This window comes from Tachypleus tridentatus, chromosome 13 (assembly GCF_004210375.1).
Source record: "Tachypleus tridentatus isolate NWPU-2018 chromosome 13, ASM421037v1, whole genome shotgun sequence".
Classification (NCBI taxonomy): Eukaryota; Metazoa; Arthropoda; class Merostomata; order Xiphosura; family Limulidae; genus Tachypleus; species Tachypleus tridentatus.
The window spans coordinates 120,061,401-120,197,548 of NC_134837.1; the positions used below are offsets into that span (position 1 = coordinate 120,061,401).

Here is a 136,148-nt window from a genome sequence, read left to right on the forward strand (position 1 = left end):
TAATTATGTGTTTTATTTTACTTTTAACGTGAAATCACGGACCGTTTCAGCGTACGTTTTAGCCCATCGGTATCGTAATATGACACTCTCGAGAGCAAGAACGCACGTGCAAAATAGAAATGTCAGTCATACATGCCCTTGTTCCAACGACACAATATTGGACTAATTGGCTTATGTTTCTTACAACACTTAAAAAAAAAAGAAACTTCCAAAGGTAATAAAATTGCAGTTAGAATGTGTGAAAACATTGTATATGGTTCAAAGTTGCACTGGTCCAATAAATATTGTAGGTTCTGAGCCTCGCCGATCAATTTCCATCGCAGGTGTTTCACTACTTCTACTACTACTACTACTACTACTACTACTCACCTGTTTGTCTGTCGAATTAAGCAGCATGAGTGTATGGTGTTATTTGGGCACATACTTGTAAAATGTACTACTCTCTTGTTGTCAAGTTTCGAATGTAGTTTTAAATGTACCTTAGTTTAGACAATTGGAATGACACAAATGTGGTAGGATTAACTATGTATTGGCCTACAAAAGTATATTATTTCGGCTACCGTACGTTACAAATCTGTATACATATTACTATTTACTCATAAGTATTTAAATTTTAGTTAATTTTAAAACATAGAAAGTAAATAAAAAATACACTGAAAAATCTTAATTTTATGTACGTACCTGCGTTACGAAATTCTGCACTCGGGCGTACGTTCTATCCTAAGCCTTGTTTATTTAAACTTGCTGCTGGGGTGTGTAGAGATGGTAATTTTTGTAGGTTTCAAACATTAACCTTTAAAGAAACAAATATCAAATTACTATATTAGCATCCTTTAAATCCTGTAATTTAGTATGGTTTCTACATGCAAAAAATTAAGCTACTTAGTAGTAGGTGGTACTAGTTAAGAACTTTCAAATGATTGGTTTAAAGGGCGGAACCACGCTAGTAAATTTGCTCAGTATATTGATATCTCAGCAAATCGTAGAGGTGGGGTTCTTATTTTATATTTAGCTTGTCTATATTTTATCTTCGAGTTTCTAATTCATTAGATACTTGCACGTGTTGTATAGTTGGCGTAATAAAATAGAAACTGAGCAATACGACAACTGGGCATGACACACACAAACCGATATTTGATATTTTTAAATTTATTTCTTTTTAAATTAGGAGATTAAAACATATACTTTTAAACTTTGAATTATAAGCTTCGTTTTGATGCCAATCTCATTGACATAAATATCAAAAATGTTATTTAATATATTTTTATTTTTTAAAATAACTGTTGAAACGTTGTGACACATGCATTTTAACATGCAGTGGCGAAAGTGGTATACTATATTGTAGAGGTGTTATCAGTACGTATATCCGTCAAGTAGAACATGACTTGACGAACCAACATTTATTGTAAAGACGTGATGAGGCTTCAAAATGGGTTTATATCATGATGAGCCCTCTGTAAGTACACCATCCAATAATATATTAATCAGATTTGTACTCCAGATATTTTACTTGTCTACTACAAATAAGCCTCTCAGTGGCTCTGTGGTTTATAATGCTAAAAAAATAGATTCAAAACGCTCGTGGGGAGCAAATCACACGTGACCGTTGTGTAGCTTTGTAATTAAATAGAAATTTACAAAACTACGGATGAATAGATATAGATATGAAATATCTTAGGCGTTTCGTAATAAATTTAAGAAACTCATTGTATATACTACAAATGTTTGTAATTCATTGTTTGCATGTTCGACCTCTAATCTCCAAGTTTTATAAGACACCATCAACGTAAAGAACAACCTACTTTTTACGGTTCTCAGAATAGTCCTAGCTCGTGTAACCTGTTGGTTTGTGTTCAAGAACTCTTTGTTGTTCCGCGGGGACAATGCTCAACAGCTGTATTATTTAAAACCAACAGCGCGGAAATGCAAGTAGTGAGAAAGATAGAGACGCAGTTTTCACGTGCAACATATCTGTTTCTATTGTAGGATTATTTTAACTTCAGAATATGTTAATTATAGTTTATGTGCCTTTTTCATATTCTCAGCGCCTAGAGTCACGTGACATATGTTCATTTCTGTGGCATGTATCTCGCGATGAAGGCCCGCCACTTCCAAGTACGAACTAGATGGAATAGAGTATTAACAATACTTTTTTCTGTGTGATGCTTCATTCTAAATATTTGATACTAACAAAACGGTGTTGGAGAACTGGCACGGCTAGTATAAAGTGGACAAAGCATGTAATTATTTTAAACACAACTAGTTTACAGATCCGAGTTGTACAAGTCGAGCATCCTGTTGCAGAATATGACGAATTGGTTCTCAGTGAAATGTATTTTTCTTTTTTTTTTCTCTTTTTCTATTGTGTGTGTTTATTCACTTACGAATGTACCTTTCCTGAAATTTTATTTGAATGTTATTGTTTCTGCTACAATAGTTTGTTTTATCTAAGCCATTGTTTGGCAAAAGTACCTGTCTGCTTGTAACTGAAGAAATACTGCACTGATTGTCGCCAAAACTCACAAACTTTTATTGTTTCCGGGGGATTTACCTGAGGAAGGGTTGATGACCAGGTTTGACCCTCACCCCCCCCCGAGGTGAAAAGTAACAAATGTTTATCTTAAAATCGTGCTATCTGACATATAACCTCCTCCTTGTTTCTAAAGAACGAAATTTTGAGAAAATGAATAGATGTGGAGTTTTGTTACATAATGTTTTGCCGAAGACGATGTTTACGTCATTCACAGAATGTAAAGCTTCACCGAATCGTTTATTGATGTGAAGTTTTGTTGGCTGATAGGATGTAACGTTTGACGTTCAATATGGCGGCGTTCAATAAACAGTTTGTGACATCATTCCATAAACCTCTTTACACGTAAAACTCAAAATGTACGTAAAGTTCGTTTGGGCGTTCATTAACATTTTAAATACATTTCTCTAAACTATTTATGTACTTAATTGCTCCTGAGTCCTCCATAATGTTGGCTACAGGTCCCTAATAACACAACTTAAATATAAATTTCGTAATGCATCCCTATTTAATATATACTGATGTCTTTCATTTTTGTTTTCTTTTTTACTGCGTTTTTACAGGGAGGTGGTAGAACAGTAGAGACATTTGTTTCGCTTTCGATATCTGGGTTCAGCTGTGGGGGCATTATAATATGACGGTCAATCCCACTATTCGTTGGTAAAAGAGTTGCCCAAGATTTGGCGGTGGGTGGTGATGACTAGCTGCCTTTCCTCTAGTCTTACACTGGAAAATTAGGGACGGCTAGCGCAGATAGCCCTCGAGTAGCTTTGCGCGAAATTCGAAACAAACAAGGGAAAATATTACGAGCAGGCTTTAAACTGTAACAGTAAAAAATATATTTTTCCGCACATATCTCAAGAATTTTTCAGATGTAATTAAAACTGTGACTGTCTTCTTGGCCCAGACCCATTTTAAATCAAATAATATTTGACTAAATCATGAGGACAGAAGTTTGTGTCAACCTGAATTTCTTGACCTTAGATTGTTCAGAAAACATAATTCAAACATAGGGGAAGGTTAGGGTTAAATTTAATTCTCATTAAATTCAATAAGTTGTCTCATTTATTATGTAAATTTCTCCTCTTCCTGGTGGTAACCTCGATAGCTTTAGAATTCTGGTTATATCCCCGTGGTGGATACAGTGCAGATTGATATGTCGATTTCATTTAGTCCTCTTTCTCAACATTATACGAAATGATAAAAACGTATTTTATATTCAGCAACACTCACAACTGTTAACTGCATTAAATAATAAAACAAAACAGAATGACGCCTCTCATTGTTTAAGTATCTTGTCAAATATGCATACGATAAAATCGTTGATTCATTCTGACTGATTCTGATGTCATTAAAGCTATAATATCCTTCCGCTTCACACACCATGAAAGTGTTTGTTTTCAGTCGATATTTCTCAGGAAAAACTTATAAAATAGTAAAGCTAATAAATGTAAATTAAAGAAAACGAATCATTATTGTACTGTCTTAATTTAATTGTATAATTTTAGAGAACTATTTATTTAAGCGTAATCTCTACAACGGGCATACTTAACCAAAGTAGCAAGGTTTACGAAAACTCAAGCCCAAAGCGGACGGGTGTTATTCGATAGGTTGTTGTTAAGGTGGTGTTGTCCCAAGTTCTTTAGTGATACAAACCACCAAACGCTACACTTTGAAAAGGGTTCATGCGTCGCCATGGACTTCAATTACGTTATGTTTTTAGGTAGTGTCCGATAAGGACGTAACGTGTCACGGGTGGCTAAATACATGAAAAACGTTTCGAATCCAATGAACATCATTTGAGAGAATTTGGTGAGTTTCAAGCGATAACCATATGAATAATTAACCAAAGTACATAATTTGCTGACGTTTATAACAGCTTTAGCTTTAGTGAGCATCAGTCGTGGCATATTGTACAAAGAAATACGTAGCTAAGTTTTACGTAATAAATTAAGACAGCTGATACATACGCACACATAAGTTTTCAGCACCTTTCCACAGTAAGCTGACAATAATCACCTCAATGTTAAATAGAAACTTGTGTACTACGATAGATGCTTGAAAATGCCCCGTTAAGACTCGAAGTATAGTAGGGCGGAGTTGTGAAACCAGTGAATGAAGTTGGATATAATAGTTTGGTTTGAATTTCTCGCAAAGCTATCCGAGGGCTATTTGTGCTTGACGTCCCAAAAGCTACACCTGGGTTATCTGCGGTAGCCGTCTCTAATTTAACAGGGTAAGATTAGAGGGAAGGCAACTGGTCATTACCACTCGCCGCCAACTGTTAGGCGACGCTTTTTAATTTTACCAATGAATGGTGGTATTGACTGTCCTTTTATTACGTGACCGCGGCTGAAAGGGGAGGGCATAATTGGTAGGATGGGGATTCGGACTCGCAGGTTGCGAGTCGAGCGCCCTAATCACCTGGCAATAGGATAGAAGACACTCGCCCTAAATGAATTAGTAGAAGTTCCTGTATAGGTTTTGAGAAATAACTTAAACACGTGATTACTGAAACTAGGGGAACTTTGTATATTGCGTAAACTCTTTGACGATAGTTTCGTTAGAGGTAAGCAGTTGAAGTGTACAAATGTCGCTAATGAAATCAAAATTGTAGTTAACCTTTAGTATCAGAATCAAACAACAATGGGAACAGAGTTGTAGTTGACCCTTACTATCAGAATCAAACAACAATTGGAGCAGAGTTGAAGTTAACCCTTACTATCAGAATCAAACAACAATGGGAACAGAGTTGTAGTTAACCCTTACTATCAGAATCGAACAACAATGGGAACAGAATTGTAGTTAACCCTTACTATCAGAATCAAACAATGGGAACAGAGTTGAAGTTAACCCTTACTATCAGAATCGAACAACAATGGGAACAGAGTTGTAGTTAACAATTACTATCAGAATCGAACAACAATGGGAACAGAATTGTAGTTCACCCTTACTATCAGAATTAAACAACAATGGGAACAGAGTTGTAGTTAACCCTTACTATCAGAATCGAACAACAATGGGAACAGAGTTGTAGTTAACCCTTGCTATCAGAATCGAACAACAATTGGAACAGAGTTGTAGTTAACAATTACTATCAGAATCGAACAACAATGGGAACAGAGTTGTAGTTAACCCTTACTATCAGAATCGAACAACAATGGGAACAGAATTGTAGTTAACCCTTACTATCAGAATCAAACAACAATGGGAACAGAGTTGAAGTTAACCCTTACTATCAGAATCGAACAACAATGGGAACAGAGTTGTAGTTTACCCTTACTATCAGAATCAAACAACGATGGGAACAGAGTTGTAGTTAACCCTCACTGTCAGTTCTCTTAGTTTTAGGGATGAGCACATGATGGGCAACTTCGTTACTTTTAACTTGTGTGTTAACAGAGGACAGAAAAGTAGTATTTGTTTAATGATAATACCTACTTCTGACCGGAACAATATATTACATAAAAGTAGTGAACCTTAAGGAGGAGAGAGCTTGTGTGTTAACAGGCAAGGCCATTTGTTTTCTTTTCAGAGGATGTGCAGAATTTATATCTCGGTGCGATCCTAAACTAATCTAATTGTAAATGTTGTGTAAAGGTTTGTGTGGGCGGGGTACTTGAGTTTGAAACAAACTCGTTCAGTTTGAGATATTTCGTTGGCTGACAGGATGTCACCTAGAAATATAGACAACGATACTGCGTAAATAAATACTCAATTCAACTTGTATCCATTGTTGGCCCCTTTTGGCGCTGTGCATGAATAACATTAGTCGGTGACTTCCAAACCGGGCCAGATTAGGGTTTTATTAGCCCTATACTTTTTAACTTAGAGGCCCGCTTGAGATAGAACCTCTACGTGCAATACATTTACAGTCATAACTTGGGGTCCCATAATTAGCGCGAGGCTTTGGGCTTAATTAAGCATGAGCTCATGCCTTAATCCAGTGTTGCTTGCGTAAAAAATAAAGCGATGTCTGGTTTAAGCAGTGAAATTTCCAAACGTTAGATGACAAGACGCTCTGTTATAAAGGCACTCGACTCGTAATCTGAGGGCCTCGTGTTCGAATCCCGGTCGCACCAAACATGCCCGCTCTTTCAACTATGGGGGCATTATAATGTGACGGTCAACCCCCCGCTATTCATTGGTAAGAGTAGCCCAAGAGTTGGCGTTGGGTGGTGATGACTAGCTACCTTCCCTGTAGTCTTACACTGCAAAATTAGGGAGGACTAACGCAGATAGCTCTCGTGTAGCTTTGCACGAAATTCAAACCAACCAAAACCAAAACAAATATTTATTTGTGGAGCATAATTTAATTTGTTTTATTTATATTAGCGAAACACTTGTTATTTTAAGCCATAGGACTGTTTTCTTTCTCTAAACTCGCTGGATTGAGATCTCTTTCACGGAGCTTGTCCTAAGTCTCAAAATTCCCAGCTTTTACCATCCCTGGGACAAATTTATATTGATGAGCTCTGGTATAGGCAAAAAAGCCTCGTCAGCACTAGATGCAGTGTGGTTGGTATATCATATCATCTTCTCCTTTATTTTCTCTCTTAGCCTTGTAAGTTAAAACTGAGACAGATTAAAAAAAAACGTTTTAACTGAATGCATGTCTTTACAGATTAAAAAGAACGGAGTAAATAGCACGTGTCTATTTGCTTTTTCTTGTTTGCATTTCAAATAAACTAAAACGATCCTGTTCGTATTTGAGGAAACCACTCAGGCGTCTGACCATTATTAAGAACTCGTAACCTACTTTACAGACGGGGTGCGTTGTTTTACTTACTATTTTCCACATCAGTGAGCTTCTGTGTCAGCAGGTGTCGCTTTAACGATTGGTTTGTTTGGTTTTGAATGGTGGGAATGACCGTCACGTTATAACGCCCTCACGGCTGAAAGAGCGAGCATGTTTGGTGTGACAGGGATTCAAACCCGCGACCCTCAGATTACAAGTCGAGTGCCTTATCCACCTGGCCGTGCTGATACGTAACGTATCACTTCCAAAGACAAAACATTCATTGGTCTTGATTAAATATTAACACTTACACATCCTTGTTTATTAACTTTGACTGGAAAAAAATACAAGTGTTCAGTTTTATTAAACAAGTACAACTAAAGAACAGTTTGCATAAAAATTATTGATTAAGGACAAACTTATCCCCGTAATTAGCGTTATATTATTTAGTCATCTAATCAGTTAAGTATGTAAAAGGATAGGGGCCATTATGGGCATATAGGAGCGTAGTTAAATGTTAATCATGTTTGCAAAAAGAGTCAAAGTAGCAACAGTGTTCCAAATAATAAATAAAATCTTTGTGGACCGCTTGAAGTCTAAACTTTTAAAATAATTTTGTTGTTCTTAAGGGAGTGAAAATATTTATTGTAACCACATTCCCCCATAATTTCAGAGGTCTAAAGCGAGTACACGTAACTCCTCTAGGCACTTATTGCTGTATAATTAAAGTACATTAACAATCAAAATAGAATTTTCAAACAAGTTACTAATGTAAGGCCTTACAGACATATATTTTTAGGTTTTTGTGTATGATATAAAATGTGACAGAAGACCTGTCTTCAATATCATCTATGCATGACCTATGGAACTTGTAGCAGTTAGTGAGGTGTTTTGTAGACATTTTTGAATTTCTCTTTAATATTGCACCAATGCCATCCACTGAAATATTTGGTACACCAGTTAAATTATTTATTAACCCAGAATCTCTCAGGCCTTTGTTTCTTTGCTATAGTCCTATAAATAATACGTTAAGAGCTTCGTTCCGATGTTTTTCTTTTGTTTTGAGCATGATGCACGAATAACGTGTATAATAACCATATTTCGCCAGTTTGTAAAATGTATTCATACCGAAACAATTACTTATTATGAGGCAATATGTGAGGACCCTAGCGGTAATGAACGGTACTAAAGGAAGTAGGAAATTTAAGGATCGCTAAGAAAACAAGTATTTATTCTGTTGGTATTCTAATGTTTACAGTTTACAATGGTTGAGTGTTATAAATTAAAAGTTATTTTTTTTATTTCTCATATGTTCTCCTGAATTAGAAACGGCTAGCACAGATAGCCCTTGAGTAGCTTTGTGCGAAATTCCAAAACAAACAAACAGATTAAGTATATTTTGAAAAAAAAAAAAAGACCCATGCCTTTTTATCGTAACACACACGGATATTGTGCCTGTTCTAATATGAATAATACTGTTTTAAACAAATTCCTAGCCAAAACGCCATCTTTCATCTTTTACCTTATAAAACACTCAATTATTTAGTAGCCAGTTCTGCCGACTTACAACTGTGATACAGTCAATAAGCTTTGACGGCTCTTAAGACACATTTTCTTTTATCCTATTAATAACAGCAGGAAATTAGTATTTATTTTTTGTTTCAAATTTTCATTTCCATGTTTTCTTAAATGTATCTATATAATTCTCCCGAGCCCATTTAAAGAGCCGGTCCCCTGGGGACTTCCCATTCTTAACTTATAGATAGGGCAATATTTTGTGCATTTTCTTCTAGATATTATATCAATTTTGCGAATCAAATGTGTCAAATAGCACCTGGTGGCAGTTGAAAAAGTACCAGAAGATTTGTTTTTGAATTTCACGCATAGCTACTCGATGGCTATCTGCACTAGCCGTCCCTAATTTAGCAGTGTAAGATTAGAGGGAAGGCAGCTAGTCATCACCAAACATGCTCGCCTTTTGAGCCGTGGGAGCGTTATAATGTTTCGATCAATCCCACTATTCGTTGGTACAAGATTATGAGTCGCACGCCTTACCCCACCTGGCCTTGCCAGACTGTACCAGAAGAAAGCCAGCTTCATTAAAATTTTCCTCCATTTTTTTCATTAACCTACTCCTAAGTATGTTTTACAGCAACGGTGTATTCTGACTTGAACGATGGCATTCATTTTGTTTTAGTCAACAGTCTGTAAACTAATCAAATACCAATTAAAGATAAGTGACATTTACACTCGTTGTCTGACAACAAGTAAACCGAATTAAATGAGAAATAATCGATAATATCGATGATCTAATAATAATGAAGCTAATACATATGTGTTTGTTTTAAGTGCAGTGTTAACAGCACTGTGCTTAATGTATCAAACCTCTATTTTTAGAGTTATAAACCAGAGCATAAGGGGATTGTTATACATGACAAATAATCATAAAAGTCGTTGAACTGGCGTGCGTAAGACCGATGTATATAATAAATAAATATATCGTGTGACAAATATATATTTGATCAGATAACCACATATGTGGTTATAATGTAACGTTTCATCATATTGAAAACCACAGTGAAAACAAAACATTCCGAAAGTAGTTTACGTTATATTAGAAAAGCAACAATGATATTTACTCTATTATATCACCTACTAATCAAAGAACCAAATTTTTGAAAAATAGGATAATAATTTCTTGTATAAGAACTGTGAATTTGATGAGACCTTTGTCCAGGGGTCCTTAGGAATGAAAGTAAAATAAACATTACTGTGGTTAGGGTAGTTTGAAAATACATAACCTTGACTTTATATATGAAAGGATAAGGGTGAATTTAAATAATCAAGGCTGGGTGTGGCCTAGTGGTAATAAAAAATACATAAATTTGAACTTTAGATCGTGTTTACTGTCTTCAACAAATTGGTGTTTACTGATAAATGAAAGGTAAATAAAACCGTTAAGAATGATGTCAAGATTTGGTTTGAGTGTTGTTAAACACAATGTTACTCGATAGGCTTCCAGGGGTATCAAAACATGATGCTTAGTGTGGTAAGCCTACAGTAAAAAGTAACAATGAATATTATACAGAAATGTGATTTGTTAAATATCAAAATGTACTTTGTAACATCAAGGTAGAGGACAAGGATTTGTATTAATTTTAGTTGTTGTTTGTTTGTTTGTAGTTAAGTACAAAGCTATATAAAGGACTATCTGTGCTCTGCCCACCACGAGTATCAAAACCCAGTTTCTAGCGTTGTAAGGCCGTAGACATACCGCTGTGCCACTGGGGGGGGGGCAAGTTTTTTACAAACGTTATGCGACTCCAAGAACCAGTGGCTACTCCGTATAATAAGTTTTGACATTGTTAGTCCTGCAGCAGATAATGCACTTTCGGATGAAACTTCAGTCGCCGGGATACACAAAATCTTCTTAGCTAATGCAGCTAACCTCGGAAATTTGTTCTCTTGAAACCTCCACCAGCCTAGTGGATCAAAGGTGGAGATCGGCTCAGATAGATATGCTTCCAATTCGAGCTCAATGGATGCATAGGGGCGATTGTATGGTGATTAGGCTATATCACCTTGGATACAGTCAAACAGGCTCTCTGCCGTTTGTGGCTCCACTGGTTCTTGTGTGAGCGAAATGTTTGGGCTTTCCTGTTCGTGGGTGGCGTCTTACTCTGATATGCTGTCACGGAGTAGTTGTTCCTTCACATAATCCTCTACCCTCTCTCTCAGGGCATAGAGAAAGAAACTCAGCTGTTTGTAGCGAGAGTCCAATATTGCAGCGAGGGACCACAATCCTGGTTCAGTGGTCGGAACCCTGGAGTTGTCTACCTGAAATCGAGTCATCATTCCCTGCACGATTCTTGCTTTCAGCGTTGTCAGCACATCTGCATCCCTGCCATCCATTTCTTGAAGTCCCTGAGAACCCTGATCTTCATGTAACCTGGTCAGTATATGCTTGAGTACAGTGTAAATGCTACTGATGTGGGAATTTTCTCCTTTGTCAGTAGCTCGGTCGCCTGCGCAAGAGGCTTGAGGACCTCTACTGCCCCTTCCATCACACTCCACATGGCATCGTCAAACACCAAGCTGGCACGATCTTTTGCTTTTGTTATGTTTTCATCGTAGAGCACTGCCATAACAGACACACGGAGGTGAAGCAGTCGCGTTAACATCTGATATGTGGAATTCCACCTTGTGGCAACTTCTTGTATGAGCATACGAGGTTCAACACCGATTTTTTTTTGGTGGTCATGCAAGGCTTGGGTAGCTACAGTGGACCAGTCGAAGTGGCTTACACAACGTCTGGCTGCAGCAAGAACTTTGGCGATGTTGGGTTCTTTAAGAGCATCAGTGATAGCCAGCTGTAAGCTGTGTGAGAAACAAAATATATGTTCTAATTTGGCTTCCTTCGCAGCGACTTTCATGTTGGACGCATTGTCCGTGACTAGGGCAGAGATAGCATCAAGCCCAAACTCCGCAGCAATATCTGTGACATGTTGTGCTATGTTCACCCTGTATGGCGGTCATCTATTGCCCGAGTAGCAACAACTTTGGTCTTGAATTCCCACCTGCAGTCAAAAAATGGCAAGTAAGCGTAATGAACGGCTTCATCTTCAAGTTGGTCCACAGGTCAGTTGCTATACCAACTGTTTTCCCTGACATTTCTTCCACAACTTCTGCTTTGCACTCTTGATATGCTGAGGCTAAGTAGCTATTTATTGTCTTTCGACTGGGCACGTGGTACTGGCTGTTCATTTTTGAACAAAAATTCCTAAAACCTTAACCTTCTACGATGCTCGTTGGTCTAATATCTGTTGCGCACATGAGGGCTAAAGCCCTTGTAATTTATTCCACCTTCTCCTTGCCCAGAGCTCTCACGGATGTATGCCAGCCTTTTAAAAACGTTTGTCGTTTTTTTAGCCACAGGCCCATCTTTTTTTTCACTCAAATCTAAACGTTTGTGCACATGTTTCATATGGTTCCGCATTGCGGATGTGTCACCACTATAGGACAAAGCAGCTTTACACAACCTGCATACAGTTTTTTTCTTGCCATCTCAAGTCAAATGATCCCAGATAATAGATCTCCGACCATTTTTTTCGCTAGATGACATCGTGCGTTCATTAGCCGTTCAAGTAATCAGATATCAAAACAGGAATTTGCGCGTGACGGCCGCACCAAACGTTAACAAAAACTCTAAACTCTAAAGGCTTTCAACAACAACAACAACGAAAATTCAACCAAACAAAAAGGCAAGCAGTTCGTAAAATCGCGATAGGCAAACATACCAAGGTCAAGGTCAAATAATGGAATATTTACACGCAATTGTCGATAATCGTATTGTTTTCCCTCGTTTATTTTTTTCGGAAAAAAATCTTAGATTTACCGGTTAAGAGCAGTAACCGAACCGTAACCGGTTAATCGTGTAATCGTCACAGCTCAAGTATCTACATAAGAAAACATAATTCAGACATAGGGGAAGGTTAGGGTTAAATTTACTTCTCATTAAATTCATTAAGTTGTCTCATTTATTATGTAAATTTCTCCTCTTCCTGGGGGTAACCTTAATAGCTTTAGGATTCTGGTTATATCCCCGTGGTGGATACAGTGCAGTTGATATGTCGATTTCATTTAGTCCCCTTTCTTAACATTATACGAAATTATAAAAACGTATTTTATATTCAGCAAGACTCAGAACTATTAACTACATTAAATAATAAAACAAAACAGAATGACGCCTCTCACTTGTTTAAGTATCTTGTCAAATATGCGTACGATAAAATCGCCGATTCATTCTGACTGATTTTGACGTCAATAAAGCTATAATATCCTTCCGCTTCATACACTATGAAAGTGTTTGTTTTCAGTCGATATTTCTCAGGAAAAACATATAAAATAGTAAAGCTAATAAATGTAAATTAAAGAAAACGAAGCATTATTGTACTGTCTTAATTTCTTTGTACAATTTTAGAGACCTATTTATTTAAGCGTAATCTCTACAAGGGGCATACTTAACCAAAGTAGCGGAGGTTTACGAAAACTCAAGCCCAAAGCGGGCGGGTGTTATTCGATAGGTTGATGTTAAGGTGGTGTTGTCCCAAGTTTTTTAGTGATACAAACCACGAAACGCTACACTTTGAAAATGGTTCATGCGTCGCCATGGGTTTCAATTACGTTATGTTTTTAGGTAGCGTCCGAGAAGGACGTAACGTGTCACGGGTGGCTAAATACATGGAAAACGTTTTCGAATCCAATGGACATCATGTGACAGTATTTGGTGAGTTTCAAACGATAACCATATGAATAATTAACCAAAGTAGATAATTCGCTGACGTTTATAACAGCTTTAGTTTTAGTGAACTTCAGTCGTGTTATATTGTATAAAGAAATACGTAGTTACGTTTTACATAATAAATTAAGACAGCTGATACATACGCACAGATAAGTTTTCAGCTCCTTCCCACAGTAAGCTGACAATAATCACCTCAATGTTAAATAGAAACTTGTGTACTACGATAGATGCTTGAAAAGGACCCGTTAAGTCTCGAAGTATAGAGTTGGGCGGAGTTGTCAAACCAGTGAATGAAGTTGGATATAATAGTTTGCTTTGATTTTCTCGCAAAACTGTCCAAGGGCTGTTTGTGCTAGACGTCCCTAAAGCTACACCTGGGTTATCTGCGGTAGCCGTCCCTAATTTAACAGGGTAAGACTAGAGGGAAGGCAACTGATCATTACCACTCGCCGCCAACTGTTAGGTGACACTTTTTCTTTTTTATTTTTACCAACGAATAGTGGTATTGACTGTCATTTTATTACGTCACCGCGGCTGAAAGGGGAGAGCATAATTGGTAGGATGGGTATTCAGACTCGCAGTTTACGGGTCGAGCGCCCTAATCACCTGGCAATAGGATAGAAGACACTCGCCCTAAATGAATTAGTAGAAGTTCCTGTATAGGTTTTGAGAAATAACTTAAACACGTCATTACTGAAACTAGGGGAACTTTGTTTATTGCGTAAACTCTTTGACGATAGTTTCGTTGGAGGTAAGCAGTTGTCGCTAATGAAATCAAAGTTGTAGTTAACCTTTACTATCAGAATCAAACAACAATGGGAACAGAGTTGTAGTTAACCCTTACTATCAGAATCAAACAACAATGGGAACAGAGTTGTAGTTAACCCTCACTGTCAGTTCTCTTAGTTTTAGGGATGAGCGCGTGATGGGCAACTTCGTTACTTTTGACTTAAGAGTTGGCGTTGGGTCGTGATGACTAGCTGCCTTCCCTGTAGTCTTACACTGCAAAATTACGGAGGGCTAACGCAGATAGCTCTCGTGTAGCTTTGCGCGAAATTCAAACCAACCAGAACCAAACCAAATATTTATTTGTGGAGCATAATTTAATTTGTTTTCCTTATATTGGCAAAACATTTGTTATTTTAAGCCATAGGACTGTTTTCTTTCTCTAAACTCGCTGGATTGAGAACTCTTTCTCGGAGCTTGTCCTAAGTCTCAAAATTCCTAGCTTTGACAATCCCTGGGACAAATTTACTTTGATGAGCTCTGGTATAGACAGAAAAGCCTCGTCAGCACTAGATGTAGTGTGATTGGTATATCATAACATCTTCTCCTTCACTTTCTCTCTTGAGTTCTCAGACTTGTAAGTTACTACTGAGACAGAGTTAAAAAAAAACAAAACCGTTTTAACTGAATGCATGTCTTTACAGATTAAAGAGAACGGAGTAAATAGCACGTGTCTATTTGCTTTTTCTTGTTTGCATTTCAAATAAACTAAAACGATCCTGTTCGTATTTGAGGAAACCACTCAGGCGTCTGACGTTTATTAAGAACTCGTAACCTACTTTACAGACGGGGTGCGTTGTTTTACTCACTATTTTCTACATCAGTGAGCTTCTGTATCAGCAGGTGTCGCTTTAACGATTGGTTTGTTTGGTTTCGAATGGTGGGAGTGACCGCCACGTTATAACGCCCTCACGGCTGAAAGAGCGAGCATGTTTGGTGTGACAGGGATTCAAACCCGCGACCCTCAGATTACAAGTCGAGTGCCTTATCCACCTGGCCGTGCCGGGCTTTGCTTTAAAGAACTCTTGTATACGCTAAGTGAAGTTTAAAGTAAACATTTTAGTAGCTAGCAAATTGGTTGAAAAGTGGTAAGTGAAAATCTTACAAAATACACTATTAATAAGGTGTTTAACTTCAATGCCCTTCATACAATAAAATATCGTAAATAACCTATATATTTATATATGTTTGTGTAAAAGTAGATTTTGGGGAATAAATTATCTTTTAAAAAACATGGTTGTATTTTATTTCCGTAGCGAATTGTGAAGCAAACTGTCATCATAAAACTAGAAACCTTTTGCCAACAGAATAGAAAACATAGATTTTGAGGTGATTTATTTTCACAGAGTCTAATTTTTTTATTTTATTACCTTCAGATGTTTCTACTCATTTATTTATGTCTGTGTATTAAAAGATAAAAATTATTCAGAAGTAAATACAAAGATAAAAACAAACAGTAAACCAACATTAATAACCAAAGTTAAATAATAATAATTTAAACAAAAAAATACTGTCGTTATTGCAGTGAATTCCAGTAATTACTTTTATGGGCCCCTATGTGTTTTATACAGATTATAAATACTTTCACACAAATTTTCTGTGTAGTTGTTAACATTTAGTTTTTCAGGAAGAAAAACGTTAGATTAATTTAACTTTCTGGCAAATTGAGACTGCTTAATTTATCTATATGGGCCATATTGCCAACTACACTAAAAACTCAAAATTGTTTTAAAGTAATTCTAACTAGTATCACTACTTTTTATCACAGCACTTGTTTTGTTTTGTATTCTTCTTGTTGCAATTTTACGATAACCACCGTCCCCTACTTTCCGTTAAAAATTTATTTTTTCCTAATTATTATATTTTTAACTCTGCATTTAATACTTGATCACTTAGGGATTTCTTTCAAATCCTTAAGCAACGGATGTAAGACGTAGTATTTTGAAATATAATATGAATAGTATTAATGTCTAAACACGAGTATACCTAATTCACGAATAACATGCACCTGCCATCTTAAATCGAGAACGAGACTCCTTACGAAAGCAAAAACGAATGGAATCGTATAAACGTCACGTTCACTTATGACCTAAAACACAACAAATCTCCCTCATTCCACAGCTTTCCTATGAATGCTAACGGAAAGACACGGTGAAATGTATTGTTTGTTTTGGAATTTCGCACAAAGCTACTCGAGGGCTATCAGTGCTAGCCGTCCCTAATTTAGCAGTGTAAGACTAGAGGGAAGGCAACTAGTCATCACCACCCACCGCCTACTCTTGGGCTACTCTTTTACCAACGAATAGTGGGATTGACCGTCACATTATACACCCCCACGGCTGGGAGGGCGAGCATGTTTAGCGCGACGCGAGCGCGAACCCGCGACCCTCGGATTACGAGTCGCACGCCTTACGCGCTTGGGCATGTCAGGCCACGGTGAAATGTAAGGATCAGGCTTTATGATGGCCTGTTTTTTTGGGTAAATAATACAAAAATAAACAGCAAATTTACATAGACCTAGCCTAATACTATTAGTAGTAACAGGGCCTGAGGCCTTTGTATTCGATAGTCCTAGCTGATGTACATAATATCTGATTTTAAGGATCTAATATTACAGTGAATAATTTGCACAAGGGTGTATAATTTGTTGACATCTGGTTGTTGTTTAAAACACGCTACTCGTACGTATCTACCTTTGGCGAGTAGCTGTTAGTTTATTCTTGAACTATATAATGTTTATATTTCCAGGAAATATTATATTAAAATATACATAACTGTTTGAATAAAGGTAACTACAGTTACTCGTATTTAGGTTATTTGCTTTTTTTAAAAAAAAAGAAATTAAATAATAAAATTGGATAACCTTGATGTTAAAATTATACTTTAAGTGACGTCACAACTAAGTGCACTGTTTTGTGAAGCGTTCCGTTCTTTAGTACACTGGTGGATGGATAAGTATTTAAAGTTGTTAATATATATACCTCATGATTACAAGAAACCCACTTGAAATAAAAATGTATTTCAGGACGTCTGGTATGGGTATTAAATATTTTAATACCAATAAATTACAGAAAAACGTTCCAACCTTCCTAGGTCATCTTCAGTTAACGTTGTTCTGCACTTTAATTAACGTTTTAGTACCCCCACCTGTCCCGGCATGGCCAGGTGGGTTAAGACGTTCGACTCTTAATCTAAGGGTCGCGAGTTCGAATCACCGTTGTACCAACCATGTTAGCCCTTTCAGCCGTGGGGGCGTATTAATGTGACGGTCAGTCCTTCTGTTCGTTGGTAAAAAATGCCCAAGAGTTGGCGGTGAGTGGTGATGACTAGCTGCCTTCCCTCTAGTCTTATACTGCTAAATTAGGGACGGCTAGCGCAGATAGGCCTCGTGTAGCTTTGCGCGAAATTAAAAAAACATAAACATAAAAACATAGTACCCCTATCAGACGTCTGTAGAATACATTTTAATATATATATATAATGTTGTATAAGCTTTAGTTATCTACGGAGTTTTTGCATGTATTAACTTTCACTCCTATTTTTTCCCAATTAAAACTTTGTAAAAATTATTTTTAACCGTTGTCTGTGTAACTGATGCCGTTCTTACGATATAAATATTTCTAATATCAGCTCGAAAGCCACACTTGTTCTCGGTCCGTACACTGGTTGTCAGAGTGGAGATAAAAACTTTGTTTATTGGTTAACTTTAATTCTCAGAATATTTATCAATGTTTATTTTACACTAGAAATGTAAGTCAAGTGAATTGTAGTTTTACACATACCAGAGATAGTCATTGCTGGTAGTAGTAACATTAGGGTAAGGTGGCCAACGGTAATACCGATTTTGTTCTAATACTTTTGCACAGTACTGTATGTTTGTTTTGTCTTTAGTTTTCACAAAGGGACTATATAAATATGTGTAATGCGGGAAATTGAACCCCGAATTTTGGCATTATAAGCCCTTAAGCTTACCGCTGTGCCACCGAGAGAACTATGTGTTTTTTGTAAAAGACTTGTTAAACTGAACGGTTTGCTACATACCTGTCATAACATAATTCTAACCGTAACTTAAATAGCTGCGATTTGTCTTTTTTTTTTGTCGATTTTTTTAGTAATTCTTTCAAACAACAGTTTCACAAAACACTAAAGTGAATTCCAAAACTGTGTGATGTCCTTTAAGATAAACTTCCGACGTCTCTCGATACCAGTGTATGACATAGTGTTAAGATCCGGGGTTCGATTCTTTGCGGTATGTAGCTTTGCGATGAAAACAAAGAAATAAACAATTTTGATGGAACGTATTTGGTCTTCTTATCTTGTGAGTTTGGAGATATATTTAGTTATATTATTTAATATTTATTAGAACTAATTTAAATACAAAAAAGAAATGGGATATGTCCAATGATATCACTTTAACAAAAATGTAAGGTTTGATGACATTAACATTTCTTGGAATGTCCAACTTAAAAATAAGTTCGACACTGTTTTAAACGACGTTTCGCTCAAGTTTATGTGCGTAGTGTCTTGATATTAATATCCATATGATGATTAGGAATTAAACTTAGAAAAAGGGGACTAAAATTGACATAGTTAAACTATTGATACTTCGTAATAGGTAGAGCAGAGTAAATAAACTTTTTGTTCGCACTCCGAGAATAAATAAACGTGTTATTAAAAATAATACAAGAACGGGTTTCTAACCAAAATTAATTTGCGAACTTTTTGGACATCCAGAAAGTAAATAGGTTTTAAACAACTTGTGGGGAAAGTCTGTTTTGTTTTTGTTTAGCACAGAGCCTCACAGTGAGATATGTAAGCTTTTCCCATCACGGCAATCAAATACGGTTTTTTTTAGCGTTATAAGCTTTAGACTTACTGTTGAGCCACTGGGCGTCAGTGATTGAATACCTTTCAAACTAAATTAAGATTAAATGCATTTTGGGGTAACTGAAGAATCACTGGATTATAAATAAAAATGAATAAGCTAGAAAACATATAGTTTATATTGCTGAAATTAGGTGTCGTAGTTAGTGAATACATGTATATGTGAAATAGGAGATAAATAAAAGTAAATAAAGAAATACATAAGTTGCATAATCTGTAAATAAATTTTATTAGTCGTGAACTGACATTAACGTTCCATGTCGGACTGTCTAATGAAACAATTCAACAGCAGGGGGCGTCTTTAAAATTTGCAAGCTTCTTTTAAAGTGTGAGTAGTTATATGAAAAATAGATCCGTACAAACCACAATCTTTCAACAAAAGCAAAAATAATATATCGACCTGAATTTGGTGAGTTTCTGAAATTGTGTCAGTGTCGTTGTAATTAGGTGAAAGTTACTGCTCATATGCAATGCATATCCTCTATTTACATATGATATATTTGTATAATTAAGGCTTAACTACAACATATCCTCATATATTTATTTATTCATTTTAAAAATTATTTAAAATAATTAACTTCTTCAACGGAAGAGAAACAGGTTACACTGTATCGTTACACTGGTGTTTCTTTTCTGGTCACAAACCAGTAATAGGCTAATTGAGATAAAGCAGAAGAATTAAAAACATATGTAGAATTATACACGGACTTTTCTCAACGTTAATATATATAGTACTTGCGAACTTTCGGCCTTCTTACCGAAGCCTCTATTGGGCAACAATGTAATTAACTGACCTACTTTAGGAGGCGTCTTAAACAACAATAGTTAACCAAGCAAGATTTTCATAACTTACATTTTTTTTTTTAAAATTCGCAACAGTATTAGAGTTAGGAACAACGCATGATTTAAAAAAAATCAACAACCTTATAACAGCACATTTGTTATTCTTTATGTGTTATTGAAACGGCCCTGAAGGTGTAAATCGAAACATTGAGTATCCAGTTAAAGAAAAAAAATTAATTTTGGTGATAAAAGGTTATTTATTACTCGTATTAAAACGACGTTTATACAGCAATATGTATTACAGAAATTAAATAATAGAAGCATGATTTTCATGAGTCATGTTAGACTTAAACTCTGGATTTGTATGTTATTAGAAAAGTATTTAAGCTGAACATATAAACAAATTATGTTGCATAGTCATTGTCTTAAACGTTAATATTCACATTTTAGTTCAAAATTTCTGAAAATAATGTTTCCATTGTTATTTTAAGTTTTATATAATAATTATGTATATACATTTACAAAATTTGCTGGAGCGAGTTGCTGTAGAGTTAACGACTTGTGTTATACAAACACAATCTACTACGAAAAAAACGATTAGATACGGTAATTGGATATATATATGTCGTGTCAGATAGTCGTTGCTTATGGTAAGCCGCTGTTGCCAAGTTGCAATTTTTTAACGAATAAATGCTTAATAAACAGTCTTAATTAAGTATCATCTGTATTTTCAGTTTATGTTTTGTTTTTTCATAAGGTTTTGATTAATTTTTAGTGTTTAATCTTATAAATGAAAACAAAAAACAATAAAAAGAGAATAAAATTTGTATTATTAATAGGGGAGTTTTTTAGTATTTCTAACCATTGTAGTAATTTTTACCTGTAACAGCGCTTACGCTTGTAATTAAAAAGACGTGAGTAACTACAAATAGCTTTTCGAAATTTCTTTATTTTTTTCGTTTAAATAGCCAACGATTTATCTCTTTTATATCTTGGTGAGCAGAGTACAAATAGCCCATTGTGTAGCTTTGTGATTATGTAGGCAGAGCGGATGTAGTCCATTGTGTAGTTTTTTACCTGATACCAACCAAACCAGAGATAATAAAATCAGCTTTAATGAACAAAAGACGTGTATACAGTCAACAAGTCGATTTCTACAACGTTTTCAGCGGCTTTACGGATTACTACATCAAGATGGCCAGGATTAAGTTAAGCCAAATTCGAGTTTAAGCCCGTTACAGCTGTTATGAATTTTTATTTATCATAAAAGCACGAATTAATAATTTAAAATGGGTAAAAGCCGAAAGCAAAGAACCGTATACATAATTCTTTTAGTAAAAATTAGTGTGTCAACTTTACTTTGCAAATTATATACGACTTTTAGAACTACTTTAGCACTTGTACTGAAGTTCAATTTTCTAAGTTATTCCAACTAACAAACAGTTATATACGTTCAGCTGACCTAAAATAATTAACAAATACTGATATTATACACACATTCATAAAAATAAAACGTTTACAAAAGATGTTATTTGGGAAATTTTCATCGAATATACATACCAGGCCTTTATGCAGTATGTTTGAAAGTGAGGCTCTACTTTGTGAGATCAAAAGGTAACACACTCAGCATGCATGGTGCGCTAATACTGATGGCATCTGACGAGCCTGCGCCCCAACCCCCCCAGAAAGTGTGTAAAAAAATAAGTGCTATCATATTAAATCTTGAAGTAGCTTTGCAAGAAAGATAGCTTAAATAATTGCATTAATGTTCACATAAAATCATCAAACATCCAATGAAAAGTCGACAAATCATCATTTTGTTGTAGCACTGCATAGAGAGCTAGATTTAAATGAACATAAATATGTATGTTTATTTCATTAAACTGATATACTATCTACATATAGAGCATTTATTAATTGTTAAGTTATATTACCACTTTAAACAACTCTGTACAACAGTAGAATATTAGCTATTTCAATCATATATGCATATGTATGCACTACTGAAATAACATGCTAGCATGTTATATTCTTCTAGGGTTGGTCCCGCATGGCTAGGTGATTAAGGCACTCGACTCCCAATCTGAGGGTCGGGGGTTCGAATTCCCGTCACACCAAACATGGTCGCTCTTTCAGCCATGAGGGCGTTATATTGTGATGATCAACCCTACTATTCATTGGTATACATAATTGGTATACAGTATTTTATTTAAATACTCATTAGAGTAGCCCCAAGAATTGGCGCTGGGTAGTGATGACTAGCTGCCTTCCCTCTAGTCTTATACTGCTAAATTAGGGACGGCTAGAGCAAATAGTCCTCACGTAGTTTTGCGCGAAATTCAAAACAAACCAATCTTCTTGGGTTTTCTTTTCCATAGTGTTGATAGCAGTGTCATAATAGTTTTGTACTAAAATTAGGCCACTCAGCCTGTCTTTGGTTTGTGAACACCTCCAGTTTTTATTGAACCGGTATCGAACGTTCATATGAACATGACCTTAGTGGCAGTATATATATCACAAAAATAGAGGGGTCAGCCGAATATACATACGTCAATACTGACAGACAAAAGGGACGTCAAATAATTTGAGTTAAATGTCGTTTTTAGTTAACTGCCTGTCACGTTGTATTAACGAAATCAGAAATTATAAAGTAAGAAATTTAGTTTGCATCATTAGATAATATGAAATATGGTATGTCTTCCAATTATTATGAATAGGGGGAAAAATAAAATTTTAAAGAAAACTAGAAGTCGTTGATTATTCGTAGAATTGTCGTGAGAAGTATCCAAAACAAAATAAATGCTGCTGCAATAACAAGTACACAAACAAAGTGATACTAGTTGAATAGATTTTACAACGATTTTCACACCTTGCATTCGTTGGTATTGTTATCCGTTTAGTCAAGTAAAGCAGTTATAATATCATTGTATGGGTTGCGTAGCCCACTCTATTTATCTTAGTATCGGGTTTATATTAATTTGGCACAGATCAAACAAAATATATTTTTACTGCCATTCTACTCCTAAGTAAATAATAATAATAAAAAATGAATATCTCTTACTTGTATAATTTTCTAATAAACAGATGACGCTTCTGCTGGTTTTACTTTTAATACCAACCGGTGATCTGACCTTATACTATATAGTTAAAGTTATTTGAAAGATTTTTCCAAGACTAAATAATACTATTTTGAACACTTTATTTTGTTGTTGGCTCACTTTAAAACCTAATTTCTACAAAAATATGTTTCGAACTGTTCGTATTCTTAAAAATGGCGTCTCGAAGTTTTCACCAAATAACGTTTTAAAGGTCAACTTTTCAAGAAAGTGTAGGCCTACATCATGTAAATGGTACAGACTAATTATTTATAAATTTTATTTATACATAACGTACCCTCACAGACATGTACGTCTGTCAAAAGCGATATGGTTTATTTTTTTATTAACCGAATTTTTAAATTACGTATTTTTATTCGTTGCAGTATCGTGTATGATAGTGATTATTGCAGTCTTTTTCAGATCAAAATCAAGTTTAATATACACTAGTGATACTCAATAGGCTTTCGGTTTAAAATTATTTTTTAAAGATAAGAAAAAAATTAAAGAGACCGTAGGCATAACATAGAAAGAGAAACGCCTAGTAAAATAGTGTTAATATAAAGTTAATTTATAGTTTTTAATTTCTTTTTCTGGAAGTGGCAGCATCATTGTACGTCTTCAATAATTTTTTATAATAATAATAATAATGTTAAATATTTTGGTGAATGAATTTACATTTGAAGTAAAAATAGGGTAAGAATTATCTTTGAACATGACTTTATAAGTAGCGAGTTAGTTGGTGGAGCATTGGCCTCACATGTGAATTAAAGGCTCAGAGGGTAAAACTTAATAAGGGCAAATTTCTTACTCTCTTAATTTGTTATGTTAATGCCATCTAAGCTAAGATAATTAGGTGGCAAATCAAAGTTACATGTGTAGATGTTTAGCTTATCAGTTGTTGGATTGGAAGTGGTATGTTGTGTTGCATGTTGGAGGCTTCAGTAATATGGGTTTTGCTTTGTATAGTTCAAATAAAAGAGAAATATTGTATTGATCAAAATGGACATAGGTTGTAGGTACCTGTCAGGGATTTGAACCCTTGTATATCATTTGTTTGATAGCGAATTGGTCTTGGGATTCTTAACGTAAGTTCAGGATATTGGATACAACCCTTAGAATAAAGTTTTTAATTTCCTGATTTGTCATAACTGGCATGCATAGAGATAGTTATAATTTTTGACCTGTAATTTAAATGTCTGTGAATACACTGTAAACGTCTATTGGTGCCACTATTAGCAATAGAGCATTGACTTGAACAACTGACCACTTTACAAAGATCCATTTCTCTAGTCACACTGTTGAGTAGTTTCCCATTTCTATTAAATAGATAATCCAAACTGTGATAACACAGATGCTTCACCTCAAATTTAAAGGTCTTAGGTTAAATATTTGTCTACCTTACTATTTGATCCATGTTATTCTGTAATACTGAAATACCTTTTATCAACATACTTCTAATTATGGACACATGAATGCATTAATGTAAGTACGAAACAAGCCTAAGCACTGACCACTGAGGTACTTCACAAGTAGAAAGGGTCCAATTTGACTAACCTTCACTAGTAATAACCTGTTATATTTCCCCATCCTACAGTCCAATTAACCAGGTTGTCCTCAACAGTATCATTGTGATTTTTCTTACCTAATCTTTTGTGTAGCAATTTATAAAAAGCTTTTTGAAAATCTAAGTTCACCAATTCCACACACTTTCCAACATTCATATAACAAGTAAAATTATTTAAAAAACTAACAGAATAGTAAGTAAGGTTTGAATTTACTTTCTCAGGTGCTTGGAAGCATTTGAGGAGGATTGATTTAGGTATGAAAAGCTGTTAAGAATCTTCTGCAGTTGGGTGGTATGTTGTGGCACTGAAAGTAAATTCACTGGTATTAAATCTCTTTGTTGGGTGGTATGTTGTGGCACTGAAAGTAAATTCACTGGTATTAAATCTCTTTGTTGGGTGGTATGTTGTGGCACTGAAAGTAAATTCACTGGTATTAAATCTCTTTGTTGGGTGGTATGTTGTGGCACTGAAAGTAAATTCACTGGTATTAAATCTCTTTGTTGGGTGGTATGTTGTGGCACTGAAAGTAAATTCACTGGTATTAAATCTCTTTGTTGGGTGGTATGTTGTGGCACTGAAAGTAAATTCACTGGTATTAAATCTCTTTGATTGAAACTGTAAAATCTTTATTGCAAACATTGTCTGTGGACGAGTTATCTTTATGGTTAGACTTATAATTTTGGAAATAGTTGGCAGCATTTCAGTTTAAGTGTTTGTTGGATTATTTTTTATTGTGAAAGAGAGATAACATGATGTTTTTAGGCCTTGTGTAATTTTTTCTTGTGTTATTAATATTTAAATGGTCTATGTGATTATATTTTTAAGCTTGTCTCAAGTTTGATTTCTCAGAATTATTGCTGCAGATAAACTGTTGAATAATGTTTATTTTATTGGACACTGAGAAAAATGTTTGGTGACTGAAAGTTAAAATGTGTTTTTGTTTAGTTTGAAATGGGATTGAGCTAAAATAATGTTGATTTATTTTAGTAAATAAGAATAAATTACTTATCCAAAATATCTTTATTGCATGAGCCAGTTTTCTTTCAATAATGTTTTTTTTTGTTCATAGAGTGAAATATACTTGGTGTTGAGTTCACTGTGTTTTAGGTAAATTTATAAGTGTTATTGTTATTGGTAATAATGTTTATATAATTCTTGCTTTTATTCATATAATTCCTGAAAGTTTTGTGAATTTCTTCAATAGTTTTTACGTGTTTATAGGATCTGCTCCAACAACCTAGAAATATCAAATGCTGACTTGACATTCACAAGAAGACAGATCTACAACAGATCTGCATGGCTTACTCGCTTATACAGTTCAAGTATGTTAATATTTTGAAAATTCCAAGCTTTGGTTGTAGTTTGTATTAACATTCAGTGTTGGAAAGCTGTGAAACACTATTAAAGAAATATGATATCCCTTGCTGTTCCAATTCTTTATCAATTTTCAAGCATACTGGGGGGTATGTGCCCCCCTTTCAATTTTTCTGTTGACAAAAGGTAATTATACTAGAATTGTAACATCACTTCCACTGAAGCACGTACATTATTGAGTAGAAATTTGAAGAATTCTTGTTATTACAATTAAACTCAATAAATGTTGTTGTTATTAATTTATCTAGCATTACATTGTGAACTCTGCTACATTAATTGTGGAATAATTAATTTGTATTATTGATAAAATTTGATACCACTTAATAAATAGTTTCATTTGTGTTATGAACTGTATTTTTAGTAGTAATAAAAAGACTTGTTTTAAATTTCTGTTGAATAGTTTGTTGCATAACTGGTACATTTACTTGTTTTAGACAAAATATATTTTTTTCTGTTTTTCATTAACATATTTTAATTGTGTTAAATGTTAAAAGAAGTCATGCTTTGGCCATAAAAATGGAATGGTCAACATTGCTATGGCATGTTAGGAATTTTTCTTCTAATAACAGGAATATGAAATGCTAATAAAACAATATTGATTGATAGGTTCAAATTTGCCTCCTCACCACAAGGTTGCCCTACCAGCATTGTCTCCTACCATGGAGATGGGGACAATTGTTTCCTGGGAAAGGAAGGAAGGAGACCAGCTAAATGAGGGGGACTTGTTAGCAGAGATTGAAACAGACAAGGCCACCATGGGGTTTGAAACACCAGAAGAAGGATATTTGGCTAAGATTCTCGTTCCCGTAGGATCAAAAGACGTACCCATAGGAAAGGTAAGAAATTTAAACAAGATAATACTTAGATGGAAGAAAGATATCTATAGGAGCATATAATTTTGGAAAACCAAATCAGAAAAAAATATGAAGTTTTTTCTTCAATGAATCATGAAAAACAGCCATCACAGAACTTTAATAATTAAATTATCAAAAAAATGCTTTTCATATTCCTTTTTACAGTTTTGTTTAATCTATAGAAAAATGCATCTTTCATCTTCTTATAGTATGGGCAAATTGTGTTAAAATATTTTAATATTTTATTTCTCTGTTAAATAAATAAACTTTATTGTTACTTACAGTATTGGTGAAATTGGTTAGAAAATGAAGAAAACTAAATTTCTCTATGTCATGGAATGTGAAATAACAATATAGAAGTAAATAACATAATTTCAAGTGTGCAATCTTTTATAACCACATGAAAAACTTCAGAAGACATATCCAGTGTATTTGTCACTTTAAATGTAAACTCATTCTGAAAAACGAAATATTTTATAATACCAGCAGACACATGCAAAACATATCAACACTAGCAAACACAGACAGAACATTTTAACACTAGCAGGCACATACGAACATGTCAACACCAGCAGACACATACAAAACATTTTGACACTAGCAGACACATACGAAACATTTTGACACTAGCAGACACAAATGATGTATTTTGTTGTAACTTTGCAAGTGGCAAAAAGAATGAAAATATTTTAAATGTTATTATTAAGAAGCCTAAGTAAATGTTTAATTAAACTAACGTTGTTGTGAAATTAAATTGTTTTGACATACTTAAACTTCACTTCATTTTTTCAGCTTCTGTGTATAATAGTGGAAAATGAGGATGACATTGCTGCTTTTAAAGATTATGTAGATTCAGGAGAACCAATCAAGGCACCAGATGCTGCTCCGAAGCCAGAAAGTAAACCAGCTAAAGCTCAACCATTATCACCTCCACTTCAACCTGCAGCTCCAACCATTGTCACTACCTCTGTTGCACCACAAGTTCAACCATCAATAACACCTCCTGGTGGAAGACTGTTTGCAAGCCCTCTTGCAAAGAAACTTGCAACTGAAACAGGTGTGAATTTATCTGTAAGTACCGGTCTGTTTGCATTTGGCTGTTTTATTTATGATTGGATTATTTTTTTAAACAGGTATCATGTGTGTTGCTTAATTAAGTATGCACCAGTTTTAAGGTAGATGAAAAGTGTCAGAGAGTTGTGTGTTTGAAACTGGTTTTTCATAACAGTTTTTTTTCAAAATTAATCAACTGGGTAAAAATATTAGTATATAAGTTACGTTACTGTTTCAATTTAATTAATTGTAATATTGTTTGATAAGTTAGTGATTTGGCGTAGTGTCATATAGTATCCATGTGGGCCCCAATGACTTTCTTGATTATATATCTTTTTACATAATCATTAAAAGTTTATATCAATATATGTAATTGTCAAGCAGGAACCTTGGATCGATATGACACTGTTCTTTTCGAAACAGACAGATGGAGTATGAAGGTATAATATGTTCTTTATCTAAGGCTCACATGGTACCCCATACTATCATTGACCATCACTATACATGCAGTTTCCTCTATAACATACATAAAATAATGAATGTTTATATCCCTATATAGGCTGTTTTGGAGAACAGTACTTTGAAGTAATGCAGTATTGTTTGATCTGTTTGTTTATAATGTCACTGTGATAAGCACATACACACCTTGTTCCTGAACAAGTGCTCTCTATCATGACCACTTATAATGCCCTGTTTTATAGAAATGCTTTTTGATAATTGTTGTAATTATATTGCTTGTTGGATTATCAGTCCATATCCTACTATAAGGATATATTTGTGTTGGGGTCTGGTTGGACCACAGGTGACCCACAACATACACTTTCATTTTTCTTTGAGTTGAATGTTGCAGTGCTGTGGTAATCTTGTCAAATATTGGTGGTTAATTACTTTAATATAGTAGTGTAATAAAACTTCGGAATTTGTTTGGTACACTGTTTGTATAAGGAATGGTTTAACACCACTTATTTGTGTACAATGTAATTTTATAATTTGTTAATTTGTAAACATCATTCCTCCAGAACAGAAATATTTTTATGTTGTTCACATTGCATGCTAACCCTAATAAAAGTTGTAATGAAATTGGTTTTAGGAATTTTACTCCAGAGCATACCATAATGGTAAATTTGTGCTGGATCTAGTTGGAGCCTGGTGTTCTGCAACATTTACTTTTCAAATGTGTACTAAGATTATGGATGAGTTGCTATGTTTCACGATCTTGAATAAATTTACGTATTACTACTAACTAATAATAAAGGTAAACTATAATATTGCTGTTTGTTTGGGAACAGTGTAAGCAAATTCTGCAGTAATGTGTTCAACCTACACTTAGAAGTTTAGTAAATTTTCCAAAATTTTCTTGATTTTATTGTATCATAAATATGTTTCCACTTACTGAATATGTGTATCACATCTACTATGGTAAGTAGCTATGTTTTAAAATATCAAGTTATTTTTCATTGTCAATTTTTTTTAATCAATTCCTAACAGGAAGTTGCAGGATCTGGTCTGGGAGGCATTATTACTAGTCAGGACATTCAATCTTTCATCCCTGCTGCAGTTAGAGCTCCAGAAGCACAAGTAGCACAGCCACCGGGTGCTGATTATGTTGATATTCCACTGACTAACATGAGGAAGGTAAGTGAACTTTGTTCACAGTACCCAAAAACTTGATGTTTTCTTTCAACTAATTGCTCTGATGAGAAAGGGATAGTGTTATGTCTTCATATTTGGTTTCGATTATGTTAGTGGACTAAAGGTACAGTTTGCTGATGTCCTAAAGAAAATCACTTACAGTAATGTTGTGATGAAGAGATATCAATTTTAGTTGGGGCAAGTAGCCTATACCATCATTTAGGTTTAATTAATAAATATTATGCTATTAAATATTAAGTAACAATTAGGTTGATTTATGTTTCAGCTGCTAATCTGCTGTTGTCTTATTTTTATTATTCTTATGCCAGGTGATTGCTCGTAGACTTTTGGAATCAAAACAAACAATACCTCACTACTACTTAACTGTAGATGTCGACATGGAGGAAGTGTTAAAGTAAGTGTGATAACTGGTTATAAAATTGTTCATTGTTAATACTGTTCACATGGAAAGAATGTTTAAGAATACTGGAAGCTATTATAAAGGTTCCAAGTGTCAACACATTAATTATAAGGAAATATTACCCATTCCAAAATTGGCTCAAATAATTATATTCTATCAAAGGATAGTCCCTCCTACAGTAAGAGTACCAGTAGGAATGTATGACTTAGCTTAAAGCTTATTTAAAACAGTATGTCCACTCTAACCACTCATGTAACTACCTATTAAACACTGTACAAATTTTTACAACATGTTATACTGCGTTCTGATGGTGGTATGCTTGACCTTATGTGCGTGCCAAGCAGAACGTGCTAGTTCTCATGTTATTGGTCAGTTTACACTCAACTTAAATTTTTGCACTTGTCATCAATTGCATTTGATGAAGAAGATACCATCTTTTGTAACTGTAAAGTTTTGTTTTATGTTTATATTTCTACAGTATCTACATTTTGTCTTTTTACCTATAAAGGACCATGCAGTGTTTGTTGGGAGTTCCTAGTTTTAACACTTCATTTGAGGTATCTGTTAAATGTTCCCAGTTTTAACACTTGAGTTATAGTGTCTGTTAAATATTCCTAGTTTTAACTCTTGATTTGTAGTGTATATTGAAAGTTTCCAGTTTTAACACTTGATTTGTAGTGTCTGTTAAGGTTCCCAGTTTTAACATTTAATTTGTAGTGTCTGTTAATGTTCCCAGTTTTAATACTTGATTTGTAGTGTCTGTTAAAAGTTCGTGGTTTAACACTTGATTTGTAGTATCTGTTAAAAGTTCACAGTTTTAACACTTGACTTGTAGTGTTTTATCTGTTAAGGTTCCCAGTTTTAATACTTGATTTGTAGTGTCTGTTAAACATTCACAGTTGTAACATTTGACTTTTAATGTCTGCTAAATGTTTGCAATTTTAATGCTTGATTTGTAGTGTCTGTTAAAAGTTTGTGGTTTAACACTTGATTTGTAGTATCTGTTAAAAGTTCACAGTTTTAAAACTTAATTTGTAGTGTCTGTTAAACGTTCACAGTTGTAACACTTGACTTTTAATGTCTGCTAAATGTTTACAATTTTAATGCTTGATTTGTGGCATCTGTTAAAAGTTCACAGTTTTAACACTTGATTTGTAGTGTCCATCAAGGTTCCCTGTTTTAATGCTTGACTTTTAGTATCTGTTAAATGTTTCCAGTTTTAATGCTTGTTTTGTGGCATCTGATAAATGTTCATGGTGTAACACTTGATTTGTAGTGTCTGTTAAATTTTCACAGTTTTAACACTTGATTTGTAGTGTCTGTTAAATTTTCACAGTTTTAACACTTGATTTGTGGCATCTGTTAAGGTTCCCAGTTTAACACTTGATTTGTAGTGTGTTAAAAGTTCCCAGTTTTAACACTTGACTTTTAGTGTCTGTTAAGGTTCCCAGTTTTAACACTTAATTTACAGGATCTGTTAAATGTTCCCAGTTTTAAGGCTTGATTTGCAGCATCTGTTAAAATTTCCTGGTTTAACATTTGATTTGTAGTGTGTGTTAAATGCTCTCAGTTTTAACATTTGATTTGTAGTGTTTATTAAGGTTCCCAGTTTTAACACTTGACTCTAATGTCTGTTAAATGTTCCCAGTTTTAACGTTTGATTTGTGGCATCTGTTAAAGATCACAGTTTTAACGTTTGATTTGTGGCATCTGTTAAAGGTCACAGTTTTAACGTTTGATTTGTGGCATCTGTTAAAAGGTCACAGTTTTAACACTTGGTTTGTAGTGTCTGTTACATGTTCCTAGTTTTAACACTTTATTTGTAGTAATTGTTAAATGTTCCTAGTTTTGACACTTTATGTTTTGTGTCTGTTAACTCCTTAAATTGAGGAGATAAGTTAACTGGGCTTCTGCAAGTTGTGTTTCTTCTGAGGGAGACAAATAAATTGGGCTTCCACATGTCTTGTTTCTTCTGAGGGAGACAAGTTAACTTGGCTTCCACATGTTGTGTTTCTTCTCAGGGAGACAAGTTAACTCATCATGATGTCATTTTACCATTTCTGAAATGGTGAGATATTGTTTTCTTATCTGAATAATTATGTCTTCTTTTATAACTATTCTGTGTTACTTAGTTGATGTTTTGATTATATGGTTATGTACTGGTAGTGTAATTTAGCAGTTTTTACCATTGAAATAATGGCATGAAACAGATGTCATAAGCACACTGCTACATCAATTTTGACTGACATTTTAGCTAGTGATGATTCATCATTATTACCAGATTCTGAAACTGATTCTAAGTCCATGTTTGATGTTGATAATTTAGAAAGTGAAAATAGTCTTAAACTTTAGTAATAAAATTTTTATTTCATATTTTATGTATATATAGACAGTACAGTATTGTAAAACTAATTTTCTTCTTATTAAGGTTGAGACAGGAACTGAATGATTTATTAAGGAAAGATGACATCAAATTGTCGGTCAATGACTTTGTAATCAAAGCAGCATCACAAGCATGCATGCAGACAAGTACAGGAAACTTTCATTAGACAGTAAGTTTTCATTCCATTTGAAGTTAATTCATCATGGCAGGAAACTTTCATTAGACAGTAAGTTTTCATTCCATTTGTTAGAGAGTTAGTTTGTGTGGATTTACTGCAGAAAAGTACTGGAAGTTAATTCATCATGGCAGGAAACTTTCATTAGACAGTAAGTTTTCATTCCATTTGTTAGAGAGTTAGTTTGTGTGGATTTACTGCAGAAAAATACTAGATGTTAATTTATCCTGGCAGGAAACTTTCATTAGACTGTAAGTTTTCATTTCATTTGTTAGAGAGTTAGTTTGTGTGGATTTACTGTAGAAAAGTACCAGATGTTAATTTATCGTGGCAGGAAACTTTCATTAGACAGTAAGTTTTCATTTCGTTTGTTAGAGAGTTAGTTTGTGTGGATTTATTGCAGAAAAGTAACAGATGTTAATTCATCGTGGCAGGAAACTTTCATTAGACAGTAAATTATTCATTCCATTTGTTAGAGAGTTAGTTTGTGTGGATTTACTGCAGAAAAGTACCGGAAGTTAATTCATCATGGCAGGAAACTTTCATTAGACAGTAAGTTATTCATTCCATTTGTTAGAGAGTTAGTTTGTGTGGATTTACTGCAGAAAAGTACCAGATGTTAATTCATCATGGCAGGAAACTTTCATTAGACAGTAAGTTTTCATTTCATTTGTTAGAGAGTTAGTTTGTGTGGATTTACTGCAGAAAAATACCAGATGTTAATTTATCCTGGCAGGAAACTTTCATTAGACTGTAAGTTTTCATTCCATTTGTTAGAGAGTTAGTTTGTGTGGATTTACTGCAGAAAAATACCAGAAGTTAATTCATCATATGAACACAGTTCATATACCTGTTTGTTGACAGAAACTGTTTTTATGGTAGACACTAAATACAGGTACATGTTGTGGCAGAATTTGCCTTTGGACCAAAGTTTACTTGTTATAGCAGAATCACTGTGAGTATAACAAGGTTTTGTCATCAAAAAGGAATTACTGCAGTTCCCAAATTATTGTTTTAAGAAGTTGTACTAAGTAAAATATTGCATATTTAACTTTTGTCTGTAGGTACAACCTTTAACCTTTTAAAGTAAGAAATGACTTTACAATGGTGTCTAAAGTAAAAAATTCTTTTATCAAATTTATAATTTTTTGATTTTTGGTATCAGTAATTATCCATATGAGTATGTTATAACTTTTATGCTACATTCATTATATGTAAAGTATGCCATTTTTCTTTTGGAAATAGCTCGTATAAACCAAGAGATGTGTCTTGTCATATATAAAAATAATGTTACTTACATACATAATTAATGTTCCTCTATAGAATTTTTCTTGTTTGGTACATCTTATAAAAAAAATGTGTGGTCTGTTTTATTCAGGTACAATAATGTTGATGTGAGTGTGGCAGTCAGCACCGATGCAGGGTTGATTACACCCATCATTACTGGTGTAGAAAAGAAGGTAAGCCTGCCTAGAAATTGCTTAGATAAGCATGTGGCCCATCATATGATTTGCTGTGTTATATGTTGGTTGTTATAAGTTTCTCCACCTGTCACTAATTAGTCAGTTAAATAATCTTCTGTAAACCTACACACTGTGACATAGATCTATTTCTTTCTTATACATCAGTCACATTAAATGGATGAGAAATAACTTAGGTTCAATTGATTTTGTCATATTAGTCTTATAATACTATTCATGCACCCAAATAGCACAGTGGTATGTCTGTGGACTTGCACCGCTAAAACCGTGTTTTGATACCTGTGGTGTGCATAGCACAGGCAGTCAGTTGTGTAGCTTTGTACTTAATTACAAATCAACAAACACTTTTCTCTTAATATTATCAAAACAAAATTGAAACTGTTGTGATGAACTCTTGGTAATGGAGGATTTTTACCAGAAATAGTACATGTCAGATTTTGTTGGGCTTTGGTAGCTTTCTGATATTCTTCTCTGCATTATGTCACTATTCACCACTTCTTTGTATAAATATACAACCAGATGAGTAACTCTTGTTTACTCATATATCTTTTATTTAATCAATGAATGTTTCAAAACGTAAATTACAAACAATATACACTTGGTTTTATTTGAATTTTTATAACAAACCAACACACAAGGATATTGGCTACAAATAATTAACCCTAATTATAATAGTATTAAACTTTCTTCACACCTCATCACAAAATGGCAAAAAGTCAAGTTTAATTATTTAACAAAAATTAGAACATAAATTATATTTTTTGTTACAGGGAACATTAATAGCTGAAATCTGTGTTAGGTTCCTGTGTTTAAAAATGAGATAAAAGTAAAGATTAAACAACAGGTAAACTAATAAGTGTTAAGATCTCTGTTTATTGATGAAATTTGTATGAGTACCAATAGGAGAAGAGCAACTATAAGAAGGAATGTATAGTTTGTTATGTCTTAAGTTTTGTGAAATGCATTTGAGGTATTGAAAATACCTATTGTATGGTAGTTTTAACATTTCCTCTTGTACACCAGGTGTGTAGTATTATTTCTTGAACTCACATTTAATTTAATAACTCAACTTACCACAAGTTTCTTGTTGGCAAATGATATTAATTATTGTAGGAATATAAAATGGAAAGGTTCTGTTAATATTTGGGGAGTTAATTCCCTGAAGTTGCTGAACTCAGAGTTAAAACTAAACGTCTTGAGTGTCCATGGGAAGTCATTATGTCTTCTTCACGTTTGTGAATGCTGTGATGAACCATTCTGTTCATTTTCCTGTACATCTACTGGTTTGTGCTGTGGGTGTGAATACCTTGTTCACATTGTCCTATTTGTGTCTCTGGCTTATCCATTCTGAATAAATATGTGCTTTGTAAACTTTATAATGCAAATTAGAAATGCTACTTGTAATGTTTTGGAAGTAAACAGAAAACCAAGGTCAGCCATATTTAAAACTTGAATGTTTCATTTCCAGTGCAGTTTATTTTAAATCCATGGTACAGTTGGCAATACTGTTAGAATATAGGAGTTACCTTATATAGTTGAAATAATTTTCTCAGTAACACAACAATAAGCATGATTTGTGTAGAGTATGCTAATTTGATGATCTTTGAAACAGTTCTTATAGATATCTTTGTTCCTTCACAGATAATGTAGTGGCAAACTAATACAATATCACGAGTAACAGTAACAGTTGAAAACATTGACTAGAACAAACTATTGGAAGACTTCAAATTAAAGAAACTGCTTTTGGTGTGTCTCTCCATTCTCACCTTTGTCTGTAAGAATAAACATAAATGTTAAAATGTTACTTTTTCAATTGTAATTCTATAAGTATAGAACATCGAGATATTAGCTTACTGTCGAAGCAGGGATTTCCATGTAATCACTTACAGAAAACTCAACAAAAAGTACCAAAATGTTTCAAGTTGTTTTTTTATAGCATAAATGTTGCTTTCACATAGTGTTTTATGGGTTAAAAAACCTATAGCACCTTGACATGTCGTGAATTGTAAGGAAAGAGCATCTCTGCTAACATTACATTTTGTGATGGATCACATCCCAGTTGTGTAAAAGATGAAATGGTTTAAATATTAGTTCTGCATTTTTATTTCTGCAATGGCCTAAGTTTCTGACAGTTGGAAGAAAGTCAACATTTGTGTATTTTAAACTAAACATTGCTCTTTGGAAAATACTCACAGAATGTGTTCATTAAAGATTTTAAAATCCCAGATTAGTATAAGATATTTTAGTATATTTTCTGTATTTCTTTAGTTTGTAACTTCTTTTTATGTTAGTAAATCTTTGTGAATTATTTAGTGATTGTATCAAATATTAACTTTCAACCAAAACAAGCTATCTATTTAAATAAAAAAAACCCTACATCAAACCAGTCATGAATATAGCTAATTTTCTCTACAGTTTTCTCTTGTAAAGATTTGAATGCATTGTTTTATTAGTTGTACCCTTGTTTTGAATGTTATGTTTAGTAGTAAACCCAGTATTCCCATATCCCTGTCTAACAAAGTGTAGGAGACAGCTCTTCTAAAAAGACAGAATATTAGATGAAGAAATTAGGAAATGTTCTGTTGATTGTTTTAAAATATTTATTACATTAGTAAACTGTTATGACTAGGGTCTGATAGCGATAAGTACAGACATGAAGACTCTTGCAAAAAAAGCTCGGGAAGGAAAACTCCAACCCCACGAGTTCCAGGTGCGTAACCTTTGTAGTACACTTTTTAAAAATAAAAATGTTGTAATTTCTTTTTAAAAAATTTAATTATATCTAATTACCAAAATGTTAGGTATGCATTTTATGAAGAGAATGTAAAGAAAAAAGCATATATATAGTTGAATTCTTCTGATAAAATATGATTAAAATTAAAATCAACAAAACAGAAATTGTTAAGGAACAATAAGTTTTCTCCAAAAACAAACATTTCTATTTATTGAAGGCAGAGAGATTAGAAACTGCCATAAAGAACTCCTTGGCCAACATACTTCTCTATGGCTAAAATGTGTATGTCTTAATGTTTTAAAGAACTGCATTCAAAAGTTACTTAAACAGCTTTATTATCATGCTATATGAGTAAATGTGATAGCAAAACAGTAAATTAAAGTTTTTAACCCTTCGGCATTCAAAATTTTGTAGAACTACTATTTTGTGAATGTATGTCAGTAAGTTTGGAATCAAATTGTAGATTAATATATACGTAAAAACGGCTCATTTGGGTTGAGAAAATATTTTACATTGTTCGCTCCTCTATGTAAAATATTTTCTCAACCCCAACGACCCGTTTTTACATATATATTTCTCTACAAGTGGGTTTTTTCGATATCACAAAGTGTAGATTATAATTCTAACTTTAGTATTATACATTAGTTAATTTTTTTATTTAAAAGTAAATATTAAAAGAACACATTTAAATACAGATTTTAATGAATCACATGGCATACTGAATGCAACATTGTTTAAAATTAGATGTTTGTGATATCAAAATACTAAGTCTGTAGTTTTGTACAAATCAGGAACTCAGATTACTAATATTTACAAGCTAGATTATAAAATAAGAACTTTATATCTCTTTATCTTGCTCGGATATGGTTTATATACTGAATCAAACACAGTGGACATGTTCATCTCTTTACATTTTTGGAAACAGTCCCTTATATACACTTGCTTCAATAATTCACATGTGAATAACCAATTGACAACTTAGAATGTCTCCCTAATGGTTTTTTCAGCCATTTTAATCTATGATAAAGCTACCACTTTCTTTTGGTCCAAGTTTTCAAGAAGGTAGGTTGCATCTTTAGTCTGCTTAAAGTTTAATATTTTTTTAAATTTAAATAAATCTTAGCTACTAAGCTTAGTGAATTATAGTGGAATTCTATGGTATCAGTGTAGTTATTTATGATTTCTTTTGGTTATTAAACTGCATGACCAAAACCTAAAAAAGTTATGTTTTAATATCCTCTATTTGCAAAATTTTTAAAGGCTTAGCAATCTATGTCCAGCAGCAACTGAGTACAAAAGTCATAGTGAGAAGATATAATTATTTACTTCTTGATTTATTGTTATATATTTTAAGAAAAAGAAGTTTAATAATTTATTTCTAAATGGTAATAATCTATATCCACACACATATATATATATAATATATAATAAATGAAATGTGATTGAGTATTACAAAATACTAGTTCACTAAAACACAGCTGAGACAGGGAAGAATTACTGGGTATATGAACTAAGTGCATGTGCACTGTGTCAATGCAAGTTATGTAGTGTTAGATAGACATGACTGGAATGTCAATATAATAATAAATATATTTGTTCATATATAGCATTATGAGACTTAAGCTACTTAGACTAAACATTTGTATTTTCATGTTATAATATGTAGTCATCCGAGCATGAAAAAACATAATTTATATTTATTCCTAATTTTTTAATGATGATTACAAGGTTGGTTTGGTGATAGAAACTCATAGTTAGAATATAGAAAATAGTCTTACTGAAAACAAACATTTGGAATTTATTTACGAGGTTTTAGAGATTGTGCAAATAATATTTGAGATTTTGGGTATGAAGAATAGATTTTTTTAATTGTAACATGAAATCACTTTGCACTCAGACTAGTAATTAAACAGATTTTATTTTTACAAACAAATCTTTAGTAAGAATATTTCATTAAAATCTGATTTTTTGTATACACAATATTTACTAAAGTCTACTAAATTTCGTAAGTATACACATGCTGTATTAAAAGTTATAGTGCAAATACTTAACGTGTGCAAATGTGTAGACAAACTTGTGTATATTATGGCCTGAAAGGGTTAATATAAATTCGTAATTAAATAAGTATATATTTAATACATCTTCTATCTTTCCTGGTATAAGGACTATGATTTACTTGGTCTTTCCTCATCTCTACTTTGTTTATCAACCGTCCGTGAAGTAAATAATACAAGTTACTCATGTAACATACATATTAATTGGGCAAAGTAAATTTTTTATAACCTTCAGTCTTATTTGTTTATTGAGTCATAAACTAGAAAAACAGACTCATCTTGTTACATGTTTTCTTTCACAAACTGTCAGTAGTTCTCTGTGATGTTTAATAATATATTAATTACAACCAATAGAAAGCCAAAGTTTTTCTATCAAATTACATATTATATTACATTGTGTAGGATTAAGTTTCATAGAAAATTGATGGAAAAAACAAAGAAACCAGCTTACAAAATGTATGAATTAAATAAGATTAGAATTAGCAAAATAACAATTTTTCACAAGGTGTGCTTGCATGTAGCTCATGCTTTGTGTATTTCAATGGGTTAACATGAGTTACATCTTGTGGCTGGATAATTAGACACGGTTCAATGGATAATAAAACAAAATTTAAGTAGAAGTGGATGTATATTGTTAAAAGTTTTATGCTATTTAGGATAAACAAATGTAGTTTTATGTTACAATTTCAAGTCACATTATAAAAAAAAATATTTAAATTTAAATTTATTTTGTATGTTTTTATGATGGTTGTAAAGTTGGTCAAATTGATCATCCTGGAATGAAGTTAGGACAAAGAAAATAACATGAAATACAAAGTTATACTGAAAACAAAAGTTTTTGAATTTAGTTAGGAGGTTTTTAGAGACTACACAAATGAAATTTGAGAATTTTCAGATGAAGAAAGTTCTTTAATTTGTATTCAGAACAGTCAGTGCATTGACTACATATATTTACAGAAAAATGTTTAGTGAAATCACTTTATTAAAAGTTCTTTTTTTTTTAACAAAAGACTTGTAATGTATACTAAAAGCATGGAAAATTTTGTAAAGATGCACAAAACATATTAAAAGTTATAGTATCAAAACTATGAAGGTTAATTTGGGGTCACCATCCCAACAATTTGGCCAAGTTTGTAACTAGAACATTAAAGCTTAATAATGTCAAATGAAAACTTTAAAAAAATTTTGTTATTTTTTCTCCACGTTACAATAACAACAACACACGGTCTAGAAAGTTACCTTGTTTGAGTTACTTTGTTCTGTGCAGTAGATAATGTATGTTCTGTCCAAGAGAATATTACAATTACATATAGCAACTGAATGGGTTGACTAACTGTAACAGCTGACAAATGCTTCAAGACAACAAATGTCACAAGGTAGTGTTGCTGTTAACTGGACAAAGAAAGTGAGTTTACATGTGTAATTCAAGAATGCTTTCTTTAGCCAGTTTCACTTTTAGCAGGAAAAATGTGTATTAGTTCTGGAGAAATAGGTTTGGAGGAGAGAAAACTGTGAAAATAAATGGTCTAGTGGGATCAACTATAATTTCATTTGTGTGAGTTTGCTTGCTGTACTGTCTTTTTTTGTTTGTCATAATAAAGCATTCATTCATTTATTTACATACCCTCAGATTTCCTAGATGTTGCTCTGTGAATCTGTACCATTTACTAAAAAAGTTGATGAGTTCTGGAATTTCATCAGTTGTTGCTCCTTATAGTCTGTGATTAGTACATGAAGCTGAAACTATTGTTTAAATCATAGATTCATTACATCCATTGTAGTTCTAGATACAACCATTCTGAGACAGCCTGTGTAATTTCTCATAATACCTGTTCTTTTTTCTATCCAGGGTGGAACCTTTACCATCTCTAATCTAGGAATGTATGGAATCAAAGGTTTTGCTGCAGTAATAAATCCTCCTCAGGTGAGACAGTTATACTTGTTAATTTAGTTATATATCTTTAAATGTAATACTCGTGTTTTAATGGTTGTGCATATAACAGTGAAATGTAATGACAGAGTTGATTATTATACAACACAACCTTAAAAAAAACAATGTTCAAATATCAGTTTTTGTTCTATATTGAAACTACTGATGTAGGTTTTAATCATTTTGCATTTGAACACTGTCACTATTGAATTGTAATAAATTAAAATAGTTGTGTGGAAAGAGTCAGTGAATAAAATATTATAATATTACAGGTATTGACGTGTGGTGTATACTGTAATTATAATATTACAGGTATTGAGGTGTGTTTTATCTTCAAACGTTAACATTGTATGTATCTGCATTTATACTGTGATAGATGAGCATACAGAAAATGTGTTGTCAGAAAATCAACTTTGTTGAACAAACTACAAAAATATATCTCTGAAAGGTCATGAATATTAAAAACCATAGATTGACGTTGACCTTTATCTAATAGTTCACTGTGACCAAAATGGACTTGTGTATGTGGAAAGAGCTAACAAATAGACTTTTTTTTAGGTTGTTTTCAAAAATTACTTTATGGGGTAATACTAAAAACAAAAGATGAAATAGGATGTAGAGCTGTTTGTGTGTCATTATATGGATTAGTCTGTTAAAGATGTTTTATTTTATGGTTGCATGTGATAAGTACACCAGAACTGTTCAGGAGTTTGTAAGTTGTGAACTTATGTTTTAAACTTGTAAGATTTAATTTCACATAATGAACATAAAATACAAGGTGGGTTCTGTTGGTGGTTTTTTTTTTTTTTTTTTAATTTCGCACAAAGCTACTCGAGGGCTATCTGTGCTAGCCTTCCCTAATTTAGCAGTGTACGACTAGAGGGAAGGCAGCTAGTCATCACCACCCACCGCCAACTCTTGGGCTACTCTTTTACCAACGAATAGTGGGATTCACCGTCACATTATAATATCCCCACGGCTGAAAGGGCGAGCATGTTTAGCGAGACGGGGATGCGAACCCGTGACCCTCGGAATACGAGTCGCACGCCTTAACATGCTTGACCATGCCGGGCCCCTCTGTTTGTGGAAATTATGTTTATATTTAAATACCTTTTCATGATTCAACACAAGGATAGACCAATATTTTAGAAACTTGAACTATCATAATTTCCATCGTGTACTGTACACAGATGTTAATGTTCTTTGTTACATATAATGATTTATCTTCGATGAGCTGCAGTTTATTATGTTATGCATTACAGTTTCAAATAGTCTAAAACTAAGTTAAATAGTAATTTGGATATAAAGGTTGTATTAGTTTTATGATATTTATCAACAAGATTGATACACAGAGTTTTCTTTCTTAATACAAATATATTTTATTATACAAGCAATAATACAATTTATAATAATGGTTATTGCAAATAATTATTACAAGAGCTTAACAAACATATCCAGTCTTCTATTCAATTAAGAACTTTCGTGATGTCATACTGATGGTTTACAATGAGCGAGTTGATGCTGTGACATTTCATTTGATGTGTGGCTAGCTAACTAGCTCTTCACCGTTGAAGTTACCTAATGTCTTTGTAAAAGTACTGACATCCAGTGTTAATTCAAGTTAAATGGCTTGTATTGTTCAAGATCTATAAATGTTCCTGGTCAAATATTTTTATTACATTTATTTTATTACTGTAGCAAACCAACAATATATACTGTCTCCTGGCACATTGGTTTGTAAATATTAGGTGAGGTTCTCAAAATTTCAGTTGTTAACAATACTGGCAAGCACCAGTATTTATATACACACACTACATTGTTGATTCCTACACTCAAGAATCTTCTACAATTTTAGTGAATAGCTGGGAATTTCACAATACACATTTAACAGTACAAGTTAAATTCATTTCTGAATATATATTTAATTGTCAATATCAATATAGACATGTTAATAGTAAATCCATTACATCTTTCTCTAGGCTTGTATTTTGGCTGTCGGTGGTACAGAGAAGAAACTGATTCCAGACACCAACACCGAAGCAGGGTAAGTATCATTCATTGAAGGTGTACAGAGATTATGTTTCCATCCCTGTGTTTGTTTGTGTGTCCTTCAGCAAGATTTAGGAAAAATGGCATAACAGTTTGGTTTAAATTTGGATTATGACCCACATTAGAAGTAACTAGTTTTTGGCTTACAAGGTCATGAAAAAAACATCTGTTAAGATAGAACTGATTTTTGTTCTCTAACTCAGTCAAAAATGATCAGATTTAGACTAAATGTAGTGCACACGTGGAAAATATTATACCTTGTAGTTCTGCCATGAACGGACTTCATTCGTTTGTAAAAATGGGACACATTTTCATATTTTTTTGACATCCAAATTTGATCGACACTCTGTGGAGAAGGTGTGCTCTCTGAGTGTCCCTCTAGCTGTTTTAGTTTATTATAACAAGACAACATGTACACGCACATATCAAAGTAAGTATGTTTAATTTTTATTTATTACTCATGCATTCAAGCGTAAAACCTTCTGTATGTTTGATATGAAATGTTTATGTACACAAACTACAAATTAAAAATTATTACAACTAAGAATCACCTGCCTGAATACAGGTTGAACTCAATAGTAGTGAATCAGAGAAAAAAACAACGAAACATGTAAATGTCTTTGGACAAACCGATAACGTAACAAAGACTAAATGTACATATATACAAGGGAAAATATAAGAAAAACATATACGTTGTCTCATTCCTCTCAATGAAATATGTTTTGTCTTTGTAATGTTTGTAGTATTCTAGCTGTGGACCCTCTCTGTATTGGCTCTACCCATCGACGAGTCTTTCATATGTTCCTGTGCTGCTTTTTATATTTTTCAACATTTGAAATTCTTTAACAGAAGCACATTAAAAATAAAATGTGTATTTTAACAATACTGTGAAATAATGCTCATATTTTTATTTACCTTATATAATATTAAGGAACTTTTTTTTTCATGCATTTTATAATCATGCCATCTAGATATCGAGTATCTTCGGTGATGAACGTAACCTTGAGTTGTGACCACAGACTAGTGGATGGAGCTGTTGGTGCTCAGTGGCTCTCCCACTTTAAGAAGATGCTAGAAAAACCGTACACAATGCTTCTTTAAAACAGTTTCCCGAGGTTTTGTTTTTCCTGTACAGGTGACTTTAGTTCAGGATTTTGTATAGTTAGATTAATACAAGTTTAAGCCTCATCTCTATATGTATCCAGCTAATGTTGGTTTGTGGTATGCTCATAACAGTTATGTTTTTAAAACCATGTTGCTTCTTAATAAAATTGTTTTTCTGCAGTTTTAAAAGTCTAGTGATGTTAACAACCATGGAAATCTTGGTTTTCTTTTTGTTATTCAGAAAAGTACTTTCAACCATAACCTTGGAAACAATCTTGTATAGATGATAACTACATCTGAAGTTATCATGAGTAAACTGGTTTTACTGTTTAGGGAATTTTGTTGAAAGTGTCTGTTTCTTGGCTTTTATGTAACTAAAATTCAATTTGTATTTCAGGGTCTTGTGAGAAATGTTTAATGAACTTTATACACTAGCAAGCTGAGCAAACTTCTGTTGTAAATGATATATACTGAACTCTGAATACACCAGCAGATTAATAAGTAAAATCATTATTTTGATGTGGACTTAAGTTGTTAGTGTTATAAATTTGAAATCAGAAGTATTGTATTAAAGTAGATTTCTTTATTAAAACCAAGTATTTGTTTTTCTTGACAAGGACATAGTGCAGATTCTGAAATGAGGAGTCTTACAATAGGTGACACCTTAGATATAAGAAACAAGCCACTCTCTAATACTGATGTTGATCTTGAATAACATTTCAACTGTTACAGGCTTAGTGTTCTATGTTACATTTTTCTTTTACACCATTTAGTGTCACTACTGTCATCTGAACCCCAAACCTTTTGTATTTATTTAAGATTATAGCTAGGTAACTCTCTCTGTGATTATGATAGCAGGACCTTAGTTTAACTATTTATTAAATAATCACTTTTCACAACGGATAAAGTTATGCTTACATGGAAATGGTGGACATTTAATAAAATAAAAAATAAAGTATCAGGTACAATAATTGATAAAAGAACAATTTAAAATTTTTGTTTAAAAGGAAGTTCAAAATTAAATTTCTAGAATTCCTTTATTTGAAGTCATTTTATCACTATTACATTTAAAGAAGCTGGCATTTTATGATCTATAATAATAATACACTTTTACCTATGCATGTAAAACAGGTTCTTTTATGTCTTTTGCTAATATTTCTTCATGAACGGAGTTAACACTTGGTAGATACATAGCTCGAGCTCTTTTGGAGGTTTTATATCGTCAGGACCTGTCTTTGAACTGTATTTACAAAATGAACTTGGTTGGTCCCATTTCACACTGGGATCGGCACAGCATTGGCTGCAAGAACAAGAATCTCTAACGTCTTCTTTCTCCAGTTTTGGATGTTCTTGATACAGAACACCAGTGCTCTCCGTGGTGTGGTTCTGCATTAACACAGCCCTTTCTAACTTCATCTTGTTGCTCCTGAAAAGCATTCCAATTGTAGAGACGTGGTTAGAAACCAATTCTCACAATCTACGTTTTAATTATAAAACTTTTCATCGTTAAGGTGGGTCTTGCTTGGTTTAAGTTAAAAGTTTTTCTACAATCATATTTCAACCTTCCGTGTACACTTACCTCAGTTCCATGTAACATTTCAAACTTGTAAAAAATAGGCCCAGGCATCTCCAAGGTCAGGGTCGATCTTTACTATCTTGAGTAAACCACTCCCTGGCTTTCGTTGTCTTTCTTTCAGACCAAAACAGTCTACACAGAGAACAAATAAGGGAAGTTATGTGTGAATGTAAAAATAATACTCAGATAAATGTTCCTCTAAGTACACTCTAAAGATAGTTAACATGTTCCATTAAGGTAACAAACCCTGATTAAAGCTTTGTTTGAACTTAGCTAAAATACAGCATAATTGTTCCCTCTGTGATTTATTACTACTCCTAAAAACAAACATGGTTAATAAAAGTTTAAGTTGTGAATTCAAGTGTTCCATAACTTTATGGTGGTTCCCCCCCTGAGACAGTTGTTCCAAGGTTCGATTTACCCTTGAGAGATATGTCTTTGACTTAAAACAACAAAATATAAATATTTATGTTAATTACTAATGATTCAGTTAAGATTTTCCTATTTGTATAAGATAGGGTTTCCCAAAGTGGTTGATGAGAGTGTACAGAGGACAAATGAAGAGATAGGGGTCAATATTTGCATGTGATTTTTAAAGCCCATCCATCTCATTAGAGAAAATTAAAACTTTTTATTTTACATATTATGTTCCTCTAACAATTGTATTATGATGAGCAAAAGTTACATTTATAGTTTCTACTTTATATTCTAAGAATGTGGGGGTTGACAACAAACTTGTAAGTTCATCAAGAACTCAAAGATTAGAGAAACCCTGGTATAAGACACTCCAAGAGATAATTATTATTCTTAGATTCATAAGTGAATGTGGGGATCTTTAATTTCATACATTTTTTTAACACATACCTTCTAAAGCTACCAATTTTCTGTCCCATTTTAAGTACAGAAGTTACCCATGGGAAACAAGAACAAAAATAAAACTTGGTATACCTTGTTTTCAATGACCAACATGTCAGTTTTAAGTACGTCTAAGTAGCCAATCTGAGAGCCTCCAAAACCCATACAACTCCCCTTTTCTGTGGGTCCCAGTATGAAACTTTTGAAAATCTAAATGTATATCACTTATTATGAATGGTCTGTTATATTTTAATGTATATTCAACACTAAAAATTCCAAGTCTTGATTAAATTTGCTTCTAATGGCTCCTTACACAGTAGTAAGAATTCAAGCCTATCAAACCACTCCACCATTCATAGTCCCTATTGACTATTTACATTCAGAAATAGTGGTTATGGTTACACAACATAAGGTTTCACTACAGTTTTTAAGTTATGTCACATCACATTTATCAAAGGATACTGAACTTTTAACTTAAACTGAAAATCCAGATGGCTAATCGCTGCTTGACAAATATAACAATGCAAACCAAATGTAACAAACATCCTGGTATGTAATTGCACAAATTAATTGTAACATTTATAAACAATTAATAATAACTTATTTCAGCCAATGATAACAAATGTTATAGTGGCTTAACTATGTAAGCCAAATTTTTCTCCCAACAGTGAAGTTAGTTATTTAATAGTATTTAGGTTGACACTACAGTTTTAACATTAAGTGAACCAAGGTGCTTGATGCTATAGAACAGGATTATTATTTACTATATCCCTGACATTATAGCAACAAGAAAACTAAATACTGCCTGTCTGACTTCTTTCACTGAATATGCTTGTCTTTTATAATGTTACGATGCAGTGGTCAGTCCAACTTTTTCAATAGTTGGTGTTGAGTAGCTTTTTTCCCTCTAGTCTACCACTCCTAACTTGGGGACAACAGCTTAGATAACCCACTCGTAGCTTTATTCAATATTCGCCAAATAAGAGCTTAGCTTTCAATTTTAAATACCCTTTAGTTTCTTTTACTGCAGTAATCGGAAATCAGGTAAACATAAGGTACATTTACAGCTAAAAATTACAATGTAGACATAATATCAACCTAAAATGAATACTATACATACTTGGACACAGCTAGCAATACGTGTGAATCATGTTCACAGCGTTTCAGTGCATCCACACTCTTAGTCTTCCTCTGTGGTCTTGCCTCCATAAAGATGGCTTCTGCCCAAAGAATTCCACTTCCTGGACATTCCTGCATAGCTGTGGTTGAGGTAACAAAAACTGGTTTCATTCAAGAGAACAAAGGTTTAGTTGCTAATTCCTATATAATAATACTTGAGATAGGAAACAAATGGCAACCACATAGTTCTTGCAGATGTCAACTAACCAATCTTTTAAAGACCAATTCCAAGCCAATTTAAGAACCTCTTTCTACAAAACAGACTAAAAATAATAATTCATGTAACTTTATAAGTTACTTTTAATCATTTACAACAAATACAAACACCCGTTCTTCGTGTTACGACGTGAACATTTCAGCTTGTTATTGATTTATGACTTTTAAGGGCTCCATGCAAACCTTGAAAATCACTAACTTTCCTACAAAGGCAGGTTTTACTATTTTCAAGAAACAAAGAGGGTCTTTACTTGTGTTTCACATGGTCCAGTTTACCTCATGTGAAGTAAACCCAACAGAGAGATGCTTATAACATTACATAGTTTCTACATACCACATTATGTTGTTCACAGTTCATGGTTATGATTTCTTATACCTGTTTAAGAAAATAACTTTTTAACATTTAAACAAAAACAGTTTATAAAAAGTCAGAGAGAGAGAGAGAGAGCCAGCTGTGAGGTTCATTAATGACTTAAAAAATATCACTTTAGAGGTGAAAACAAAGCTTTTAGCTATGAAAATGAATGTTATCCATGGAAGCCAAAATTACCTTAAATACTAAACTCATAAACCATTAAATCACAGAAATACATGCATTCAGTGACTCAACAAACAACAGAATAGGCAGAAGCCAAATAATAGCATAATCCATGACTACATATATTATTCTAGGTTATAAGAATGATTTTCAATATTAACAGCTCCTGACTCAACACCAGCCTAGATAATACAAACCTTTAGCCATAAGTGTCTGTGCAATATCTTTTAGCCCTCCTCTAATTTCCACTCTAACAGCTTCTAGCCACAGCTCTGGACATTTTGGATTTCGAAGTCTGGCCTTTTCCAAAACTGAGCGAGCCTTGATCAAAGCTCCAGTTCTTTCCTCTAGGCGTGACAGGAGGAGCCACAGTGAAATAGATGTTGGACATTTCTTCAACTAAACAATATAATAAACAGACAACGATAATGAGTGATCCTAATACAGAAGTCATAGTATAACCCTACTGCAACCGACAAGAAACTTTTGGCTGTCAAGTACACACCTGCATATTCAATTCCAAAATGAAAGAAAAAGAAATTTCTGTTTCAACAATACCTTAACCTAAAAATATTTTATAATCATTACTACATTTAATTCAAAAGGAAAAAAAACAACTAATTTCTGTGTAGCTCAGATCTATCTTCACCTGTAAACAGTGCATTTACTGATATGTCTTAGAACTTTTCTGTTCATCCCAAAGCATAGATTTATAACTGATGAGGAACAACTATCTTTTGAATATATAATTGTGTGGTTTTGCTCGTGATGATTTTATTAATACAGTCCCGGTTCCCACCCTTTTACGATACGATCTTAGCAAAATATGCAAGATAACAATATTTTATAAATTAAAATATGTTAGTCTTTTCACTAGGGGTGCACATTTCATTATAGTAGTCGATATGATACATATCTGGGTACAGAAGTCCTGTCTGAAATTTATTATCTGCATGACTAACATTGTCTTACTTAAGTACTTCACACTATACAGCGCCTTTTTTAAATTCTCAGGTTTGATCAACTAAACAGCAGCTGGAAGGTGCAGTAAACTAATGTTAATAGTTAATATATGTCTCTCTCCTTTGTTATTGTTAATTTGTTATGTTACTTTACATGTAATGTTTTTGATAAATTAAGACAATATGTAGTGTTCAATACTTGTTTTCTTTTATTGAATCGTTAATTTTTAGTAAAAAATACTTTATTAGAAATTCTGATTTTTTCTGTACAAAAGACCTATAATGTTTACTGAAAGTTTGCAAAATTTTGTGAAGATAAGTAAACCGTATAATATCAGATGTATTGAAACTATACTCACAACGTTTCACCACACCCTTACTGTTTACCATATGAAAGATAGAGATTCTTACAAGTTCATTTGCTGCTTTATTGAAACAATTTTTTACCCATACATTACTAACATACAAAATACAATGTTTTTATTCCTGAATGTAAATCCAATGACATGTTTTCAACCGTTTTATAAACCAACTTTCTATTACAGCTAGAAGCAATTTAACAAAAAGGGGTGGGAAATAGGTGTTTATTACAGATCTATTGTACTAAAATGTTATATTTACATCACTGAATAAAGTACTTACTCCCTGGTTGAAGGAGTCTCTGGCCATTTCGGGTTTTTCTTCTTGTTCTAAAATCTGTCCTTTCATCATCCACAACTTAGGAAACTCTGGATAAAGCTTCAAACCTTCTTCCAGAAGTGACTTAGCCTGGGTTAGATCCCCTAAAGCCCACTCCAGTTTCACGGATTTCATCATTACCTACATTAATATATATAATGATCCACGTTTTGGATGGTATTTAACACAGGTTTTTTATTAAACCCTTCTAAATTCAACAACACCACTTACACATTGTAAACACACGTACTCATGCAATGCTATCTCACAACTTAGGTCATATTCTCAGATCCATGTGATGTCTTACATCCAGTACAATGACCACATAATAGACCAACATACTTTTTGTTGTAATTTACTCCCCATAATGGAAAGACCATTCCCCCAAAAGCTTTTGTTATTGGGTCTCTTTTATAATGTTAACTTTGTTTCTATAGACCCTGTATGCTTTGTAAGATCCTGAATTAATGCATATTATGTATACTACAATGTACTCCAGGGCAATGTTAAAATGTACACTAACAGTTTTTTTCCTGGGGGGGGGGGTGTATGTTTAAGAGTGTCAACCCTATTGGATGATTGAGAAGCTTTGCAATGCTACTAGTTAGTTATTTGTACTTTAGGCCTATCAATTGCCAGGGTCGCAAAGGCCATCAATGAATTGAGACTACTCACTGTTACTGAGGATGTGTGCAACTGTTCAGCTTAGAGGGAATCCTGGTATACAGCAAGAAAAGCACAATATTATATTTTTCGTTCTTTTAACCAAAAAATATTTCATCACCTGCCATTAACAAAACATCAATTTCAACAAGTTTCTCACAGCCAAACAAACATAAAAGAACTTTAAACTTCATCTCTTACAAAATGTATCAGTAGTAAAAAAGGGGAACACAAATTGTGGATTACATATCAGTAATCACAGATGGAAGAGTACAAGTTTGTATTAATTAACAATCAATAAATATATAATCTTACCCTTGCTGTTGGGGCACTGGAACGGGCTTTAGCCAACAAACGGCGGGCTCTTTCATACTCATTATTTTCACTTTCTAGCTTGACAGCAGCCAACCAGATTTCTTCACTGTTAGGGTTAGCCTGAAAAGCTAGAGACAGGATACTCCTTGCTGCAGGGACATCACCCTGTGTATTAAAAATAAAAATTCTAAATATATTCACCTAAAGATGTGAAAAGATTACAAGCAAAAGTGTGGTTGAGTTTATGAAGAAATTACAACAGTAGGTAGTGCTGAAAACAACTGGTACATATTACCCTCATAAAGCTAAACTATATCATTCTCTAGAGGTTATCTGATTCTTCTAACAGTTCAACATCAGTGATGTCAAGAAAACCCACTTCTAGAGAAAACAAAAACAAGAAAACAACCAACAGAAAGAAGAACCTAAAAACATCTTAAACAATCTTTTAAAAGAATTTTCTCACAAAACCATCAACATAATTTCACAAAACAGAAAGCTAAAAAACAATCTTACAAAAAGAGACATTAATTCCATTAAAAACCTAAAACAAGACAAAAACATAAAAATTCTAAAAGCAGATAAAAGAAATGCTATAGTCATAATGAACCAGAATGAATACATCCAAAAAATGAAGAACATCCTATCAGATACTAACAAATTTAATCCAATACACACAAATCTAACAAAAACACACAAAACACAACTAAACAAAATACTACTAAAAATGATAAAAGCCAACACAACTTCACAAACACTTTATTCCTACCTATGCAAAACCAACTCACGCACATCACAAATATATGGCATTCCAAAATCTCATAAACCAGAATGTCCATTACGACCAATAATGTCCAAATATGAATCGCGTAATTACAATCTTGGTAAATACATAGCATGAGCATTCTCCAAATATGCAATATCAGCCAGCTCATTCATCAAAGACTCTTTTAATTTCAAGTCTGATCTTAATCAACTTAATCATAAAGCCTTAATGGCCAGTTTTGATGTTATATCCCTCATTACAGAAGTTCCAACCACTAAAACCTGCAAGATAGCCTTAGAACTCTATATTCGAGACCCTAACCCATCTATAGACATTCCCAGCAACCAATTAGCAACCTTCATAGAATTCACCACAATGAAGAGAAACTTCATGTTCAACAACCACAACTACATACAAACAAATGGCCTAAGCATGGGCAACCCAGTATCACCAGTTCTAGCCAATATTTTTATGACACAAGTTGAAACACAAGCAATTAACACAGCATTACATCCACCACTATACTGGTACAGATATGTAGATGACACGGTTGCAGAATTCACATCTACAGAATACACACTTAATTTTTTCAATCACATTAACGCTATACATCCCAACATCAACTTCACATGTGAACAAGAAGAAAGCAATCAAATATTTCTTAACCTCAAAATTACAAGAACCGATACACAATTTAAAACAGAAATCCACTGAAAAATCATCCATACTGGACTATACATGCCTTGGGACTCAGCACATGAAACAAAACAAAAACTCAACACACTAAGAAACCAAATAAACACAGCCATAAAACTATGCTCACCAGATAAAATTAACGACAAAAGAAAGCAAAATCAACCAACAAAAGTAAATATATATCAAGAATCAAAAAAATCACAAAACCATATACTGCTGCATACCATATATTTTCGACATCAGCAGAAAAATAACCAACATTGGCAAAAACTAGTAACAAAATATGACATTCCAGTTAATACCAAATTTATTCAAAAACCAGGCACAAAACTAAGATCTATACTATGTAAAAACTACACTGACAAACACAACACCAACATTATTTATAAAATACAATGTGATAACTGTCACAACTTCTATATTGGAGAAACAAATAGAAAAATGGAAACCAGATTCAAAGAACATAAAATGTCACCTTCACACGTTTTTGAACACTGCAAGTCAAATAAACACAACAAAACCATAGAAAACACTGAAATACTAAATAAAAAAACAAACATAAACAAATGCAAAATTAAAGAAGCCTTACTTATATAACAACCCAAGCCCAAAATAAACCAATACAAAAAACACCTTTATACCTATATTAAAAATAATATAATAAATAATAATAATAAAATAAATATAAAATTATATATTCAAACATCTGACACTACCCTCTACATTCCGACACTCAGTTACACAACCCCTTTTCAAACATGTGGTCAGCTTCTGGTCAGTTACCTCTTTCTTTCTTTGTGAACCTGATGATGACCAAAGAAGGTTTAAACGTTATTCGCTCATCTACGTAAAAAATTTTCTCAACCCAAATGATCCGTTTTTACATATATATTTTAGTCGAACTACATTATCTATCAGTTGAATCTTTAAACAGTTTAATCAAACCTCTCTTTATAGATATCTACCTGCAAACACTGACAATTTACAATTACAGGTTCATCTTGAAATCAAATTATTATGTTGTGTGTTAAGAAGCAAGTAATTACATAAACTACTGAACATTATATACATTTCAACCATAAATAACTTCGTATTTAACATTTATCCAAGTTCAAAATCAAAGTCACCAGATACTTCTAATGATTTTTTCTGGCACGAGCCATGTTCTAAACAATGAAAGTAAAAATTACATTTTGTCTGACATAAGTGCAAACCAAATATTGTATCAAATGTGAAAAGATGTTGATATTAAAAGTCTCTAAAAATGGAAAGTATTAACTTACTGCTAGCCACTTGGATTTTGCTCCCATTAACCACAAAACTTCTGCCTTAGGACAATGAGCCACAGCTCTCTGTAAAAGTGTTTCCAACGATTCCCTAAAAAATCAAAACAGAATAAGTACCACGTTAATCAACACACCAGCATGTCACCTTAACAGAATATTGGTGTTCAAGTCTATGATTGTGTTTCATGATCCATTTTGAGTAGTGTAAGGAGATTTATCCACTGGTATTGTTTTACATTCTTTGACATGGTAACATTAATGCATGTGCATCACACCATTGAAACTTCTGTAAAGTTAACCAGGTCTATTTGAAAGGTCAAATAATAAAAATTTTATACATATACAAATGTATAAAGGTATGAGACTTCAGCTACTTTGATTAAATTTGTGTTTGTGTTATAATCAGTAGTCGTTCTTGAACTAAAAGAATGAAAAAAACATAATTTATATTTATTTTTTAATTCTTTATAGTTGTTACAAAGTGAGTCAAATGCACAGATCCCACACAGTTAGAGTATAGAAAATAACTGACAAGATATAAATTCTTACTGTAAACAAATGTTTGAAATGTATTTTGGAGGTTTAGAGATTATGTAATTCATATTTCAGATTTTTAGTACGAATAATAGATTTTTAGTCATGACATCAAAATCACTCGTAACAAAACAGATTCAACAAATCTTTAGTAAATATACTTCATTCACAAATCTGAGTTGCAAACTATATGAAGGTTACACATACTACATCAAAAGTTATTGTATTAATACTTAACATGTGCAGATGTGTATATGAAATCTTGTATTTTACACCAAGCCTGTCAAAAAAAGGCTTATGGAAATGATAATGCAGTAAGTTATTAATAGAATGATACATATTTGAAAGGATAAAGTGATATGATAAATGTGGTACTTGTAGGATGGCAGAGATCTAGAAGATCTCTTGCTGTGATAGAAGGAATAGTACAAAAAACCAAAGATGAATAAACATCTTCAAGGCCAGAATGACATCTAACCCTTCTTGCAAGTGAACCAAATGTTTTATAGGGTTTGAAACAAATGATGCAGTAAAAACTGAAGAAAGGTTAACCTATTCTAGTGAATAATGAGAAATAACTACATCAAAAATTAGCAGTACATCCCTGAAACTTGCAAGTTAATTAGCCAGAGAAGTAAAAAGACCAGTCTGATAATTAGCAGATTCCAGCTAGTTACCTGCTTTGAAAAGTTAGCCAGAAGTAAAAAAGGCCAGCCTGATAATTAGCAGATCCTAGCTAGTTAACTGCTCTGAAAAGTTAGCCAGAGAAGTAAAAAAAGGCCAGCCTGATAATTAGCAGATCCTAGCCAGTTAACTGCTCTGAAAATTTAACAAGAGAAGTAAAAAAAGGCCAACCTGATAATTAGCAGATCCTAGGCAGTTAACTGCTCTGAAAAGTTAGCCAGAGAAGTAATTCAACTTAAACACATTTCTATTAATTAAAGTTGCCTACCAAACTTTAACTTGACTGTAGCCAAAACATGTTGTCCTTAAGCTACTTAACATCACAAATACGTACCTACTTCCGTGATTCTTCTCGAAATAGGCAGCTCGTAACCAGATGCTCTTTTTGCTGGGGAACACTGACAAGGCATGTGCATGAACTGCACGTGCACATTCATGTGCTCCTTGAGAGGCACACTGTAACAAAAGTACAAAATTTATTATTATGTTTATCTCGATTTCTTTTGAACAAAAGACAATAATTTGTACACACAAAAATTTATAAATGAATAAACTCAAACCTCTTAAAACAAAAGCATTCAGATTAAAAACAAGAAATAGGAGAGCAAAATGAAAGGGGGCTATAAACATTACTGCCTTTGTTAGAGAACAGATGGGAGAGATGGATAGAACAAAGAAATGGAGGAAACATAAGCTCTTCAAAAACATTATTGCTCTTATAATCACATTCCTTCTTTCTATTGAGGCTCTTCAATTAAGAGATAATTTATAGTTCCATCAATATTAAAATTAATCCAATGATAAACATTTGGAAAGATTAAAAACTAGTTAATTATATATCTGATCATGATAAAACAGTAACTCTATCAGAACAGTATATCTATCTTCTACTGTCATTGTTCCTTACAGTTTCATAATTACATTTCAATTATGTTTTTATTTAAGATTTATTCATCAAAAAAAGTTCCCAGTTTTCCTTCTACATGTTTACTCAGATTCTTGTAAATAGTTTGTTCAGTTTTCACATACATTAATCCAGTAACTAGATTAGTCATACAAATTAGGACCTGTTTTGTGCCTGGGTTAAGGGGTTAGCACGTGTACACCTTCATCTTGGATGGCTGCTCAGAATGGAGGGAACAAATGAAACTTTTTCTTGCTTTAACTTGATAGTGAGACTTGCCTCTGATATGTGTAGCTTGGATTTATGGATGATTGTATGAAGGTAGCATGTCAACAGAGCTTAACCACACAAAAACCTTCTCTGTTTGTATTTAACTGAGCTTGCCTATGTGCTAGTAGCTGCTTTGTTGTACATTTCAAGTGTAGAAACACTGGACAGGCTACTAAATCATGAGTTGAAACACTTTACATTCACCTCAAAGCACATGTACACAAACATTTATTTTTCACTGGTGTAGTTTGACTTAATTTTATACTTTGTGACACATTACTCCATGCCTCCAGTTACTGTGTTACTTTCAATTTCCTATTGGTCATTAGCTATACTCAAGAACATAAAATGAAACTTTGAAAGACATTAGAAGTCTGAACTCATAGTATAAAAGACCCTTCAGTTATCAAATACAGGTTAACCACTCCCATAAAACTTAGCAAGATGCAAAAACCAGGATTTCAGTACCATGTCAGCATCCTCCATCCACGTGTGCTTACTGTCTTCATCTTCTACTCCAATACCGATGACCGTTTTAATAATGGCCTGACAGGTCAGCACAGACCCCGACTTCTCACACTCTATAGCATCCTTAAACCACTGCTCTCGGTTGATTTCTACTCCGTTTGCTCTTAAAGAGCTGATAGCTGTATGTACAAAGAGAAAGAATGATTGATATTTAACTACTACACTGTGTAAAACAATATACTATAAGGAATTAAAGATAACACTGATTAAAAGAAATAAAAGTGAGAAAGTTTATATCGAGACTAGTCATGCTGCTGAACGAGGAAATGTGCAATCTGAACATCTTATCCATGGTTTTTAAACTATTTTCTTAACTTAGGTTTTAGAATAATGTATCCCTACCCTTTAAATACACAACAAGGAAATATTTAGAGATGATCTGTTCTATTAATATAGTGATTAACAATTCAATTATAGAGGATAAAATACAACATACAAGAAACCTGTTACTACTTAGTATCATTTGCTATAACATTTGGACTGACTGCTATCTCAAATATAGTTTAAAGTAAATTTATAAAAATTTTAAATTTTATTCCATAAAATGAAAACAAGATTTTGTGACTGCAGGTAAATATGATATGTCTGCCCTTACTGCTGGGAGGCCCAGAACTCTTAGATACCCTTCTTTCTGCAATTCATTGCCACCCATGATTTTAATTTGTAGTTTGTAATCTTGTCAAATTATTCTGTTCTATTTGTGTGTTAATTTGCAAGTTATTCTGCTATTTAATGCTACTGAGTTATGACATAAACTACACACACTATTTTAACATTTCATTACTGACCTCTATCTATAATCTTCTCCACCATATGGATATTTTTGTTCGCTTCTTCCAGTTTAGCTGCTGTGATCCAGATCTGACGATCAGTGGGTATGTTTTCTCGAGCTTTGTTCAAAACCTGAAATAAATGTCATTAAAACCAAAGAACTTTTAAAATGATAGCAGTGTGTCTATCATTCTAGCAACATACAAATGGTTTTACTTTGAGATTGTGAAATATTTCATAACAAATGTAATATACAGGTAGCAGTATGGACTACATAAAAAAATATTAAGGTGGGTCCTGTAGTCCTATTTAATATCTTTTATTTTTCCACTTGTTTTGTAAGGATGGAGGTTGGGAGTGATATACAGCAGAATTTTGAGGGTGATTTCATTTGTACTTATTTTCCATGTTTGAAGGTTAGTTTAACATTAGTATTTGGACTTTCACTGACAGATGGTTAATCTCCAAAACATTTGAAAGTTATTACCACAGGTAATATCACTTATAACTAACAGTTAAAACTGATAACTAGGAATGATAATGGCTTATTTACTAAGAACTTTCTAAAGCTTCAGTTCATTATTGTTTTATATTTCAATCACCTATTAACAAATAAATAATAATAATATTGAAGTTATTTATTTCATCATACTTGTATACAGTAATATGCAATTGTTAGGACAAGGTAATCTTTTGTTATTCTCTCTATTTTAAGGGTTAATTCTTCTATACTATTAGAGAATGTAAATTTCAACACTGAGGTAATGTTTCACTGATCCCTGTTGACAATTGAATGAGCCAGAATTACTATATACTTGTACCAAGAGCACATCACAAGAGTTGTGCTTGAGAATGTACTGATAAATTTAGCCTTAATTATATATTAAGCTAGCACATGGTACTGGTATATGCAAGAAGAAATCAATTTAATAGCACCACACAAATAAATATTGATAAAAACAGTGGGTAACACTATAAAGTTTTGTTGTAATGCCACAGCACAAAAAGTGTAGAGAACTGTCAGTGGAGCAGAGAGTTGACATAAAAGTTGTATCCAATGCTGGATGAATTTTCTGACAAACTGTTACAAACTTGAAATGGTCCCCAAACACTGTCAAGTATACTGAAGGTCGTGAGATTGAGACAGGTTAATCTGAAAATAGAAAAGGAAGAGGCAGAATACCTAAACTAAATGATACTGATGTCAAGTATCTTTGTTTATGTAGCCTTCAGGACAGAAGGAAGTCTGTCACTGATCTTAAGTATAAGATAAACAACCATGAACCAAATGACAGAAGTGTTCAATCCACAGTATCAAGAAGATTCAACGATAATATTTGGTTGTATAACAGTTAAAGAAACATTTACTTCAATCTTCAAATATTGTCAAGAGACTGAAATTTGCTAAAAAGTACAAAAACTGAACTGTTGACAATTAGAGAAAGGTGTTATGAATGGACAAGTCCAAGTGTGAAATATTTGGTTCAAAGTGTAGGTTGTACATCTGGCAGAAGAAAGGTGAAAAACACCTCAATGCACAGCACCTACCATAAAGCATGGGGGAGATACTGTAATGGTTTGGGTTGTTTTTCTGCTGAGGCAACAGAATATATTTGTAAAACAGATGGAATAATGGGCCAGAGCAAGTACCATCATATACTGATCCATCATGGTATATCCAGCGGTTTGTGTATTACTAATAAAGGATTCTACTACCAAGAAGATAATGACTCCAAACACTCATCCAACCTATTTAGAAATTACTTAACTAAGAGAGAAGCTGCTGGAGTCAGTGAATTGATCCAATGTCCCCCACAGAATTCCAATCTCACTCCCATTGAGTAGATCTGGGATTTGACAGATCAAAAACTTAAGTTAAAAGTTACTTCAAAAGAAACTTTATGGAAGCGATTTAGATACAAGGACACTTTGATTAAATTTGTTACAACAGTATCTGAAAGATTGTCTGTAGTAATTACAGCAGAAGAGGAACACACAACATATTAACTGTTTACTGAACTCAAGAACTTCCACTGAGTTTCTGTTGTACTAAATATGAAGATTAATAACAATTGTGATGTTTCATCCGTGATTTATCTTCCATTGGTCTTTGAAAGAAGCCTGAAATATAATTCTTGACTATGTCCTAATACTTTTGCACAGTACTGTATAAATCCATGTACCATCTGTGTAATAAACCTCATAATTTACTCTTGATCACATAAGAATAATTTTATTTGAAATACAAAATATAATATAAAACCAGGTAAAAGTTTAGATAAAAAAAAAGCAACAGCATGTATTAAATGTATGCTTGCCTTTCTTGCATTGTCATAAGTTTCAAGTCTAGACAAAGCTAACCACAGCTCGACACTAGTTGAACAACATTCCACTGCTCTGCTTAGAAGGATCCGAGCATCTTCAGGTTCTTCCAGTTCAACTGCTGCCTTCCATAGCCTCACAGAGTTTGGAATATATTCCAATGCCTGGGTTTTAAAGAACAAAAATTAAAGTTATATATATTAGTAAAGCTAGAGACATAAATCTAAGCATATTTCCTTTGATGAATTTCAGGTAATTCTACTCAAAAGTTATCTACACCAGCTTTCATACTCAAAAACTATCTTTACAACTGTTCCTAATTTAGAACTGGCAGAATAGAGGAAAGGCAGTTATACAACACAACCCTCCACCAACTAAAAGGCTGAATGAAAAGTGAGATTGGCCACCACATAACGATACACTCATGACTGAAAGGATGAGCATATCCAGTGAAGGAATTACAGTTTACAAGTTAAACATCCTATTCACCAGGCATTCAAATTATCACCCAGCTTTAAGTAAACCTTGTGGCATTAATTTAAACAACATGGTGAGAAATATCTTAAGATGCTGCAATTCCTTTTTTCAAGTTCTATACAATCAAATGACAGTGCAAACATTTGTTATTTCCACACGCCACAATGACAGTACAAACATATGTTATTTCCACACGCCACAATGACAGTACAAACATGTTATTTCCACATGCTACAATGACAGTACAAACATATGTTATTTCCACATGCTACAATGACAGTACTGACATTTGTTATTTCCACATGCTACAATGACAGTACTGACATTTGTTATTTCCACATGCTACAATGACAGTACTGACATTTGTTATTTCCACATGCTACAATGACAGTACTGACATTTGTTATTTCTACAAACTACAATGACAGTACTGACATTTGTTATTTCTACAAACTACAATGACAGTACTAACATTTGTTATTTCTACAAACTACAATGACAGTACTGACATTTGTTATTTCTACAAACTACAATGACAGTACTGACATTTGTTATTTCTACAAACTACAATGACAGTACTGACAATTGTTATTTCTACAAACTACAATGACAGTACTGACAATTGTTATTTCTACACAATAACAGTATTTCCACCTGAGCCATGGAACAGCCACATCACTTTCAAGCCAAGTTGTATTTTTTAATTTTAACAAGAATATCAACAAAACCATGAGTAAGGAACAAAACAATCATATTTTTGAAAATAGTGCCCTGGAATCTTTATCTAGTGAAATGAATGAAACGTATGATGTTAAAATAATTACTTAATAGACTGTTAAAAAATCTTTATCCTAATTCTGACATATTGCGACTTAAAAATAGAATTGACAAAAAATTTACATTTCATCAACATACTAAAACTACGACTTGCTTATTCAGTTTTTTGAATTCTACACAAGGCCACATCAGAGAGAGTTACCTGCTCTAGGTGTCCCTAATTTAGCAGTGTAGCAATCACCACCCACTGTTAACTCTTGGGCTACACTTTTACAAAGGAATAGTGGAAATGATCGTCAGATTATAGCTCTCCACAGCTGAAAAGGCAAGCATGTTTGGTGTGATGGGGATTCAAACCTGTGACTCTCAAATAACAAGTTGAGCACCCTAATGACCTGGCCATGCCAGACCATTAAACTATGACAGTTATTGCCATGTAATTTGCTAATATAAGCAGTTTCTAAACTACTACTACATTTGTAATATCCCACATGGCCTGTAAAGACATGGTATGGAGCACTATATACAACAGATATAATGTGGTTCATATATCATATATATATATTCTTCTCAGAAATTCTAATTAACTCTGTTAGCACAGGCTAGACCCCTGGAACAAACCATTTTGTGCTTCTTAGATATCATGCTATAACTTTTAAATTAATAATCACATGTTCACTAAATCTGACAGGTTATCAGTGAACATTACAAGGTTTCAATTACAAAATATCAGATTTTTTTTCCCCATTAAGTCTAACAGATTGTTAAACTTACCATTAAGGGTCAAAGGCCATGTTATCATATTTGATGATTCCCATTTAAAATTTTATGGAACTACTATTTTATAAATTTATGTCATTAGGTTTGGTATCAAACTGTAGATTATACTTCAAATTTTCAAATTATTTAATTTCTTAATTTAAAAGTAAATATTTACAAACCAGACCTAAACATTCATGTTTGTGCATCATGCAGTAAGCTTAATAATACCCTGTAAACATGTTTACATTATCAAAAATCACAGTATAATTACTCTCATGGATAGCTTCATGGTTACAAGCAGGGTGGATTCCACCCAACCCATAAAGAAAGGGTTAAGCAATGTTTTTCTCATGCCTTTTTTTTTTCACATGTTACCTAGCCACCATGTAAAGTAATTTATTTTAAAATTAAAAATACTTTTATTCATCAGAAAATTTTCAAATTTCATATCCATATTAAGAAAAAACTTTATATTTTATCTGTTATTTACACTAATAAAATCCTGTACGGGTTCAGCTGAGATGACCAATCTCGTAACCACCATAAAAATTAGGAAATAAATATAAATTATGCCTCTTTCCTTCTAGAATGTCTAAAAATTATAATATGAAAACACAAATGTTCAGGCTAATAGTTTGAATCTCATGATATCATACATATATTTTATTTTTATTAAATTAATATTTTAGCCATGCCTGGCTAGCAATACCCAAGTTACAATGAGGTAGTGTATATGTACACTCATGTTACTGTATCAGATAATATAAAACTAATCTTTAGACTTTACAAAGTGACATATCACAGCTGTGTTTTAGTGAGCTAGTATCTGGTAAAACACAAATCACATTTCAGTTATAAGTATATACATTATTACTATCTACAAATAAGTTTCTAAACTTATTTTTCTTAGAACATAGAACAGTAAACAAAGAAGTAAAGCAAACAATTATTTCTTCTACTCGTGATCCTTGAATTTGTTTGCTATTTGTCTTGGTTTGAAATGAAATAATTTTTATATATACATCTGAAATAACCAAAATTCATAAATTACTATATCAATACCACAGAAATACATTATAATTTATAAAGTTTAATAACTAACTTGTATTTGTGTCTGAAAAAATATGAAATTTCAAACACCCTAAAGATGCTTTACCAGAGTAAATATTTATATTGAAAGAACTAAATTATTTTGTAATATTTGAAAATAGCTGTGAAAGCCACTAGGGCAGTGGTTCCCAAACTGGGGGTAATATAACAATTTATCGGGGGTAATGGAGGGGTGACAGAAAAAAAGTTAAAATTCTGAAAATCAAGAAAACATTGAGGTAGCTGGTATTAGGATTAATGTTAACTTAGTCTTAGTATGTTAAGTTGTAAATTAAACCTATTTTAAGTGTGTAATAAAGTTAAACCAAATAACAATAAACATCAAAAACTAATATACAGTAGTAGAAAAGAAAAAATATGTATCTAAGTGTGTGGTAACCTAAAAGTATTTTGACAAGTATGCTTCAGAACACAAGTCACTCAGTAACCCTAATGACTCATCGACGTGTCCACTACACGTCACTCACTGCCTGAGGTTGCCTCTATTTCACACTGTCAGTTTCTATGTGAGCATCAGCCGAGGTAGACAAAACCTGGTATGTATGTGTACTGCCCTGTGCAGTATAGTTAGTATTTACTTACTATTACATCATTCCTATGCTGAATAAGCTCTTTTAATGCTATCTAGAATGCCATGAAAAAATAAATAATAAGTTCACATTGTTCACACTTTTTTATGCAGTTTTTCTTTTCTGCAGATTAAACAATAAAATGTCTAAAAGCGCACCTACTCTGGCCTTTCTTCGCTATGGCTTTGTGAATTTACCTTCTGGTGGAGAGGATCGGCCACAATGTGTAGTATGTCACAAAGTGTTGACAAATGAAAGCCTCAAGCCATCAAAACTCTCAGCTCACCTCCAGAAGTGCCATCCAAATCTTCAAAATGAGGATCAGGCTTATTTTCAGCACCGGCTGTAGCACTGAAGAATATCCAGTTCGGTTTATCTGGAATCCAAGCCCAAAAGCTTCAAGCTGCGGTCGAAACATCTTACTTTGTTGCATATAAAGTTGCCGAACAACAAAAATGCCACACCATTGCAGAGAATCTGATTATGCCTTGTGCATACGAGATGGTAAGCAAGGTATGTGGGGAGGATCAAGCGAAGAAACTGAGTGTCATATCTCTATCAAACAACACAATCCGCCGACGAGTCGATGACATGGCATCAGATATTCTGTCCCAAGTTACAACAGAGATCAAGGAAAGCTCACATAGCAAATTATCCTTGCAATTTGATGAATCGTGTGATGTAGCCAGTTGTGCTGTTCTCCTTGGGTTCGTTCGTTACGTCCACCAGGACATGATCAAAGAAAAGTTCCTATTATGCGAAGATCTGCTGACAACCATGAAGGGAGAAGATATCTTCAATATCATCAACAGTTTCTTTACCACGAATGGATTGGATTGGAACAGCGTTCAACAGGTAGGAAGAGATGTTTATATAAAGTCTAGATTAGTATAAATACAATGAATTACATGGCATATAGCCATATAGTTTTATTTATTGTACAAGTAGCTGTAGCGTAGCTAATATTTTATACATAATTCACAAAAAAGTATCGTGCCTGTCGTACTGAAATACTAAAGTACCAAAATAAATTAAATTAAATTAAAACCATATAATTATAACGCAAAAGATAAGTAAGAATGACTAACTGATGCAATCTATAATAGTTTTTCTTTTTTAATCTAGGTCTCCGTCGATGGAGCACCGTCGACGATGGGTCGTAATCGTGGATTACTGGGCCTCATACAAGCTGTGAATCCAGAAATTTCTGTAGATCATTGCATCATTCATCGGTACTCTCTTGGATCAAAAAGCCTGCCTGGTAATCTGAAATTAGTGTTTGAAGATGTGTTGAAAATCGTCAATTTCATCAAGTCCAGGGATATGAATTCGCGCATATTCAGGGAGCTGTGCAAGGAAATGGGAGAGCAGTATCAAGTTCTGCTCTACCACACCGATGTTCGCTGGTTGTCACGAGGCAAGGTTGTACGTTGAGTCATTGAGCTCCAAACGGCTCTTCAGGAATTTCTGAAACAAGAAGAATCTCCTTTTGCTACCAAGTTCACTGATAAGGAGTGGCTTGCTCGACTTTGTTACTTGGCTGACATATTTGCGGAGCTGAACAGTGATAATCTGCAACTCCAGGGCCAAAACACAACTGTCATTGATGCCCATCACACTGGGACTGCATTTCTGGGAAAACTGAGATTCTGGATTCGACGCTTGGAGAAAGGAGTGATCGCTCAGTTTCCCACCCTAGACCAGTTTGTTGAAGAGAATAGTTATGATACTGGATCACTTTTACAGACCATCAACAAAGAGATGAGCGACCATTTGAAGGAGCTTGAAACAAGCATGCAACATTACTTTCCAGAGAGTGACCTAAAAACAGCCAGTCTTTAGTGGATCATTCATCCCTTTTCTGTACCTGATGAGGCCATTCATGATGATGATTTCCCTGCAAAGGAGGAGTGGATCACAATACGAGCAAATGAAGCCTTGAAAGTCAAATTCCAAAACCAAAATGCAGATTCCTTTTGGATTTCACAACTAGCTGACTCGCCAACTCTGTCCAAGAGAGTCTTGAAGTTGTTGGTATCATTCTCAACAACGTATATGTGCAAGAAGGGGTTCTCAACCGTGCTGGGGATGAAAACAAAAAAGAGGACTCCTTGAATTTTGCAAACAATGCCATGCTGGCACTTTCAACCACAAAGCCAAGAATTCCTAAACTAGCTTCAAGTATACAACTCCATCCATCCCACTGATGTTCTTGACATCTTTGGCAATATTCATTAAAATGCACAATGATCAAATACAATAATTAAAAGTGTAATTCAGTGTAAATAAATTACATAAATAAATAAAGTGTAATAAATAAAGTGCAATATATCTCTAGTTTAATTTAGCCATATATATCAATGTTGAAAACATTTTGTGAAAGGGGTAACATGCTTAATGTGGCATGTTAAATTGGGTAACAAGCTGAAAAAGTTTGGGATCCACTGCACTAGGGGGACATTCTGAACTTTCAGTTGGTTATTCACGTCATAGACAGAAATAAGTGTATATAAGGTAGCATATATAAAAATGGAAAGAGGTGAGCAGGGCCACTGTGTTTGATTCAGTATATGACCAATATCTCAGCAAATAGAAAAGATAGGAGGTTCTTAGTTTATATTCTAGCTTGTCAAGATTGGTTAACATCAGTTCCTAATTCATACAAAACTGTAGACTGTGTATGTACATCACCAACACATCATGTGACAAAATGAATTGATGTTTAGGTGTGTTTTTTAAAATTTAATTTTAAATTAAGAAATTAAAATGTATAATACCAAAATTTAAACTTTTAACTACAGTTTGGTTTCAAACTTATTGACAAATTCATAAAATAGTTCTATAAAATTTTGAATGGGAGTCAACAAACATGATGACATGATCTTTGACCTGTATAGAAAAGGTTAATAATAGTATAGAACACAAAATTATCTGTCATCCAATGAAGCAATCAAAAAAGTAATATAAAAATTTTGGTGACATGGTTCACAAACAATAAAAGGATCAAGCACTTAACTATACTCACTTTTCTGTAAACACGTCGTTTCCCTTTAATTTCTGTTTCTAAGTCTGCTGCTTTAATCCAAATTCTTACAGATGATGGCATGTGGCGGACAGCTTGGGCTATAACAGCTTTAGATAAATCGTTAGGCTGTAATAAAAAATAAATAATCATAATTCGTGTGACAAACTTCTGAAAACAACAGAAAAATCTACAGTGGATTTAAATCCTCATAGGAGTGTACACATAACCAAGATTCTTTACAGAAGTTAACAGTTAGGAAACCCAATGTAGAAAGCTTAATTTTGTACTTTTTGAACCACAAGTTATAACCTAATAAACTGCATAAAAGCTAAATTTCTTTTATTAAAAGATAACATAAATAAAGTAACTAATGCACAAGGAAAACTAGTCCAGAGTTAACATTACAAAGCCTTCTCTGATAACCCCAGGACAAAACATCTAAACTCTGTCACACCTATGCTCACATAACAAACATCACTGGTATTTGTACACATATAGGTGTGTCTGTGTACTATATGGAAACAAAGTTTTCAAGCAAGATTAACACATTTATAATACCTGAATACGTGCTGCTTCAAGCCAGACATCTTCCGAGTTTGGACACATCTCACATCCTTTAGTGATGAGGTTCCTCGCAGCCTGTATCTTTCCTGTCACTTCCTCCAATCGAGCCGAAGCTATCCAAGCTTATGAGAGGAATTGCAACATTAGCAAAAGAAAGAGTAAAAACAGTTTTAAAAATACAAGCTGTATAATAAACTATGAACAGGGACATAGAGTGAAAACAATTCCATGTTTACTATTAAAAGTTTTGTAGCAGTCAAAACTCTACCAGTTATTTTCAAAATCCAAGCCACTAAGCTAAGGTCACATTAAAATGAATCATGAAATTCTCAAGTTATTTTGTAATCTGTTATATTTCCTCCACCATTTCTTCTTCAACTAGTTTTGAAAAAAATTTTTCTTCCTCTTTCCCTAAGTATAATTATTGTTTAAGCTAAATAAAACCGTATACATTTATTATTCAGTGTTTGGACAAAAATATATATATTACTTAAACACTGTTTCTCCATCCACAAAATACATTAACAAAAAGTCCAGAAACATGAACAATTTTACTCAAAAAATAATATTGTGTTAAATAACCTTTACCCTAATTCTTGCATGTTCTAACATGGCCAAAATTGATGGAAATTTAAACTTAACTAACTTAATCCAGTTCCCAACATAACAGTTGTTGTCATGAGATATCCTTATCTAAATAACATCTCAACCACTACTGTATCTGTTCTGTCCCAGCTGGTTTGATTGTAAAGCCTAATTGGCACTGGATATAGCATTGTTGACATATTATTGTACACAGTTCCTTAGTTTTAAAAATAAGTACTTATTAATAACTAACCAGGAGGGTGGTTAGGGTTTGTCTCTCTCACAGAGTTCAGCAGAAGCCTTGCTTTCTTGATGTCACTGAAAATGTTGAAAAATATTATGAAGTGAAAAACACACAATTAACATATTTGTAAATATTTCTGCATAGTATAAAAGTAAACAAAGTTTTAATTACCATGCAGAAAAATGAAAGAAACTGTGAAACATGGCCAAATTAAAGAGGATTGGTTTGTTTTGAATTTTGTGCAAAGCTACTCGAGAGCTATCTGCACTAGTTGTCCCTAGTTTAGCAGTGTAAGACAAGAGGGAAGGCAGCTAGTCATCACCACCTACTGCCAACTCTTTTAACAACAAATAGTGGCATTGACCGTCACATTATAACGCTCCCACGGCTGAAAGGGCGAGCATGTTTGTTGTGACGGGGACTCGAAATTAAAGAGGAATTTTCTTCATAGCACTTTTGTAAGGCAAACTGGAAAATATAAAAATCTTCACAAAATTTCAAAAACATTAAACCGTAGTACAAATTTCTTTCATGACTTCTGCTGACCAAGGATTACTTTAGTAAGGAACTTTTGGACAAGGTAAAAAAGTATATATGAAGTTTATATTTATAGCATATTCAAAACTTTTTATGTGAATACATTTTCTTAACATTTCAGATAAATGCATATATATAGACAAGGGCCTAACAGTTACAGTTGCAACTTTTATCAATACAGTTATACAATTAAACGTACACTAGGAAATGATTTTGTAAAACATGTACAATTTCTTGATAAATTTAGAGAGATAAAATAGGTAGATATACATAAACCTCTTAAAATTATAATTTTATTCAAGATTAAAATAAAAAAAAAAAAAACATATTTTCTACTTTTTTTCATTGCACTCACTAAAATCTTGTATACAAAACACAATTTATTCCACAAACTCTACAATAAATATTCATAAAGTTTTACACACACACACACAGCCATTTGTGAGAGATAAATATACATTCTGGTCACAGGTACAGGTTCCATGATATTCTAATATATTCTACAGCTCTAGATTAGTATTTCAGATTCAAGTAATTTACCTTAAAACAAATATATATATATTCTAATATATTCTATAGCTCTAGATTAGTATTTCAGATACAAGTAATTTACCTTAAAACAAATGTATATATATATTCTAATATATTCTACAGCTCTAGATTAGTATTTCAGATACAAGTAATTTACCTTAAAACAAATATATATGGAGATTAAATCAAAACACACTCATAAACTGACAAGATCAGTCTTGGATTCATGCAAGTACTTTATAGCACCTGGTTCAAATAACTAGTGCAGAGAATAGTTGTTCAAAACAAATGGTTAGAATGTAACTTGAACAACTCAACAAACACTCATCTCACTTAATAGAAGTAAACATGCATTACGGATGTTAGTGAATTTAACCAATAGTTACCTAATGTCGGCTCCATGTGTTGGTATCATGGATTGCAAATCTGTCAAATAGCCTTTCGGATCTACTACAGTCTGGCCGCTCACTGAATCAGAAACCTAGAAAAACATTAAATTAAAATCAACCATACTTTTCAATACATCATGAAGGAAACATCAAATACATACTAATTGACAATAGTAAGGATTTAAAACTAAAAAACAGAATATATTTTATATTGACGAGTGCTCAATTTAAATTAAATTTAAATTAAAGTTACACTAAGCCATTGTCCACATCTAATCCTGACAGGCATAATGAGAACTAGATGTTACCTAATGCAAGTTTACACATCTGAAGTACCCACACTCCAATAAGATGTGATTAAAAAACCAGGAACCAAACTGAGAAGAAAACCCAAAAGCTTGAAATATATTACCCAAACAACATCAAGGTGATTCCATATAACGTATATAATTTTATTTAAAACATAATAATAATAAAATAAAACAAAAAAAGAGACATTAGTAACTATAAGAAAATAAAAATGTTTGCAAATTTCACACCAATGCCAAGATTATATAAAATTAGAGTACACAAGTTCCAAAACAGCTGTTAAGATAAAATTATCTGTTTAATATACTTCTATAAACATGACACAGGTATTTCTGTTTTGTAAGATCTAATATGCAAAAGTACATGTACTCTACTTAGTGAAGTAAAAATGCTTTGAATTTGTTTTCCCTCGGCAATGTTTTAGTTTACTTTGTTATATTATCCTTATTTATTTCCTTTCTTATGGTTGATTCTCCACCACTGGTTAGTTTCATACCTGGTTCAGTTTAATGTCCATAAGAGTGTTCCTTGCTTGTCCAATCTTTCTCAAATCCAGGTCACCACTTGGTGTGGCCCATCCTGGTGTCATTAAACCACCTGGTGTTGTTGTACCAGGAAAAGGGGTAGCCAGTCCAACACTATAGGCCTGACAAGTTACAAAATGTATTGTAGAGAAAATATTGTAATAAAAACATTTCTTTAACAGCAAAACTTTCTTTCAAAAGTAACCTGAGTGTATCATAAAAATCTACACCAAATTAGCTTTGGAATTAGTCCAATTACAGAACTGGCTTTACTACACACACACACACACACACACACACATATATATACATTTCTGACATCCACAACACTAGGCAGACATTTTGAGATTTCACTCAATTATTCACGTCATATATTGAAGTAAGTATACGTAAAGGTGCATTTGCATTTCCATAAACGGAAAGAGGTGAGCAGAGCCACCATGTTTGATTCACTATACAAGTCATATGTCAATAAATAGAAAAGATACAAAGTTTTCATTTTATAACTTGTCAATAACAGTAAATTTATCTCCCAATTCACAGGAAACTATAGACTCAGTATTTTGATATCACAAACATCTAATCTAATGCTGCATTCAACATAGCACATCACACAGAAGAAGTGATCTTACCTGTGATTTTTTAATATTTACTTTTGAATTAAGAAATTAAATAAGGTGTAACAATAAAATTTGAATTATAATGTAAAGTTTGGTAACAAACTTAACATATGTTCATAAAACAGTAGTTCAATAAAATTGAACACATGGACACATGCAGCAATCAAATATACCAACTTTTTTCGGTAGATTATGACTTATTAATGCAATTGGACTTTGTAACCTATGTTCATAATATGCTGTTTAGCCTCTTACCTGTTGGTCAAGGTCTACTCTTACCTACTGTTAAGTCTGCAATTTAATTTCTTACCTGTTGACGAGGGTCTACTGTTGTGACGGAATCTCCTCCCAAAGCTGCTTTTGTTAAAATGGAGTCTGGCATAGGAGTGAACCTGAAAATTAAGGACATTTGCACATCAAGTACTGAGAGAGAAATCAAGTCAAATCTCCATTACTTCCAATTGGCTAAATCATTAGTTAAAAAAAACAAAAAACATTTTTCTTCAATATAAAACAGCTTGGTTCATAACATTCTCATTTTAAGTTGCAGCTGTTAGCACGTAAACTTGGTTTGGAGTTGTAGTTGCTACTACGTACACCTACTTTTCTGGGCGAGGATTCCTTTGTCTCTTATTACGAGCATCTCCAACCTCAGGTATAGTCTTCCAATCACTTTCAGATACATTAGCCAAGTCTCTCTACAATATCAGTAAGTTTACAATGAATTAATTAAACATACTGTTTTGATATTAAGGCACTTTATACTTATGACAGTTAAAAAGTGTAATTCAATCTTCTGAAAGTAATTAAAATATACTAAAACAACAGTTTATAATCATGTGTTTTTACGTGTAATGACAGCTCTTTTTTTCATATAGGAACAAAATGTCTGCCACTTTGTTCTGTTAAAATAGCTAATCTGTAACTGAGGTCACAGAATTTGATTGTGTATTTCAACAAGAAACCATTTGGAAACTTCATACTAAACTCTGCCACTGAAGATGGATGATGAGGTTATATTTTCAACAGTGTGTGTGCATGCATGTCAGAGAGATTTCTATAAAAATGCTGAATGAATTTTGATGAAAGTTAATACACATTTGGATTTTGACCCAACTAAGAAATGATTAATTTTTGGAGAACCATTGTCATGAAAATTCCAAAAATCCCCATCTGTTAATGTGAGAACTGATTTTTCACACTAGTTTTGCTCTATAGCTTTCAAAAATGACAGAACTCCTATGAAACTTAGTGGACATGTGTAGGATACTATTCATCATTGTTCTAACAAAAGTAGCTTATGTCCACTGGTAATGACAGATACATTTTCGTATTTTTTGAGCGCCAAATATGGTCATTGCTGCATGGCAGATATATACATTATGCTGAGTGTCTCTCTATTTAACTCGTAACAACAGCCCAGTATAACAAGCTCAAACATAAACCAAGAAACACTGTACAGTTCTTCCATAGTAATGATTATATTAATTTTAAGTAAGAAAAATTTAACAGGAAATGAAACATTTTATACATATATAATTTAGAGAAAATTAATACTGTTTTACTCATGAATAAACTCATTTAACAACTTGGCACAACTTTATGCAGATGTATACCTTGCCACACATAAAGGCTTGTTTAGAACATGATAGTCACAGCAGACTTAATAAATGGGTGGTGGCTGGGAGCTATACTAGTTCATTTAGACAACTGGACAAATTAGTGCCTTTCTACCATAATGAGGGCTTGAATGCTAACTTCAAGAGATCAGTTTGATAACTTACTTACCCCCAGATGGTAGTACCTTATTTTCTTATTTTTATTTCAATTAATTTTTACTCTTTACTTCGGAGAACAGTCACCTTCCCACAACTGTCTGCAGACAGTGCAGGGTGATATAGATATGGGATGTTGTGGGCTTGAGCACTCACATCTCGCTCTCTCAATTTCTATTTCTCTATCCATTGCTACTCCTTTATTTTATTTCTTTATGTGAGACTGGTGAATGGAGGTTAAGATTATAGATGGTGTATCCCTATCACAATGTGAGCCCTACGTCCACAATTACCACAGGGTATATTTGATATCTCACATTATACTTTGTAACCTGGGATATTTTCAATTAGTGCAGGATTTTTTTTGTTTATTATTTAAATTTAATTTTGTTTTGGCTTGTTTTTCAGTTATAACAAACTAACATATATATACACACATGGATATATAATCATAATATACACACAGCAAATTACAGAAAAAAATAAATGCAACAATTCTGTGCTATAAATATGAATAAACTTTCAATATTTCAAACATTTATATACAAATGTCAACACACCTTTAAATCATTAAACTGCTGTTGGATTTTTGGACGCTCCTGTCTATATCTCTCTAGTTCTCTCTTAAGTTTGGCCTCTCTATTCAAAACACACAATGTTATTTAAAGTTTGGCCTCTCTATTCAAAACACACAATGTTATTTATAGTTTGGCCTCTCTATTCAAAACACACAATGTTACTTATAGTTTGACCTCTCTATTCAAAACACACAATGTTACTTATAGTTTGACCTCTCTATTCAAAACACACAATGTTACTTATAGTTTGACCTCTCTATTCAAAACACACAATGTTATTTATAGTTTGACCTCTCTATTCAAAACACACAATATTATTTATAGTTTGACCTATTTACACAATGGGAGTTTAAAACATTTGTTTCTTAATTTAATTCAGTACCTGTATTCTTTTCTTTTTTCATCCATCCGTTTATCAATGGCTTCATAAATAGCATCAGCTTCTTCATCGTCTTTGTCATAAGGGTCTTTACTGAACAGACTTCCTCCGTAGCCAGCAAACTAATACAAAAATTAAGTCAAACAGTGTATCAACAGCAATGCTTTTTCTCTACAGTGATTCTAACAAAATCAGAATTGGTATTCATGGTAACTAGCTGAAACACCATCCTGTAACTTATAAAAAAAAAAATACTTGTATTTTTATATTTTCTTATAAACATATATCAGTGCTCCATATATTTTTTTTTTTTGTAAGGAGTTATTACTCCTAGGAGTAATTAAATATTTTAGAAAGTGCAGCAGTGACATTTTGTGATGAAAAATAACTTAACTAATTATAAATCATTTTATTAATTCAAAAGATGAAATTTGGCACTGGTTGAAGTTAGCAAATTAAATCACCAAATGTAATCATAATAAACAGAAATAATGACATTAAAACTTATTTTATTTACTCTACACAAAACTAGATCATTCAGGAGTTTACCAACAGAAACTTTTGGTGGATAGTATGTGCTTATTTCTGCAGCTCTACTGTCTGAACTGAAGAAAACCACAAGAATGTTAATTTTTGAACTGCCTTTAAAGTGGGAAAACCTGTAGTCATTATTGCACAGCAGTAATAAGTTTTATAAGGCTTATTTTTTATCCCAACTTATATATATATATATATATATATACACACACACACACACACACATGCCAAGACAAGCACAATATTTTCTATCTACCTCATCATAATTAGAATCATTCAAGTCTTCATCATCATCTTCATCTTCGTCTTTCTTTTTCCGTTTATTTGCTGGAGCATGACGATCATCACTGAACATAAAATGTTTATTTAGTACACAAGAATTTCATCTTCAGTGTCATCATTTATATTCTTTCAGAGCTATAGGTTGTGACATCAATAATATTTAGTAAATTATTTGTGGTTCCAACCTTTGTAAATTTAACAATAAGACTTTGAATACTTGTTACGTACCCGAGTTTTATTTATTGTTTTAATTGTGGGAAATAATTTCTTATATAGCTACACTAATCTTCAATGAAAACAGCAGTTTCAGTTTGACTTCTAAAAATTTCCCAGGATTTATTTTAACTTGGGTTTAAAAATACTGAAACTCCAAGTGTGAGGTTTCTTCAGGTTAACAGCTGTAAAATGGTCGTATTTTGTTAGTTTTGTAATTAATTATATGCTGTGTAAATCACAACATTAGATGCTTCAACTTGATTTTCCAGTGTACATAGCTTTCTTCTACAAATATTAGTCATGGAATTTGATACTGCCTTTCTGTTTAATAACAATAAAAAGACTGAGTTTCATAGTAGAAAAAAATTTGAAGGTTAAGAAGGTTTCCTAACAGAAGATTTTGGGATAAACTCAAAAATAAATATGATATTCTACGACTAGATGTTTCATTTGTAAAATAAATTTAATTTAAACTTATAAATCTGTTTAGAAAAAGCCATATCCAAGTACGGTATGATCAAAGTAACCTTTTAAATAATGGGGAAAAGTGAAAGGCATAATTGCAAAATTAGCAAACCAATTGATTGTTTTGAACTTTCAATTAAAGCTAGACAAGGGATAACTGCACAAAGCCCTCCCTAATTTTGAACTGATAAACTGCTTAACAGCACACACAGAATATTCTTGGGCTACTCTTCGATTTGACTGTTACTCTTATATTTCATCCATATCCCAAAGTTTGGGGCACGTTTTTGAGCAAATGGACTATTCACATAAAAAAATTTTAAACATTTACCCATGTTCATTAATGTTACTTTAATTAAAATTATTTTCTCAAGTTAAATATATAAAGTTTTGAAACATTATATGACAAATCTTTTTAATACTGTTAAAGTATTATTTTTTTCAATTATGAATTACTGGACTGTTTTGTGCGATGATATGGTGTGTACTGTAAGTTTGAATTATTTTAAAACAGTTTGATGAGTATGTGAACATCAGAGCTGTAAACAACATGAAGATTGGTTTTGTGGGTGAAAGATGATCTTGAAGGGACAAATGGTCATATGTCACCCTGACTATTTTTATGTTTTTAGATTATTATTAGTAGAAAAAAAATGGTTTATGAATACTTATAGCAGTACAACCTGAAATAAATAACTTGAGCACAATAAGCATTTGAGAGAAAGATAACCTGGCTGATTCACAAGCATACAGTGCCACATTATGGTTATTTTCAAGAAACATGATTGCTAACAATCTGTAATTTACAATTTGTCCACATGACTGATCAAAAGATATGGTGAGTTTTTCACATAATAGTCACAGTTGAAAAGTCAGACATGTTTGCATAGTGTGCAACCAATCATACAAATAAAAAAAACAGCCTTTCTCAGTTTACTTTTATTATTTAACAAATAAGAGTTTTGAATGAAGCATTATAAATCAGATATTAAACTCCAACAGATGAGTAAAAGGGGTTAATATATGTCACTTCAGTAATCAAAATTCTATTGAGGAAATGATGTTTATAGATTTGTAAGATATTTTGACCAATATGTTGCAAAACTATGTCCATTATATTTACATATATGTATTATATACTACAAAATTTCAAATTCCAGCATATTTTATCTAGATCCTAGAACTATCCACCATTGAGATTTTGTGCCCCTTCTTACTTTGTACAAGAAATTACTTAAATGCAGAAGATTTTTATAACATGAAAATCCATCCAGGTTTTTGCCATGTGATAAGTTTAAAAAATGCTAAAGCTAAGGTATGACAAGTTACACTATTAAATAGGTTTTTTTTAATCTTAGCAAGTCAATACTCACGGTACATCACTGGCATCACGGGCAGGGCCGATATCTGACCGAGTGGTGAATCCAGTAGCTCTGGAAAAATAAAAATAAAAGTTCAATCATTTTACATCTCCTTGACACGTGTTTTATGATACCCAAGACCTTTTATGTAAACTAAAATAAAATGAAGTTTTATAAGAAGTATCACATTTCCATGTTCACTGCTTGATTCATTTGCCTGAACAATTAACTGTCTATAAATTGTTAGAGACTTAAAAACATTTTTAATGACTCATCTTTAAACCATGTGTCCATCACACCTCAAAGAATACATGCAGACGTGTTCTTAGTTTTTACACACAGTTACCAAGGATTTAAAATTTTCACATGAAATAATAAGTGTATTAAATGATGTTTTAATACTGTGAAAACTATAATACATTTTCTGAAACATAATTAGCTACAATTCAATTTTAAATACATTTAAAGGTAAAATACTTTGACTTTGTAATAATGCAACTTCATGTTAATATAATGTATATATAACCATAAATCATTGTTTTGGTTCAAGTTCATAGACTATATTAACTTATGTCTTGGCTGCTGAGCTACTGCTGTTCTTGTGTGTGTGAAAATGACCATTTATGTCTGTTGAAATCAAAATTTGATCATGTGTCTTTTAATTAGGAAAGCTAGTGTGCTATTTCCTAAAGATGGATCTCCCTAATTAAATTTTAAAGTAGTTATTTCAATGATTCCAGGAGAGTTTGTTTTTTTTTACTTCTATACTACATTGACTGAATGAGTCTCTTAGTCAGATACAAAGGCTTCTTTCAGTTTTGTCTTTCTTATATATACGAGTGGAGAGTTTCATGGGTAACTTAAAATTACTAGTTTGAGTAGTTAAACTTCTTGGAAATGTTAATATAATGTAAGCTCAAATCATCCTGCATCAACCTGTTAATTTAACAAGGATTAGAGATCAACCATTAACAATAGGAAATGTGTCATCACCCTGTTAATTTAACAAGGATTAGAGGTCAACCATTAACACTAGGAAATGTCGCATTCAACCTCAGATGTGATGTCATAAAAGAAAGGCAAAACCAGATTCACCAAATGTAAATCTTACCTTACTGACCTATTAATATTTTTAAGTTAAATGAAACATGATCTAACTAAGCCTAAAAATTTTAAAACTGATATTACAAATAACATTTATTTTCACAATCATATCAAAGTTAAATAAAGTATATAAAAATAAAATGAAGTTCTGCAAGCTTTAGAAAGAAATCAGGAATTACAGTTGGTGTTGTGTTCTTAGAAAACACAGGGTTTACAGACATCACAAAACTTAAATTTGATGCCACATTGAATTATACAGTTGAAAAGAGCAAAAAAACAAAACCCTTCATTGTGTGTTTAGAGTACTAGTGTATGGCTTCTTAAAGGTAAGAAATTATATAACACCATCACAACCAAAGAAACAAAATTGCTGGTTAAAATTATTACTACTACTGTTGAATTTATAAGTTACAATGTTAAAATTGATTACATTTTGTTCTGAATTCTGACTTTCCACTAGGTGAATACAACTACCATATCAAGATCAAAACAAACTTGACAGAGTCATAAACACTGATGTTTTTATTGGCAGCACACTGAAAACATAATGGAATAAAAATTTGTATCTTAAAAAGGTTTTATTTATAAAATTAAATACTTTTTCCTCATTAAATACCTTTCAACTGTGAAGCATTAAAAAAATGAGTACAGAAATGGTTGTGTAAAATGGTTTATTTTCTCTGAAAATATTTTGATGCAACCATTAAATTTTGTCCTTCAGCAACAACTGAACTCCACTGGGTGACAAATTGTTTAAGACAGCAATCAATTATTTCCTGAAAAGTAAAGATTAGGTTTAAGTTTTTATCTTTCTCAAAGGAAGATTATTCCTTAAGATGTTAGTTGCTCTAGAGAAAAGGGTAAAAGACATAACCTTATCAAAGTTGACAAGGTTATAAGAGTGAGGAAAAGGAAAAAGGCCTCTGATTTCTTTTTATTATATGGGAAAGATGACAGAACTCTTCAGATTTCAGAAAAGACAGGCTAGGATCCAGTTATGAGAGTTTTATTTTTCTAAAATTAACTCACTAACTTTGAGAATGAGTTATCATTGACCTTAGTGTAGGTCAGAACTTCAACATAACAATGTTTGGGGACAATAAGGGACCTATTGGTCCACCTCAGCTGTCCCATTCTAAGCCAAAGTATTAAATAAATATGTCTAAAAAATTAAAGTCGGCCCTTATCATTCACATATCTATAAAGCTTTCTTTTAAAAACTATTTCAAATTTACTGCCTCAACAACATCCAAAGGCAACCAATTCTATAGGCCATCCATTCCATTTGAAAAGTAAAACTTTTTAGCTGAAGACAGTTTGTACCTTGCCTAAATCTATATTTGTGTTCCCTAGTTTTATAATTTTTGCTGTTAAGTATAAAAGATGTTGAATGCATCAATATTATCACTCCCTTTTACAATCTTAAACTTCAATAATATCCCTTTTTTTTTCAATAGAAAACAATTTTAAGGATATTAATATCTCCTCATATGACAACCCCTCCATACCAAACACCATTCTAGTTACCCATTTCTGAACCCTTTCCAACAATTCAATGTCTTTCCAAAGGTAAGGAGCCAAAACTGAACACAATAGTTGGTGATTTCCTGAAAATGAGTAGTTTTAAATATTTACTTTACTCAAGGGCAGGTATGCAAGGACAGACTTTTCGATCATCCAGACTCTTGTTGTATGTAGGTTAAACTGTTGTTTCAATATATTCAACTGACAGTTCTCCTATATATGTAAAAATGGTTGAGAAAATTTTTTACACAAGAGGAGCAAACAACATCTTGACCTTCTTTAGTCATCGTGTTTTCTCTACAAGTGGGTTTTCTCAACATCATTGACTTTTCTCCTGTAAGGATTTACTAAAATCGGTTGAAAACTCCAATGTTTTAAAATGCATAATGATTTAATGCATTTAACCTTATGTAATATGTCATAGTGCACTTTCAAACATCGGAGTCATTAACTGATTTTCTTATGTTGTCATCTCATTAAATGTCACAAAAAATATCTCCAGTTTGTTTGACATGCATTTAGAAGACAACATGACAAGACGACACAGGCTTATGATTTGGAAAAGACAGGCTAGAGTCCAGTTAAGACAGTCTTATTTTTCTAGATGAGAACATATTGCCAGTGGTAATGGTTTACAAGAAAATCAGTTATGATGAATAATTTATTTTTCCTTTGTTTTTGTCAAGAGCAAGCTTACAAGGACAGTTTATGTTGTTGTTTCAAAAATAACAAACAAAAATTGTCCTCTTTGATTGTTACATGAGAGTCCCAGACAACATATAAAACAGTTCTAGTTGGTCATTACGTGAGAGTCCCAGACAAAATAGAAAACCGTTCTAGTTGATTGGTTGTTACATGGAGTCCCAGATAAGATAAGCTTGCATAATTATCAAACCACTGGTATGTCTAACAATATCATAACAAATAATAATTAAATACAAAAACAACTTGCCATATACTCTGGCCAGATAAGCCTAAATCAAGTTAACAGTTAATATTTTGTTATTTTTTTTATTTTAACATTTAATAACCTTCCTGATACTGTGAATGTATGAATTTTGGAATGAAATATAAGTCACTTATGATAAGAGATTCTGGAGGTAACATTGATAAATGCTTTTAAGAACAAATGTTAAATACAGAGGCTCAATCTTAAGCATCTAATTGAAAAAAGAAAGTAAATAGTAATTGACTTTAAATTATTATTTGTGGAGAGGCAGACAATAAGCACTAATTAGCGTACTCAAACTCGATGATTATTACTATGAATGCTGTGTATGTTACTGATCTAATGTCACATTGCAATGCTTCACAATTAGGCCTAATTTACGAAGAAATTCGTAACCTAGATATGGTAGACACAGTATTGTTAACATACCAATAATTTGCTGTTACGCTTGTATAGTAATGTTCTTATACTATAATTACGAATCCGAAATTTTAAGGTATAATTATTTCTATTATAGCTAGCGTAAGTTAAAATAAAATATAATTATAAACGGGAACACAGTCTTCCTTTTTTGTGTGATATATAACTATATGATTAAGAAATATACAAACTCTTTCATAAATTAACAATTCTAATAAAAGAAAAAAGTGTTTACCCTCTTCCAACACCAGCAACATAACCTAAAGGAGCTGGAACACCTAGAAAATGTTTCTTTCTCTTACTAACTAAAGCGTTTGGTGCAATTGTCGCCATTATTAATAAATAGCGACATCTGGTGGAATCTTTAATAATTATATAGTATTCACGGCAAAGAGTAAGCGATGGTAGTGGTGGAGTCCACAGCTCGGTGAGAAAATGTTCAGTATACTCCCAGCATTTATGATTTTATTTGTGTATTTGCAGGAATACGACGTATAATTAACACTTATTAAATTTATATTAAAGTTATTCCAGTTTTACATAGGTAATAATTTGTCAATCAAGTTACATGGCTTTAGGTTTAAGTCAGAAAAACAGCCTAATGTAGTAGGCACATAACGTTAACATCATTATAGCTTATCAGTAAGGTTTGTTTCCCCAGACCGAGACGCTTTGCGTCGTAGCCTTGCAGTTCAACCTCGTCAAAGTTATTCAAGAGGCGCATTGGCATAGTTACCTTTACACTGTGGTGACGTGAGGCCACCTGACTATGTTCGGATTAGGTTCTATGTTTTTAATCCTTTTTCTTCTGGTTGGTTTGGGATGAATCTTTAAAACCGAATAAAGGCATCAATTACTTTTATTTTTACCGTTACGTCAAAAGCTTTCAAAAGATTTTTTTATACGTATATATATCTTAAACACCAGCATCGTTCACAAGCGCTTCCCTTTAAGAGCAAGCTTGTGTAGTGTTAGAAGGGCTATACTAGCAGCTGCGACGGCTGTGTCACTAGTTCCTCTAAATGGTTGGTTTACCCTTCCCTGACCAGCAAGCGTCTTTTTTGTTCTTTAGTAAGCTCTTCTTTACGTTTTATTACAGAAGAGCTCTTGTATTTTTTCTTCTTTTTTATGTCGGGAAAGGGCAGGTGAGCTGATTGGTTATGAAGCTGTAGTAAAAAAAAAACAACAAAAAAACTAGAAACCTCAAGCCAGGATGGTCATCTAGCACATTTGTAGAAGACATCAGAAAGTCTTTCTAGTGCAAACTAGTGATGTGTTTCTCTTCCAAATCGGAGTAGAACCGATTAAAAAAGATATTTATTCGGTTTTAAAGTGTGTAAAAGGACAAAGCTAGCAATCCTATGAGTGTATTATAAGAGGTAAAAACAATGTTTTTGTTTTGTGTGTAACTTTGACTGGGTAGCCAAATCATTTTTTGCTACATTATTTAATCAGTGAAGTAATGAAGTAAATAATCGTAAGTGTTTTTAATGCTGTTATTATTAATTTTTTCTATTTTAAGAATAACTACATTTTTTTATCTATAGGAGTATTTGTAACCAATGTAAAATAATTAAGATCGTGTGTTGTACAAAGGCAGCCCTATCAGATCTACGGAACAAAAAAAAAGAAAAAAAATGTATGTGATCTCATTACCTGTGTTTCTCGTGAGCTGGCAACATAAACGTTATAATAATTCATGTGAAACCTAAAAAGATAGGCAGTTGTTATTTGTTAAGTCATGACTAAATATTCTTTCAACATCATTTAATAATATTTAAATAATAAATTATTTAACTCTAATGTAAAAAAAAAAAACCCATAAACAATTCAGTCCTTTTAGTCTTAAAACTATTGTTTACTCTGTAATAGTGAGACTTCAACTTTTGTTTGTTGTCATGAGCGTCGATAATTTTAGTGCAGTTAAGTAATAATAGGAAAACAACATGATTTCGTCTTACGATGAGATAAATAATCTTAACTAAACTTGTCTTTGTTAGTGTTGTTGTTTTCAAAAAGTAAATCGAACAATATATTTATGACTGAAAAAAAAAAAAACAACCAACAACCGAGACCAAACAGTTTATTCTAGAAATTATACAATGAACTATCATTAAAACTACTGTACGTAATCAATAATTGACTGTTAAAGCGTGATAAAATGGTGCATTATTTTATCGAGAAAACTACAGATAAATGACAAGTGAGAGATAATTAGACAAAGCTTTTATTATTTTCTAATAAAATTATTGGATAGCAGTGTTCTCTCAAAATTCCACAAAGGTGGTCGAAGTGCTATGCAATGATTCCTTCTTTGTCTAATCATACGTAAGACATATTGAAAATGATTATAAAGTTTATTTAATTTTGTAAAACAAAAAACGGCGTCATTTCTCTTTCGCTCAACTCGCACAGTTTACTTGTTTGAATATTCAAGCAAATCCCTTCAAGAACTGCCTACAATAATTACTAATTTTGGAATTGATAGAATAGCGAGAAGGCAGCTTAGTCGACACACCCACCGTCAACTCTTGGGCTGTTTTCTTCTGATTGAATTGTAGGAGTAATCATTATTTTTATAACACATTTACAGAGTTTTTGTTATTTGTTTGCGGTAAGATTTGTTTGTTTTTGAATTTCGCGCAAAGTTACTCGAGGGCTATCTGCGCTAGTCGTTCTTAATTTAGCAGTGTAAGAGTAGAAGGAAGACAGCTGGTCATCATCACCCACTGCCAACTCTTGGGCTACTCTTTTACCAACGAATTGTGGGATTGACCGTCACATTATAACACCCCCACGGCTGGGAGGGTGTGCATGTTTGGTACGACCGGGATTCGAACCTGCGACCCTCGGATTACGAGTCAAATGCCTTAACACACTTGGCCATGCCGAGCCCTTATGGTGAGAGGATGCGCATAGTCCTACATTCTTGGCACTGGGCCACACTCAGCCCAAAAGTATGGTTAAAAATGTTTAACATTAAAAATTAAAACGACTTAGCAACTGTAATTCAACTTAAATCGTCGAGTTTGTGCTGATTTATAAATCAGTATTATGTAAAAATAGTTAGTCTGTATTTTGGGCCAAGCTTCTAGGTCTGTTGTCCGTAATTTTTAATTGCTGACCAGGGCAAAGACAACCAGCGAGCAGCACCATACCACCAACCATTCTTCGTAAGGGATTCACTGTCACTCTTATAACGCACCCATAACTTAAAGTGCTCAAAATGTTTTGCGGTGTGGCTCGACTGTGCATCCAGTTTGTCAGCTCTGTAATCCAGAGCTACACCAGGAGACCAACGACAAAATGCCCTAGCATATAATTATGCTCATATCACAAAATCGAAATTAACTATTTTCGATATGGATCAGACTTGAATTGTGTTTCGAATGAAGCGATAACACATTGAATACTTTTCCCATGGGTCTTCAACTAGTGATAATTCATATTGGTGGTCAGCTAAGAATTACAACTCTGAATTACTTCCATTTTTGATTCACAATTTTCCTGCAAAGCTATACGAAATGCTAGTGGCTCCTGATTTTGGACTGATAGGTTAGAATATACCAACAACTATTATATTACTTTTGGGGTTTGACTGTCACTTTTAGAGACCCAAAGTCGGGAGCGCAAGTTTGCGTCAACGGACCGCGAACTATAGATTCACAGTCTAAACACGTCAACCAATAGGCCACGCCTCGTCTTATATACTTTTTGAGAGGTGTTATTATATTTGTTACCCCAACAACAAATTCAGTGAGGGGATTTGGTCTTAACTCTTTGGGTGTCCCCAGAAATGTTAAAATATAGAGAATATAACATTATTAAGCCTGACTCTCTTATAGGATTCGTTTAACGCCCTTTTCTAGGAGTTCAGTGGCAGGTTTGAATGCTTGTATCGCTTAAAACCGGGTTTGCTACCCATGATGGATAGCCCATTGTATAGCTTCGTGTTTAACAACAAATGAACAAATAAACTGTTATGACAAAACTTCTGAAGGGTTGTCTTCGAAGGCTTGTAGATGCTGTTTTTGTATAGATCCCCCCCCCTCAGATATTCTGGATTTGCTTCTACATGGGTTAACCAGAAACGATCGTTTTTTTTCTCTGAATTGTAATAACCATTCTAATTAATGCACACTTTGCACCACAGAATAATATTGATGTCAGCCGGGTTGAAGGTGGCTAATTTGAATATCTTGTCAACTTAGTTCTTGTCTTCCAATCAGCTACTAAGCTGGGGTCACCATAACCGCAAGAAGAAAGTTTGTTTGTTTGTTTGTTTTAAATTCGCGCAAAGCTACATGAGGGCTATCTGCGCTAGCCGTCCCTAATTTTGCAGTGTAAGACTAGAGGGAAGGCAGCTAGTCATCACCACCCACCCACCGTCACCTTTTGGGCTATTCTTTTACCAACCAACAGTGGGATTGACCGTCACACCATAACGCCCCCATGGCTGAAAGGGAGAGAATGTTTGGTGCGACGGAGATTCGAAGCAAGAAGAAAGATTAAACCACTTAAAATGATTTATTATACAATCTCCTCGACCTCTTCGTTGAATAGATTGTTCCTGGATAGGCCTCGAATTATACAAAATGACGTTTAAAAAGTAAAATACATCAAGAAGTTTGTTCGTAAAACGTCGGTCGCATATATATTTATTTAATTTCTATAAAATAACTTTTATTCTGATTTATAATGTCCGTCGGAACTATATACGATCCATTCACTCTGTCTTCCGTTTATATTCACCTGCCTGACCACCTTTCTTATCACCGTTTACCCGTTCGATTATTCAATCGCCGCTCCGCCCTCTCACCCCTGGATTTAACATATAAAACGAATAAGAAGTTAACCGCTCGCCTATCCAGTTTTGACCCCCCTCTCCTCCCCTCGCAATGTTATAAGCTCTTCCATTCATACAATCAGCCATTTACATTAGTTTATTCTCTGCGTTATTCACTAACCCTATTCAACAAACTATTTATTAACCCACCCTTCCACCTATCTATGCAGTAAATAACACTCACTCACCCACTTATTTGTTGGTGATAAATATATGTTAATAATGCCCTAGCTTTTCTTTGAGCCCTTGCTAGCGACATCTCGTCTAGTTCTAACGCACTACTTTCATCACTAATTATGTTACACGTTTTCTTCTCCTTCTCCCTATCTCTGAGCAAAGACATTTGGCTCGTGTAAACTATAAGACAGTTTTTACAGTAAATTATAGAAACTGCTTGCAAAAAGAAAAACATTTGTGATGACGAGAAACCCACGTAAAATTAAAATGTATCTTTAGGCGGCTGGTATGGGTGTTAAAACTTTTATTAAAATAAAGTAGAGAACAACGTGTTGACCTGAAAATGACCTCAGCAGGTCAAAACGTTGTTCTCTACTTTATTTTATTAAAAGTTTTAACTCCCATGCCAGCCGTCTTGAGATACAAAGATTTGTTTGGAATTTCGCGCAAAGCTATTCGAGGGCTATCTGCGCTAGCCGTCCCTAATTTAGCAGTGTAAGACTAGAGGGAAGGCAGCTAGTCATTTCCACCCACCGCCAACTCTTGGGCTACTCTTTTACCAACGACTAGTGGAATTGACTGTAACATTATAACGCCCCCACGGCTGAAAGGGCGAGCGTGTTTGATGCGACCGGGATGAGAACCCGCGACCCTCAGATTATGAGTCGCACGCCTTAACCCGCCTGGCCATGCCGGGCCTATCTTATTATGTAAAATACACTACTGATCCGTTAAGTGTCTAGTGGGTGTAACTGTATTTTTGATATGTTTGTGTGACATATATATATCTTTTAGAAGACTTGTTATAAAGTTTGATTTAATCGGGACAGTCCCTATTTCTCTGTCTGGACTAGAAAAAAGTTAAAGGAAGTCTCGGTTTTTTGAACCTTCGGTTTAAAAGTTCAAACATCACATACACGTAAACAAGTGCTTTATGTAATTTATGATAACTATACAACATTTTTGTGCTTTTTAAAATTCAATTTTATATTAGTTTAGAAATTGAAGCGAGTGACAAAAATAATAACCTCAAGGTTTCATGGACTCCAGTCTATACTAATATAGTATCCGTTACAATGGTTTTGTAGAAAAGTTTAGAAAAATTCTGTGATTTTTCAACTAAAAATATGGAACATTTTATTTCATTATATTAACCATTTTTATACGAAACTTAAATTGCACTTTTGGTTAGGACTCTTCGTTCTGCTACAGAACCGAGTGGACGAACCATAAAGTTTTTTCCAGGCCACTTTCGTGAACATATTTTCCAATTTTTTTATCATAAAATGTGGCAATTCTAGTCACCAGAGGCTACGATATCTACAAAATCATGGTTATACAAGAAATTTGGCGAGTAATTAATTTTAAACATTGTGTTCAACCCTTCGTTCTTGGCTTGTATAAATTTGCTGACCATTCCATGTGCAAAGATTCGCAAAATGTTGCACATAGAATTCGTGTATCATATGATGTCGGCAACAGTTGAAGAGTAACAAATTCCATCGGTAATTTTTAGATCCAACTGTTGAGTTAAATCTAGTATTAATATTGAAGTATCATAATGTTGATTTCAAGGGTGACGAATGGCAACAGTTTATTCTGTTTACAATCATTCATATTTAGGGCTATCGTTATCGTTCTGCTGTGCGCCTCGTTCCTAAAGATACGTAGATTACACAAAAATAATGTTTTATGATCATAAAAGAAACTAAGTGCAAGGAAAACCTTTTAGCACAGAACTCGTAAGAATAACTGCAGATTCTGAATATATTCTATGGTAATTCTATAGTAACAACAGATACTGGCGCCTAAAGTAGGCTTATTACAGAAAAATAAATTAAACAGTATGCTTAAGTATGATTATTTTAATAATATATTTTTAATAAGACTACAGAAGTAAAGTTTTTTTTTTAATCTGCAATTTAGTAAAGTTTTTATGTATGTAGCTAATATATTTCGAACAATATATGGTGTGTATAAAAATTAAATTAATGCTCTTATTATTAGGCATAAGTTACTTTCCATTAAATATAAATTGTTACATTAGAACATTTTCAGAAAATAAAGTCACATAAAAGTTTTTTATAAAATTGTTACTGTCTTCGTAAGAAGCGGATTTGGTGTGTGCAAGCAGATATATTACGCGTAATCTACCCTTTATTTGATATAAAAAAAATTCTCAATAACCTCTTAAACTTCCATTTTTAAGATTAAAGATAGTCTCCTCAGTTAAAAACAGATTCCAGATATATAGTGAAGTAAAAGGACACAAAAACGCGTATATTTAAAAATCTGCGCAAACCCATAGTTAGGTTTTTGCGTATACGAAAATACGTTAGAGAACTTATCAAGTGAATGGTATACCTACTAACCAATTTCATAATTAAGTTTTTTTATGCTTAAATAAGCCTATGGTGAAAGTTTTCTCATGTCGATAAAGTAATAATTTAAAATTATTTAAGTAAAGAGGCTAAGAACGACTTTGAAACGTTCTGTATTTTTATAAAGATCACGTTACTTAATTAAGTTACATCAGTGCATGAGCTGGTATGTAAATTCCATTCTCTTAAGCCTAATTTAAAGAAACTGTCGAATAGTTAGTATTAAAAGAGTTCTAATAAGTACAATAAAGATGGAATACTTTTTGTGTTCAGTAAAATTTGTTCACCATTACTAAGAAGTCCTAACAGAAATAAAGTATAGAATTAAAACACAGAGGCTGTAAAAACATAGACAGAAATAGAAATTAGAAGTAAAAGTTGATTTCCGGTATCCTGTTATGTTCTACAAGACACCAGGATACAGGATACCGTTTTTAGCAACATTTAGATTTAGATACCGTTATCCGTAGAATATCGCCTTTTAGTCCACTATTTATTTTTTCCACATATATTTTTTGGAAAAGTGATTGTTTATATTTAAGCATCTTTAGTTTAATTAGTTTATTATTCTGGTTATTGAGTAAAATGCAAAATAAAAAAAAAGAAAGAAAGCAAACAATTTTCCCGATTATTAATAAGTGACAGGATACTTTTATAACTCCTAAACTTTAAATATAAAAAGTTATCTAAATATAAATACGATGAAACAGTATGCTAGGAAAGAATTATATTAATAAAATATTGCTTGATTATAAAATTACGTAAATACACGATTAAAGACAAGTGTTTGTTAGCGTAATTAACAAGTTAGTTACATTCAATATTATTAGACTTGAATCTTCCTGATGCAGTGTCGATACGTAGTGGATTACAATATCCACAGTATTATGAGCTCAAAATATATTTATGGCATTCGTTTTAACCCTAGATCCAACGACTGAGTGATTTATATGTCATCGACTTTGCACTGCTATACTCCTCCATTGTAGTTTGGTGCAAAAGTAATTTCATCGGAACGACGTAGCTTGCATTCTGTACCGTGTTTCATTTGTTTGTTTGTTTGTTTTTGGAATTTCGCACAAAGCTACTCAAGGGCTATCTGTGCTAGCCGTCCCTAATTTAGCAGTGTAAGACTAGAGGGAAGGCAGCTAGTCATCACCACCCACCGCCAACTCTTGGGCTACTCTTTTACCAACGAATAGTGGGATTGACCGTCACATTATACACCCCCACGGCTGGGAGGGCGAGCATGTTTAGCGCGACGCGGGCGCGAACCCGCGACCCTCGGATTACGAGTCGCACGCCTTACCCGCTAGGCCATGCCGGGCCACCGTGTTTCATTGTAAATAGTTAATCTGTAGTTATTTTTATTTACAGGTTTTGTTGTTTAATAACAGACGTTCTATTATGAGCTTTGAACATCGTTAAACTATGCAAACAAAACCTTCCAAAACAACAGAACGTGCGATGCAAGGGTTCGTGATTGAGCTGAATGACATGACACTCGGGTTCGATTCTACGTGATGGACAGAGCACAGATGGTCTATTGTGTGCTTTGCGTTAATCGTATATTTGTAGATTCTGTTATAGAGCAAAATACGAACATGGCTCTGTGGTTAGTGTGCTAGACTGTGGATTTGTGGTCCATTATTCGCATAGTGTTGTTGAAACAACAACAATAACGTACTCCGCACTTTGGGCCAAAAGTGCGTTATGAAGGTGATTGTTAAATCCAACTATTCGACCAGACAAAGAGTATTTTAAGAGTTGACGTCGTGTGATGTTGACTAGCTGCCTTCTCTCCTGTCTTATCAGTTCAAATTTAGGGGGCAGGTAACGCAAAATACCTTTGAGTGGTTTTTCGCAAGTATCCGAAAACAAACAAACCAAATTTATTAAAGTTTATGTGTTAAAACACCTGAGAAAGGAAGGCAAGCAAAATGGGTGGTCATCCGATTGCACACAGACTCTGAAATGTTTGTTTGCAAAAGCACAGCGAAACAATTTATTATTTTGTTTAATTATTTCAGTTATTGACGTTAAAAGTACTCTTGTCTTATTACAGAAAAATCACGTAAAGTATGTTATGTAGTTACGTGTTCTCAAAAAAGTAATATTTCAAAGAACTATATTAATACAAGTACATCTGTTAGCTACAGATTATTAAGTGTCCTCTCGGTGAGACAGCGATTTATAATGTTAAAATCCAAAGTACAAGGTGGATTGTTAAACGTGGCTTTGCTATAAAATAAATAGACTTTAAGCAAACGTACATCTTAAAAATTTAAAGAGAGGATATTTTATTTTTTTATACTTAGGTTTTTTAATATTTCATTAAGCAGTGACGTGTCAGAGGGACATGCATGTTTCTCAAGCTTTTTTGGTTGATTTTGTAGACATTTGGTAAAGCATTTCTGAGTACCGACTCTAACTCCTCACGTGCTAGCTGTTCTTAATTGACATATTTCATGTTCAACTGTAGATGGAGCATGGTATTTCTTTAATGAATAGATTTGAAACAGCTGTATTTGCTATGTGTATGACAGCTTACACGTACGCAAAGATCTCGCCAACAACACATCCAGAAATCTAAAGTAACACATTATTACAGTCCGTGCAGTTTTCACTGAATATAATGAATCGCTACAGTTTAATAAATAATTGTTTATTGGAAAATGTTCTGTTGTTTCAAGTCCAAACTCATTTCTTACCAGTTCTTTTATAATTTATAGATAACACTTCACAGTTTTAGCTCAACTACAGACTGACTGCCTCTATATAGTGACTCAGTATATTTAATATTTACTCATAAGGACTCTGCGACATAACAATCGCATAATTGTATCCTAAATACAATATTTTATCAAAGAATGTAAACACTACACTTTAAGTTTGTTAGGTACTACACGTTGACATCCAAACACTACACTAAGTTTGTTAGGCCCTACACATTGACATCAAAACACTACACTAAGTTTGTTAGGTGCTACACGTTGATATTTAAACACTGCACTTTTAATTTTGTTTCGTGCGACACTATGCAAACACTACATTTTAAGTTTTGTTTGTTGCTACACGTTGACATCTAAACACTACACTTTAAATTTTGTTAGGTGCGACACGTTGATATCTAAACACTACATTTCACGTTTTGTTAGATGCTAAAAGTTCATACTTAAACACTACATTTTGAGTTTTTTTAGGTGCTACACGTTGATATCTAAACACTACATTTCAAGTTTTGTTAGATGCTACAAGTTCATACCTAAACACTGCATTTTGAGTTTTTAGGTGCTATATGTTGATATCTAAACACTATATTTTAAGTTTTATTATGTGCTACACATTGATATCTAAACACTACGTTTTAAGATTTGTTACGTGATACACGTTGATATGCAAACACTATACTGAGTTTTATTAGGTGATACACGTTGATATCTAAACACTACATGTGGAGTTTTGTTAAGTACGCACGTTAATATCTTAACACTACATTTCAAATTTTCTTAGGTGCTACACGTTGATTTGCATACACTACAATACACTTTATTATGTTCTACACGTTGATATCTAAACACTACACTTTAAGTTTTTTTAGGTGCTACACATTGATATGCAACACTAAATTTTAAGTTTTGTTAGGCGCTACACGTTAATATCTAAACACTACATTTTGTGTTTTGTTAAGTGCTCAGGTTGATATCTAAACACTACTTTTTAAGTTTTATTAGGTTCTACACGTTGATATGCAAACACTACCGTGAGTTTTGTTAGGTGCTACACATTGATATCTAAACACTACAGTTTAAGTTTATTAGGTGCTACACGTTAATATCTAAACACTGTATTTTGAGTTTTGTTAGGTGCTACACGTTGATTTGCAAACACTACACAAAATGTTATTATGTGCTACACGTTGATATCTAAGCACTACATTTTGAGTTCTGTTAGATGCTACATATTGATGTCTAAGCACTACATTTTAAGTTTTATTAGGTGCTACTCTTGATATGCAAACCATACATATTAGGTTTGTTAAGGTGCTACATGTACGTATGCAAACACTACACTAAGTTCCGTAAGGTGGTACACGTTTATTTCTAAACACTATATTTTAAGTTTTGCTGATATGCAAACACCACACTAAGTTTTGTTAGGTGCTAGACCTTGATATCTATACACTGCATTATAAGTTTTGTTAGGTGATATACGTTGATTTGCAAACACTACACTAAGTTTTATTATGTGCAACATGTTGATATCTAAACACTAGATTTTAAGTTGTTAGGTGCTACACGTTGGTATCTAAACACTACATTCTGAGTTTTGTTTGGCGCTACACGTTAACATTTAAACACTATATTATGAGTTTTGTTATATGACACACGTTGGTATCTAAACACTTCATTTTAAGTTTGTTCGGTGGTACACGTTGATATGCATACACTACATTTTAAGGTTTGTTATGTGCTACATGTTGATACCTAAGCACTACATTTTGAGTTCTGTTAAATGCAACACGTTTATATTTAAATACAACATTTCAAGTTTTGTTAGGTGCTACATGTTGATTTGCAAACACTACACTAAATTTTATTATATGCTACACGTTGATATCTAAACACTACATTTTAAGTTTTGTTAGGTTCTACACGTTGATATGCAAACACTACGGTAAGTTTTGTTAGGTGCTACACGTTGATATGCAAACACTAAATTTAAGTTTTGTTAGGTGCTTCACGTTGATATCCAAACATTACATTAAGTTTTGTAAGGTGCTACATGTTGATATCTAAACACTATATTTTAAGTTTTGCTGATATGCAAACACCACACTAAGTTTTGTTAGGTGCTAGACGTTGATATCTAAACACTACATTATAAGTTTTGTTATATGCTACACGTTAATATCTGAATACATTTTACGTTTTATTAGATGCTACACGCTCATTTAAACAATGCATTCTGAGTTTTGTTAGGTGCTACACGTTGATATGTGAATACTACCTTTTAAGGTTTATTAGGTGCTACACGTTGATATGTGAATACTACCTTTTAAGGTTTATTAGGTGCTATACGTTTATATGCAAACAGTACGCTATATTTTATTATGTGCTACACCTTGATATCTAAACGCTACACTAAGTTTTGTTTGGTGCTACACGCTGATACGCAAGTGCCAAGTGCTTCATTTTACGTTGTTAGGTGCTACACGTCGATATTTAAATACTATATTAAGTTTTGTTAGGTGCTATGCGTTGATATGCAAACAGTACATTAAGTCTGTTATGTGGTACACGTTGATATCTAAACACTACACTAAGTTTTGTTAAGTCCTACATGTTTGTATGGAAACAGTACACTAAGTTTCGTTAGGTGCTACACGTTGATATTATATGAAAAGCTAAAGCAAGGAAGAGAAATTCGTTCATCATATTGTTTTTGTTTATTTTAACGTATAGAATCTATACTATTTTTATTAGCTTTAACAAACATATCTCTGTTGTGCTCCTAAGTAGTTTTTGTTTATTTTTTAACTCAAGCACATCTTAAAGTACACGATGGAACCAAGAAAGATTATTACAAATGGTAATCGAATTTCACGAGATTTTCAAGAAGTCAGATGTGGGCGAGAGTTGTGTTCAGGTCGCACAAATAATGGAATTGGCCACGATGTGGCAACAGTGACAAAGGATGACTTTTCTAAAAATACCCATTCGACCCACCACATGGCTATAAGAGCAGCAAACAGTGAAGATGACCATGATACAGAAGAAGAACCCAAAGAATCGAATATTCTGAACATCTTCGACCATTTGGATCATTCCGTTCTTCAAACTCCTTTTTCTCTTGGAGTGCCCAGTGTTTCTCGGGTTCTCCAGTATCTCAGAAATGGCACCCAGGAAGTCAAGGATGTGATCCTAAATGAATGTAACTTGATTTACGAGTGTAAAGTTTGTCGTAGCTTGTTCCGCAGTCTTGCCAATCTCTTAGCACATAAACGATTCTACTGTAAGAAGTTTTCGAATGAAAGCTTTGGACACATTGATAAGAAGGCCAGTCTTTCTGTTTCTGATGAATCAGTAAAGAAGCGATCAAGTCTAGATGCTCAGAAAGACCTAACTAGTGACGACACAAGTCCACCTCACATAGATTGTTGTAATTCATCAGTGCAAACCGAGGAAAATAAAGAAAGAGATGTTACGGGCATCCCTATTGTAAAAGAATCTTCGTTTTATATTGATAGTCTACAGAAGGATCTGAAAAAAAAAATTTGTTATGAAGAAATAGCAGTAGATTTAAAACCAATAGAAGGTAATTCAAATGCCGTGTTTCAGGTGATTAAGTCTAGTCAAGTAGATACTAAAACAAGCAATGAAATGCTACGTGGTGAACAGGTTATTCTACAGAGAACAACGGAAGGTAAAATGGACCTTGTAGAGGATTGTATGCCGGAGGAGTTACCGCCTTCAGGTGCACCTTTCAGTAGGGCAAAACGTCTTGGAGGCAGGTCTGATTGTAACATCAAGACCTTAACATGTCTCCGTTGTAGAACTCGTTACACGTCTTTAAAGACACTTAATCTTCATATGATGACAGTCCATGCCCCAAAGAGAACGTATTTCCCGTGTCCTTTCTGTGAGACAACCTTCGTCCAAATGTGGGGTGTTACCCGACACCTGATGACTGTCCATAAAAAGACCAAAGATCAAGTTGATCGGCTGAGAGGAAGGATTAAACGTCGAGCATTTGTGAAAAATATCGAAACTGATACTGATATCGAAAGCGGTCGTCGGAACAATAATTCTGAAGAGAATAACGACCCTATAAGCGACTTACGGCACACTTTGAAGTATTTCAAAAAGCAGTCGCAGACCAATCGAAATTTCCAGTTTCATCACTGTTCAAAATGTTGGAGAGTGTTTGGTCGCCAATCGTCTCGGATAAGCCACGAAAAATTTTGCTTCTTTAGTCCGAAAAAAACGAAAAAGAAGTTCAAAAGTGAAAAAGACTCGACTAAAAGCTTAACTAGTGTCTGTGAAAACGTTAAATTGAAATCAAACAAGACAACTAAAACAAATGTGATTATAAAAAGACAAAAGAAAATTATTAGAAGTCCTAAAAATGGCGTCCTAAGTTGTCATTTGGCACAAACTCGACAACCAAATTTGGAAGAGAAGGTTTTAGCTTTAATTAACAGCGATACTCTAACTTGTCAAAAATGTAACAGAAAATTTTCAACTTATTCAAATCTTCGGCGACATGTAGCCATTCATGTAGGCTGGCGTCGATTTAAGTGTAAGCATTGTTCTTATAAGGCGTACAATAGATCGGACTGTCGCAACCATGTGAAACGCGTCCATCTTGGCGTTGGTGCTGCTATTGCCAAAGTCGAACGAATGATTGTACACCTTCCTGCTCTTAACAGTACGTCAATAACGCTAGAAAATGAAACTAGTCATAACAGTGCGGGTCACGTGACGACGCCACCATGTACAAGAAGTTTACAGCTTACTTCAACAAAGTCGAAAAGAAAATTAAGTGCGAGAACAGAAATCGTTAAGACAAATAAAAGAAAATCGACATCTAATGGATCGCAGTCAGAAAAACACAGGAACCGTCGATCCAAGTCTAACTCTTCTAGTCGCTCTTCGTCTTTAAAAACTTCACCGTCTGATGGCTCATCTAATCATAACTCCTGTTTTCCCCGCCATTCGTCTCCGTCTGCATCATACTGTGAGCCGAGTTCTATATCTACTCTAGTTACTCGCGCAGGGATTTACCCTTAAAAGTGTCGCGTGCTATTCCCATCCAAAATGGGCACCTGTACCTCACGCACGGAGAAAAAAATGACGGATTAATCAATTCAACACTCTTCAGGTAAGGATTATAAATGTTCTGGGACAGAATGTACAGGAATATTTGGTCATCTAAGTAATAGAGAAAATTAACACCTTTCAGTTTCACAACTACTGCATGTAAGTTGCGGTATTTCTATCATATCGACTCTTATACCATTAGCACAATTACGGAGAAGGTGAAAAATGGCCCTAGCAGCGTGATTTTATGGCGGAAATGAATTTGTTAACAAAACATCAGTTTTTTTCTTTTTTTATCAAATACAAAGATCAATTTGACTGGATTTTTTAGTTATCTTTAAATGTGTATATACATATAGCATGATATAATTAATCTAAGTTTGTGTCTTAACTTGTATTGTTATCATATAAATCATATACAAATGTTTGTATGGGGCTTCCAATATAATATTGGCTCTGTTCGCCAGCTAGAGTAAACCAGTCATTAAGACCAGATTTGGTTCAAATTGTGTTTCGTAACGTACTGTTGTTAGTCTTAAATTTAAATACTCCAGATATAGGCATTGAGCCAATCCACTTCTATAAAACTTTTTCGTTCGCTTTAAAGCTTATCGAATTAACCCATCAGATTTATAGTTTGTAGTCCAGTTTTTAAAAATAGTGATATGTCTTTTAAAGCGCTATCTACTGGTCGTAATTATAGTTAATGGAGGCAAAAATAGAAAGTTTTAAAATGATATTTTTCTACTACACAAACACTATGAGATAGTCATTATTTGTATGTACTGTTTCAATAAAATAAAAGTTTGTCAAACAAATTAAAAGTCATTATTGCTTCACAGTCAAATAGTAAAGTCTTTGAGGTTGTGTTTTTGTTGTTTTAACTAATGTAAGTACATTTAATGATTTCGTATTTGAAATAAAATGTTTTTCAAAATACCGTATTTCTTCTTATTTTGTTATAGCAAAACTTTGACAAAAAAGAAAGAAAAATCCGAGAGATAACGGAAAGGAACATTAAAAAGTAATTTAAAACTTCACTTTACAGAAAAGGCTAACTTAAATGTGTGCGTTCCATACACGTCAAATTAGGGTTAAAGATATTTTATTTTATTTGTGTGTTTTTATTTAATGTAGATTTTAATGGATTAATGCTCATTTTTATTGTACTTTTCGATAAGTAGCAGGGCCTATAAATAAACTACATAACCACTGCTTAAAGTTATATATTCATATTATTTGTTAGCTAACCAACATCATAACGTTGTCTGTCTCAGCTTGTAATCAGATTAAAATAAAAGAAGTAAATGTCGGTAAAAGTTTCATATATATTTCTTTTAGTTGTCTGGATACGTAACTGACTTTTGACAGATATTCCATATTTTATGTATATATATCCGGTTTACTCATTATTTTGAACTGTAAAAAACCTCTTTTGATATGTTTAAGGGATATACAGAAAATTATATTTTAAATATTAAAAACATATATGTATTCATATATTGTCATTTATTTTAAGTTTATATATACACACACACACACACACACACACACACACCAATTTAAGAATACTACATGATTTATTAGTGGAGTATTTACGTAAAATTCAAGTTGTTTATCCAAACTTAAGCTATTGTAGACATAACCTTATTATACATGTCAGATTTTGCAAAATAAATAAAGAAATAAAGTAAAAAACGTTATATAAAGGTAATGTGACTCCAAAACTTCTGATAGTATAAAACAGATGGTATTATGTGTGGAAAATATAGAAACGCGAAATTAATGAGATGATGTTATATATGCGAAAATAATAATAATATGCCTAAAAATAGTGATGTGAAATAAATGTTACACTTTCGCAGCGAGTGACCTCTGTTGATGAAAAACGTATTTACGAAATTTTAATAACAAAAACTCACTTTTCAGCGAGTAAATATTGTTCCTTAACTTTTGATTTTTAGCCTATAAGTGCATGTAACTTCACAAGTATGATGTTTAGGAGATGGATATTCTAAAAAGAAATCGGAATTACCATGTTTCTCCTATGTGTTATATTGGTGACTTCCTAACTGTTATTCTTCAGGTCAAGGCCTCACACGTGCTGTTTCCCGTAAATTTCATTTCCTGTCTTTAACATGATGTGATCAATTACGTAATTATAAAAACAACTTCCCGCTCTTATTATTTTTTTCTTGTGTTCTTTCTCTGAGTAATAGTGAAGAAGGGGATAATACTCAAGCCCCTACCTTGATGTACCAAAAGTGCCTCTTTTGATTCCCCTTTCTCATTTACAAAAACGTTTCAACAACTTTTAAAATATACATCTGATTCCACACCGTGCTTGCTGTGAGATAAAACGATTTTAACTTTGAAATAAATAGAACACAAGGACTTGTAAGTATTTACAGTAAAAATAATATTACAAAAAGAAAAGCAGTGATACACTATTAAAGTATTAGTATACAATAATTTACTGTTTAGTTTTAAATTTTAAAGTGTTTATGAAACAATCGAATAGGAATAAAAAACAGCTGTATTTGTTTCTTGTAGTTTTTTTTTGTCCTATTTGTTCCAGGGGCAACTCATAGTCTCTTTTATTCCTAGCCCCACAGTGGTACAGCGGTATGTCTGCGAATTTATAAGGCTAGAAAACGGGTTTCGATACTCGTTGTAGACAAAGCACAGAAAGACCATTGTGTAGCTTTGTGGTTAACTTTTATCATCATTTAGTCTCCTCTAATATTTTACCTTTCTCCTTAAAAAACAAAAATCAAAGTTGCCTTACGATATTTGAAAAGTATCCTTTTTGTCCCTGAAAAAATTGCTACCGTTTAACCTAGCGTTACTGCGAAAAAGTAAATACAAAATCGAAGAAAATATTAACAAGCATTTATTCGCTTAGAATGTAATCAAATCGCGCAGTGTAAATTGCCCTTGTCCCTTATTTAGGATGTATATGCAAGTTTTTAAAAACATACTTTTGTTTTAACGAACATTACTGGCCTGGCATGGCCAAGCGCGTAAGGCGTGCGACTCGTAATCCGAGGGTCCCGGGTTCGCGCCCGCGTCGCGCTAAACATGCTCGCCCTCCCAGCCGTGGGGGCGTATAATGTGACGGTCAATCCCACTATTCGTTGGTAAAAGAGTAGCCCAAGAGTTGGCGGTGGGTGGTGATGACTAGCTGCCTTCCCTCTAGTCTTACACTGCAAAATTAGGGACGGCTAGCACAGATAGTTCTCGAGTAGCTTTGTGCGAAATTCCAAAACAAACAAACGAGCATTACTACTCAGTGACAATATATATGTATATATTATAAAATTCAGTTTGTTTCTTTGTTTTTTTAATTTCGCACAAGGCTACTCGAGGGCTATTTGCGCTAGCCGTCCCTAATTTAGCAGTGTAGCATGTTTGGTGACGGGGATGCGAACCCACGACCCTCAGATTAAATAAAATTTAGATTTTGAAAGAAATGGATAATTAACACTCCATATCTGATAGGTGGTGCATTTTCCGCTTTCTCGGTAATTTTTTGTTATTACATGCTTCTCTGTAAATTAATTTTTCTTGATAAATTATATAGTTGGTATATTTTCATTCCTTCTATTGACCATCTTAACCTACCCCTTGATACACACTTACTATTGAATAATGCTGATAAGAATAATAACAAAAATAAAATAAAGCTCCATTTCGTGTTGAGTATGATATGTTAAATGATTGAATTTGTATTTATATAACGATATTTAAATAACTGTACTTCAAATATCCGGGTATAAAACTGCATATTTTAATAATAATAAAAGTATACAGCGCCATCTAAATTTTATTAACACTGACTCTCACTTTTGTGTGGGTAACATGGAAAACTGAACAAAACAATCAGGTCAAGTCGCTAGACGATTATTTTAACAAACAGAACACTACTAGCAGCCATTGATTCGAGAAGAGGCGTTCCCCTTGTTAAAAACAAAACAAAACGGAAACAAACTCTGACTGTGAAAACGTGCATCTGTGAGTAGATTTAAGGACTAAAATTTTAAGTTTTTACACAGATTCATTGAAGAAATCAAGCCAACGTTTAATAACACATATTAAATATTTCAAATTAGGCTATTCCCACTGTCAAAATAAAATTTATGAATAATTTTACCGGATAAAAATAAAATAAGGCGAGACAATCTCGTTTTAAACATTTATTGCTATTTTTAAACTCTGGCTTTATTCATTTGATATATGTGCGTGGATTTCGGGACTTAAACTTGTTAAACTTTTTTCTTTCTAAACCTCGAATACTAACTATAGAGGAACTATAGAACACCTAAAACTTTTACTGCTCTCTATTTTTTATAGCATTGTACTTTTAAATTTAAGTAAGGTGTTATTCTTTAAAAAAAACTTATCAACCCTCTTATTAACCACACAGGTTCTTGTATTTTTATGAACTACGGACAAAATATACAGAACAGTCTTGAGTAATGACTTTATGAATATCTGAAAGGCGTAGTAAATATGTTTGTTTTAACAGATATTATAGTTCAAGCTGGACTTGTGAGGACAGTCCAATATTTAAAAAAATTCTGTCACTAGGACTGGAGTTTGTTTACATCTTGTTTTTATAATAATAATAAATTACTGTTATATATCCCTAACATTGTACGTATACTGTACAACCTGAATGAATATTAGGCCTACATATATAGTTTCTTTCACGTTCGATTTTCTGAATATCGGCCTTCCGGTAAAACTGAATTAACATTTTGTGACGTATGAGTTTGCTCCTTTTACAACAGTGAAATGATGGTGTTTTGAAATTCTCTATATTTTTTTTTAAACAAAAGCATTTTTAAAACATGCCTTTCTTTCTTCAAATAAGGTAAAATATTATATACATAGCTAATTAACCATATATTTTAAAAGTAAATACTAAACCTTTTAATATCAGTGAACAAACGTCTTAAAATGAAGAACGTAGAAAGCAGATTGGTTGCATGTTTACATTTGGCCTACATGTATAAACCTACGAGGTGAAATACATTTTTCTTGTCCATACAGTAGAGCACCTAACAATGAATAAAATCAAATTTAACCAGTTCAATCAAGTCTTTTTTGAAGCTTTTCTCTCACAAAAATTGGAGAATAAAGCAAAAAAAAAAATTCGTTTAATTATTTATTGTGGCTTCGGGTCTACGACGCCGTGAAAAGCGCCCTTTGTTTCTAGGCCTTTTTCTACGTCTTTCAGGGGCTTCAGGACGTTGCCGGTGAGAAGTGGTAAACTGACTGTCACCAGACTTGGTTTCGATGTCGTCGGAACTCTGAGATGTGTTTTCCTTTTCTTCTTCAGGGGCGTCCGCTTGAGCACTGGCCTTGGACTTTGAACGCGTTAGGAAAGAGGGCAACGTAGGTTTCAATAATGCTGAAATATTAGGTGTAGGCAAGGGCTTCCGGGTTTTCCGCCGAAATAGCTGGATTCCAGTACCTACTAACCCACGAGGCCTACTCTTGTTACCGTTACTTTGATCTTCGTTAAATGGACTCGAGAGAGGTTGATTATTTTCTTGTGGTTCTATGTCTTCTTCGTCTGCAGAGGCAGTTGAATCATGGTCACTGTTCGAATGGCTGTCTTTCGCTCGAGATTTCTTTGTTTCGGTAGTAGAGCCTTCCTCAGTATTTTCGACAATGTCACTTCCCCCCTCTAAGTTGTCCACCGATTTGTCCCGGTTGTGTTTACGATATCGCCTTGCGTCAGCCGAAAATGCAAAGATCAGGATAAAAAACAAAATGGCGAAAGTAGTGATCGTCAGTGGCCGCTGCAAGTAAAATAACATTGGAGTGAGTAACGTTGAGGTAAAATATTTTTCCGCCTGGGGGATCCATTTTGTTGAAAATAAACCAGAAACTGTAACGAAAATTTATGTATTATTACGGAAGCGTTAGACATTTGGAACTGGAGAAAAAAACAGAAAAAAACTGTAAACATTACTAAAATAAATAATAAAATATTTCGATTACTTGAAACATGCAAGGTATATATATATATATATATATACGTACTTTAATAAACTAATTGTGTGGTTTTATTGTTACACTGTAAGTTTTTTAATGTTTGAAGTGAGGAACAACTCTGAAGGAAAATACAAGTGAAATAATGTTAATTAAAATAAATAGTAATAATGGAACATTCGATGTTTTCAAAAGATTAAAACTACACATTGCATTTTAATAATATAATCGTGTCATACTTATTTTTCTTATCTGGGTGCCGTGTAATTCGAACGTTTTTTTTTTTTCTCGTGTCTTACACAGACATAATTCTTTTATTTTTTTAATATAACTGAAACATTATATGTTTATATACATATCACCCTCTTTTGGGGCAGGTGTAGCCCATTATTTATTCTGCCCGTACTATGAATCCAACTTGTTACTGTTAAATATGTTCAGTATTTTTGAACTAGAGGTATATTATAAGAGTGACGGTAATATCTCATTAGTTAGTTAAACAGTTGACGGTGAGAGCTGTTAAGTAGGTGCAGTTTATCTACTCTCTGTTCAAAATTAGATGTGACGAAGCGCCGTTGTGTAGTTTTGCACGAGAATTCTAAGCATAAAAAAGAAATACGTTATTGCTATATGGGAAAAACACCAATTTTCAAACTTACACGTCATTTAAAAAAAAAAACACCATGGTTTAAATATTATATTTTGTAAATGCAAATATTTGTTGATTTGCTTTGACATTTTGAAAAAAATTATAATTTTCAGGAAGTGAGGAAGCACAAACCAGCATGAGCTTAATAGTTATTAGTGACCTGAAAAGCAAAAATGTTATAAGAAACTAAGAATTATATACACTTACCATAGCTAGGTTTATCAGATGTTCCAGTGTAACTGGGATAAGCCCAGTTTTAACTCCATTTTTGTTTTGGTTTTTTGCTCCTATCAGAAACAGTAAAAGTAATATGAACTTTAATGATGAGAAACCCATTTTTTAGAAATAAAAGTTTGGAGACGGCTTGACTAGGAACCTGGGGTTGACGTAATATGGTCCATATTTACAATAAAGTTTTTGTTGTTCTTTTTTGAATACCCAGTCAAGCACGTTTGTTGTTTTATTTATTATATTTCTAATTCTATGACTTTTAACTTTTTTTGTGTCCGTGGTTTTAAATCGGGATGTAACAAATACCGGATTATTTGGCAACTGTACAAAGTGTGTTGTGGTAATTAATTAAAACGATTTCAGAGATGTTACGGTATTACCCCGTGTGAAGAAAAAGATCCGGTTTTTCATCCTATAGTTCTGGTAACCATAGCCAGTATTTACCTGAACGTTATTCTGAAAGCTGGGATGCATTTATTACTAGCTATGTTATAAGTATGTTAAACTGGTTATTTGGATTTGTTTGTTGAATTTTGCGCAGAGCTACTTGAGAACTATCTTCACTAGCCGTCCCTAATTTTGGAGTGATAGACAAGAGGGACAGAAACTAGTCAACATATCAATCGCCAACCCATGGGCTACTCTTTATCAATGAATAATGGGATTGACCATAATTTTATAACCCCCTTCCCCCAAGAATGAAAGGGCGAGTGTATTCGAAGGCGGGATTGTTAATCGAGTGTCCAAACTATTAAGTCATTCCAGGCGTCAACATACTTTCAAAATTTGAAAAATACCTTATGTGCCCAGGAGCTAATTTTCCATGTCAAAGGTCTTTACGGGTTAAATATAGCTGACCTAAATTTGAAGAAAAAATATCTACCAGTAAAATGTCTCTCTGAACCAAATAGTAGGATTGACTGTCATTTTTATAACGCGCCACACCAGAAAGAGTAGGGCGTGTTCGTTGGGATTACGTCTTGAGTTTTAGACTCTTGGATACATTGTTCAACATAACAATCACTAAACACGACAGGGCTTCGATGATACGAAAATGTTTTTGTTGTTTTTTGTTTTTTGAATTTCGCGCAAAGCTACACGAGGGCTATCTGCACGAGCTGTCCCTAATTTAGCAGTGTAAGACTAGAGGGAAGGCAGCTAGTCATCACCACCCACCGCCAACTCTTGGGCCACTCTTTTACCAGCGAATAATGGGATTGAATGTTATATTATAACGCCCCCACGGCTGAAAGGACGAGCATGTTTGATGTAATATGGATTCGAACCCGCGACCCTCGAATACGTAAATGACCTAAAAGTGACTTGTTTTACAGAGGCTTCTTTGTAAGTTTTGAGTTATAAACTAAAAATCAACTCTGTTTGAAATCACTGTTTTTTGTTTTCAACTAATTCCTGAAATTCTACTTTCATTTTAGGGCACTTCCTGCGATTTTTGCGTTCGGAGCGTACCTAGAAACACGACTTCTATGTATATACAAAAGGTAATTCACGTGTTCACGATTTGTTGTTTGCCCTTTAGTACAAAGTTACTGGTATCAACACCAATAAAATATTAAAAAACATTGATATGGTGGACAGTACTTTGCAGAATAAAGAAAATGCAGTATTTAAGACTCGTTTCTTTGTTTTATGCCAAATGTATTCTTATTAAGCTTGAAAGGAAATTTATTAGATGGTCGGTTTCGTTAATCAGTAACGTGAACAATGAACAATGAGAACTCGCTTGTTTTAAGGTAAAGTTGTACAACTTCCGCAGTGGAGATCGAACCACAAAATTTAGTGTTACAAAACGTGAAACTAGGCGCTGAGCCACCAGAAAAAGTCACTGTCTTTTTTTTTAAAGTGCAAACCTACTTTGTAGATTAACTGTGCTGTATCCGCCATAAAATTGAACCTATGATTCTAAAGACAAGTAAAAAGTTAAGATAGAAATATATGTGTGACACACTATTAAATGTCATATACCGTCAGATCAGTTGTTTACACACAAAGGAGTATTCTGTGAAACTTACTCTTCTGGGAAAAAGAAATAAACAAGCAAAAAAAAAAAACTATTTCATTCGCACTCCAGTGGCTCAGCGTCAAGTCTCAAGGCTTGATCTAGACACTGATAACCGGAGTGGGCACAACACATATAGCCCATTGTGTAGTTTTGTGCTCAACAATAAACTTTTCCATTGAAATTTAAGAATATTTTAGTATAATATTTTTAACGTAAACGAAAGGCTTCAACACAAAGTTCCAAACTAATTCTTAGCCATTGTATTTAACATGTAACCAAAGAAGTTTGTTCTGTCATATAGAAAAAACAACAATATTACAGATATATTTGACTAAATGCACGATATATTTAATATTTACAGCGTATTACGACTATACAGCCATGGGTAAGAAAAATTATATGTCACGTTAAGATTATATGTTGGTTGTTAAGTCGATGAAACGCGGTGAATAACATTACGTTCAATTTAAAATTGTGGATCGAAGAACTGAAGGACAACTCGCTCTTCAGCGCTCCCTTAAGTCTGCTTTTGAGAGGATAAAAGAATAAAATGATAATAATAATAAGAAAAACAAAACAAAACAGAAGCCATGAAGTGCACTCCAAACACTGAGTAGTACTGTTATGTTTTCTGGTAAATGTTTGTGATATCGTTTGGTATTTCTGTAATTAAATGATATTAAATACCTCTTAGTAGCTCAGTCGTAAGTTTGAGGGCTCACACTGTTTAAAATCGGGTTTCGATACTCGATGTGGGTATATCTCAGATAGCCTTTTGTGTAGCTTTGCGCTTAACATTAAGCAAAATATATTAAATAAAAGTTTAAATTATGTACATATAGTTGGTTTTCTTTTTGGTACGCATCATTGTTAAAATCTTGGAAAATTAAAAAACGTTTGGCCATGGCTATAGATATATATTAAATAAAATGTGGAATTCTTACGAACCATAGTTAGAGGTACTGCAGAGCCTTAAACGTCTTGGTCAGAGGGGCCCGTGGTTAGAGTACCCTACACTGGTAGTCTTCTAGTCCAAATGACTGGAAAGTAAAGAGTTTCTTCATTTTATATGTCTCCTTTTCGCATGACCTACATAACATGACCGATCATAAAGGAACCCAACTAGTTTTCTATTGTCGTAGTAGTTGTGGTGCGTAAGAGGGGACGAGGTGAGGGGGGAGGATAGAGAGAAGGAAGATGCACTTATCCTTTGTTCTCACTGTCGTGAGCCACGTGTTTCGTTTTAAAACTAGTTCTGTTCATAAATAAAAGAAGGAAGGAGGGAAGTGGGGATCTCCAAGTATTCAAAATTTTATATGGGTTTAACTTAAATAATACTTTGACGTAGTTTAAATATATGAAATGCTACAGCTATAGTACGCATCCTTTGTGATGTGACAACGTGATTTAGCAAATAATGCTAAATGATGATTTTTGAAAATCATGATGATGATGATGAAGTAAACCATGATTTTTGACAACTTACCATATCTACAATTGCTTAATAAATACAAACACTGACGTTTATTTTCATTATTTTCTTGTGTTTAAGGTTTAAATCTTGAAGCGACATCAAACCTTTATTCATCGCACGTTGCATATAAAATAAATCAACGATATATAACTGAGACTGGGTTAATAAAGGCCTTTATTAGGTCAAGGCGTTTTCCGGCAAACAGGGAAGAACTCTACCGATGTGAATATTTTTAAACGGACCCCTTGCGTACTTCATATCTCAAAGCGCCCTCTTTCTAGTCTATGAGTGTGCACGAGTTGTAAAACAACTTCAGGAATGAGGCCCAACACTTATTTTTTCCCGACGAGATTCGTGACTGTTAGGCGGGAAAACCTAACTATCATTTAAGTATAAAAAACAAAACAAAAATACGTTGTTTTAGAGAAAAATTATATTTAACTTCTGTGATACAGTATTGGTGTTTTTTCTAATTTTTACGAGTTCATTTCAGAGTGACTTTGTCTCAGCAGACGAAAATGTAAGCGTTGTGGACATTGACTACAGGGATCGTGAGAAGATATTTCAAACTTTCCTAAATCTCACATCAACAGTTCTTGTTTTCTTTTAGGTAGTAGCTCTTCTTACCCAATGGCCCGGCATGGCCAGGTGGGTTAAGGCGTTCGATTCGTAATCTAAGGGTCGCGGGTTCGAATCCCCGTCGCAGCAAACATGCTCTCACTTTCAGCCGTGGGGGTGTTATAATGTGACGGTCAATCCCACTATTCGTTGGTAAAAGAGTATCCCAAGAGTTGGCGGTGGGTAGTGATGACTAGCTGCTTTCCCTCTAATCTTACACTGCTAAATTAGAGACGGCTAGCGTAGATAAACCTAGTGTAGCTTTGCGCGAAATTCAAAACAAACCAAACCAACTCTGAAATAAAAATTCAAAAATGTAACCAAGTTTTCTTCTAAGCTGCTTCATATTATTCAGATACTTTCGGTATCTCTGATGATTCATCGTTTGTGGGCCTAAAGCGCTAAGAATCCAAAATCCGAATCCCACCATGTAGAACTGTAGATATTTGCACAACAAAAACAAAACATATCCCGGACTTTGTAGGCGTGGGTGCGTTATAAACCTCACTACTTGGTTAAAGAGGAGTAAGCGCACGAGTTGGAGGTGGGTGGCGTTGACCAGTTGCTTTTCTTCTAGTTTACCACTTTCATACAAAGGACGAGTAACGTAGATAGCCCTGGGTAACTTTGATATGTAAGCTTTTACAGAAGAGACTTAAAACCATTTGATCCATCTACACAACAAGAGTTGTGTCAGGAGACACCAGTTGTCCATGTTCAGGATGTATGATGTACTAAACCACGGTGGTTACTGACAGTTCACAGAGACACTAATCATACATCTTCAGGGTGTTTGATGTACTAACCCGCGGTGGTTACTGACAGTTCACAGAGACACTAGTCATGCATCTTCAAGATGTCTGATGTATTAAACCATGGTGGTTACTGACAGTTCACAGAGACACTAATCATACATCTTCAGAATGGCTGTTGTACTAAACACGATCGTTACTGACAGTTCACAGAGACACTAAACATACATCTTCAGAATGGCTGTTGTACTAAACACGATCGTTCCTGACAGTTCACAGAGACACTAAACATACATCTCCATGATGTCTGATTACTAAACTACGGTGGTTACTGATAGTTCACAGAGATACTAATACATCTTCAGGATGCCTGATGTACTAACCCACGGTGGTTACTGACAGTTCACAGAGACACGAATCATACATCTTCAGGATGCCTGATGTACTAACCCACGGTGGTTACTGACAGTTCACAGAGACACGAATCATACATCTTCAGGATGTGTAATGTACTAAACCACAGTGGTTACTGACAGTTCATATAGAGACACTAATCATATGTCTTCAGGATGGCTGATATACTAAACCACGATGGTTATGGACAGCTCACAGAGACGTTAATCATACATCTTCAGGATGGCTGGTGTACTAAACCATGAAATCTAGCCTTTGATTTGAAAACTATATTTTCTGTTGCAGGGGATATTTAATTTCAACGCTTATGTGTATGATATTATATCTTCATTTTAATGTTGTCCTGGTTTTAGTTAACCAGTGCGGAGGTTTCGTTTAGTTGTTCTTTTCTTTATATAAACACAACGTTGTGAGATTCTGTAAACTGTTTGTTTGTATTTTCTTTCACTACTTAATAGAATATTGAACCCGTAGTAAAATATTTGCAGACTTCTAAGTTAAATGTTAAGAACTTAACTGTCTAATTGTTGTTTTTAAGTGAAACTCGGCGTATGTATCGTATGTCATGAATTTTAAACTAAGACCATTTGTTTCAAGACTTTGCGCACTAGATGCAAATATGTAACTTTCCTTGGTATTGTTATAAATATTTTAGTGTTTGTATTACAGAGACAAAATAATTTTATTTTCCTTTTTTTTCAGTTTTGAATCTCGTTTTCCCGATTGTTTACCAGTTGTAGGTGGAATATCAGGTTTAGCAACAATTGTCTAACTCGAGCTAAAATGTTGCAGCACGGAATGATGGGTCATCACTTAGGTCAGCGATTGGCCACAGTTTATGTAGGACAACGCGTGCCACTGCATAATTTAAACATTACAAAATAAAACATTAAGAAAAAAAACGCAAATAGAAGCAATGTGACATAGCCTGACCGCACTTTTAATAATGTTTAAAATATTTCACAGTATTAGAAGAAATGTAAACATGAAACGATAACTAATCTATTTCTATTACAGAAATAAAAAAATTTAAAATATTTTTGTAACTGTGAGATTCGAACGAAGGTCAACTGAACATGAGTTTCCATGTGGTTACAACAAACTGTTATCTACACAATTTTTTGTTTCATTTTCAATCTGTGCTCGTATACAAATGTACATAGGTTTATAACTTTCGGTTACCTGGTGGCCGAGTGGTTAGTTAACGGATCGTAAGGTCTAGGGTTTGGACCGTGAGGATGTTGAATAAGTCCTGTACCTTCGGCTGTGGGTTGCGGTATAAAAGTAACAGTCAGAAGAGTTATTTAGAAGAAAGTTAAACAAAGTCCTTCTGACGTCAGGCGTTGCTGTCTGTCTAGCTGAGTGTATTCTATAGTGTTCAGCAGGTTGGGCTGTTTCTGGTTGGAAAGGTCCAAGGTCCGAGCTGTGATATACCATTGACACACTTTCAGTTGCGCGAGTGTTTTATCTACGATAAACAATCTCCCATCCCTCAATGGGTTAGTGGTAACTTTACAGACTTACAACGCTAAAATACGGGGTTTGATTCTCCGGCGTGGGCAAAACATAAATAGCCCACATGTGTAGCTTTGCTCTGACATTTTTTTGTTGTTGTTCAATCTCTATTTTTAAGACTAAAGCACTCCTTCGAATTATTAGTTCAAAATTAAGGATGGCTAAGCCTAAATTTCAAGTGTGTCTTACGTGGTCGTTAAATAAAGTGACTTTTAGGTTAAAATACAAAATACCAGGGGAATAAATATAGCTCTAGAGAAATAAAAGGAAAATTGTTTTCATAAAATAAACTGAAATAAACGAGTGGGGGAAATCTCCATGATTAGTCTTAGAAATCCAGGTTAAATATACGTGCTAGAACAGATCAGGTTATTGGGATAAAAACATTTTCTTTCCTCTATTTTCCAGTGATGACGTAATGCACAGCAGCACAGCGATACGGGAATAAATGAAGACAGATCTTTCGGAATGCAGACGATGAAAACAAAAGCTAAAGAGAGAGAGAACACACAAACGGGGCGCTGTTTTGTTTTGTTTTCGCGCAAAGAAAGAAACAATTCTACGAGTTACACAGGAAGCTTGTTTGTTTGTTTTTAATTTCGCGCAAAGCTACACGAGGGCTATCTGCGCTAGCCGTCCCTAATTTAGCAGTGTAAGATAGAGGGAAGGCAGCTAGTCATTACTATCCACTGCCAACTCTTGGGCTACTCTTTTACCAACGAATAGTGGGATTGACCGCACATTATACAAATGTACATAGGTTTATAACTAATCTCTTTCTCTAAAAAGTTGGTGTTTTTCGTGTTTGGTGCGACCGGGATCTATTTCTTTAGATATACATCTCTTAATTTATTTAGTGATGGTCTTCTCATAAACCCAGATAGCTCAGCGGTAATCTTTAAGACTTAAATGTTTTTAATATTAATTACCTAATTAAAAATACTTCTGAAATAAGTCTAATAATAGTGACAAAATTCACAATAATCTGGATATACATATATATTTATTTTTAAAATCTTATTAATAAGCTGTTTACAGAATAGCATGGTGTAATTTTTTATTACTGTTATTAGACGTATTAATGAATAAGTTCTCAGTGTGGGTATTTATATTTCCTTACAGCAAAGGCACATCGGGCTATCTGCTATGTCCACCGAGGGGACTCGAACCCATGATTTTAGCGTTGTAAATACATACACTTACCGTAGGGGACTTCTTAGTATGGTGAGTGTTGAAAGGTACGTTGTACCAGTCACCAAGATGAGGAAAGTTTTAGCCATATTATGAGACGAGACATCATCCAGCACGCCGCCCAGTGGTACAACGATATATCTGCGGACTCACACCGCCAAAACCGGTTTTGATACCCGTGGTGGGTAGAGCACAAATAGCCAATTGTGTAGCTTTGTGCTTAATTCCAAACAAAATAAACAAAAACAAAACAATATCCAGTGAGTACTATTAGAGGGTCAAATAGAAATGAAAAGATAGATAGAAAGACCGAGAAGAGAGTGGATAACATATGTTAAAGTGGATTGAGATAATAAAATATGAAAACTTGGTGAGAAACTCAGGGAACAGACAGAAGTGAGAGATCGTGACAGTCAACCTTCCTGAGGAAAACGGCACGTGACCATGATGACTAGATTACTGGTTCCATTGTTTATCGAGATTTTGAGATTTAAAACCGCAAAATTCTAGGAAGGAAAATTATCGTTTTAATTTAGATAAGATAATATCTAATTGTTGTATAGAGATTTTAACAGTATTAATTACCCAGTAATTATTATTAATATTTTAAACAATATCCTTGCATGTTAACACTAGCGAGATTCAACTATGAAAATCTACATTTATTGCATAAATGTAGTAAATGCACAATGTTTCATTGTAAATCTCACGAGTGTATTATTACTACTACAAGCAATTAACAAGTTGTTGAAGTCAAGTTGGGCATTTATCGTACGTAATATCGTTGTAAATGTTATCCTATTAATCGAAAAGGTTACAGAACTTTTGTCGATAATAAGATTGCGATGATTTCATCGTGTGCCTACATTTCAACCTTAACAACAAGAGTAAAAATAACCGACTAAAAATATATAAGAATAGCCTGGCGGTTAAGGCGCTCGACTTGTTATGATAAATCTTTTTTTTTTCTTCTTTTTTTTGGTAAAGGGTAGCCAAACAGTTGGCCAAGTTGACTTTTCTCTATTTCGGCGTTTCTCAAACTTTTGTATGTCAAGGACCCCTTTTAAACTTAAGTATTTTAGTGGACCCCTAAACCTATCGGTGTTTTTTATTTAGAAAAACAAAATGTATATGAAAAGTTGTATTCTAAAATAAAATGTTTTGATTCATATAAATTCAGTTCTATATTAAAATATTCTACAAATCGTATTTTCAAAAATATTTTAATAAACTTTCGGACATGGTTTGAGGATAGTTTGAGAAAAGCTACTCTAGTGTATCACTTTTAAATTAGGCATAGCTAGCCCAAATAGTCTTCGAACAGTTTTTTGCGAAATTTAATCAACAAATGACACAGGAGAGATAAATAAATAAATAAGAAGATACAGAGAGCGTTAGTTTTTTGCCCGACAACCTGATTTTCATTTGTGTGTGTGTGTTTTCTTATAGCAAAGCCACATTGGGCTATCTGCTTTGTCCACCGAGGGTTTTCATTTGTAAAATATATTTTTTTCTTCAATATTTTAACTTCGTTTAAATGTGTTAAACTTCATTATTTGTAAAAGAAAGAGAAATATTATGGAAACAGAATAATTACAGTTATTAGTCCATGTGATGACGCCAGATATTTAAATTAAAACGGATTTCAATTTTTAATTAGTTTATTTCTATCACTTTTCAACAATTTGCTTTCTTTAAAGCCGAGAAGTTAAGGAAAAAAATTCAACGATACAAGTAGCACTCGAATGAGTATGACAAAATTATTTTGAAATACAATAAACAAGGCTATACTTTGTATGATAAAATATGTTACTTGAAAACACACACATATATACGCACACACATGCATTGTTAACAAATCATTTTGTTTTTTCTCTTATACAAAGGAAATGTGAAAAAAAATCTACTTGTCATTTTCGGCAAGATGTGTAACAGGGAGTACAGACGGTTTATTACGTTAGTGTTACAAAAATTCCTTTTGTAACTTTTTTTAACTTCGGTTTTTGTGGTGCAGAATGAAAACTATGCTTGAAAACGGTCAACAGTATAATAAAGTTCCTTCTTTCGAGTCCTCCATCTTGATGAAAAAAAACAACTTATTTTGCCGTACTTAAATTAATAATTTTGTAGTTTTTATTATACGCTACACTTTTGCTAACGTAGCCTGACTTCTAATATCACTTCTCCGTTAGATTTATCTGGGTGGTTGTGCTTACTGTTGAACCATAAAGGCACATAAACGGGTTTACTGTTGTTAGTTTTTCTTTGTTACGTCACTGTTTCTATGGTTACCGTAGGCTTCAACTGACCACGTTTGCACAGAGGACGCCGTGTATTTGTTAATTTTACTGGGTTGTGTCGTACTTGTTTTACGTGGCAGTTTACTTAACGTTAAGTGGGTCTTCTCTGAGCCATATGTCACGGTTTCAGGTCCTTTTTCAAAAACGACCTCTTTTGTAGTGACTTCTTCCTGATCGTGACTAAAAGTTACGCTATGTTCATCCTTCTTGTCCGTTTCGTTTGAATGACTGGTCAAAACAGAATCATTTTCGTTTAAGGATGCCCAAAGAGTTGTTTGTACGTCTGTACTAGTTTCAGTTTCGTTTCCGCGCCAATTTCCATTAGTCACGCTTACGTTCAATACGGTTTCTTTCATCTCAGAAACAAACATTACCATATTGTTCGCTTCCGTTTGACTGGTAACAGATGTTTCATTATCCAGTTCACTTTCTCCCATTTCATAGTCGTCATGGTAAGTTTTATTAAACTCCATAATTCCATCTTCTAGTTCTGTCGGAGTTGCTGTCGTGTTAACTTGTTTATGGAATTTCCAGAACAGCGAATGATTGAGAGGAGTGCCCTCTACCGACAAGAGCATGATGACCAGAAGGTTGAGAAGGAGAAATCGAACAGTGATAGTGAGCTGTGGAAGATAAAAGAAAATACTGTGTCGTTAGTTTGAAATTTCCCATTAACTCTACAACAGATGTTGGTGTCTATACTCCATCACCTTTTAAAGTCACAGAAAAAAATGAAACAAAACTAAGATGAACATTAAAAATAATGCCACTTGTGAATTATACAGGAAAAACGAGTGATTTTTCACTAAATTTGTCATTTTTTTTCATACTGAGTTCAGTGCAGGCAAAAAACATAAATTTATTTAATATGTGAAACTTACCAGTTGTAAACTGTATAAAATTAAGCCGGTAATTTAACGATTAATATAGATTACTTGGAATTGCTCTGTATCATCGTTATAAACGATATTTTTAGTGTTTTAATTTGGATGTTTGTTAGAGAGTACTTGATGTTAAGATCGTGTAAGTTAATAAAAATAGCTATCAAATACTAGCTCGGGCACACGTACCCTGGACGGAAGTTATGTAAATTCATGATTAATGAAAGATTATCTTAGAACATAAAAAATGTTTCATTTATATATAATTTAAAAAACGTCCATAAAGATAACAAATCACAAATTGTGAAACAGTAAATTTGCATGTATCTATTCATGGACTCAACAAACCTTCATGCCAAATTTGAAGAAAATTTATCAAGAGGAGCAAAGTAGTGGTAATAACAACAAACAAACCGCAAAAATACTTATAAAACCGTCAAATGCAAAATTGAAAATTTGTGTGTATTACCCCATGGACGTAATGAACATCCAGATAAACTTGGATGAAGATCCATCCACATTCTGCGAAGTATTTACATGGGCATACAACAGACAGTACTATTATATTTATAAAGATGGCGCCAGTGCATTAGGCTCGCGTGTGACATGTTAATGACATCATATCTGCACCCCGGGAATGGAGAAAAATAAAATTTTCCGTGACAGGAAACAGGAAAATCGTAACCCTTATTGCAAATCTAAATCACACAGGATGAAAATTTCGCGAAGTTGGAGGTTGCACAACGCGCAATAAAATGTTTTTTTTCCAGTATCACATAAGCAAGAGTTCCATTATAGTATGATGTAGAAAGTTTAAGGCGACTTCAAAAATTTAGTAACTTCTACTAATAGTTATATATGGATATATTATTTATAAATACAAGTAAACGTCAAGTTAGTCAGGTATATAATGTGCGAATGATCGAATAAAGTTGTTCAGTAAGACTCAGTGCTTCTATAAGCAAATCTTAAGTTAGTCAGCATTTGCTATCAAGCTAGGAAACATCTGTTAAACGTTATTAATGTATTAGGCCTACATTATTTTCTTGAAAAGTTTCTTTGTGGACTTAAGCTTATAATTTGTGTCAAAATAAACGTAACTTGTAGCAAACGTTATTGAAAAAATAAATAGATTCACTATAGGTACGCGGACTGGACTTCGCATTATTTGTACTAACCTCCCAATGATAGAAAACGTTTAAAAATAATATAAATATTACCCAATACATCAGAAACGCGAATTAATATAACAATAAAATACCTGTAAGAAAAACATGAAAGACATAAACTATGTGGTCTATACGTTTTCAGCCCCGGCATGGCAAGTAAGTTAAGGGATTCGACTCGAACTCTGCGGGGCACGGGTTCGAATCCCTGTCACACCAAAGATGCTTTCCCTTTCAGCCGTGAGGGTGTTATAATGGGACGATCAATCCCACTATTCCAGTAGTTCCCAAGCATTTTCATGCCCCGCACCCCTAAAAAAATTTAATATGTTCTCGCACCCGTCACAGTAATTATTTATTTAAGAATAAAGGTGAAGATGGCCAAAACAGATGTTATCTCGCAACCCCAAGTGGTGCGAGCGCCCCTGGTTGGGAACCACTGCACTATTCGTTAGTACAAGAGTACCCCAAGAGTTGGCAGTGGATGGTGATGAGCCTTCCCTCTAGTTTTACACTGCAAAATTAGGAACGGCTAGCGCAGAGAGCCCTCATGTAGCTTTGCGCGAAATTCCAAAACACAAACAAACTGAACGTTTTTGACTAATTTATTTTATTTAGGTCCCCTAGTGGTAATTCTGAGGGGAGCTTATAACACTCAGTACAAGGTTTCTCATACCTGTGGTTAGCACAACAAACGTAACTCATTATGCGTCTTGGCGCCTAACAACAAACATTTGATTTTTTTGTAAGTGATTTCATATCTTTCAAAAAATTAATTTGTGCCTAAAAGCTATTTCATCCATGATTAATGAAAATACTAGTTTCTAATTTTATCAAGTTTTGCTTTTAGAGTTCCATCATTGCAATTGTTTTAAAATTTATAACAAAATATTTGTCTAGCTAAGTGATTTAAATTAATTAAATATTCATCCATTTCAGAAGTGAAGTTGCTTGTTCTGAATGATGGAGAGCGAAAATCGAATTTATCTCTATTAATTGATTACGAAGTTGGCCGCACTGTGGCACTACCAGCTAACATCGAAGTCGTTTGGCACAAAAAAAACGAAAAATGAGAAGAAAAGCATTTGTTTTAACTGACAAATTTACTCAAGTTGAAGTATATCTGAGTTAGACTTGCTATATCAGGCAAATACGTTATATTCAGCTAGAAAACTATCTGCGTAAATTAAACGTTTACTTTAGGGCACGGTTATTTATTCATGAACAAATCGGATATCGCGGTGGTTGAAAAATGCAGTTTTAGACTTGTCGCGTAAAGCATTTTTGTGTAAGAAGTTTGGGCAGTACCTTTTGGGATACTTTGAAACTATCAGTCCAATGTTTCACTCATGTTACGTTGTTTAACTGAATTTACATCTCCAGCTTTGTAATTCGAAAGGTCCTACTTAGCTATTGCATCTTAAGATCTAAAGTTGAACCCGGAAGTCGTAATTTAAATAGGTCAAAATGATTTATTAGCAGACATATTAATAATATACTCGTAAACTTATAATACAGTTGGATGATTGTAAACAACATAATAAACAGCCTTTAAGAAACACTAAATTTATTTATCGCTTTATCCACATTTAAGTTTTGTAAAACAATTCGTTTATACATAAGCATCAGAATGGTTTATCTCTCTCCCGCCCTCTCGTTTTTTGTTAACTTAAAATCATTGAATTAAAAATAAGTTACTTTGTTGAAATAATTAATATAAATGTGTATTGCTTTAGAACTTTATGTGTTACAGAATAATAAAGATGAAATGTTGTGAGTTTGACATCTATTTTCACTTTGTTTTTATTTTCGTTTGGTCAAGTTGTTGTTGCGAAATAATATGAGTAATATTTCGATTATGAATTTAAGCCTCGTTGTGTAAAAGCACATCTTTCAGTTCGGGTAGATATGTTCGCTGTTAGAGAAACCATCAAACCTTCAATATTCAGGCAGGCAAAAGATCCCTTAAAATTAGCTGTTTTGTCTCTGTATTTCTTCCAACTGGAGAAGACTAGCTCACATATCTTTTGTCAAAGTTTTTACACAATTTTGAAACAAACATGCGTATTACGCGTTTAAGATTTAAGTTAATTTCGGATCAGAGGAAATTATGTACTTGGTGTTAAAGCGAAAGTAAAAAACCAACCTAACAATCTGTGTAATTATTTAAATGTACTTTATCTTGCTTTACATACATTTTTATAGTGATTATAATTCATTGTTTCCTTCGCTGTTAAGAGTGTCCTCTGCCGTAACAGTATATTAGGAAAGAAAAAAACGGTTGAAATTTGATCGAAAAATTAACGCGAGTTTCGTAACGTTTCTTTCAATCTTGTCCGTCATTGCTTAGTGGTTAGGAGTTAGGGCTACGGATTAAAAGATTCGTGGCGTTACCTATAATGCTGCTTGATACGCTTCCCACTTTCAGCTGTGGGCGCATTATAAAAGAGACAGTCACTACCATTATTTGTTTCACCTCCACGCAGAAAACTCAAACCAAAATCACAAAAAGAAACAAAGCATCACAGACCAGCGAAGAACAACTCACCGAAGAACAGCCAGTTGTTCCACCACCGAGACCACGTTTTTCACTTGCACCAATGGGCTTCAAGTGTGAAAACAAGTTTATGACGAAGATACTACCTGATCTACAAGACCGCAGCTAACAGTTTCCATGTATACCACCGTCACTGTTCATCACTTCTTTTTTTTTTTGTTATTTTATTTTTTTTACCTATGTTTTTTCCCAGCTACTTCCGGGCACGGTCTGGGTAGAGTTTTCGGTGCCCAGGCCGTGAAAGTGGGTTTTATCGGGGTACTCCCGTTTCCCCCCACAGCAAAATCTCTGTCATAGGATCTGTAGGTCCCAGCCACATTCTGAAAAGGGTCGTTTACTCAGTCATAGGTTATCCAGCCATAGTAAATTTTAAATCAATTCGCCAGCCGCCAGTGTACTTCGTCCTCGGGCCAAGGTCTGGCTCACTTCACTTATGCTGCTCTCGTCCAATTCTCCCGTCTTTCCTCTCACTCACAAATACCCCACTCCACCTTAAAAAATATCAAAATAAAAGTAAAGGAAAAAACCCATGGATATTTTAACAATTTCTCACGTGAGGGGACGAAGAGGAACCACAACGTTCCTGAACACCCCAGTTGGAGAGAGAATTATTCTAATTTCTCTCTCTCTAAACTAAACCTCTGCCACGTTAGTTTGCGTTATTTGTTTCAGAGAAGTAGGTAACACTCTATTAGCAGAAGTTGCTGCTAGACAGTAATTCCAAAATTATACCATGCCTAAACCCAAGGAGTCACGTTCTCAAACGTTAGGGTCTTCTGTGTGTGTGTATGGTTTTGTTTTGACGTATGGTAAGTGGGAGAGAAGATTTATTGAATCAAATGAGATACTACATCAAAATGGGGCTGGTAAAAGGTGATCAAGTAATATCTCGAGTAAAGGAAAGTAACAGGTAACATATAATAGAGAGAAGTGAGAAAAAGAAATAAAACTATTTTACAAAGATACGATTTATTTGAATTAAAATCAATTAACCAATAGTTTCTTGTTCAGCATTTCGCTTATTTACAACTGTATTTAGAGGCTCATTATTAAAGTTTTATAAATATGTTTGTTTTTTAATTTTACGCAAAGCTAGCCGTCCCTACTTCATCAGTGTGAAACTAGAAAGAATGTACCTACTCACCACTACCCACTGCCAACTCTTGGGCTACTCTTTTACCAACGAATAGTGGAATTCACCATAACATCATAACGTCCTGACGGCTGAAAGGGCATACATGTTTGGTGTGATTGAGATTAGAACCTGCCATCTTCAAATTACGAGTCGAGCGCCTTAACCATTTAACCATGCCAAGCCTTTTTTAGAATCTAGAATAATATACTTGATTGGCTTAACGTTTTAAATTAACAAGTTTAACTATCAATGCAAAAGAGTGTTTGTCATCATCACTATTTGCTTAAAAGGTAACACTAATAAATGTTGTTTTAATTTTTCTTTTGCCCCCATGCAAGTTTACTAATTTAAAACGTTAAATTTCCATTGTTTAGACGCGTACGAAAAACGACTTTTTTTTCTCTCTTTTTTTATTCTTTCTTTTACAATTTGGGCGTTTGTATCAGATGAAGTTTCCCATCACTTGTCATCTGTGTTTCTTGTGATTCGGCCACCTTGATAAACTCTGTATTGAGCGAACCGTGCTATCGACAATAGACATAGTCTGGTTGAAATACTTTTCTGTTTTTGAAAACATTTACAGAATAACGAATGTTGTATTAAAAATAACATTGCTCTAATACATTACGACTAGTGTAATTATATTGTATTTGTTTTATTTTTAGTTAGATTTGCCTCAATCATTTTTCACATGACATAAGCCTAGGTCTAAAACCGGGTGATATTACTTTTCTCAGAGTTTTTGGGTTTTTCTTTAATAAATTACTGTAATAAACATTATAATAGCCAACTAGAAAGTTTGAGTGTTACTTTTATATGTGTCAATCTGCAATGAGATATTTCTTGTTCAAATTATTGCGAATTAATAAAGGCTTTTGTGTGTCTTTCTTATAGCAAAGCCACATAGGGCTATCTGCTGAGCCCACCGAGGGGAATCGAACCCCTGCTTTTAGCGTTGTAAATCCAGAGACATACTGCTGTACTAGCGGGGGGCGTAAAAGTTTTTAATCTTGGTATTACTGTAGAATTCTTTGCTTTATAATAAGTGTGTATCACCTGTTATTTTCAACTGGAACTACTTCTCATGCTTACTTTGGGTTAAACTGTCGGGCTAGAAACCACAAGGTTAAACCCCCTTCTTTAATTGTGAACTGATGACTAGAAGGAAAACACCCGTCACCTACATGACCACTTCTTTAAAAAAAAAAAAAAGCAGTAAAGTAAGCAGCTTCTTAAATGTATTATCATGGGATCGAACCTTGGACTTTTCAATCTACAGCCCAGCAGTAGAACACTATGCCTTGCTTGGTCATTTTTGAAACACAATTGACACTACAAAAATAACAGGTATGGGTATTTACATGTTTATCAGAAACAAGAAAAATGGGGCAACACTGGAGCAAGATTCTACAACGCTGTTTCTTACTTAATACCATTGTTCACTTGACGACATTTTCAGGTGTGAATTAACTTTATGAAGCAAATGAGTGGATGTAAAGAAAGAAACAATTCTAAGTGTTACACAGGAAGCTTGTCTGTGGTTTTGAATTTCGCGCAAAGCTACACAAGGGCTATCTGCGCTAGCCGTCCCTAATTTAGCAGTGTAAGATTAGAGGGAAGGCAGCTAGTCATCACCACCCACCGTCAACTCTTGGGCTTCTCTTTTATCAACGAATAATGGGACTGATCGTCACATTATAACGCCTCCACGGCTGAAAGAGTGAGCATGTTTGGTGCGACGAGGATTCGAACCTGCGACCCTGGAATTACGAGTCGAACGCCTTAACCCACCTGGCCATGACGGGCCTCATACAGGAAGCAGAGAGTGCTATAAAAAGTACAAAACTAAAATTGTCTTTAGAGTATGCAGAAAAGCACGTATCCCTTACTTTCAATCAATCGTACTTAAGCCTAGTCACCTTCATATAAGGTAGCATTGCGGGTGAAATACCTCAAAAAAACAAAGAAAGTACTTTAATTTGGAACTTAGATGAAAATATTTAGTTTTCATAAAAAACGAGAGAGGGAGCAGACCATGTTAATCGATGATCTTTAATGCATTGTTAAGCCTAATCACCTGAATGTAAGGTAACACCTTAAAAACCAAAGAAAGTATTTTAAATTGGAATTTAGGAGAAAAAAATTAAGTTTACATAAAAAGAGGGTTATAACAAGTTAATCGATAATCAATAGTGTAATGCCACGAACAATTTCTGCTTCAAATAAGATATTTCTTCTCGGGCTAATTAAACTTTAGGTTTTAAATGTGTCCTCTCTTTCTAAAATGTACGTAAATAGCATGTGGTTGGGCATAAAATGTTTGTGAATTTATTTTACTAGTTTAAGGTCGTATAGTAATTTTGGTGGTCAGTAAAATAGATAGAAAAGTAACTTACCATTTTAAAGACGGTAAAGAGTGACGTTTTACTGAACCTATAAAAAATGGTACTACCGAAGTATCAACGGCTATTAAATGAAATAGTCTTACCACAGAGACTCAGGAATCACCTTTTATAGGCCTTCTTTGAAACCTCAGGCTCAGGAAATGTACCATTTCTTATGCAATCGGCCAGGTTGTAAAACGCGTTCCAATATTTTGGATCCAAATAGAACTGTAAAATTATGCACGTCATCGACACAGTTACCCAATAATGTGACATTTAGAAAAAAAGTTCCGTAAGCTAAATCATCATCGATCAAAATATTGCAAAGATCGGACTGTATTAAACTGGGCTCGATTTCTCCAGTGCCTGGAATTTTCTGATACGGCTAGTTTCTTTGTAGAATGACTATGAGAAAATTTAATATGACCGTAGTTAAGCTAAGACTAGTAAACCGAATCTGAAATGCAAACTTATATTAAATATATATATATATCGTAGGCTCGATTCTTGCTAAATAAACACGATAATTTGATTTTTTTTATTTAGTTTTGTACATACATGTAGATTACGACACAGGTATAATATTATGACAAATGTTGCCTAAATGACAGAAATAGAATATTTGAAAGGTAGTTAATAATGAATTTTAAAATACCGGAGAATGATTTTGGTTATGATTAAGTCGTAAACATTTCACACACAATTAAACCATAGAAACAAAAATCTGCCAAACATATTTGTATTCATTGCAAATCTACTAACATTTTACCTAATTTTGAACTTATGACCATATTAGACAACCAATTAGCAGTATCCACACCAATGAGTTACTGTATTTCTAATGACGTTCCTATAATTTAAAATTCTGTGTGTGTGATGGTGGAGGTAGGGGGGGTGGGGAGATCTACCAAAGGGTTAACTCGCTCTTACTGGAAACATAAAATATTCAATTCACACACAGAAAATGAACATATATTTACACGTGTTTAACAGCTTATTTGAAAATGGTTTTAGCGTTTCTTAAAATAAAAACTTCAACAGTATATACATAAAGCTAAGTTTGTTTGTACTTAAGCACAAAGCTATAAAATGGTATATTTATGCTCTGCCACCACAGGTATTGAAACCTGTTTTCTAACATTGTAACTTCGCAGACAACCCATTGTATCACTGTTATATATATTTCGTTTTGTCGGCCCGCAAGAGAACCAGCGGTATACTTAAGGCTTATAACACTGAAACTAGGGGTTTTATCTCTGTAGCAGTGTTAGTTCTGACAGCCCATTGTTCAGTTTTGAGCTTAACAAACAACAGTTTTGTGAAAAAAATAAATAAAATTTATTGCTCGGCAAAAAAATATTCCATGTTTTGATCTAATAACCATTTTATTTTTACGCCTCTAAGTATTTGTTAAGTCATTTAATTTCACGGAAACAAAAAAGGAAAAAAAGCATCCATTAACAAAATTACTAAATGTAAAGATAAATTTGTTCCTTTTTTCTTTTATTGTTTTTAAGTTGCTACGAAAGCGTCGGGAAATTTTAAAACCTAAAGAAACAAAGGACGAAACAATCAAAGAACAATTGACAAAACGAATGAAAAATAAGATAAAAACATTAGTAAAAACCACCAAAAACTTTCATGTTCTTACATCGTGAAGCTAATTATTGTTATTTTATGTTCCTTGAATATGTTTCGAAGCGCCCCCAGTGGCTCAGCGGCATATCTGCGGACTTACAATGCTAAAAACCGGGTTTCGATACCCGTGGTGGGCAGAGCACAGATAGCCCATTGTGTATCTTTGTGCTTAATTCAAAACAACAATGTTTCGAAGCTAATTTTACAATACGTATAATTGGGTGAAATATATTTTTATGCAGTAACCCTAGCTCTCCGCTAGTACAGCGGTAAGTCTACCGATTTACAACGCTAAACTCAGGGGTTTGATTCCCCTCGGTGGGCTCAGCAGATAGCCGGATGAGGCTTTGCTATAAAGAAACACACACACACACGCACGTAGTAATCCTAACATGGATGAAACTACCATAGACCACCGTAGAGCTTTGCACTCGAGTGTTTTCTTGGTGTGCAAGTGATCACAAACTGTGCAGTTCAAAATTCATCTAAGTAAATAAATTCAAATGGATAAATACGAATAAATAAAATAAATTATAAAATTCAGTTTCAGAGTTGATAAATAAGTGTATTTACAAGAATATTCTTCGGGTTTGGATCGTTTGTTATTAGGCCTGTATATCTATATACATTAACGAAGTGTAATAGAGCGTTATGTATTAACAAAAGGTTAAATTATGTTGTTGAAAAAATCTTTAGGAAATGTTGTGTTTGAGAAATAACAAAATAACAATTTAGGAGAATGAACAAGGTGAGAAGTTAGAGAATGTTTCGATTGAACAATTCTATATTAAACTTTAAAAAACAATTTACTCTAGATTAATTATTTTACAACTAAACCGATGTTTGTTAAAGTATGTGTGTGTCTGCTTGTCATTGACAAACCATTGAACGATTGTTTGAAACTTAACACGTTTTCCTCAGGGTTGAGGTCTGAACCCCTGCTGTGTCATTCTCACGGTCTTATTTCTTCTCTGTGTATTTAACTGGTATATCAGTTGTTGTTACTACGCCTCAGAACTTCGTTAGAACTTTATTGTGGTAAAAACTCTCGTCCCACAAAACGATGATAGGATTATTATAGTTCTTGAGACTTAATTCCAAGGTTATTGTTTTGTTTGTTTTCGGATACAAGCGCAAAGCTACAATACCCCCCCCCCCAGAGGTACAGCGGTACGTCTGCGGACTTATACTGCTAAAATCGGGTTTCAATACCCATGATGGACAGAGCACAGATAGCCCTTTGTGTAGCTTTGCGCTTAATAACAAACAACAGTAACAGCAAAGCTTCACAAGACACGCTAATCGTTAAGCCTCACCTGATGATAACTATAGTGTTGACATAAATTTCGTTTTATGTAATGAATACTAAAAAAAATTGTGGTCCACTATATAAAAGTTTAAATGAATGCATAACGAACAAAACATGAATCAATATTTCGCGAAGTCATAAAACTGTTAATTATTCCAGCATACTTAAAGAGTGGTAGTTTTATCCAAATGTCGTTGCACCGTTACGCGCAAACCAACGACACTATGTCCCGATTCTTAGTATAAGAAGAGCAACATACCTCACTCCAGTTTACTTTTTACTGGGAAGGAGGCGTTTACACACACTTAGTTCGATGTTTATATTTTTTTAAATGCGGTCTTGAAAAAGATCGTTAACTCTATACATCCACCAGAGTTTGTTATTTAGGCCACTTCAAAAAATATATGATGAAATTTTAGCATTAGAAATCGTCAAAGTTGAAACAAATTAGGGTACGTGACGAATATACTTACTGCTAATACACAACACCAAAAACCGTTGACGTGCATCAGGAAAAAGAAGACTAGCCTGTCGGTTCGATAGTTTTTTTCTCAATAACTCCGAAATCTATTCAAATAAAGTATTAATAATTGGATGAACTTCTAGGAGGTCCCTGAAAGTGTTATGTTTCTAGAGTAAATAAAACTAAAATTAAGAGTAACAAATACTTTTCTTTCTTGCTTTTGAAATTCATATATCATGCTGTGTTGTAGCCTAAAGAGTACCTAATTTTTCTCATGATTCACTGAATGCATACGTTTTACTACCATCAGAAAAGTACAAACTGCCACGTTAATCTCCCTTATATGACTTCACTTCAATGTTTACTGACTGACTGATAAAAACACAAAAATACAAATCTTTTAAGCTAAATAACTGAATACTAATGCATTATTAATATTTATCCTAATTCCGATTTGTAAATAGCTTGAATGAAATTGATAATAATTACAATTCAGTTAATTATGGAAGACTAAACAAAGACAGACTTAATTAATTAAAAATAATAAACACCCTATAACCCAAGCGCTTTCGAGACGTATATGTATACACCTTTCGTTTTCAAAGACAAAATTAGTTTATTATATGCATATTGTTCTGAGAGGAATTTCTATTTTGTAGTTGGGGCAAAACCTACTAACACAATCTGTTGCCCTCCTAAATGTTGAGCAACAGAACTAAGTAAGCAGTCAATATCACTTTACTATCTACCAGTCATGTTAAGGGATTGACACGACCACAGTTAAAAGTAGTATGTGTTTATGTAAGGAAGAATATTCTGTGACATTGCACGGATTTGAACTGCATTCGCCAGGACTTTACCACAGGGCCAACCTCCGCCCCATTTTGAGATAAAATTATCTAATTAGTTAAACTTCAGGTACGTGACACAATATATATGGCCAAAAGGTATGAATATTTTTTTGTACAGAAACCATAAGCTGTATTAATGACAAAGGTGTCATGAACTGTTTTTCTAAACGGCTAATAATGATGTAGTTATTATTTCCGCAGGTGACTCTGTGATAGCTTAAGTTGTTAACATATAGATATAAAAACGTGCCTAACTATCAGTAGCTGTGGAGGTCGGCCCTTCAGTAAGATGTTTCAAATGTGCCCAAGTAGTGTTCGTTTCTAGGCCCTCACGTTAGGCTCGATGACGAATCTGATTCTAGTAGTTCAAAAAAAGAAAAAAGTAAATCGCGAACAGTTGTTAGGAGGTAATGGCGGGTGTAACCATTTAATTACGTGTTATTCGTGGTTCGGTTCCGAGTGGTGTAAAAATTGAATGGAAATTTTAAAAACTCTTTGTTTTTATGTTTGGTTTATATGATATTTATAATACCAGTTGTATCTTAATCGTATATTATAGATTTATTGAGAGAAATGATAATAAAAATAATAATAATAGAGGGCGCTCTAAGATCTGGCACTGACTGACATGCATATCGATAGTCAGTTTTGTTGTCGTTTCTGATGATATCTGGAATTCCTTAATCTTTTTATCTTTTTCAGAAACATCATCCTTGTATGAAGATTACAATTGAATATTAAAATAAATCAATGTTTTACTTTTTTTGGTTTGTTTGTTTTTTGCGCAAAGCTACACAAGGGCTATCTGCGCTACCCGTCCCTAATTTAGCAGTGTAAGACTAGAAGAAAGGCAGCTAGTCATCACCACCCAACACCAACTCTTGGACTACTCTTTTACCAACAAATAGTGGGATTGATCGTCACAATATAACGCCCTCGCGGCTAAAAGGACAAGCATGTTTGGTGTGACGGGGATTCGAACCCGTAACCCTCAGATTACGAATCAAGCGTCCTAACCACCTGGCGATGCCGGGCCCCTCTTTTGGATCTAAACATTAACAACTTCTCTAGGAGGACGAGGTAATGCAGGTTCACCACGTGTTCGCTATACCAGCTCTAAATTTACGTGAGTAGACCCAAGTAGCCTCTCACGTTACCAAAAAACACGAGTATATATATATATATACACATTTTTTTCAGTTTACAGCCTTTTAATTTTAATTGTGCAATCCATAGCGCCTTCAAAGTAAATATTAAAAGATTTTGAAATTTAAGTTAAATATTTACATAAATATAATTTGCACTTTCTCTGTGATGCTACCAGCTATAGCTGTTATGATCAATTTATACTGTGTAGTACTTTACAATGAAATGTTTAAAATTAAGGCGTAGGAAAATTGTACATACTTTTAGCATTTGGTTGGGCATTTGTTACCCTGTTTAGGACTTCTTTTTGGTATGGTCTTAAACTTTTGATCATCTAGTATTTAGGCTAATTTCATAGTGTTTACATTTTCCCCATTAAATGCTAAAAAAGTTTTCATTTTTATTTTCCTTTTTCTTATTTTCATCTTTTAAAGCTCTAGTCAAATAAGTGGTTGAGTTTAACAACGCAAAATGCATATTTTTTCTTCATGTTTATTGGTCTTAAGATTTTGGCCAGCAGTGTATTAATTAGACGTGAGATGCTATTTTAAATTGAGGTCATTCTCGTGAACGCCACCAAATAATATTTCTTCTTTTTTGTACATTTTCACACATAATTTACTTTAGTAATTTATTTCGCTTATCGCATCACACGTTAGTCCCCGGTCAGGTCCAACATGACCAGGTGGGTTAAGGCGTTCGACTCGTAATCTGAGGATCGTGGGCTCGAATCCCCGTCGCACCAAACATGCTCGCCCTTTCAGCCGTGAAGGCGTTATAACGTGACGGTCAGTCCCACTATTTGTTGGTAAAATAGTAGCCCAAGAGTTAGCGGTGGGTGGTGATGACTAGTTGCATTCTCTTTAGTCTTACATTGCAAAATTAGGAACCGTTAGCGCAGATAGCCCTCGTGTAACTTTGAGCGAATTTCAAGAACAAACAAAGAAGCAGTCCCCGGCCAATATTACTATATAGTAAAAAAAGAAACTTCATCCCTCACGAAAACGTGGTGGCGTTCACGAGAATGACCTCAATTTAAAATAGCATCTCAAGTCTAATTAATACACTGCTGGCCAAAATCTTAAGACCAATAAACATGAAGAAAAAATATGCATTTTGCGTTGTTAGACTCAACCACTTATTTGAGTAGAGCTTTGAAAGATGAAAATAAGAAAAAGGAAAATAAAAATAAAAACCTTTTAGCATTTAATAGGGAAAATGTAAACACTATGCAATTAGCCTAAATACTAGATGATCAAAAGTTTAAGACCATACCAAAAAAAAGTCCTAAACAGGGTAAGAAATGCCCAACAAGAGGTCTCAGTAGTGAGTTGCACGGCCGTCACTGCGAATAACTACAAACATTTGTTTTGGCATGATTGATATAAGCATTTGCCGAAGGCTGACTGGAATGTTATTCCAAGTGGTAAAGATTGCTCTCTAAAGATCATGCACTGTTTGGAATTGACGTCCATTTCTATAGACTTCCCTTGCCATCCACCCCCAGACATTTTCAATGGGGTTTAGTTCGGATGAACACGCTGGATGGTCGAAAAGAATCACGTTATTCGCCATGAAAAAGTACTTTGTCCTGCGGGCATTGTGGATTGCAGCGTTGTCCTGCTAAATGATCCAATCATTTCCACACAAGCGAGGGCCTTCAGTCAATAAGGATGCTTTCTCCAACATGCCAATGTAGCTAGCTGCTGTTTGACGTCCCTGTATAACCTGAAGCTTCATTGTTCCATGGAAAGAGAAAGCACCCCAGATCATGATGGAACCTCCTCCACTGTGTCATGTAGAAAATGTCTCCGGTGGGTTATCCTTATCATGCCAGTAACGTTGGAAGCTATCTGGACCATCCAGGTTAAATGTTTTCTCATCAGAGAACAAAAACTTCTTCCACTTTTCTACGTCCCATGTTTGGTGCTTCTCATCAAAGTTTAATCGAGCTGTTTCGTGGTGTGGAAGGAGGCGTGGCATTTTAAGACATTTACGGCTTTTGAAGTCTTTCTCTCGTAGATACCGTCTTATTGTTCTTGAGCTGCATTCTGCGTCTGTAAGGGCCTTAATTTGGTTCGACGATCAGCTGGTGTCTGACGGACAGCTCGTCGAGTCCTCCTGCTCAACGCTGGTGAAATTGGTATCCCTCAGGGTCTTTTAAAACTGCTGCAGCAAATTTACGCCCAATCTCACCAGCGATGGCCTGAGGAGATACCTTGCTTTTGAACTCGACAGTTATGCCACGCTGAAACTCTGTCAACTTTTGAGCCTTTGCCACGTTTTTACCCAATGTAACACAGGAGATGTTGACAACGCTAATGCTTGAACACAAATGACTAAATTTCGTTACGTGTTTATCGATTAACGCTTTGTTTCAGTATGGTCTTAAACTTTTGAACAGCTAGTATTTAGGTTAATTTAATAGTGTTCACATTTTCCTTATTAAATGATAAAAAAGTTTTTATTTTATTTTTCCTTTTCTTATTTTCATCTTTCAAAGCTCTACTCAAATAAGTGGTTGAGTTCAACAAAAAAAAAAATGCATATTTTTCTTCATGTTCATTGACCTTAAGATTTTGGCCAGCAGTGTATATATAATTCTTCAAACGTGTACAGAAAGAATGCGATAGGACCGTAAATGAAAATCACGTTAAAATAGCGTGTAGTTCAAGTAAAATGTGATGATAAAAAAATTTTTGTTACTAAGAAACTGAAATGAAAATTGAATGTTAGTTCATCAGTAATTGACATATTTCTCACAGTGGAATTCAAATTATTTAATTTAGAAAAACGCTTGAAAGTCTCATTTGAAAAACCTTGTGTTATATTTTTTTTACTGTGAAAATTTAACACGAAATTTTTATGTGTGGTAACAATAAAAATAAATGCTAGTACCATGTGTTTGGCTTTTAACTGCTTTGTTTCAACATTTAAGTTTTTGTTGTTTGTGTGTGTGTGATTAAAACCACAATAACTTGAAATTGTTTTTTCCCTCATATTATTCTTAATTAATGTAAAAATAATACTTTATTTTTGTTTTTTTCTTTTTTGTTTGTTACTCTTCACTGAACAAGATACTTCTCGTTCACTATCAGAACTCGTTAGCTGGATTCAAAAATTCAAAACCGACAAAACAACTAAACCAATAGGCCTAATATTAGTGGTAAAACTTACAAAATATATGCCTAACACTAGTTGTAAAACTTACAATACGGCCTAACAATGGAGGTAAAGCTTACAATATAGGCTGCAAGGTTTTCATTTTTGTTACGACTTTGCAATTTATTTCGCCGATTTTCCCTTTAAGTAGGGGTCCGTGTAATTTAATTTTTAGGGATCTCAAATTACTTGAAATATCACATCTGCAATCCGTTTTACTGGATTAAAAAACAGGCATAGAAATTTTTGGAAAAGCATATACGTTTATGGTAGACGGTTCCCGCCACACAGAAATCTGATGTTTAATTTGAAGAAGGGCCAAGTATAGCAAATGGTTAGCATGCTGTTATGTGTTTCTTGTTTTGTCACAAAATCACTGTAAGATTTACGGTGAAGTTCCACTATCTGAGTAGAGTAGTTCGAGAGTTGAAGGCGAGTTTTATTGATTAACAGCCTTCCTCTAGTTTATCAGTTAGAAATTAAAGACAGTTAACGTAGATAGTGCTTGTGTTATTTTCAGTGAATATCCGAAACAAGTATTTGAAGGACTTGAAAAGGGCAATCCTTGTTTCCTTTTGAAAGACACAACATCACCCCCTGGTGGTACAGCGGCATGTCTGAAGACTTGCAATCCTGGAAACTAGGTTTCGGTATCCGTGGTCGGCAGAGCACAAATAGCTAGTTGTGTAACTTTAAAAAAAAAAAAAAAAATCAAACACAACGTCATAATCAGAACATAAATAAACGTTCTCCATTGTTTTAGAACGCACAATGGGCATTCAGCTGACATTTTTTTCTCATTGTGAATACATATTTTTTCAAAAGTATCTTCATAATTCGCTCTTTATTGACTCTCTAGTTGAAAATCTTCTTCGTAACTATATTTGTTTTACTTTATATGATCTACTTCTTATTATAGCATGCAATTTACAAACATGCTAAATAACATATCGAAAATTTTATCTGTAAAACACAGTTATGGTTTTGGTTGATTAATACTTCACAGAATGTCTTTCTTTTCATCAAACATAAAACTAGAAACATTAGGCCTAATGGATTATTTGATTCGCCCCTACCTATACTGCGAACTATAGTTTTACCTTTTAGAGATTTATCCGCACAACTTGGGTTAGAAAACTACAATGAACGTGAACTAAGTCTTTTATATAAGTGTATGTAATATTTATGGAGATATTCAGTCTCCAATACTGAATAATAAATTAGGCACAATGCCTTAATATTTTTCACATACCTAAATGTGTTTGTGTTACTATAAGGACTCAAAAACACCATAAAAGTCAGGAATATAATAATAAAAAAATCTAAATATAATATAATATAAGATGAGAAACTGGTATGGTTTCACAATGAATATTTATGAAATATATTGTTAAAAGGAAAAGTTTGAAAGATAATTCTTAATTAGAATACACTACTGGTGCGTAATTTCCGGCGATGTAGTGAAATCAAACAGATTATTTTTACTGAGTCAAGATTTTCATTCGAAAAAAAGGTGTTGTAAGTGTAGGCTTAATGTAGAACACCAGTACTGAGGCTCATGTAATCATGTTACGTAAGTATGTTGTAATCATGTTACAATATTAGGCGTTGTTTCAGACAAAAAATAAAATAAAGATGTTAATTAGTGCTAAAGAGATTGAAGTCATGAGGTAACGAATTTAACGTTTTATTTTATCTGGCTCAGTGATAAGTATGAGGGCTTATAGCGTAAAATAATAGGTTTCGACACCCGCGATGTAGGCTTGCGCTTAACAAGTGACATTTTTTTCTTTTGTAGTTACTACAACAACATTGCTGTTTGATTGTTTCTCGGTAGCTGCTTTTTACTCATTTCCTACATATTTTTATTTTTGTAATATACTTACTTACAATCACAACTGTTTAGATTATATTTGTCAAATTGATTGTCTTGTGAGTGTATACTGTTTTCATGCATCGCTTGGAACAGATAGATATTCTTAGTTAACAACGTATAAAAAATGTTGGTTTTGAACTCGTGCTGTGCTTCACGCACAATTAATTAGATTCTCTAGTTTTGATCCGTTGTTTACACCTCATGATGTAAATCTCACTAATCTTATATTCAATCCGTCTAAGCCATTTTTTTTTTTTTTTATTATTTAACGCCGGAGCATAATAAGGTATCCTCGATGGCTGGTGTGAGTATTAGAACTTTAATTAAATTAAAGTACAGAACAACGTTTCGACTTTCTTAGATTAACCTGAAGATGACCTAACAAGGTCGAAACGTTGTTCTGTATTTTATTTTAATTAAAGTTCTAATACCTGCACCGGCCGTCTTGAGAATGCATGTTTACTTCAAGTGGGTTTTGTCATCACAAATAAGGTATCCTTTCGGTATTACATTATGAGTAAAAATACAAGGATTTCTCAACGTTTTACTTCATGGTTAGCTTGTCCTATCAAAGAACTGATGTTGAATTGTTCATGTATATATATATATATATATTTACAATATCTGTATGAGTATTACAATATTTATCTTTGTCTACATATAGTCAAGTAATTCGAAAAGCTATTAAGTTACAAAATTTAGATGGCGTAAATTTCGTGTTCAATGAAAATAGAAGTATGTAAAAACGCAACATTTCATCAGGTTGGCCTGATATCACCCAATGATTAATGTACAGTCACCAAAAGATGGCTAAGTGAATCTGGTGGAACATAGTGTAATTAATTAACCCAAAACTGGTGGAATCTGGTGGAACATAGTGTAATTAATTAACCCAAAACTTTATTTTGAAAACTTTATACGTTCTTTGTGAAGCGCAAAGCAATACAGTGGATATTCACGCTTCGCCCTCTGCAGGTATGAAACTTCAGCTAACTCATTTGGTCCTCCACCAGATGGCTTAAAAGTAAGTCTGCAACTTTGCGTTTAAGAAAAATAGAACTAATGCAACCTGAGATATAACACGTTGAAAATAAAATAAAATAGGATAATAAGATTGTAAATCTAATATAGTAGCAATACAGTTTTTCACACATGTATAAAGATATTAATTTAAGACTTTTAGTTTTAAAATATTACTTTTCAAAGTGTTGTTTTAACATAATAATTTATGTTTGCTCAAAGGTAGACAGTTAGCTACCGATTTATGATAGTTAGGCACAAATGCAACTAAAAATATTAGAATCATACAAGGGCCCAGCATGGCCAACCGTGTTAAGGCGTGCGACTCGTAATCTGAGGGTCGTGTGTTCGCATCCCCGTCGCGCCAAACATGCTCGCCCTTTCAGCCGTGGAGGCGTTATAACGCGACGGTCAATCCACTATTCGTTGGTAAAAGAGTAGCCCAAGAGTTGGTGGTGGGTGGTGATGACTAGCTGCCTTTCCTCTAGTCTTACACCGCTAAATTAGTGACGGCTAGCAAAGATAGCCCTCGAGTAGTTTTGTGCGAAATTAAAAAAACAAAAAAACACAGAATTATACAGTGCGTTAGTAAATAATAATAAAATAGCTTTAAATAAGCAAGATACAAGATTTCAACGGCCGATATAAAGATGGTATAGCAGAACCAGGTTTAACGTTATTTATCGTTTGGGAAGGTATGTAACAGCCCTTCCTGACGCAAGATTGTTGTTGTTTTTGAATTTCGCGCAAAGCTACACAAGGTCTATCTGCGCTAGTCGTCCACAATTTAGCAATGTAAGACTAGAGGAAAGGCAGCTAGTCATTATTACCCACCGCCAACTGTTGAGTTACTCTTTTACCAAAGAATTGTGGGATTGGCCGTCACATTATATTGCCCCACAACAGAAAGGGCGAGCATGTTTGATGTGACTGGGATTCGAACCCACAACCTTTAGATTACGAGTCGAGCGCCTTAACTCGCCGCATGATATTTATATACTCAAATCATAAATTCGGTGGACTCAGTAGATAGCCCAATTTGGCTTTGCTATAAGAAAATACACACACACAGATAATAAATATGTTAAAATGGACAAATCCTTTGCAGTGAAAGGCGTTCGGAAACAAAAAATATGGATCAACTAAGGTTATATGGCCCATCTCTGAAACGACCTTTAACAAGTCGTAACCCATTCGTGGGAAGCAAAATGCAGCGTTTGGTAACAGATGACAGTTGACAAACACAAAGATCAGTGACAAAATCTGTGTAACAATAGGCAATAGAAGAAGAATTTCCTTCTAGAAAAGTTGACCAAGTTACGTGCACAGAATTTTCTCACATAACATATTCTTTTATGCAGCTGGAGCAGCTGGAAAATGAAAATTTTTCATGCTATTCCATACATGGGCCACTTGGGTTTTTAAATATTGCTGCAGTTTACATTTTTATGGGATGTTCAAAAGCGGTAAAATGTACGTACAACTGTTTTTGTCTCCTTTCTTCAGTAATAGCAAATCATTTGCAGTTTTATTAAATTAATCTGATAAAAAATTTTGGTGGCACTGCTCTGAAAATTCAAATTCGTAATGCTTTGGTGAAGCAAAAGGTTGCGTGGTAACTCCACCATAGATATAGGCAAATAGATTCCACTCTGTTTCACGGTTTGTTTTTCGTCCAAGAACAACTTTTTATGGTTTTCAATGCTCAAAAAGCAACAACACCTAAATTACTTTAGGCTATCTTCGCAGCGGTCTGATGTTGTTCCAAACTCCCAGTAAAGTAACCTCCCTGGGTCTAGTATGATTAGAGATACTTATATTATTCCCCCTCTTCATAAAAAATACTTTCAGTCACAGTCACAATAGAGAGAATTTAAAAACCCTAAATTCTGACGTATCAGATTGGTGGTTGCTGGTTGAGAGAAGTGCTCCCCGGTGGAGTTGCGTTCAACGACACTTTTGATGCGTATTGTTTCTCTGTATTATTACTTACCGAGTATATTATTATTAATGAATGTTTTTAAACTTGAAAAAAAAGTTTTATATTGGAATCACGAACTACTGCATGACAGTAACGTCGTTCAAAAAGTATGTTCTGGTTAACATATTAAAAACGCTTTCCTTGACGTTTATTTTCGGTTGGAAAGTTCTAATGCCTGGAACCTCTTTGAACCTTGGTGTTATTTCATTTGTTATTTGAATATCATGTCAAAGTGTTCAATTTTAATGAGTTCACCACTGGTACTTTTAATTAAAACAAAACAAGAAAAACATATTCTGTAACCCGAGAGCTTGCAAAAGGTGAACCTATCTTCTTCCGGATCAAACTAGGAATGAACGTGTAAATCAAAGTGTGAGATAGATAAAGTGAAGTTTGAGTGACGTCATTTAGGTCGTCATGGATATCGAGAAGTGTCTTGAGTAGCTTGATGTTTGGTTTGGTTTTGAATTTCGTTTTTGATTTTGGTTTGAATAGTTAGTGTTTGTTTTGTTTAAAAAAAGAACAATGGTCAAAAGAAACTACCCTGAGTGTTGATAAAATAAAATGGAAGAGAGGTACTTAGATTGATTAAAAGCGAAATGTTGAACATATATAATTAAAAAAACCTCAGATTATTATAAATAAATGTTAAAATTAGGGGCGAAGGTTAAGAATGCGCACTACAGGAACAAAAAACAAACAACAAACTATTTTTCTGAAAAAAAGAACAAATTAACGATTGGAAATCCCTGAATCAAGGATCTAGAATCTAGATGCAATCCAACAGATTTCACTTATCACTCTATCAGCTTTAGCTTTGAAACCGGTTTCAATGCCAACGAGAGTGACATCGTTAATAGAAGACCGGGTTGGTTAAAAGTATTGGGCAATAGGGAGGCGTTTTGGGTGTTAATAGAAAAGTCGTTTGGATCTGTCCTACATATTTTTAATTACATATTAAATACTATTAACTAATTACTTTTTAAGGACTTTCTCTTTGTTATAATATAAATCACACGAGAGTTTTAGTTTTTCTAAATAGATTAGATAAACTGTTTTTCCTGAACCTCTTTTCATAGAAAACTTTGATGTTCAATTTTTATGAACAAACATTATCCCGGAGAAGACAACAAACCTTATATATATTATAATAACACTTTTGAAGAATGTTAAAATGAATTACCGGACTTTTCACTTTATATTTAATAATGAAATCTATGAACAGAGTAGGTAATGTGGCCATGGGTTTTATTTTCTTTCAACACTAACAGACATATTTCTTTCTCACTGTAGTCCCGGCATGGCTAGGTGGTTAAGGCATTTATCACGCAAGCTGAGGGTCACAGATTCAAATCTCCATCCCACCTTTTCAGCCGTGGGGTCGTTATAACGTCATGGTCAATCCCACTATTAGTTGGTGGAAGAGTAGCCCAATAGTTGGTGGTGGATATTATAACTAGCGTCCTTATTTGTAGTCTTACAGGGCTAATTTAGGGACGGCTATAGCAGTTAGCCCTTATGTAGCTTTGCACGATTTCAAAACAAACAAAACCGTCTTATTGTGGAATGTAGATATTGTTTTTTATTTTAGAGTAGCCTCCTCTAGTACAGCGGTAAGTCTAACTACGGATTTACAACGCTACAATCAGGGGTTCGATTCCCCTCGGTGGGCTCAAAAAATAGCCAGAGTAAAGCTGCGTTGGGCTATCTCCTTTGTCCATCCAGTAGAATCGATAGCATTGTAAATACATAGGCTTAACGTTATCTCATAGGGAGACTTTTCAGCGTGAAAGACAGTCGTTTACCAACTGTACAAATGAAATCGAACCTTTATGTTAAACAGTTTTTTCTGGTATTATTGACACTTTAGAATTATTTTACAATAAAAATCAGGCTA

At 33.7% G+C, this 136,148-nt stretch overlaps 6 protein-coding genes across 19 annotated transcripts; 2 read left to right on the plus strand and 4 right to left on the minus strand.

Annotated features, from left to right (window-relative positions):
* Window positions 1-11,221: 11,221 nt before the first annotated feature.
* LOC143236251 (E3 SUMO-protein ligase ZBED1-like) lies at window positions 11,222-12,032 on the minus strand. Its single transcript, XM_076474525.1, has 2 exons — window positions 11,846-12,032; window positions 11,222-11,763 (listed from the first exon to the last, which is right to left on the minus strand). The coding sequence occupies exons 1-2, from the start codon at window positions 12,030-12,032 to the stop codon at window positions 11,222-11,224; spliced, it is 729 nt and encodes a 242-aa protein (XP_076330640.1).
* An 11,065-nt stretch (window positions 12,033-23,097) lies between these two features.
* Window positions 23,098-44,521, plus strand: LOC143240367 (dihydrolipoyllysine-residue acetyltransferase component of pyruvate dehydrogenase complex, mitochondrial-like). Its single transcript, XM_076482690.1, has 13 exons — window positions 23,098-23,372; window positions 25,907-26,007; window positions 26,666-26,895; window positions 27,706-27,984; window positions 29,455-29,601; window positions 29,928-30,013; window positions 32,448-32,540; window positions 33,082-33,129; window positions 33,956-34,037; window positions 36,688-36,768; window positions 40,696-40,770; window positions 42,756-42,820; window positions 43,797-44,521. The coding sequence occupies exons 1-13, from the start codon at window positions 23,266-23,268 to the stop codon at window positions 43,924-43,926; spliced, it is 1,524 nt and encodes a 507-aa protein (XP_076338805.1). The 5' UTR covers window positions 23,098-23,265; the 3' UTR covers window positions 43,927-44,521.
* Window positions 44,522-44,947: 426 nt separating this feature from the next.
* LOC143240358 (pre-mRNA-processing factor 6-like) lies at window positions 44,948-80,837 on the minus strand. Its single transcript, XM_076482671.1, is given in 26 exon segments — window positions 44,948-45,286; window positions 45,289-45,355; window positions 45,509-45,541; window positions 45,543-45,590; window positions 45,592-45,637; window positions 47,481-47,619; window positions 48,491-48,692; window positions 49,898-50,074; window positions 50,912-51,076; window positions 53,657-53,750; window positions 55,212-55,333; window positions 56,520-56,698; window positions 57,368-57,482; window positions 59,669-59,836; window positions 66,393-66,518; window positions 66,951-67,078; window positions 67,795-67,859; window positions 69,240-69,334; window positions 70,048-70,197; window positions 71,006-71,087; window positions 71,299-71,393; window positions 73,031-73,109; window positions 73,431-73,549; window positions 74,221-74,311; window positions 76,301-76,360; window positions 80,521-80,837. Coding segments are annotated over 26 exon segments (2,826 nt in total). The 5' UTR covers window positions 80,619-80,837; the 3' UTR covers window positions 44,948-45,203.
* On the plus strand, window positions 80,643-116,433 carry LOC143240359 (uncharacterized). Of its 11 annotated transcripts, XR_013021727.1 has the most exons (5): window positions 80,652-80,712; window positions 93,236-95,573; window positions 103,832-103,897; window positions 108,379-108,493; window positions 110,314-111,557. XR_013021727.1 is itself a non-coding variant. In XM_076482673.1 (2 exons), exon 2 carries the CDS (start codon window positions 93,254-93,256, stop codon window positions 95,480-95,482), a length of 2,229 nt encoding a protein of 742 aa, XP_076338788.1. In that variant the 5' UTR covers window positions 81,529-81,664; window positions 93,236-93,253; the 3' UTR covers window positions 95,483-96,452. The 11 variants fall into 11 exon arrangements, 1 of the variants encoding a protein (XP_076338788.1); XR_013021726.1 differs by lacking the exon at window positions 108,379-108,493; XR_013021729.1 differs by lacking the exon at window positions 103,832-103,897.
* LOC143240364 (uncharacterized) lies at window positions 99,284-105,523 on the minus strand. 3 transcript variants are annotated; one of them, XM_076482683.1, is made up of 3 exons: window positions 105,367-105,462; window positions 102,372-102,451; window positions 99,284-101,322 (listed from the first exon to the last, which is right to left on the minus strand). In XM_076482683.1, exons 2-3 carry the CDS (start codon window positions 102,372-102,374, stop codon window positions 100,675-100,677), a joined length of 651 nt encoding a protein of 216 aa, XP_076338798.1. In that variant the 5' UTR covers window positions 102,375-102,451; window positions 105,367-105,462; the 3' UTR covers window positions 99,284-100,674. The 3 variants fall into 3 exon arrangements, with proteins under 3 accessions (XP_076338798.1, XP_076338797.1, XP_076338796.1); XM_076482682.1 differs by lacking the exon at window positions 102,372-102,451 and having other exon boundaries at window positions 105,367-105,523; XM_076482681.1 differs by lacking the exon at window positions 102,372-102,451 and having other exon boundaries at window positions 99,284-101,411; window positions 105,367-105,460.
* Window positions 112,026-120,970, minus strand: LOC143240363 (uncharacterized). 2 transcript variants are annotated; one of them, XM_076482680.1, is made up of 3 exons: window positions 120,818-120,876; window positions 117,464-117,777; window positions 112,026-113,305 (listed from the first exon to the last, which is right to left on the minus strand). In XM_076482680.1, exon 3 carries the CDS (start codon window positions 113,258-113,260, stop codon window positions 112,637-112,639), a length of 624 nt encoding a protein of 207 aa, XP_076338795.1. In that variant the 5' UTR covers window positions 113,261-113,305; window positions 117,464-117,777; window positions 120,818-120,876; the 3' UTR covers window positions 112,026-112,636. The 2 variants fall into 2 exon arrangements, with proteins under 2 accessions (XP_076338795.1, XP_076338794.1); XM_076482679.1 differs by lacking the exon at window positions 117,464-117,777 and having other exon boundaries at window positions 120,818-120,970.
* Between the last annotated feature and the right edge of the window lie 15,178 nt (window positions 120,971-136,148).

Coding starts and splice junctions, on each gene's coding strand:
- LOC143240364 (XM_076482681.1), bottom strand. CDS start 101,340: ATGTTATTTTACTTGCAGCGGCCACTGACGATCACTACTTTCGCCATT.
- LOC143236251 (XM_076474525.1), bottom strand. CDS start 12,032: ATGAACAGCCAGTACCACGTGCCCAGTCGAAAGACAATAAATAGCTAC. Junction 11,764..11,845: donor TTGCCATTTTTTGACTGCAG/GTGGGAATTCAA, acceptor AACATGTCACAG/ATATTGCTGCGGAGTTTGGG.
- LOC143240367 (XM_076482690.1), top strand. CDS start 23,266: ATGTTTCGAACTGTTCGTATTCTTAAAAATGGCGTCTCGAAGTTTTCA. Junction 32,541..33,081: donor GCAGCATCACAAGCATGCAT/GCAGACAAGTAC, acceptor GATTTACTGCAG/AAAAGTACCGGAAGTTAATT. Junction 36,769..40,695: donor TCCAACCCCACGAGTTCCAG/GTGCGTAACCTT, acceptor TTTTCTATCCAG/GGTGGAACCTTTACCATCTC.
- LOC143240359 (XM_076482673.1), top strand. CDS start 93,254: ATGGAACCAAGAAAGATTATTACAAATGGTAATCGAATTTCACGAGAT.